Raw genomic sequence first — 117,906 nt, 5'->3', positions numbered from 1 at the left:
GATCTAATAACCACCGTTGGAGTAGTTCCACTTTTCAAGGTGGATAACCGTCCCTTTATCTTAGGGTATTTGAGATATGGCTCCTGAAAGTGGGTTGAGAGATTTTAAGGACATTTACTTATTTGAATAAGTGTTATCTGCCAGCTATCCCTTGAGCCCGACTTCTGTGGGATGGAGTATGTGTCGAATCCGACATCTTTTGAGGAGGTTGGTGGATAGCGAAGGCCAATCTTTAGATTTGGACCTTTTGGTTTATTTGGACATGTGTCATAGTGTTGGGTCAGCGTATGAATACCTACTATCTTTGAAAAAAAAAATAAGACATAAAAAATAAAGATATAAAAATTAAATTTTATATTTTATTTTATGATAATTATATATAAAAAATAAATTATAAAAGTCTAATTTTTTATTATATAAAATTTAGAAAGAAAAATATATTGATAAAAATATAATTATGAAAATCAGTAAAAATAATAAATAATAAAAAATATATTGTATTCTTTATTAATTTTTTTTGTATTTTTTTGTTAAAAAAGACACAAAATACATTAATTTAATATTTTAAAATATTATATATATCATCAATCAAATCTAATTTTATGTTTTATTGTCTTGTGTATGTAAATAAACGTCATTTTTGGAACAATGTTATCTCTCTCATCTTGTGCTTGTAAAGTACATGCAATATTGCAATCAAAGTTAAAATAAAGCAATGATAGAAGCAAACAATGAAAATAGATAGTGATAGAAGCAACAATAATTTTCGCCACACAAAATAACTATAAAGTTGAAGAGAATAATTAATATTTTAGTGTTATATGAAAATTAACATGGACTAACTAACCAATACGAGAAATTAAAAGGGTAAAAAAAATTTTAAAATTATTTTTTATTTGTCTTTATATTTGATCTTTTAAAATAGAATATGTGATCCCCAAAAACTTAAAAATAGATTCAAAATTTAATTTCATAACCTAAATTGTAATTGTATTAAAAAAATTAATATCTAAATAATTTGCTTGTTATTCATAATAACAAAGAACAGTTAAATTTAAATAGCATAGTCTCTTCATATTCATTTAAAAAATCATAAATTTTAGTTTTTATATCTTTAGAAAAAAAAATAAAGTTTAAAGTAGTCTATGAGATTAATCTCTTGCATTTAAAAATTCTCCAAGATTTTAATTACAATTAAATGACTTGACATGTTCCTTTCATATAGGACTAAAAGATACAATGTTGTTTTTGTTTTTATGTTAAATATAAGGGTGGTAATATGCACTCTATTTGTGGGTATCCAACTTGACTCTGATCGATCGGGTAGGATTGTCAACCCAATCTGCAGCGGGTAGAATAGGGTACGGATTGGGTTCTCGTGCGGGTTGAACCTCAACCGTACTCGACCAATCCGCACCCTATATATGCATATGTTATATATTTATATAAAAATATGTTTTGAGTGGAGGTTGAACCAAAAACCTCTCACTAAATGTAAAAGATCCTTAACCACTAAAAGAGATTATTAATTAATAATTTAATATTTTTTTATATAAAAGTCAATTTTATTTTAAATTATCATAAAGTTATATAATAATTTTACATTTTATTTTATAATCCGCAGGTATGATCGGATAACTACAGGTTGAGAATTGATAGGGATAGGGTTGGGTTATTCTCAACCCGCAAATAAAATAAAGTTGAGTTTATATAAAAATTTTAACCCATAAATAAGATTAATGTTGGCTTCAAACCCTACCCTACCCTACCCATTGTCACCTCTAGTTAAATATTTGATAAAATGACATGGTTAAATAACACCTTTTCATTAATAATTCAGTCCAAAAAATAAAACAACGCCATTTAATCTTAGACAAAAATGTGCAATTCTTTTAATCTTAGAGATATATATGGTGTAATTAAAATTTTAAAAAAATTTTTAGTCTAAGTAATCAATTTCAAAAACTATTTTAATATTTGAATATAAAAAAATGTTTTTTATATATTCATTTAAAATAAAAACATTTTTTCTTCTATTTTTGTATTTATTTTTTAATGATGTAGTATGGTTGTTTTCCAATAATAAAATTAAATGCCCATTAAACGAGGTTGATTTTATTTTCTTAATATTAATGACAATTATAAATTGGTCTTATCAAACAAAATATAATTAATGTGCATTATTATTTATTAGACGCCTATATTAAATAGGATTTAAATTAAATATATTCATTAAATTTAATTTTAATATATTATTAATATAAAATAGTTTTAGATGTGTATTTAATTATGTAATTTTATATCAATAAAAATAATAATTATTTTAATTAATTTGGGTCAGTTTAGTAATTAGTACATTAGTTTATTTAAGTAAGTATCAAGAATTTGAATTTGATATTGTGCACACAATAACCTATTGACTAACGATAAATATTTAGTCTTTGACCTATTAGGTTGAAAAATATTGTGGGCCAACCAAAAAATCATTTACCTTAACTACGTAAGTAGTCATTCGAAAAGATAGATGTGATTAGATGATGTGTAAAATGTTTTTATACCATCAGTACAAGACAATTAAACTCATATTAATTTAAAAATAAATTTTGATACATAGCAAGCGTAAATCAGTTTTACATGTACATCTGATTAGATATTGACACGCGACGAAAATAACTAACTTTTTTATTGACCACATAAATGGCCACAAAAGAACAATATAATTAAATAATCGTATAAAATATTTTATATTGTCAGTGTATTAAAGTTATAAAATCATTAATTTAATATTCTTCAATAAATTTATAAGCAGATATAAAAATGTAAATTTTTCATTTTCATACAATTTAAATATTAAATTTTTCTCTGTTATAGAGTATTCTAAATTACACAAGTAGTTAAATCACCGAAAAAATAGTCAAGTTCATAATTGAAAAATTATTTATTATCTAAATTAGTTCTCAATTTTTTAATCAAATTCGTCATTTAAATATTTTAAGTTAGTCATATACTCATATTTATTCCTTTATTACGTTCGTTATTAATAACGTCAGAATTTAATGATACAAGTATAATTACTTGTGTCATACATATGATAAAATTGAAATTATAATTTTAAGTTGTTTTGTTAAAATTAATTTGAATTATAATAATTTGAGTAATAAAAAAGTAACGAGTTATGCATTGTTTGTTTTTTCTTAATTTTAGTGTTAATTGTATTAACTCTAAAATAGTTATTAACCGATTTTAGTAAATTACTTTTTTTAATAAATCAGACATATATATTGAATGTGACCATAAATAATCTAGTAATACCGAAATCCACCAACAAATTGTTATATGTATAAAAACATATCAAAATCAGCTGAAAATAAACACCAAATTATTAGAGAATTCTAATGCAGAAAATTCTCCAATAAATAATAAATAATATAAACTCACTAAATAACAACTCAGCACTATTTTTTGATGTCTGCAAAATATATACCTAAAATAATATTATATCAATGTTAGTTTACAAAATTATATGATTAACGTAACTATAAAAATTATTTATCAAGAGAATAAAATAATGCAAGTTTTTATGATAATTATAATATTCTTAAGTTATAAATGTACAATAAGAATGCATTACCCATTAACACATAAAATTTGTCATTTTTCGTTATTACCTTTTCAATATAAGCTCTCAAAAACTTCTCTATATACCATATTCATCGTGCAGTTATCTTCCAAGTGTTCGTGATCTTGCAACAGCATTCACAGATCATCTTTACTCGCTACTCTTGCCTTTATTTTCCAAATTTTTTATTACATAATCTACCATAAGTAGTACTGTTGATAGAATCGTAAGCCATTAGGTATGAAAAATAATAAACAGAAAAAAACTATATCTGAAGTACAAATTTTCTAGATAATAATTAGGTAAAAATTATGTCATTGTCTTTTATTAACCTTTATGATTAATTTAATAGAGATACTTGCTCAGTATATATATTATCTACATTAATTATGTGCCAATATTTTTAGGAAAAAACTAAAAAAAGAGATATTTAAATATATATAATATTGTTGCTCTATAGGAAGTAGATATAAATTGCTACGTTCTTTTTTAGTATATTATATAACTTAAAGTTAAAGTATCATGTTATTATTAATTATAGATACTTGCTACAATTATATCAAATTTAATTATGACTCTAAATAAGTAAAACAGATAATAATCAATTTTTTTTATATTCAATATTTACTGTAAGTATAAAAAATAAAATAACTTATGAATAAAAAATAAAATAATAATTAAAATTTAATTTGTTAACTAATTAATCTTATACATTATTATTATTATTATTATTATTATTATTATTATTATTATTATTATTAGATAAAGAACTATATAATTAGTTATTGAAAAATCACTCATTTTATCTAAATTGATTCTCAATTTTTTAAAATCAAATTCGTCCTTTAAATATTTTAAGTTAGTCAGATATTCACATTAGTTCTTCTATTACGTCTGTTATTAATGACGTCATAATTTGATGATATATCATATTAAATAACACCACAATATATCTGTGACAGTTTTAATTAGCTACTAACTCAATAAATTTATAAAATTAAATCGAATCAATCTCAAATTTAGGTCAATTTATAATTAATTTAATTTAATTTCATAAATTTATTATATTATTAGCCAATTAAATTACATTTTCATAATATTAAATGACAATGATAAATTTATCTTATCAAACAAGCTATAATTATTGTGCATTATTAGACACCTATATTAAATAGGGTTTAAATTAAATATATTAATTAGATTGAATTTTAATACATTATTATTATAAAATACTTTTAGATTGTGCATTCAATTATATAATTTCACATTAATAAAAATAACTATTATTTTAACCAACTTAGATTAGTTTAATGGTTAACTCACTAATATGTTTAAGCAATATGGACCTAACAAAAAATAACTAACGTTTATCTTAATTACACGAATAATCATTAAAAAAACAAATGTGATTAGATGTTGTGTAAAACTTGTTATACTATCAGTGCAAAAAAAAAAAACTCATTTTATTTTAATAATTTAAGTTTGATATACAGTTCAGTGTAAATAATTTTACACGTATATCTAATTATATATTGTCACGTGACGAAAATAACTATATTTTCTATTAACGGCGTAAACAGTCATAAAATAACGAATATAATTAAACAATTGTATAAAATATTTTTTACCTTTAGTGCATCAAAATTAAATTAATTAACTTAATATACTTCAATAAATTTATAAGCACATATAAATATGTAAAATCTTAATTTTCATACAATTTAAATATTAAATTTTGTTTGTTAGAGAGTATTTTAAACTACACAAATAATTAAATTATCCAGTAAATAGTCAAATTCAGCATTGAAAGATTATCCGTTTTTTTTAAAATTGATTCTCAATTTTTTTAATTAAATTTATTTTTTAAAAATTTTAAAATAATCACATTAATTTTTTTATTATTTTTGTTATTAATGACATCAGAATTTATTGATATAATATGTTAAGTAATATTATAATATATTCGTGATATTTTTAATTGACTGTTAATATAATAAATTTATAAAATTAAATTATTCTAAATCGAGGTTAATTTAAAATTAATTTAATTTAATTTCATAAAATTATTATATTAGTAGTCAATTATAATTATCCAAGTGTATTGTGATTAGTGTAAAATTAAGTCATTTAAACAACAATAATAACAAAAAACTTAATGTGATTAATTTAAAATTTAAAAAATAAATTTAATAAAAAATTTTTGTTTTGAGACTAATTTAAAAAATAAATAATATTTTATAAACGAATTTAACCATTTTTTCTAAGCAAAAAATACACAAGTAGTCAAGTACCGTAGTTGACAAATGAATGAAGCAAATAGATGGCGCCATCGTAAAAATGAAAAGAAGAATGAACCAAATATATGGCGCCATGGAACCAAAATATATGGCGCTATCTCTTCACTGATAAATATGGTAGATTTTTCTTTTTATTATTACTACAGCATCTTCATTTTTTAAAGTTAAACATAAAAAGATAAAAAAAAAACAAGGAAAATGACTAATTAGCAACTACGTAAGCCACTTTTAATAATTAAAAAAATAATATTATATATTTAAGTTTTTTATAAATTAAATTAAATAATAAAATTTAAAATAACACTGATTATAAATAATTTTTGTTATATTAGATAATTAATTTAATTAAACTGTATTAAAAAAATTTAAATATGAAGTATTATTCTTTTAAAAAATTATTATGTCCTAGTCAAATAGTCAGCGGTCAACTACATCCTTATAAAAAGGAAATAAAATAAAGAGAAAATATATTAAAAAATTTATGTAATAAATGAGAAAATTAATTATTTTGACTTATATAATAAAATAGTTTAATTTTAATATGTTGATAGTATAAAATATTTTATACAGTCATTTGATCATATCCATTCATTTAAATAGTTATTCGTGTATTTAATATAAGAAGTAATTATTTATGTTGACACGATATTACGTAATTAAATTAATATATAGTATTATTTTATTTTAATATTATATTAAAATTAAATTTATAATAAAATAAAAAGATAAAATAAACTACAAAATTCTATATTTATAAAAGCGTGTTGAAAATAATTAATTTACGACGATTTTAATAGTTTATCTTTAAAAAAATTATTTTTTACATGCGAAAACTTATATGTAGTTATTTTTATGTAAAATTAATAATTAGACATTGTTAAATAATAATTTCGTGAACCAACTTAAATTGGTCAAAGAATCAATTCATTAATCTGCTTAAATAAGTGTTGAAGATTAAATCTCATTTTATACACATAAGTTATTGACTAATGACCAACTCTTAAATGAATTTTAGACCAAAAAAATTATGGATAAAAATATATAATTAACTTCATATAAAATTAATGGTGAAGACCAGTAGACTTCATGGGAAGTTGATAATTAAAAGTCATTAGATAAAAATTTAGTTAAATCAATCAAATTATCTAACTACTCTTAATTATCAACTTTATATAAAATCGATTAAATTTAAATTTCTACCAAAATTAATAATTAACAACGAATGATAATTTAATTAAATTTATCAAATTATTTAACGATTTTTAACTATTAATTTTATATGAAATTAACTCCACCCGAATCTCCACTGGAATTATGATACGAGTTTTCTGCTTTCTGAGTGGAGTTGTAGTTTCAGCAACTACTATTTAAGTATTTAGAAACCAAGAGATACCACAGACAAAGGCATACAGACCAACAGAACTTCAAATTTCAAAGTTCAAACCTCTCTTCATTACAAGAGAAAAATCAGTGTCTGTGTCTTCTTTTTCTTCCTCTTGTTGTTCTTCAATGTTCCCATTCTAAACCATTTCTTTTATTACATAACCGCTTTCTTTCTCTCTCTCTCTGTCTGTTTTCTTTCCATGTACCAATAAATAAATAAGAATCAAAATGGAATCTGTTACCTCAGCCCAGAACACCAACCAACCCAAGGAAACACCGTTCCCACTATTCCCACCTGGAATCCCAATCCCTACGACAACCATAGAAAAAGCCGTAACGGCCACCACCACCGCCACCGCCACCAACGTTCCAACGCCGTTTCTCATAATACCCAAACACGAACCCGTTGAAGAATGCACCACCCCCATCCCTACCTCTAACAATCAAGACGTCAAACCTATATTCCCAAATGCCCCTCGCCGCGAAACCCTACCTGCACCTGTAACTGCACCTGCAACTGCACCTCCTTCAGCCACCTCCTGCGACCCAAGCGACAACGCAAATGGCCTATACGAAGAGTTCAACCGAGTCTCTCAGCTCTTCCGTACCGCTTTCGCCGAGCAGCAGCAGCACCAGCTTCGAGCATCTCAGCAAATGGATTCCTCAAACGACCTCGTGTTGGACCCTAATTCGGGGGCAATTGTTCCTGTGCCTCCTCCGCAGGAATACGGGGGTAATTGGAATGGAAACGACGCCGCTGGGTACGAGGGTTCTGCTTCGTCTAGCGGGGGGAACATGACGCTGGCGAAGAGGAACAGGCTGAAGGAGCTTGTGAGGGTAAAAGATCTGAGTCTGAAGGACCAGCGGCATTACCGAGAGGTGGTGAGAAGGACGAGGTTGATCTATGACTCACTTCGGGTGCTGGCGACGGCGGAGGAGGAGAGGAGGATGATGCTGACTGATTGGAGGAAGGCCAGAGGGGACCTTAGGGCATCGACTTTGATGAAAACTTGCGGCCTTTGGCTTAACCGCGACAAGAGGATCGTCGGCGCCATCCCTGGGGTTTTTGTTGGGGATGTGTTCTTATACAGGATGGAATTATGTGTTGTTGGCCTTCACGGGCAGACGCAGGCCGGAATTGATTATCTTCCGGCGAGTATGAGCTCCAATGGTGAGCCAATTGCCACCAGTGTCATTGTTTCTGGTGGCTATGAGGATGATATGGATGATGGTGATGTTATCATTTACTCTGGTCATGGAGGACAGGACAAGCATTCTAGGCAGGTGTTTCATCAGAAGTTGGAAGGAGGGAATTTGGCATTGGAGAGGAGTATGCATTATGGGATTGAGGTGAGGGTTATTCGGGGATTGCGGTACGACGGAACTGCCACTGCTGCCAGTAAGGTTTATGTTTATGATGGTTTGTATAGGATTATGGATTGCTGGTTTGATGTTGGGAAGTCTGGTTTCGGTGTTTATAAGTATAAGCTGTTTAGGGTTGATGGGCAGGCTAAGATGGGTAGTGCTGTTCTTAAGGAGGCTTGTATGCTTAGGAAGGATCCATTGTGTTTTAAGCCTGTGTGTTGTTTGTCTCTTGATATTTCACATAGGAGGGAGAATGTTGCGATTCGGCTTTTTAACGACATTGATAAGAGTAATGAACCGCTTTGTTATGAGTATCTTCCGAAGACTAATTTTCCGCCTATTGTGTTTCATCAGACTGGGAACGCTATGGGTTGTGAGTGTGTGGATGGTTGTGTTGAAGGCTGCTTTTGCGCTATGAAAAATGGAGGCGAGTTTCCTTATAATCAGAGTGGGATTTTGTTGAGAGGGAAGCCTATAATATTTGAATGTGGCCCCTTTTGCCGATGTCCTCCGCATTGTCGGAACCGTGTCGCACAGAAGGGGTTGAAAAGTAGGTTGGAAGTGTTTAGGTCTAGGGAAACTGGCTGGGGAGTTAGATCCTTGGACCTTATACAAGCTGGTGCTTTTATATGCGAATATACGGGTGTTATCCTGACCAGGCAGCAAGCACAAATTTTGACCATGAATGGTGATGCATTGATATATCCTAATCGGTTTACTGATAGGTGGGCAGAATGGGGGGATATATCTCTAATAAATTCCAATTATGTTCGCCCATCATTTCCGTCGATACCTCCTTTAGATTTTGCTTTGGATGTGTCAAGATTGAGGAATGTAGCCTGCTACATGAGTCATAGTACATCTCCGAATGTGTTGGTTCAGTTTGTTCTGTATGATCACAATAATTTAATGTTCCCTCACCTTATGCTATTTGCAATGGAGAGCATCCCGCCGATGAGAGAGCTCAGCCTTGATTACGGGGTGACTGATGACTGGACAGGCAAGCTCGCTATATGTAACTGATTGATATTGAAAGTTTCATGCACCTGTTAACATGCTGAAGCTGAGTTTTTGGAAATGCTCAGAGGTATAGCCAAGTTCTTTCATTTCACTCATGTGATTTCATGTTGTTTTCAACTTCGTTGCATCTCCCTTTGTCCAATTCCCGGTGTAAACTCTGTTAACAATAGTAGGTAGTTTACAGGCAGATTATATTATTCATTGTAAACTACTGCATATTGTGGTCTTTTGAATATGCAGATGTACTTTGGATGATGGAAAGTTTAATATTTAATAGAATGGTTCATGATTGATATCTTTGTCTTAATATTTTATATGGTGCTTATTTGCTTTTATCAAAGTAGAAGTTTCCAATATCCGAACACATGTAAGAGGAAAATTCCCTGAAAGGACCATGTGCTATACTGCTAATAAAGGCCACATTAGATATCCAACTAGGTTTATCAAGGTGGAAGGTTGTGTTAACAAAGGAGTTACTATCTAAAAGTAAAATTTGCAAACAAACACATCAAAAGGACTTAAACAAAATCCTAGTTTTATGTGGTACTTCCTTCTATAAGAAAAAGAATCTTTATTTAGATATCGAAATGAATAGTAGAAATACATTATAGGTTTTCTTAAAGTTGAGAGATTATAGATATATCTTTGTTTTGCTTTTGTATAGAGGAACTTTTATTGTCTTTCTTCTATTATCATTCTCCTCATCTTAATGAAACTCTTCTTTTATAAAAAGAAGAATGATATATAGTAATGATGTACTAATCATGAGCCTTCGCTGGAACTATATTAATAATTCTATTCTATTTCTATTACTGAAGTATGAAATAATTATATTTCTATTAATATTGGGGTGTGATCGGATTTGGAAATGGAATTGCTAGTATAGGGCATCAATAAAGTTACTTAAATGAAAACAGAAAGCAGATCATGGCAAAGGGTAAATATACTATGATTAATTTGGAAAGTACTGACTGCTCAATCATGACGAAATGTCTATTCTACTCACAGGCTTTCTGACACAAACATGGTGGAATGTACTACTGGGAATGTTGTTTGTTAGCAAATATCCCAATATCAGATCTTTGCATACTTCTATCATTTTTGTTCATTCATTTTCTGGACGTTTGAACATGTATTCCATGGATTCTTTAGCTGATTTTACTAGCCAATTTGAGTGTACAAAATTATGTTTTATTAACTTGTGTGCGTATAAGATTTGTATGCATGCATGCCATTATTGCTGGTTAGGAACTTAAAATTATTGTCTTTGTATCAATGAAAGATACGATCAACATTTTTCACACATAATATTGATGCACACTATTGTACACTAATTGATTCATTTGCTTGCTGTCAGCGGCATCTTCAAACTTGAAATTAACTAAAAGATTACAAGCTGTGAGACTTGTATTTTTCACTACACCCTTTGGCCCTTTGTGAGCAGTTGGTTTTAGGTGCTGTAGGTAGCAGCTTTGTGCTATGCTCTTGATGTTACTTGTGAATATTTTAAGACATTTTCTTCTAAAACCCAGAGGTTTACTAGAATCATAGTTGTCTTTTAAGAGCAGTGTGTTTATTATTTGAGTTGAACTGTTTTTTAAATTTTCTAATTATTCTTAGTTAAATTTTGCCATAGTTTTGCAACCACAGCTAATATTTAGGTATGGAGATTTGTGCCGATACGAGTTTGCAGAATTTGAACTTGATCTAGCTTTGGGTTTCAGGTTTCAATCTCACCATGGTAAAGGAACTGTAGAATTGGTTGCCTGCAAATCTGTGACAACATGATGCCTGCTGTATTTTGTTGCTTTATCTAACTCATTGGCAAGTGCTTGGTGTCTATGCAATGAGCAAGATCATGAAGTCGACTTCCTTATGATCGCAAAGTCTTCTGTTGTAATGTTTTATTCTCTTTTTTTATCTTCTTGTTGATGCTTTTTCTTTGTTCATTCCTTCTCTTGGGCAGAGCAGTTTCACACCTCAATCCCCATTTTTTGTGCAAGTCTTGCAGCTGTAGTCCACTCTTTTTTGGGTACTTACTTGAGCAAGTTGCGCAGCTGTATTTGTCTGCTTTGTTTTTTGGGTACTTGTAAATAATGCAAGCTCCAAAGCCTGTACAGGGATGATAATAGCAGTTTAGAGTTATAGATGAATATCATGCAGCATTTTGATTGGTTAAATTAGGCATATGGTTATGTAAAGGAATGATCACTTTTGCTGTTTATGACCTTTGTATTTTATGATTAAATCTGTAGTCTATGCATCAGGAGTTGATCATTGATGAAATGATCATGTTTGTTGTAGCTTAGATGGTGCATTATATTGTTGCAGAACCCTGCTAGTGGGAAAACTGATTTGCACGTTTGTATGATCAGGATAATTCTTATTTATGTACAGCAATAGTGGGACATGTTCTTGAGCATGTTTCAGTAGTTCAGTTCTAATGACATTTTAGCTGCCTTTATTTGCTATAGTTATGATTTCAGAACCTCGTTCTGCTATTTACTTCACTATAAGGTTAAGAGAGTTTTATTACACAGGAAAAAATGGAGAAGGGAACGAAGTTAAAAAGAAAAGTAGTTCTAGTTCCTTTTTAAATTTCATTTCTTGCCTTTTAAAGATCACTCTAACAAAATCAGTCTTGTATTGTAATTTTAAAGATTACTCTAACAAAATCAATATTATATTTTTTCAATAGATAATCTCTCTTTCAGTTTGTGAAGTGCTATTTTTAAGTTTTAATACGAAGTATATCTATTACAATCAAATATTTATCAAATTAGAAGTGATATTATCAAGTGACAATATTTTTTTCCATATTATTTTCCTCTTAAAAAAAATATCACACTTGTAAATGCTTTCAAGAAATGAATTAGCTAGTATTATGGATTTTTTTTCTTTGAAAAATCCTTTAAAATAATCCATTTCCCTCAAAACTCCCAATTCCAAATTTTTAAAACTAATAGATATTTATGTTGATAAAATTACCAAAAGTAATGTTATATTGGATGAATTTTTATGAAAAAATATTTTTTAGGTGGTATTTTTTTCAAAAAATAAAAGTATTTTATGTTTGAATATCTCATATATAAATATTTTTTATTTAATAATTATGTTTGAGTATAACAATATAAAAATATTTTTTTATTTATTTATTATGTTAAATTCTTTTAACTTAAAAAGATCTTTAAAAAAGATGAAAATGATAGCTTCTAAAAAAAGATATATATATTTTTTAAATTTTTTAATATTTTTATTTTTACTACTAAAATTTTATCAATAACACTAAAAAAAGTTAATTTTTTTTCTAACAACTTAATAGTACACAAGTTCTATAAAAAAAATGTGTTATTTTACTTAAAGGATATTCTAAATTCCCAAACTAGCATAGTTAGACACTTTGATTAACGAGAAAAATGAAGACGCTGATCATGCAAGAAACATGCTTACAAGTTACAGGCTTCCCATGTGAAGAGTTTTTGAATTTTGAGAGTATAATCCTGAAGAAAAGGACTGCATTGCATGCAAGTCATGGATGCTGGCGTGTTGCACGTCATAGATACTTATAATAAGCCATATTTTCATTAACAAAGTTGACAACCATTATTGATGAGAGAAGGTGAATTGAATTGCATTCCAACTTTACAAAGTAACTGAAATTACTATCTTATCCTTATGTTTCTTCATAAATTGTGTTCTCAGTTCTTACCAGAGTGACACAGTGCTTGTGACTCTGACTGTCACTGCATCTCAGTGACTCTGACTGTTCATTCAAGATCCCAGCCAAGTTACCATCATTGATGAGGTCCTTGGAAGGATACTCTATTTCAAGGCAACTCATGTCAAATATTTGTACTTCCATTTTGGAAGTTCCATTGAACTCAAACCACATACAAATGGCCATTTTCAAGAGAGTAATATGCAGCAAACTCTCTCCAGCCCTTTTCAAACTGAATCTCACCATCTTTATTAGTCCAAACTATTTTCCATTCAGTGTCATCTGCAGGCTTCAGATACACTGGATTCGGAAAACCATTACCATATTTCTTACTAAACTTGTTTGGTAGCTTCTGCATGCCAATGAAACAGTTCTTGGTTAACCATAACTAACTTTTCCCTCCTTTCCTAACAGCAGCTTTGCTGATTCAGGAACTGTTCTAACCAATTAACTAACTAAACTAATCAATGGAACTGTTGTCTGTGTGAGTGTCAGCTACAACAACAACATCTATGGCTTCCTCTACCTTCCAACAGAACCACCATTCTCCTTTAACTGTGATCCTTTTCTTCAAGATTGTTCTCACAGAAAGGCTTCAGCATGGAACTCTTGTGGGTGAGAATTTTCTTCACTTTTATATCCTCTTTTCTTCAATATTATTTAATTCATACCAATTTTCTTTTCCTTTGCCTCTTTCTTTCCTTGTGATTTTCCCTGAGGTAACAGAAACCACATGCAGCATAGCATGCTTATGAGTTTTGATTGTTATTATGCTTACAAACACCCGTTCACCAAATCTTTTTTTTTTTTTTGCTGTTTTTTTAACAATTTTTTGTCATTTTCCTTCACATCTCTTTCACGCTTCCATCTCCATCCTATTTTACCTCATCTTCTAACAGTTTTAGGAATTCTTTTTTCTTCGCCTTTCATCCACCACCACTCTGTCCTTAGATTCTTTGTAGGATATCATTTCCTCAACTTTTACTTAACGTGAAAACCCATGATGAATGTCCTATATTGTGTTGTTAAATTCTCTTTCGAAATAATTTTACAATTAATGCAAAATTTTCGGTCGACTCTCTTCAATAAGAAGAAGTCGATTTGAGATATTCGTCTCCCTTTTTAAAACATGTATTTACGATGAAGTCAAAAATTGAGAAAAAGTCTAAAATAGTTTTATCTCTGGTATTGATCATCCCGAAACCATGGGCTCCGTGAATATTTTTATACCTAGTCATTTCTCTTTCAACATGGCCATTTAAATCTCCTCCTAACCAATTAGCTTTGCTGATTCACCAACTGCTCTAACCAATTAACTAACTAACTAACTAATCAATGGAACTATTGTTTGTAAGCATAATAAATTAATAACAATCAAAACTCAGAAGCATGCTATGCTGCATGTGTTTTCTGTTACCTCAGGAACAATCATGGGTAGGGGTAGCAAAACGGGTTGAACCCGTCGGGTCGATCCGCTAAACCCGCTAAAAAGGCGGGTCGGACCAGGATTTGGAGCCCGCTAAATTTAAAAAATTCGTCAAACCCGCACCGCCAAATTGGCGGATTTTGGCGGCGTGGGGTGAGTCGGTCCGCCGGGCTGAATATTTTTATTCTTTTTTTATTAAATAAAATAGTGATTACTATTATAAAAATAATTATAGAATTTTCAAACACTTTTTTTATTCTTCTTTTAGTTATTAATTTTATTTATTTTATTTTACAATTTTGTATATTTGTTCAAATTATGTGACTTATTTTTTAAAATAAAGATGATTTTATTGACAAATATTATTTTGAACAATTTTATTGAAGTTAAAAATTTTAAAAATAATAATAAAAAAATTATATTATAATTTGACAATTTTTTATTTATATTTGATTTTTTAATTATTATTTTTTAGTTAATTTTAATAAATTTTATTTAAAAAAAAAAAAAAGAACCAAGCGGGTTAGCCGCTGATCCGCCAATCCGTCATAAAGTGGAGCGGCTAACATTTTGAACACATCTTAGTTGGCGGGACGGGTTGACCCATCTCATTTATAGAACGGGTCGGCCCACTTTGCCACCCGAAAAGAAAATTGGTATGAATTAAATAATATTTTAAGAAAAGAGGATATGAAAGTGAAGAAAATGCTCACTCACAAGAATTCCATTTTGAAGGCTTTCTGTGAGAACAATCATGAAGAAACTGATCACAGTTGAAGGAGAATGGTGATTGTGTTGGAAGCTAGAGGAAGCCATGGATGTTGTTGTTGTAAGTGTAACTAACACACACACACACAGAGTCACAGTCAGAGTCACAAAGCACTGTGTCACTCTGGTAAGAACTAAGAACTAAGCATAGCATAGGTGGAGTTTTGGGAAACTAACGTAATTTTCTAAAAAAAATGAAATTAGTTCAGTATTTGAAATATTGGAGGCATCATTTTAGTTTTTTAAGAGATAGATACTATACTTTTTTAGAAGTAATGTTATATTTTCTCAATAGATAATCTCTCTCTCAATTTGTGAAGTACTATACTTTTAAGTCTTAACTTTTAATACGAAATATATTTATTACAATCAAATTTTTATCAAATTAGAAGTGATATTATCAAGTGACAATATTTTTTTTCATATTATTTTCCTCTTAAAAAAAATTAACACTAGTAAATGCTTTCAAGAAATAAATTAGTATATATTACGGATTTTTTTCCTTTGAAAAATCCTTTAAAATAATCCATTTTCCTCCAAACTCCCAATTCCAAAATTTTAAAACTAAAAGATATTTGTACTTATATAATACTAATAATGTTCATGGTGCTGATAAAATTACCAAAAATAATGTTATATTGGATGAACTTTTAGGGAAAAAATAAATTTTCAAGTGGTATTTTTTTAATTTTTTTTAAAAAATAAAAAAATATTTTATGTTTAGATATTTTGTATATAAATTTTTTTATTTAATAATTATATTTAAGTATAATAATATAAAAATATTTTATTTATTTATTTATTATGTTAAATTTTTTTAAGTAAAAATTATCTAAAAAAATGTAAATTATAGTTTCTAAAAAAAATATATTTTTTAAATATTTTTTATATTTTTATTTTTATTACTAAAATTTTACCAATAACACTAATTTTTTTAACAACTTAATAGTATACAAATTCTATAAAAAAAAGTCTTATTTTAACGAGAAAAATGAAGACGCTGATCATGCAAGAAACACGCTTACAAGTTACATGCTTCCCATGTTGAAGAGTTTTTGAATTTTGAGAGTATAATCCTGAAGAAAAGGACTGCATTGCATGCAAGTCATGGATGGTGTCGTGTTGCACGTCATAGATACTTATATTAAGCCTTATTTTCATTAACTAAGTTGACAACAATTTATTGATGAGAGAAGGTGAATTTAATTGCATTCCAACTTTACAAAGTAAATGAAATTACGGTCTTACCCTTCTGATTTTTTATAAATTGTGTTCTTAGTTCTTACCAGAGTGACACAGTGCTTTGTGACTCTGACTGTGACTCTGTGTGTGTGTGTGTTAGTTACACTTACAACAACAACATCCATGGCTTCCTCTAGCTTCCAACACAATCACCATTCTCCTTCAACTGTGATCAGTTTCTTCATGATTGTTCTCACAGAAAGCCTTCAAAATGGAATTCTTGTGAGTGAGCATTTTCTTCACTTTCATATCCTCTTTTCTTAAAATATTATTTAATTCATACCAATTTTCTTTTTGGGTGGCAAAGTGGGCCGACCCGTTCTATAAATGAAATGGATCAACCCGTCCCGCCAACTAAGATGTGTTCAAAATGTTAGCCGCTCCACTTTATGACGGATTGGCGGATCAGCGGCTAACCCACTTGGTTCTTTTTTTTTTTAAATAAAATTTATTAAAATTAACTAAAAAATAATAATTAAAAAATCAAATATAAATAAAAAATAGTCAAATTATAATATAATTTTTTTTATTATTATTTTTAAAATTTTTAACTTCAATAAAATTGTTCAAAATAATATTTGTCAATAAAATCATCTTTATTTTAAAAAATAAGTCATATAATTTGAATAAATATACAAAATTGTAAAATAAAATAAATAAAGTTAATAACTAAAAGAAGAATAAAAAAAAGTGTTTGAAAATTCTATAATTATTTTTATAATAGTAATCACTATTTTATTTAATAAAAAAAATAAAAATATTCAGCCCGGCGGACCGGCCCACCCCACGCCGCCAAAACGGTGCGGGTTTGACGAATTTTTTAAATTTAGCGGACTCCAAATCTGGTCTGACCCGCTTTTTTAGTGGGTTTAGCAGATCGACCCGACGGGTTCAACCCGTTTTGCTACCCCTACCTGTGATTGTTCCTGAGGTAACAGAAAACACATGCAGCATAGCATGCTTCTGAGTTTTGATTGTTATTAATTTATTATGCTTACAAACAATAGTTCCATTGATTAGTTAGTTAGTTAGTTAATTGGTTAGAACAGTTGCTGAATCAGCAAAGCTACTGTTAGGAAAGAAGGGAAAAAAGTTAGTTATGGTTAACCAAGAACTGTTTCATTGGCATGCAGAAGCTACCAAACAAGTTTAGTAAGAAGTATGGTAATGGTTTTCCGAATCCAGTGTATCTGAAGCCTGCAGATGACACTGAATGGAGAATAGATTGGACTAATCAAGATGGTGAGATTCAGTTTGAAAAGGGCTGGAGAGAGTTTGCTGCATATTACTCTCTCGAAAATGGCCATTTGTTGTGGTTTGAGTACAATGGAACTTCTAAAATGGAAGTACAAATATTCGACATGAGTTGCCTTGAGATAGAGTATCCTTCCAAGGACCTCATCAATGATGGTAACTTGGCTGGGATCTTGAATGAACAGCCGCAGCCGAAGAAAAAGGCGAATGCAGCACCGAAGCCATCATCTCCTTCTAGAGGTAAAAGAGTGAAATTTGCTGTTGAAACTATAGATTTGGAAGATAGTGAAGAAGATAACCAATTGGATAGCCAATCCGAAGAGACACAGCTTAAGAAATTGCCATATGTGAATGGTATGTATCTAGTTTTTCTAATTTCTTTTGTTAGTTTTGTGAAATAGGTACAAAATAGGCCTTGTTCTGTTCTTAAATCCTTAACCATTTTGTGTTTTATGATACTGGTGGATTCAGATTTCTATCCTGGGACCAGTGGGTTTCAAGCTCTGAATGAAGCACTGAAATTCAAATCAGAAAATCCCTTTTTCATAGTCAAGGCAAGGCAAAGCAATGTATCAAGACCAACAGTTGTAAGTTTATGTTTTTACTTTTTACATGTTATTATTGTGATTTTACAAATTGGGATTCTGTCTGATGATAATGATGAGAATATGTTGTGTTGCAGAATTTCCAAGCTTCCTTTTTCAGAAAGTATTTTGAAAAGGAGCAGAATGTACAGATAAGGTTTCAGAAGATATTGATTCCTGCAAAGCTGCGCTGTTATCCATATAATTCTCAGGCCATTATCTCTTCCGGTTGGGGTCTTTTCGTTCGAACAAGTACACTACAACCTGGGGATGTTACTATTTTTGAGCTCATCGAAAGAGAAGATCCAGTGCTTGATGTTCATATTTATAGAGCCCAAGGTTAGGCAATTCGCTAGAACTTCAAGAGCTTTTAAAACTAATAGTTTGTGAAGAATGTGTCATTCACCTTTTCTAATAATGAAAACCTGTTGTACTCATTCCTTGTTTGAGTGTACAAAAAGAAGCCTTGGAGCAATAATTGTGTTTTTGAATTCTGGTTCCATTTAAAATATCTTGATGATACGGTCGTGTGACGCGAATAACTTCATATGCCATTGTCAATCAAGTGATTTTCTTTCTGCTTTTGTGGCTGATGCATAGACATTGGTGTTCTTAGGCAGTGTTTTTGAAGTTTAAGCAGAGTTAGAACTAATTTTAATACAAATAATGGTTGTTAGCTTAGCTGTTATTATTTACTTCTTCTTTAGATTTAACCACATCATTTCTAATCATGTATAGGATTCATTCTAATAATATTTCTAATCTTTTGTGGAGCTGGTGCCAGCTTTCCAGCCTCAGAGCTCTGGGATTCAATCTCAGAAAGAAGCTAAGAAGTCCAAAAGTCCAAAAGAATCTAAGAACTCCGAGGCACAAAATCCCTCTTTCGTGATCAAGATAACAGAAAGTGATCTATCAAAATCAAGGGCTGTAAGTTTATGTTCATATCCATGTAGAAACTTATATGATTTCTATTGTTATACTTCCAGAAATTGTGATTTTGTTATGACAATGATGATAAAAATAATCATGCTGCAGAAAGTGCCAGTTTCCTTCTTCAACAAGTATTTCAAAAAGAAGGAGCCATATGTAGTGATAAGATTTGATAGCAAGTTGTGGCCTGCAAAGTTGCTGTGTTATCCGGGTAGTGCCTATATCTCCTGCGGTTGGCTGGATTTCACTCTTGACAATAATTTAAAAGCTGGAGATGTTTGTATCCTTGAGCTCGTCAATGAAAAAGATGCATTGCTCGAATGTCGAATTTATAGAGCAGATGGTTAAGTAACCTGGACTTCAGGGGCTATTTAACCAAGAAATTTTCTGATATTGTTTAGCTCCTTTTTTTGGATGAACCTTCTACCATATCCAATTTAATTGTGTTTTGTTTAGTATCCTTGTTGACAATGTTGCTGTTTTGTGTGACCAATAATAAAATGGTATGTTTGGGAGATATGTCACTCATTTTTTTAGTAGTGAGTAGTGACAGTATGGGAAGTTTTCAGTAGTGAGTAGTGACACACACAAAAACTGCACATTTTATATGTTTGTTTTAGTCATTGTGATCTTAAATAAATTGCTTATCAAACTTTCTTTAGTGCTCATGCATGGTTTATGTTATTGTTATCTGGTTCCATTCATAAGATCTGAATAATAAGAATGGAATTGTCAGTACTAAATGATTTTGCAAATTCAACCTAGTCCTGAAATGACCATGATCCAGAGAGTAATATGCAGCAAACTCTTTCCATAATTTTCAAACAGAATCTCATCATCATGCACTGAACAATTCCATTTGGTGCCATTTGTAGGCTTGAGAAACACTGGAATTGGCACACTAGCACCATATTTCCTAGCACCAAAAATTTGATGTTAGCATCCTTAGTTAAACACTTAACTAATAAATAAATGAAGATGCTACTTACATAAGAACGAAAGTGTTTACAAGCTTCTCATCTTGAAGAGATTCTTTTAGAGTATAATCATGAAGAAAAGGACTTCATTGGGTACTGAAGTCAAAGATGTGAGATTTGACTTGTAATAGTAGTAGTAGTGGTGTGTAAGTGGAATAGAATAGAATACTTCAATTGTTGAGGTCGAAAGTAGGATGCACATGGCTCGATCCGACTCAAAGATTCGGTCTGGATCCAAATATTCTAGGAGTTAGTTTGGTGTGATTTTAACGGGTTTAGGGTCGGGTACGAGTCTCAAAAAATACTCGGTTATTATTTAGGGTCGGATATGAGTTAAAGCGAACCTGATTTTATCCGACTTATGTGTACCGTAAAAGAATTAAAAAGAGGTATATATATTTTAAATTAATTCTAATATTATATTATATTAATTATAAGCAGTGACGGACCCAGAAAAATTTTATAGCGGGAGCAAAAATATAATAAAATTTAGGTATAGATAATATATTTTTTTTGGCTTCCTACAATCCTCAACATGTTAAGTATTATTCCATTATAAATTTAAATTTCATTTAAGAGTGTATTACTACACATACGAGATGGAATTCGAACTCTCAATACTTGCTAATAATTTTTATCTTAAATAATTAAAAAATTACTAATAATTTAAGTTGTATTTAATTAAAAAATTAATTTTTAATTTAATTATCAACTAATTAACTAATATAATAAAATTAATTATCACTATTTTTTTAGTTTATTTATTTATTTATTTATTTTTATTATTATACTAACTCAAATTTAATAATATAATTATTATTATTATATGTTAAGTTTAACAAAAAAATTTAATATAAAACAAAAGAATATTTTATTTTTGGGTAAATATAATATAAAAGAAGCAAATATATATATATATATATATTATTTTTTTAAAAAATTTGTGAGGACAAATACCCTTTTTACATTGCAATTAGGTTCGTTTTTTATTATAAGTTTATTATTTTATTTTTAATAATACTTGTTAAATTAAAAATAGATTAAAAAAGTATCAAAATAAAATTTATAGACAAATTTAAATTTAAATATAAATATTAACTTTTTGATAATAATTTTTTTTTTGTACAGGTGTATCATAAATATATTTTTTATCAATAAATTACTTTATAAATTATTGTTAAAATTTTAAAAATATAACTTTTATCCAATTTAGATTCAGTATAATTATAGCAAAAAAAGTTTAAATTTTATCGAATTTAAAACTAAGTTAAAAGTCTAAAAAATAGACCCTATGCATATTTAAGACCAAATCTAAGGACAAATTCAGGTTTACCGAACTATGTACATTTTCATCTTTCCAAAGGTTAACATGCCAATTTCTATATAATAATATATTCCTTGAAATTTGAATATGTCACATGAATTTTTATTGAAAAATGTTGTAACTCTCTCTGCTAAAGGTTCTGTAAATAGGTGAGTTTCAATGTCATCAATTATTGCGTACCATCTCTACATGTTACTTAAATTACCATCTTACCCTTAGGAAATAAGCATTTTCATCTTTCTTTTCTTTCTTTTTGGGCATTCTTCACATGTTGTCTTCTTACCTGAGAGACACAGTGTCTATGAGTGAGTGTGTAATCAACAACTTCTTTCCATGGCTTCAACTAGCTTCCAACCAAAGAACAAGTCTCCTTCCACTGTGATCAGCTTCTTCAAGATTCTTCTCAGTAAAAGTCTCCAAGCTGGAACTCTTGTAAGCATTTTCATCACCTCTACCTCTTATCTTTCACTGTCTCTTTGTCTCTTTGTGATTTTTCCCTGTGAGGTAACAGAATCACACACTGCAGGGTTCCTCAGCAGCATAGCATGCTCCTCAAACATTCATGCATTTGAGTTCTGATTGTTACTGTGCTTCTTAACAACAGTTTCATTGGCTAGTTAGTAGTTAGTTAGAGCAGTAACTGAATAAGCAAAGCTGCTGCTAGGAAAAGAGGGAAAACTTGTTAGAAAAATTCTTAGAAGGTTGTTAGGAGGTTGATTGACACAAATAAAGTGGGAGGAATCAGTTTCTGTTTGATAATCATGCTTATTATTAACAACAGTTTCATTGGCATTGCAGAAGATACCAAGAAAGTTCAGTAGGATATATGGTGGTGGTGTGCCGAATCCAGTGTATCTTAAGCTTCCAGACGGCACTCAATGGAAAATAGATTGGACTAATCATAATGGTGAGATTATATTTGAAAATGGTTGGAAAGAGTTTGCTGCATATTACTCTCTAGATCAAGGGCACTTGTTGTGGTTTGACTATAAAAAAACTTCTCTTTTTGAGGTTCACATATTTGACATGAGTTGCCTTGAAATAAACTATCCTCCCAATGATCACACTGATGATGATTGTGTTGAGATTTTAAATAAGCCCCCATCACCACTCCGGGGGGGTCTAAGGAAGCGGTCGGTAGCACCATTATCGACTCCTTCTAAAACGAAACGATTGAGAAGTGCTACAAAATCTAGAGATGTCGAAAGAGGTAGCCAATCTAAGGATACAAGCCTTGAAATGCCAGTATTTTCATCTTCCCGGCAAGATTTCCTTGGTATGTTACTTTTTAATGATTGGATGATCCTTTTATTTTGTGTTGCAACTGAGTTCTTGATTTTATTTGTTTAATTTTGGAAATAGAGATCAAATAGGGTCTAAGCTGTTCCAAAACCAATATATATAGCTTGTATCTGATTTATTCCTTGAGTAAGATCTGTTCTAATCATTTTCTTATTTTATGATATTGGTTTCAGATTTCTCTCCTGGGACCAGTGGGTTTAAGGCTCTGAAAGAAGCTGAGAAGTTCAGCTCTGAAAATCCCTTTTTCATTGTCAAGATAAGGCAAGCTATACGTTCAAACCGTGTAAGTTAATGTTGTTACATATTGTTATTTCACAAATTGTGATTCTGTTCTGACAATAATGATGAAAATATGTTGTGATGCAGAATTTTCCAGCTTCCTTTTTCATAAAATACTTTAAAAATGAGGTGCAGAAAGTAAAGATAAGGTTTGAGGGGAACTTGTTTCCTGCAAAGTTGCGGTATTATCGACAAAATTCTACTGCCTTTATCTCTTCTGGATGGCTCCAATTTGCTCAAGCAAGTAAATTACAACCTGGGGATGTTACTGTGTTTGAGCTCGTCGATAGAGATGATCCGGTGTTTGAAACTCATATTTATAGAGCCAAAGGTTAGGCAATCCACTAGAGCTTCAAGAACTCTTAAAACTGATAGTTATATGAAGAATGTTTCACTCCTTTATTTGCAACTTACTCATAACATCTTTCTTTCTTATAATGTTTCGAATGTGTTATTAAATCGGAGCCAGCTTTCAAGTCATGGTCCTGTGGCTTTCAATCTCTGAAAGCAGCTCGGAATTTCAAGTCAGAAAATCCCTCTTTCATGGTCAAGATCACACAAACAAATCTACCAAGAACAACTGCTGTAAGTTTATGCTTTTACATTCATCTGTTTGTAAACTTATAAGTTGCTATTGTTATACTTGCACTAATTGTGGTTCTGTTCTGATGATGATGATGAAAATATTTGTGATCCAGGTCATACCAGTTCCCTTCTTCACAAAGTATTTTGCAAGGAAGAAGCCGAATATACAGATAAAGTTGAGAAACAAGTTGTTGCCAGCAAAGTTGCTCTATTATCCATCATCTTCTGCTGCCTATATCTCTGCCGGTTGGCAAGCTTTTGTTGGTGCCAGTAATTTAAAGGCTGGAGATGTTTGTGTCTTTGAGCTTGTCAATGGAAAAGATCGAGTGCTCGATGTTCATATTTATAGAGCCGGTCGTTTGTTAAGCTTTTAGAACTTCAGGACTTCTTTAACTAAGTTGTTTTGTGAAAATGTTTGTTTCTCTTTTGTAAAATCAAACTTCTACCTTATCCAATCCTTATTTGTGTGTACCAATGATGTATCCATAGGGTTAAGAGTTTCAGTGTTGTTTCATGTTTTATCACCTTGTTGACATTATTGCAGGTTATGAATCTAATCCATGAAAATGCAACTCATTTCTTTCCAATCAAACACCCCATGAGATATATGCATGTAAGCATATTCCCATGGAAGGTTTCAGTAGTGACTCATGTAGATTATGTATTTCTATAAGTAATTTTTGTTCTTCTAAAATTTGCTTATAACACATTCTTATGTTCTGAAATCTTGAATTTTATTCTCCATTGTTGTCATTGAATCAATGGATGTTTAATGTGATTGTTTGCTGTATACTAAGAACAGAAAAATTGTTTTATGGAATTAAATATTGCTCTGGCAAATGATGCTAGGTGGTTTTCATCACTACAGGATTTGAATGTGAAAAATGCAAAATCAGAAGAAAAGTTTTCCAAAATGGATTGTTCAATGCTCCTTCTTGTGTCCATGCATTTGATCAAGAAATTAGAGAAATTCAGTTTATTAATATCAACTAACCAACAAAAGATGAAAGCTGCACCAACAGCTTCAACAGATGAGAAAGAGAGGCTTCCTTACACTGGGCCCACTAAAGACAGATGTCAGGTAAATAAGGCATACATGTGACATCTTCAAGTGAAGACAGTTTTGGACATCTTTACTGTAGCATGCACCTTATGTTTTAAAGTAGAAGTGGTCATAGTAAATAGCATTATTATATGTTTTAACCCTTTCCTTTCTCCCAATAGTTTCAGTGTCCACTTAAAAAGTGTAGCAGACACAATAATTGTTACTTGTGTCAAAAAATAACCATGGCTTCATGTAGCTACCAACCAAACAAGCATTCTCCTCCAAAAACTTTGATCTGTTTCTTTAAGATTATTCTCAGACAAAGCCTTCAAGATGGAAATCTTGTAAGCTGCTTCTTTCATTCACCTGCTCTTCTCACTCTTTCTTCAGTTTTAGTTAGTGCATACAAAATCTGCATCTCTCTCTCTTAATGTTGTAACTGAACCACACACATGCATGCATGCTTTTTCTTTTCTTTTCTTTTTCCTGAACATTTTGTATGATGCACAAGCACTACTTGGATCAGAATTCTTGGTCTTGATCAGCATTAGGAAATATCAAGAGTCATATGAAAACCATGGAAGGTGATTTTTTGCTGATTATGAAAAAGATAAAGTGAATAGCACAAGTGCTGAAATGCAATGCAATACATAATTTTATACACTATAATGTTTGTGACTAATTAGTAGTTGTAGTTAACATCTAACTAACTTGAAAAAATATAACTGATTCTTAATCTCAGTTACATAGTGTGACATAGATAGAGGGAGATGTGTCATCACTCTTTAGTTTCCTTTTATGCTCATGAGTTTTGATTATTATAATTACTAACATCAGGTTCATTTGCACTGCAGAAGATACCAAACAAGTTCACTAGCAAATATGGTGGTGATGTGAAAAATCCAGTGTATCTGAAGCCTCCAGATGGCACTCAATGGAAAGTACAATGGACTCAGCATGATGATGACATTTTATTTGAAAAGGGTTGGAAAGAATTTGCTGCATATTACTGTCTGGATCATGGTCACTTGTTGCGATTTGAGTTCAATGGAACTTCTTGTTTTGAGGTACACATATTTGACATGAGTGGCCTTGAAATACACTATCCTTTCAATAACCGGATCGACAATGATTCGGTTGAGACTTTGAATGAGCTGCCACCACAATGTTGGGGCAGAGAGCAGAAAAGATTGAAAACACCATTATCATTATCATTGCCTTTTACAAGTAAGCAATTGAGAATTGCCACAGAAACTAGAGATGTGGAAGGAGGCAGTCAATCTGAAGAGAAAAACATTGAGATGCCAATAATTCCATCTGTCATTCATCGTTCGGATGGTATGCTTCTTTTATGATCGAATCCTTGTACTTTTTGTTGATTCAACTGATCTTTTTTTTGTGGCGAAATGCATAGAGATTGTTGTTCATAGTCAGCATGTTTTGAACTTAATGGCTAAATGCATAGAGATCTTACTCTGAAGGTAAGATTCTTTCTAATTGTTTTTCAAATCCTTTTATGGTATTGGAGCCAGTTTTTGAGCCTGGGACCTGTGGTTTTCGATGCCTGGAAGAAGCTCAGAAGTTCAACTCAGAAAATCCCTCTTTCATGATCAAGCTAGGGAAGAGTAATCTACAGAGATCAAGGGCTGTAAGTTTAAGCTTATACATTTATCCATAAGGAAACTTAAATATCATGCAAGCTTCTATGTGGTGTTGTTACATAATGTTATATATCATGCAGAATTTTAAAGCTTCCTTCTACATAAAGTATTTTGAAAACAAGGAGCAGAATGTAGAGATACGGTACCAAGGCAAGTTGTGGCCTGCAAAGTTGCTCTGTTATCCCGCAGCAGCAGCTGCCTATATCTCGAATGGTTGGCGGCCTTTTAGTCTTGAGAATGATTTAAAAGTTGGAGATGTTTGTGTCTTTGAGCTCATTAATGGAGAAATCCCAGTGCTTGATGCTCATATTTATAGAGCCAATGGTTAAACAATTCATTAGAACTTCAGGAGCTCTTAAACCAAGTAATTTAGTAAATATGTAGCACTTATTTTGTAAAATTGAAATTCTACTATGGACAATCTCTCTTGTAAATATTGTCTCTTGTTTTATCATCTTAGTGAAGATGTAGCTCTTATTTTTCCCCGGACCAAATACACCTTGAGAAATATGCATATTCTCATACACAGTTTTTAATAGTCTTATAAAAGCTGCAATGTAGCATGTGTATTATTTAGTAGTTGTCTTGCTAGTTTCCTCTTAATTTTTTTTCTCTCATTACACACTTTTGCATTTCTCATAATGGTTTTATGTTCTTGAAATCTGTTTATATTGATCATATCTTGAATCTTTTATCTTTTTTGCCCCCTCCCCCATGGTTTATATTTTAGCATTGTTGTTCCACTAACTGATTGTGATGAACTGAGAAAGAGGTCTCATTGCTTCTTTGTTATGTTCAATCAAGTGAGTTAATGTTTTAATGGAATCAAATAATTTACTATCATCAAGACTAAACTATGCAAAATGCTATAGTATTATATTGTTAAAGAATTGAAATTTTTTCATATTATTATTTTTTTACATGATATATAACACCTTTTTGCCACATATACTTTCCACAAGCTTAAGGAATTACTAGTCTTATTCGATTAGATCATTAGGCGTGTGTTCCCTTGCACATTATTTGTTATAGAATGAATGCTAACAAAACTGAATCAATAGCCTCTGCCCTCTGTATCCAGGAAGTATATGGAACCAGAAATGAAGTGTATAGTTACATAACAGTTGTGTTATGGTTACTGCTGCATTGAATCAAGGTTAAGAGAAAATGAAATCAAAAGGAATTTAAGAAAATTGGTGCATCAAAAGAGGTGAATTGCAGAAGGGAGCTATTAACTCAACTTCAATTTATAACTTTGTTAGATATGTTGTTCTGTTTTATGCAGAGGTTCTTCAGGAGATTAAACATCAAATGACAATCTCTATTACAAATTCATGCAAACACATACATGCATACATGCATCAAACATCATTCACTTTCCTTAATTTATTTCCACCTTTGATTCTTCAAAATAAAAATAAAAGCACACATGAATACATGATCAAGCAACATGGCTTCTTATCATCATCCACTTCTTCAATTTTGCCATTCTTATTGTAGTTGTGACATAGATCGTGTCGGCTAAATCTTCCACCCATCTGAAGTAAGCCGTGCCTCCAAGTTTTATTAAACCACAAAGTCCCAATAACTCACCAAAACCCAGTTGCAAAGCCAATTGCAATAACAAAGTAAAACAACCACTTTTCCAACCTATCTGCTTTGCTGTCTTCATCTTTTTTTTTTTTGGTCGGTCTGTCTTCATCTTCAAATTCATTGCTCCCAGGAACTTGATGTGGACCACATTCGTTGGGTAGAGGAGATCCACAAAGATATGGGTTTCCAGCATAACTTGATGAATCAAAAGTTAAAAACTGGTTATCTGTGGGTATTGGTCCAGAGAAGTTATTGTATGACAAGTTTAACTGACTTAGTAATATTAAAGCTAACATGCTGCTTGGAATTGTACCCGAGAGTTGGTTACTTGAAACGTCAAAGGATTCAAGTGATGTCATATCCCGTATCATGTAAGGGATCTTTCCGATCAAATGATTGTTTGATAGATTCAAGCTATGCAAAGCATTGAGCAATGTTATTCCTTTTGGAATGGAGCCAACCAAATTATTCTGGGACAAATCCATGATGACTACAAGCTTCAAGATTCTTATGTAGTCAAGCTCTCTTCCTTTCATGGCTTCTATAACATCCATAGCTTCCCAACCCCATTCAAATACTCGTACAAAGTGGGATTGAGAAGTAGGAGACAAAGTGGAAGCCTCAAGAGTCATTCCTCGAAGATTGCCTATGCACCGAGGTATTGAACCATTTAAATTGTTGCGAGAAAGGTCCAAGATTTTAAGTGATGATAGTTCACATATCTGTGAAGGAATGCTACCACTCAGCATGTTTTGCTGCAATCTTAGAATTTGTAGTGAAGAAAATGTGTTAGCACTCCATGATGGGATGGTGCCAGAAAGTTGATTCTCTCCGAGATCCATAATCAATAAATGTGGCAAATTTGTCATAGATGCTAGAAACTCTCCATGAAGACGGTTATTGTTCAAATGCAACCATCTTAGAGAGGAAAGATTCCCAAATGAACTTGGAACATCCCCTGAGAGTTTGTTGGATGACAAATTTATTTCTTCCCATACTTTGTTATCTTTCCAACAATTGGGGATTTTACCAGATAGCCTGTTCTTTGAAAGGTCAAGGATATGCAAATCAACTTGGCACAATGATTTTGGAATTGAACCATTTATGAGATTATTTCCAAGAATCAAGTCCCCCAAAGAGGGCATTATATGACCAATATGTTCAGGAAGTGAGCCACTGATATGATTATGGGAGAGATTCAAATACACCATTTCTGGGATAAACAAAGGCCAACTTTCTTCCCCTGTAATGGGTCCATTCAAATTGTTTGAAGATAGATCCAAGTATGATAGAACCCCAAGTTTTTGAAAATCAATACAAATTCTCCCATCTATTTTATTCCTTGAAAGATCAAGCCAATTAAGATTTACAAGTTGGTTAACACTTGTAGGTATGATTCCTTTTAAATAATTATTTGACAAATCAAGGTTAGTTAGATTTATTAGTTTACCAAGACTCCAAGGAATGGATCCCATTAGATAATTATTTGAGACATCAAGAACTTGTAAATTTACAAGTTTTCCAAGATTTTCAGGAATAATTCCCTCTAAATAATTATTTGAGACATCAAAATGTTGTAAATTTACAAGTTGTCCCATGAAATTAGGAAGGTCCCCTTCTAATTTATTGTTGGACAAATATAAATTCTTCAAATTCAGTAATTTTCCAAAAGAAGAGGGAATGGGACCATAGAAAAAATTATCTTGGAGATAGAGATTGCCTAGATTTTCAAGTTGTCCTAACCAAGATGGCAAATAATCATTAAAGTTATTTTCACTCAAGTCAAGATTCTCCAAATCATGTCTAAAGCAGGTAGACAAATCATTGTTTCCAATCGATTCTGTTAGGAGGTTGCTTCCTCCTATATATAACCTTTTCAGGTGACACATATTTTTTAAAATGAATGAAATGGAACATTCCATAGATGTTAGTTTATTATTTGAAAGACTGAGATAGACAAGTTTCTTTAACTCAACAAACCAAGATGGAACTGAAGTGAAAGAGTTGTGAGAAAGGTCAAGGAACTCAATGCTAGTCATATTTTGTAAAGCATCTGGAATTGTACCATGGAAGCTATTAGATGAAAGAAAAAGATGCTTGAGTTTTTCAAACTTGTGAAACCAAGATGGAAGAGAGTCAAAATTATTCTCAGAAAGGTTTAATAATTCAATAGAAGTTGCATTTTGAAAAGCATTTGGAATTGGACCATGAAGCCCACACCCTGAAAGATCAAGATACTCAAGTTTTTTTAAGTTGCCAAACCAAGATGGAATTGAAGTAAGATTGTTCCCACCAAGATCAAGATGCACAAGAGATGTCATGTTTTGTAAAGCATCCAAATTTGACACAATAAGTCCATTGTTGGCAAGACTTAGGAAGTGAAGTTTAGGAGCAGTGATGGTGAGATTAATAATATTAACCTGAGGGAGGAAGAACAAGAAGCAGCTTTGTCAAGTCCACAAATTATTAACCATCCAAGTAATAAATTAGGACAACAGATAGAGATAACGGAATCATGTTTAATGAAATACCTGAAATGTTTCGTAATAAGCCTGGTTCATGTCGAGATGCTGCAGCAATGACAGTTGAGAAATCCAATTGATGTTGCTGGCTGGTGAAAATTCATTCCAACTCAGATCAAGAAAGTGGAGGTTGGTAAGATTTCCAAGATTGCTGGGTATTTTTCCGCCAAAACCAGCATCAGAGAGGGACAAATAGCTCAGGCGCTGCATAGAACCAATGAACATGGGTATGTGACTCTGATGGAAATAAATTCCAGTCAAGTCCAAATGAGTCAAGTATTCCAGTTCCAGCAGCGATGAATTAACATTCCCAGCTTCTAAATATTGATTATGGTCTAAAAGGCCACAGTCGTAGTTGTCACTCATGGATCTCAAGCATTTCACATAAGGAGAGGCGAGATCAAGCATGATAACATGGCCGGTATCATTGTCACAGCCGATCCCTTCCCATCGGCAGCAGTCATGGCCATGCCATGAGAAAAGCATGTTTGATGAATCATTCAGGGATGCTTTGAACTTCACAAGAGCTTGCCTCTCTCGTTCAAGACACGGAGAGTGGAGGAGAGTACTTGAATTTGCACAAATGCCTGCAATTTCAGCCATTACCATCACAAGTACCAGTGCTGCGCATGCAGCAACATTTTGGTATCTAATTCCCATTTTTAGTGGAATATAATAAAACATATTATTGATGATATTTAATTTGTTAGTGCCTTTCACTCCACTCATTCCATCACATTATATATACATACTGATCATGAACAAGTCATGAATCATGGTTACTTTCTCGGAAGAAGCATAATGGAATAATAATGAACCCAAAGTTTACGTTCAAAGACCAAGACTCTTGCGTGTGGAGTGAAGTCGTAGTCTCCGGTGACAAATACGTCTCTAGAAAATGTATACGAATCTGAGATAGATGCCACTCTTTCTTTTCATCTCTGCATGACCCATGCATTAGTTGACCCAAGAACTCTCTCACCCTTTGTTACGCCAACCAACGAGAGTCAATGATTATAATTTCGTTGTAATTTCTTCGTACCTAACATAATCAATTATAAGTTATAACACTGAATATTAGTCCACACCTTGAATCAACATCTTATTCTTATACTTTTAGAATTTAGAATTTAATACGTGTATCTATATTATTGATCAAATAATAACAAAAAATAATAAATTTTATTAGTCATGGAATAAATGACTATTTGTATCCATAAAAGATGAAAACACTGACATATGTACTCACACTAGATCGAAACTAAACTTGTATCCACGCAAGATGCCCTCCGTGTGACAAAAAGACCCTACATGACACTCCAACCCTCCAAAGACAGGATACGTTTGTCACACAGAGGACATCTTATGTAGATACCAGTTTAGTTTCGATTTAATATGCATACATATATCAGCATTTTTATCTTTCATGGGTACAAATGGTCATTTATTCATTAGTCGGGTAACGTTATTCTTATAAAAAATAGACTGGCAATATTTTTCACCACAGCAACAATAATGAACATAATCAATCAAGGTTTTTTGTTTAATTTTATTTAATATACTTCAGAGCTTACAAGCTCCCAGCAAGGGACGTGAGAGTTACAAGAGACAATACAAATCCATATAGAACAAGAAGGAAATTATTATCCTCTAGGTCCAAGAACTTGCATCCTAATTATTAAAGCTAGATTAGTAAGATTGCGTATAAGGTTATTTAAATTGCAATAAAAATAATGAAAGTAACTTAATTATTGTATTAAAAAAAGTTTTATTCAATACTCATAATATAGTATATAATATTGAGAAGCCAATAATTCCATCTGTCACTTGTCGTTCAGATGGAATGTCTTTTATGATTGAATCATTGTTTTATTTTACTGATTCAATTGATTGAGATTGTTGTTCTCAGTCAGCTTCTTAAGAAGTTTAAATAGATATATAATTGATTTTAATATAGATCTTAATGGTATGTCTGGATTATGGTTTTTCTTATTTAATTTCTTCAAAAAACAAATTTAGTTAACTTTGTAAGTTAGTTTTTGGCTGAAAGTTAGTTAACAAATTCAGTATTTAATTCTTAGTTAGGTTTAAGCACATTTGTCATAGTCCAAAATGAACTATGACTAGAGCTCAGTGACAGCAACTTCAATTCAAACAGCAACAACGACTTTCAGCAGCGTAACAAACAACATCAAAAGCAAATTAATAAAAAAAGACAGCACCAACATGGAGCGAGACAGTAAAGTAGATAAAAAGCAGATAAAAGTGGAACAGGAATAGAAAGAGATGTCAATTACAAGCAGAATGGGTTTGTTTTACCAAGGTAAAGGTATAGCAGTGGTGGTTCTTGGCGGCAACAATTTCGACGACTCCGGCGGCAACATTCATGGCCCCAGAGACTCCGGCAACCAATGGAAAACTAAAAGCAGAAGCAGAACAGAACAATCCCTTCTCCGGTGACTTCCTCCACCTGCAACGGAGGCAACCGCAATGACAGTAGAAGAACAGAAGGCTGGCTCTATCTCGCGGTGGTGGAAGGCAGCAGCATCTCGGCGACGAGATCCAGCAGAGCTCCCCTTTCTCTCTCCCGTTTGCGCCCTCCTTCTCTGCCCTGTTTGGTGACGACGATGGCCTCAACCGGGACGGCGACGGTCTCGATCAACGGCAGCGGCGGCGACGGGAACAACGACGACGACAGGACTCCATCCTTCCTCTTCTCCGTCGCGCGCTTTCCTCTTTCTCCATGGAAGGTCTGCGATCTCACTCTCATCTCTCTCGTGCGTCTCTTCTTTTCTCCGCAACGACAACAGCTGCGCCCAGCCCCGCCGGCATCGTCTCTTCCCTCTTCTTCCTTTCTTCTTCAATCGCTCCCCCTCTGATTTCTGTTCTCCTCCCTTTCTCTCTTTCTTTCTCCTGTTGGTGGGTGTATGTGTTGTAATGAAATTAGGATAAAATTAGGGATTTTTGGATTAGGATTGAAGTTGGAAACAGAAGGGTAAAAATAGGTTAGGAATTTTAATAAAATTAGAGGGGAGGATGGTCATAAAAAAAAAAAAGCTTGGGACGTGACAACATTCTTCCAAAGGAACTAATCTGTGGTATCTGCCTTATTCCGTAATTTCGTTTTTTAAATTCTTTTTTGGTATCGGAGGCAGTTTTTGAGGCTGGGTTCTGTGGTTTTCTATGTCTGGAAGAAGTTCGGAAGTTTAACTAAGAAAATCCCTCTTTCATAATCAAGCTAGTGAAAAGTAATCTACAGAGATCAAGGGCTGTAAGTTTAAGCTTATACATTTATCCATAAGGAAACTTATATATCATGCAAGCTTTTATGTGGTATTGTTACATAATGTTATATACCATGCAGAATTTTGAAGCTTCCTTCTACACAAAGTATTTTGAAAACAAGGAGCAGAATGTAGAGATTCAGTACAAAGGCAAGTTGTGGCCTGCAAAGTTGCTCTGTTATCCCGTAGCAGCAGCTGCCTATATCTCGAATGGTTGGCGGCCTTTTAGTCTTGAGAATGATTTAAAAGTTGGAGATGTTTGTGTCTTTGAGCTCATTAATGGAGAAAATCCAGTGCTTGATGCTCATATTTATAGAGCCAATGGTTAAGCAATAGAACTTCAGGAGCTCTTAATAAACCAAGTAATTTGGTAAATATGTAGCACTTATTTTGTAAAATTGAAATTCTACTATGGACAATCTCTCTTGTAAATATTGTCTCTTGTTTTATCATTTTAGTGAAGATGTAGCTCTTATTTTTCCCGGACCAAATACACCTTGAAAAATATGCATATTCTCATACACAGTTTTTAATAGTCTTATAAAAACTGCAACGTAGCATGTGTATGATTTAGTAGTTGTCTTGCTAGTTTCCTCTTAATTTTTTTCTCATTACATACTTTTGCATTTTTCATAATGGTTTTATGTTCTTGAAATCTGTTTATATTGATCATATCTTGAATCTTTTAACTTTTTTGCCCCCCTCCCCCGTGGTTTATATTTTAGCATTGTTGTTTCACTAACTGATTGTGATGAGCTGAGAAAGAGGTCACATTGCTTCTTTGTTATGTTCAATCAACTGAGAATCAGTGTTTTAATTGAACCAAATAATTTACTATCATCATGACTAAATTATGTATAATGCTATAGTATACTGCTAGAGAATTGAATCATTTGACATTATTATTTTTTTACATGATATATAAGACCATTTGGACACATATACTACTTTCCTCAAGCTTAAGGAATTACTAATCTTATTCGATTAGATCATTAGGTGTGTGTTCCTTTGCACATTACTTGTTATAGAATGAATGCTAACAAAATTGAATGAATAGCCTCTGCCCTCTGTAACCAGCAAGTATATTGAACCACAAATGAAGTGTATAGTTACATAACAGTTGTGATATGGTTACTGCTGCATTGAATCAAGGTTCAGAGAAAATGAAATCAAAAGGAATTTAAGAAAATTGGTGCATCAAAAGAGGTGAATTGCAGAAGGGAGCTATTAACTCAACTTCAATTTATAACTTTGTTAGATATGTTGTTCTGTTTTATGCAGAGGTTCTTGAGATTAAACATCAAATGACAATCTCTATTACAAATTCATGCATACACATACATTCATACATGCATCAAACACCATTCACTTTCCTTAATTTATTTCCACTTTTGATTCTTCAAAATAAAAATAAAAACACACATATGAATACATGATCAAGCAATTACACGGCTTCTCATCATCATCCACTTCTTCAATTTTGCCATTCTTATTGCAGTTGTGACATAGATCGTGTCGGCTAAATCTTCCACCCATCTGAAGTAAGCATGCCTCCAATTTTTCTTGAACCACAAAGTCCCAATAACTCCCCAAAACCCAGTTGCAAAGCCAATTGCAATCACAAAGTAGAACAACCACTTTTCCAACTTATCTAAGTTGCTGTCTTCATCTTCAAATTCGTTGCTCCCATGATCTTCATGTAAATAACCACATTTGTTGGGTAGAGGAGATCCACAAAGATATGGGTTGCCAGCATAACTCGATGAATCATAAGTTGAAAACTGGTTCTCTGTAGGAATTGGGCCAGAGAAGTCGTTGTGTGACAAGTTTAAATGACTTAGTGATGTTAAAGCTAACATGCTGCTTGGAATTGTACCCGAGAGTTGGTTACTCGAAACATCAAAGGATTCAAGTGATCTCATATCTCCTATCATGTTAGGGATCTTTCCAATCAAATGATTGTTTGATAGATTCAAGCTATGCAAACCATTGAGCAATGTTATTCCTTTTGGAATGGAGCCAACCAAATTATTCTCGGACAAGTCCATGATGACTACAAGCTTCAAGATTCTTATGTAGTCAAGTTCTCTTCCTTTTATGACTTCTATGACATCCTCAGTTGTCCAACGAGATTCTGCAAGAGACAAATTGTTAAGCTCGGCCGCAGATGAAGCAGGAGACAAAGCGGGAGCCTCAAGAGTCATTCCTCGAAGATTGCCTATGCAGTGAGGTATTGAACCATTTAAATTGTTGCGAGAAAGGTCCAAGATTTTAATGGATGATAGTTCACATATCTGTGAAGGAATGCTACCACTTAACCTGTTTTGCCTCAATCTTAGAATTTGTAGTGAAGAAAATGTGTTCGCACTCCATGATGGGATGGTTCCAGAAATTTGATTCTCTCCGAGATCCATAATCAACAACTGTGACAAATTTCTCAGAGATGCTAGAAACTCTCCATGAAGGCTGTTATTGTTCAAATGCAACCATGAGAGAGAGGAAAGGTTCCCAAATGAACTTGGAACAGCCCCTGAGAGTTTGTTGGATGACAAATTTATTTCTTCCCATGCTTTGTTATCTTTCCAACAATTGGGGATTTTACCAGATAGTCTGTTCTTTGAAAGGTCAAGGATACTCAAATCATCAACTTGGCACAATGATTTTGGAATTGAACCATTTATGAGGTTATTTCCAAGAATCAAGGACCCCAAATTGGGCATTATATGACCAATATGTTCAGGAAGTGAGCCACTGATTTGATTATGTGAGAGATTCAAATACGACATTTTTGAGATAATAAAAGGATGACTTTCTTCCACTGTGATGGTTCCATACAAATTGTTTGAAGACAGATCCAGGCATAATAGATTCACAAGTTTTTGAAAGTCAATACACATTCTCCCATCTAATTTATTCCTTGAAAGATCAAGTGTATACAGATTTACAAGTTGGTTAAGACTAGTAGGAATGATTCCTTTTAAATAATTATTTGACAAATCAACGAAGACTAGACTTATAAGTTGACCAAGACTTGAAGGAATGGATCCCCTTAGATAATTATTGGAGAGATAAAGAGTAGATAAATTTACAAGTTGTCCTAGATTTTGAGGAATAATTCCCTTTAAATAATTATTTGAGATATCAAAATATTGTAAATTTACAAGTTGTTCAAGATTTTGAGTAATCGTTCCATTAAATGAATTATTTGAAAGATTCACCTCCATTAAATTTACAAGTTGTCCCATGAAATCAGGAAGGTCCCCTTCTAACTTGTTGTTGGATAAATCCAAGTTTTTCAATTTCAGTAATTTTCCAAAAGAAGAGGGAATGGGACCATAGAAAAAATTATCTTGGAGATAAAGGTTGCCTAGATTTTCAAGTTGTCCTAACCAAGATGGTAAATGATCGTTAAATTCATTTTCACTCAAGTCAAGATTCTCCAAATCATGTCTAATGCAGGTAGACAAATCATTGTTTCCAATAGATTCTTGTCGGAGTCTATTTCCTGCTATATATAACCATTTCAGGTGACACATGCTTTTCAAAATGGATGAAATGGAACATTTCATAGATGTTAATTTATTAAGTGAAAGATCGAGGTAGACAAGTTTCTTTAACTCAATAAACCAAGATGGAACTGAAGTAAAAGAGTTGACATAAAGGTCAAGGGACTCGATGCTAGTTATATTTTGTAAAGCAACGGGAATTGTACCTTGGAAGTTATTAGATGAAAGAAAAAGATGTTTGAGTTTTTTAAACTTGTGAAACCAGGATGAAAGAGAGTCAAAATTATTCTCAGAAAGGTCCAAAAATTCAATGGAAGTTGCATTTTGAAAAGCATTTGGAATTGGGCCATGAAGATAACACCATGAAAGATCAAGATACTCAAGTTTCTTGAAGTTGCCAAACAAAGATGGAATTAAAGTAAGATTGTTTCCATGGAGATCAAGATGCACAAGAGATGTCATGTTTTGTAAAGCATCCAAATTTGACACACTAAATCCATTGTCGGCAAGACTTAGGAATTGAAGTTTAGGAGCATTGATGGTGAGATTAATATTAACCTGAGGGAGGAAGAAGAAGCAACTTTGTCAAGTCCATGAATTATTAACCATCCAACTATCCAAGTAATAAGTTTGGACAAATACCTGAAACCAAGTGTAAATAAAGCTCATATCAAGGTGTTCCAGGAATGGCAATTCAGAAATCCAATTGATGTTGCTGTCTGGTGAAAATCCATTCCAACTCAGATCAAGAAAGTGGAGGTTGGTGAGATTTCCAAGATTGCTGGGTATTCTCCCGCCAAAACCAGCATCAGCGAGGGATAAATACCTGAGGCGGTGCATAGAACCAATGAACATCGGTATGTGACTCCAAGAGAAGTAATTTCCACTCAAGTCCAAATGAGTCAAGTATTCCAGTTCCAGTAGGGACGAATTCACATTCGTAGCTTTTAAATATTGATCGCTGAAAAGGTCACATTCACTTGATAACGACTCCTCATAATCATGTTCTTCCGACGTGTATTCAATTTGTGCCTCGGATCTCCTGCATTTCAGATAAGGATTGGCGAGATCAAGCACGACAACGTGACTGGTAACATTATCACAACCGATCCCTTTCCATTGGCAGCAGTCATGGCCATGCCATGAGGAAAGCGTGTTTGATGAATCAGTCAGGGATGCTTTGAACTTCACAAGAGCTTGCCTCTCTCTTTCTAGACATGGAGAGTGGAGGAGAGTACTTGAATTTGCACAAATGCCTGCAATTTCAGCCATTACCATCACAAGTACCAATACTGTGCATGCAGTAACATTTTGGTATCTAATTCTCATTTTCAGTGGAATATAAATAGATATTATTGATGATATCTGATTTGTTTGTGGCTTTCACTCCACTCACTCCATCACATTATATATACATACTCATCATGAACAAGTCATGAATCATGGTTACTTTCTCGGAAGAACCATAATGGAATAATAATGAACCCAACGTTTACGTTCAAAGACCAAGACTCTTGCGGGGTAAAGTTGTAATCTCCATTCTCCAGTGACAAATACGTGTCGAGAAAATGTATATCAATCTGAGATGGATAACACTCTTTTTTTTCAACTCTGCATGACCCATGCTTTAATCGACCCAATAAATCTCTCACCCTTTGTTACGCCAACCAACGATAGTCAATAATTATAATTTCGATGTAATTTCTTCGTACCTAAGATAATCAAATTATGTTATAACACTGAACATTAGTCCACACCTTGAATCAACATCTTATTTTTATACTTTTAGAATTTAGAATTTAATACGTGTAATTATATTGTTGATCAAATAATAACTAAAAATAATAAATTTTATTAGTCTGTAAAGTTATTCTTATAAAAAATAGAGTGGCAAAATTTTTCACCACGGCAACAATAATAAACATAATCAATTTAATTTTATTTAATATACTTCAGAGCTTACAAGCTCCCAGCAAGGGACGTGAGAGTTACAACTTACAAGAGACAACAATATAAATCCACAGAGCAATAACACAAACAATATAGACCAAGAAGGAAATTATTATCATCTAGGTCCAAGAACTTGCATCCTAATTATTAAAGCTAGATTAGTAGGATTGCGTATAAGGTTATTTAAATTACAATTAAAATAATGAAAGTAACTTAATTATTGTATTAAAAAAAGTTTTATTCAATACTCATAATATAGTACATAATATTTCTTCATATAATGACCAAATTTATTATTTATTACTCTCTGCATCATGGCCACTTGTTGCAGTTTGAGTACAATGAAACTTCTTGTTTCTAGGTACAAATATTGAGAAGCCAATAATTCCATCCGTCACTCCGTTCAGATGGAATGTCTTTTATGATTGAATCATTGTTTCATTTTACTGATTCAATTGATTGAGATTGTTGTTCTCAGTCAGCTTCTTAAGAAGTTTAAATAGATATATAATTGATTTTAATATAGATCTTAATGGTATGTCTGGATTATGGTTTTTCTTATTTAATTTCTTCAAAAAACAAATTTAGTTAACTTTGTAAGTTAGTTTTTGGCTGAAATTTAGTTAACTTATGACCGCGGTCAATATTTAATTTTTAGTTAGATTTAAACACATTTATCACAGGCCAAAATGAACTATGACCGACGCTCAGAAAAATAATCTCTTAACTTGTCTAATTGATTTAAATATAAGTTGAATAAGAAAGTTATAAATATTTTACAAATTCTAAACATAAATAGTTATACATTTTTAACAAAAAATTAAAATAATTAATAATAATTAAAATAATTAATAATTAAAATCCATGGAAGGTGTGCGATCTCACTCTCATCTCTTTGGTGCGTCTCTTCTTTTCTCTGCGACGGCAACAGCGGCACCCAGCCCCGCCTCGTCTCTTCCCTCTTTTCCCTTTCTTCTTCTTCCTTTCTTCTTCCATCGCTCCCCCTCTAATTTCTGTTCTCCTCCCTTTCTCTCTTTCTTTCTCCTTTCTTTCTCCTGTTGGTGTGTGTATGTGTTGTAATAAAATTAGGACAAAGTTAGGAATTTTTGGATTAGGGTTAAGGTTGGAAAAAGAGCGATGAGGGTAGTTTAGAGTTTTTGATAAAATTAGAAGGTAGACTAGTAATAAAAATAGAAAAAGCTTGGGACACGTTACAACATTCTTCCAAAGAAACTAATCTGTATTATCTGCCTTATTCCGTAAATAAGATCCTTTCTAATAGTTTTTTAAATTCTTTTATGTTATCGGAGCCAGTTTTTGAGGGTGGGATCTGTGGTTTTCTATGTCTGGAAGAAGTTCGGAAGTTTAACTAAGAAAATCCCTCTTTCATAATGAAGCTAGTGAAAAGTAATCTACAGAGATCAAGGGCCGTGAGTTTAAGCTTATACATTTATCCATGAGGAAACTTATATATCATGCAAGCTTCAATGTGGTATTGTTACATAATGTTATATATTATCATGCAGAATTTTAAAGCTTCCTTCTACATAAAGTATTTTGAAAACAAGGAGCAGAATGTAGAGATACGGTACCAAGGCAAGTTGGGGCCTGCAAAGTTGCTCTGTTATCCCGCAGCAGCAGCTGCCTATGTCTCGAATGGTTGGCGGCCTTTTAGTCTTGAGAATGGTTTAAAAGTTGGAGATGTTTGTGTCTTTGAGCTCATTAATGGAGAAAATCCAGTGCTTGATGCTCATATTTATAGAGCCGGTGGTTAAGCATTCCATTAGAACTTCAGGAGCTCTTGAAAATGTACCTCTTATTTTTCCTCGGATCAAATACACCTTGAGAAATATGCATATTCTCATATACAGTTTTTAATAGTCTTATAATAACTGCAATGTAGCATGTGTATGATTTAATAGTTGTCTTAGCTAGTTTTCTCTTAATTTTTTTTTATTACACACTTTTTAATTTCTCATAATGGTTTATGTTCTTGAAATCTGTTTATATTGATCATATATTGAATCTTTTATCTTATTTGCCCCTCCCCATGGTTTATATTTTAGCCTTGTTGTTCCACTAACTGATTGTGATGAAAGAAGTCTCATTGCTTCTTTGTTATGTTGAATCAACTGAGAATTAGTGTTTAATTGAATCAAATAATTTACTGTCATCAAGACTAAACTATGCAAAATGCTATAGTATATTGCTAGAGAATTGAATTTTTTCATATTATTATTTTTTTACATGATATATAAGACCTTTTGGCCACATATACTTTGCACAAGCTTAAGGAATTACTAGTCTTATTCGATTAGATCATTAGGTGTGTGACCCTTGCACATTACTTGTTATAAAATGAATGCTAACAAAATTGAATCAATAGCCTCTGCCATCTGTAACTGTCACAACTCAAAATGAGTTATGACTGGCGCTCAAGAAAATAATCCTATAGCAAGTCTAACATACTCAAATATAAGTTGAATAAGCGAGTTACAAATATTTTACAAGTTCTAAAATAAATAGTTATATTTTTAATATAAATTAAAATAACTAAGAATGGTTGAATCCTGCATGTGACATATGGAGCATAGACTTCTAGAAATTCGACAAAGAATAAGTACTCATTGCAAACCGTTACTCTTGAATAGAAAGTCTCATATAGTCAAATATTTAATCCTGAAAAATATTTTAAAAAAAGGAGTGAGTTTTGCAACTCAGTAACTAGACAATACATTTATAATCGACATGAGACCATATAAATATTATTATCAAAGTAATATTAATTAGAAAGTAATAGTTGATAATAATAGGTGAATCAATAAGGGAGTTCTCATACAGAAATCAAATCAAAAGTCCACACATGGTGGCTCCACCTCTATGGGTAGCCCTTTCTTCTTGTGTGTCCTAACAGAATAACAGATCTAACGTGTGGCCTACACGTTAGGCTAGCAACACCCCTGCTAGCTAGAGTCTGAGTCAGATGCATCTAAGTTAACGTCATAACCGCCGTTAACTACGGTTTTCTAATACGAGCCTCCCAAACCAATTCAAAACATATAGTTTCAAACACAATAAATCTTTAATATCTCAAATATATAAGATATCGAATCAAATCAATCGATAATACTTTCTTATCAGAAATATTTTCAAATCATATTTTCTCAATCATAAAAATATATTTCATAATTTCAAAGTGAGTGCCAACAAATACTTTAATAATTCAAAAATATATATTCGAATAAAATTAATATTATAAAATAATATAAAACTTTATCAAACATATATAGTCTCATATAAAATTTCTAATATATGAATTTCATAAAAATAATTATTCAACTACAATAAATCAATTATTCTAATTAAATCAAAGTTCTTCAATAATAGTTTTATAAATATAATTAAAAACTTATAGTAGCATAAACCAAAAGTTTTATAAATGTAAAACCTACTCACAGCATGGTCCTAAGGGACTGAAGAGACCAAATTCAGAGTGCGTCTCACGACAGCGACAATGACCACAACACCAGGCAGTCATTTCAAATCGAATACAGAGACAAAGGCAGATAAAATTCTGGAAGATCCAAAACAGAACAAAGACAAAAATAAATCAAAACAAGAACAAGGTAGAAAAATGAAATGGTGGCAGAGATAAGGTGAAAACAGAACAGACTAAGGGAAGAAGCTAGACCAGAACAGTGGCAAGGTAGTGTTGCCGGTGAGTTTGGAAGCTCCGGCGTGTTTTCCGGCGACGGTAGCGCCGTTCCTGGCGACTAGAGGCACGGCGACGAGTCTCCTCTCCTCCGGTGAGTTCCTCCTCCCCCTCTGTTTGTGTATGGTGATGTTTCTCTTTCTGCGAACTCTCTCTCTCGTTCTCTCTCTCCCGTTCGAGCTCCTCTTCCCGGAAACCCAACGGTGGCAGCGGCGGCGCAGCAGCTTAGCGACGGGGTCTCCATCGGCAAAGACGGATCTGATGACGATGAGACTGACCGCGTCCCTCTCTTCCTCGTGGGTCCTCCTCCTTCTCGGTGACTATGATGACGGCACTGCAAAATGCTAACGGCAGCGACACTCCTCCAGCTTCCTTCAACTCCCAGACTCCCTCTTTCTCTAGAGTTGACGTCGATGGCGACTTGGCAGCAGCAGAACTTCGGCGGCGAGGCGTGGAGGCTGCAGCCCCTTCTGCCGTTCTCTCTTTTTTTTTCTGCGTGGGTGTATGTGTATGATGTGAGTTTTGAAAAGAAGGGGGGCTGTGGTTGATGAGGAAGAGTGGAAGTTGTTTAGTAATTTAGGGTTGGGTTTGGGTAGGAGGAATAAGGGTAATGTAGGAATTTTGATAAAATTAAAGGGTAGGATAGTAATAATAGAAAAAAAAAGCTTGGGACATTACAGTAACTAGGAAGTATATTGAACCACAAATGAAGTGTATAGTTACATAACAGTTGTGGTATGGTTACTGCTGCATTGAATCAAGGTTCAGAGAAAATGAAATCAAAAGGAATTTAAGAAAATTGGTGCATCAAAAGAGGTGAATTGCAGAAGGGAGCTATTAACTCAACTTCAATTTATAATTTTGTTAGATATGTTGTTCTGTTTTATGCAGAGGTTCTTCAGGAGATTAAACATCAATTGACAATCTCTATTACAAATTCATGCAAACACATACATTGATACATGCATCAAACATTATTCACTTTCCTTAATTTATTTCCACCTTTGAATACATGATCAAGCAACAACACGGCTTCTCATCATCATCCACTTCTTCAATTTTGCCATTCTTATTGCAGTTGTGACATAGATAATGTCGGCTAAATCTTCTACCCATCTGAAGTAAGCATGCCTCCAAGTTTTCTTGAACCACAAAGTGCCAATAACTCCCCAAAACCCAGTTGCAAAGCCAATTGCAATCACAAAGTAGAACAACCACTTTTCCAACATATCTAAGTTGCTGTCATCATCTTCAAATTCGCTGCCCCCATGATCTTCATGTAAATAACCACATTTGTTGGGTAGAGGAGATCCACAAAGATATGGGTTGCCAGCATAACTGGATGCATCATATGTTAAAAACTGGTTGTCTGTGGGAATTGTCCCAGAGAAGTTATTGTGTGACAAATTTAAGTGACTTAGTGATGTTAAGGCTGACATGCTGCTTGGAATTGTACTCGAGAGTTGGTTAGTTGAAACATCAAAGGATTCAAGTGATCTCATATCCCCTATCATGTTAGGGATCTTTCCGATCAAATGATTGTTTGATAGATTCAAGCTATGCAAACCATTGAGCAATGTTATTCCTTTTGGAATGGAGCCAACCAAATTATTCTGGGACAAATCCATGATGACTACAAGCTTCAAGATTCTTATGTAGTCAAGTTCTCTTCCTTTCATGACTTCTATGACATCCTCCGTTTCCCAATCAGATTCAAATATTCGTGCATGAGGCGAATTGAGAAGCGCGGCAGCAGATGAAGTAGGAGACAAAGCAGGAGCCTCAAGAGTCATTCCTCGAAGATTGCCTATGCAGCGAGGTATTGAACCATTTAAATTGTTGCGAGAAAGGTCCAAGATTTGAATGGATGATAGTTCACAAATCTGCGAAGGAATGCTGCCACCTAACCTGTTTTGCCGCAATCTTAGAATTTGTAGTGAAGAAAATGTGTTAGCACTCCATGATGGGATGGTGCCAGAAAGTTGATTCTCTCCGAGATCCAAGATCAACAATTGCTTCAAATTTCTCACAGACGCTAGAAACTCTCCACGAAGGCTGTTATTGTTCAAATGCAACCATGACAAAGAGGAAAGATTCCCAAGTGAGCTTGGAAAAGTACCTGTTAGTTTGTTGGATGATAAATTTATTTCTTCCCATGCTATGTTATCCTTCCAACAATTGGGGATTTTACCAGATAGTCTGTTCTTTGAAAGGTCAAGGATACTCAAATTATCAACTTGGCACAATGATTTTGGAATTGAACCATTTATGAGGTTATTTCCAAGAATCAAGGATGACAAATTGGGCATCATATGACCAATATGTTCAGGAAGTGAGCCACTGATATGATTATGGGAGAGATTCAAATACACCATTTCTGGGATAAACAAAGGCCAACTTTCTTCCTCTGTAATGGGTCCATTCAAATTGTTTGAAGATAGATCCAAGTATGATAGAATCCCAAGTTTTTGAAAATCAATACAAATTCTCCCATCTAGTTTGTTTCTTGAAAGATCAAGTGTATTCAGATTTACAAGTTGATTAAGTCCCATAGGAATTGAGCCATTCAAAAAATTATTGGAAAAGTCAAGGCTAGTTACATTTACTAGTTGATCAAGACTCGTAGGAATGGTTCCTGTCAAATAATTATTTGAGAGATCAATACTTTGTAAGTTTATAAGTTGTCTAATATTTTCAGGAATTGTTCCCTTTAAAGAATTATTTGAGACACAAAGAACTCGTAAATTTACAAGTTGTCCAAGATTTTGGGTAATGGTTCCATTAAATAAATTATTTGAAAGATCGACCACCTGTAAATTTACTAGTTGTCCCATGAAATCAGGAAGGTCCCCTTCTAACTTGTTGCTGGATAGATATAAATTTTCCAATTTCAGTAATTTTCCAAAAGAAGAAGGAATGGGACCATAGAAAAAATTATCTTGGAAATCAAGGTTGCCTAGATTTTCAAGTTGTCCTAACCAAGATGGCAATTGATCATTAAATTCATTTTGACTCAAGTCAAGATTCTCCAAATCATGTCTAATGCAGGTAGACAAATCATTATTTCCAATGGATTCTTTTCGGAGTCTGTTTCCTGCTACATGTAAACTTTTAGGTGACACATATTTTTCAAAATGGATGAAATGGAACATTCCATGGATGTTAATTCATTACTTGAAAGACTGAGATAGACAAGTTTCTTTAACTCAACAAACCAAGATGGAACTGAAGTGAAAGAGTTGTCAGAAAGGTCAAGGAATTCAATGCTAGTCATATTTTGTAAAGCATCCGGAATTATATCTTGGAAATTATTAGATGAGAGAAAAAGATGCTTGAGTTTCTCAAACTTGTGAAACCAGGATGGAAAAGAGTCAAAGTTGTTTTCAGAAAAGTCCAAAAATTCAATGAAAGTTGCATTTTGGAAAGCATTTGGAATTGGGCCATGAAGTCCACACCTTGAAAGATCAAGATACTCAAGTTCTTGAAGTTGCCAAACAAAGATGAATTTAAAGTAATACTATTCCCACCAAGATCAAGATGCACAAGAGATGTCATGTTTTGTAAAGCATCCAAATTTGACACGCTAAGTCCATTGTCGGCAAGACTTAGGAATTGAAGTTTAGAAGCACTGATGGTGAGATTAATAACATTAACCTGAGCGAGGAACAAGAAGCAACTTTGTCAAGTCCATGAATTATTAACCATCCAAGTAATAAGTTAGGTCAAATACCTGCAACCCATTGTAAATAGAGCTCATGTCGAGGTGCTCCAGCAATGGCAGTTTTGAAATCCAATTGATGTTGCTGGCTCGGGAAAACTCATTTCCACTCAAATCAAGAAAGTGGAGGTCGGTGAGATTTCCAAGATTGTTGGGTATTCTCCCGCCAAAACCAGCATCAGAGAGGACAAATACCTCAGGCGTTGCATAGAACCAATGAACATGGGTATGGGACTCTGATAGAAGTGATTTCCACTCAAGTCCAAATGAGTCAAGTATTCCAGTTCCAGTAGGGACGAATTAACATTCGTTGCTTCCACATATTGACGGATGAAAGGTTCACATTCACTTGATATGAACTCATCATCAAATTCTTCCGCCACGTTGTATTCAATTTGAGGCACGGATCTCCAGCATTTCACATAAGGAGAGGCGAAATCAAGCATGACAACATGACCAGTAACATTGTCACAACCGATCCCTTTCCATTGGCAGCAGTCATGGCCATGCCATGAGGAAAGCATGTTAGATGGATCATTCAGGGATGCTTTGAACTTCACAAGAGCTTGCCTTTCTCGTTCAAGACACGGAGAGTGGAGGCGAGTCGTTGAATTTTCACACATGCATAACTCTGCGATTTCAGCCACCACCACCACGAGTACCAATACTGTGCATGCAGTGACATTTTGGTCTCTAATTCTCATTTTCAGTGGAATATAGTAAAACATATTATTGATGATATTTAATTTGGTAGTGCCTTTCACTCCACTCACTCAATCGCATTATATATACAAACTGATCATGAACAAGTCACGAATCATGGTTACTTTCTCGGAAGAAGCATAATGGAATAATAATGAACCTAACCTTTACTTTCCAAGACCAAGCAAGACTCTTGCTTGTGGGGTAAAGTTGTAGTCTCCAGTGACAAATACGTGTCGAAAAAGGTGAAAAACTCAGGTTCAGTCGATTTCAGGTGAAGTTGATAGCGGAGAGTCATTAGATAAAAATTTAGTCAAATTAGTTAAGAGCAATGCTAGGGGGCCAGCAACATTTGTAATTGGTAACCATCAACTAGCCATCAATGATGATTTGATGGTGTGAGATTGGTGTGAGATTTTATCCAATGACTCACATTTCTCTGCTGGTTACATGCTGGCCAAAATGCAATAAAATTGCTGGCCTCTTAAACTTTTCCATTAGTTAAATCATTTAACAGCTCTCAGTTATCAACTTCACCTAAAATCGACTGCAACTGAGTTTCCAAAAAAATGTATACCTATCTCGGTATCTGAGATGGATGCCACTCTTTCTTTTCATCTCTGCATGCATGACCCATGTATTGACCCAATCACTCTCTCACCTTTTGTTATACCAACTAACAAGAGCCAATGATTATAATTTGGGGACCCCTTATAATTTCCTTTTAATTTCTTCCTACCTAACTAACATAATCGATTATAACACTCGATTGAATATTAGTTAACGCCTTGAATTAACATCTCATTTTTATGCTATTAGAATTTAAAATTTATAATTTAATACTTCTAATTATATTATTGGTTAAATAATGATTAAAAATAATAAATTTTATTATTCATGTAATATTATTTTTATAAAAAATAGAGTGGCAATATTTTTCACCACGGTAACAATAATGAACATAATGAATCAAGGGTTTTTTTTTTTTATATATACTTCAAAGCTTACAAGCTTATATTTTCACCACTACTTAATTATTGTATTAAAAAAAGTTTTATTCAATACTCATAATATATTACATAATATTTCTTCATATAATGACCAAATTTATTGCTTATTACTCTCTGCATCATGGCCACTTGTTGCGGTTTGAGTACAATGAAACTTCTCGTTTTCAGGTACAAACATTGAGAAGCCAATTATTCCATCTGTCACTCATGGTTCAGATGGAATGTCTTTTATGATTGAATCATTGTTTCATTTTGCTGATTCAATTGATTGAGATTCTTGTTCTTAATCAGTTTCTTAAAAAGTTTAAACAGGTCTACAATTGATTTTAATACAGATCTTAACGGTGTGTTTGATTATGGTTTTTCTTATTTAATTTCTTCAAAATACAAATTTAGTTAACTTTGTAAGTGTAGTTACATAACAGTTGTGGTATGGTTACTACTGCATTGAATCAAGGTTCAGAGAAAATTATATCAATAGGAATTTAAGAAAATTGCTGCATCAAAAGAGGTGATTAAACATCAAATGACAATCTCTATTACAAATTCATGCATACACATACATTCATACATGCATCAAACATCATTCACTTTACTTAATTTATTTCTACCTTTGATTCTTCTAAATAAAAATAAAAACACACACATGAATACATGATCAAGCGACAACACGGTTTCTCTTCATCATCCACTTCTTCAATTTTGCCATTCTTATTGCAGTTGTGACATAGATCGTGTCGGCTAAATCTTCCACCCATCTGAAGTAAGCATGCCTCCAAGTTTTCTTGAACCACAAAGTGCCAATAACTCCCCAAAACCCAGTTGCAAAGCCAATTGCAATGACAAGGTAGAACAACCACTTTTCCAACTTATCTAAGTTGCTGTCACCATCTTCAAATTCGCTGCTCCCATGATCTTCATGTAAATAACCACATTTGTTGGGTAGAGGATATCCACAGAGATATGGGTTGCCAGCATAACTCGATGACTTATAAGTTGAAAACTGGTATTCTGTGGGAATTGGTCCAGAGAAGTTATTATAGGACAAGTTTAAATGACTTAGTGATGTTAAAGCTGGCATGCTGCTTGGAATTGTGCCCGAGAGTTGATTACTTGAAACATCAAAGGATTCAAGTGATCTCATATCCCCTATCTTGTTAGGGATCTTTCCGATCAAATGATTGTTTGATAGATTCAAGCTATGCAATCCGTCGAGCAATGTTATTTCTTTCGGAATGGAGCCAACCAAATTATTCTCGGACAAATCCATGTGGACTAAAAACTTCAAGATTCTTATGTAGTCAAGTTCTCTTCCTTTCACGACTTCTTTGACATTCTCAGCTTGCCAATCAGAATCTGGTGGAAGAGCAGGTCCGGAAGCAATAGATGAAGTAGCAGATAAAGCAGAACCCTCAAGAATCATTCCTTGAATATTGCCTATGCACCGAGGAATTGAACCATTTAAATTGTTGCGAGAAAGGTCCAAGATTCTAAGTGATGATAGTTCACATAGCTGTGAAGGAATGCTACCATTCAACATGTTTTGCCGCAATCTTAGGACTTGTAGTGAAGGAAATGTGTTCGCACTCCATGATGGGATGGGGCCAGAAAGTTGATTTTCTCCGAGATCCATAATCAATAAATATGGCAAATATCTCATAGATGCTAGAAACTCTCCATGAAGACTGTTATTGTTCAAATGCAACCATGACAGAGTGGAGAGATTCCAAAATGAGCTTGGAAAAGTCCCTGTGAGTTTGTTGGATGACAAATTTATTTCGTCCCATTTTCTGTTATCCTTCCAACAATTGGGGATTTTACCAGATAGTCTGTTCTTTGAAAGATCAAGGATACTCAAATCATCAACTTGGCACAATGATTTTGGAATTGAACCATTTATGAGGTTATTTCCAAGAATCAAGTACCCCAAATTGGGCATTATATGACCAATATGTTCAGGAAGTGAGCCACTGATTTGATTATGTGAGAGATTCAAATACCACATTTCTGAGAGAACCAAAAGCCTGCTTTCTTCCACTGTAATGGGTCCATTCAAATTGTTTGAAGACAGATCCAGGTATGATAGATTCACAAGTTTTTGAAAATCAATACAAATTTTCCCATCTAGTTTATTCCTTGAAAGATCAAGCCTATTAAGATTTACAAGCTGGTTAATACTTGTAGGGATGATTCCTTTTAAAAAATTAATTGACAAATCAAGTTTAGTTAGATTTATAAGTTGACCAAGACTCGAAGGAATGGATCCTCTTAGATAATTTTTTGAGACATCAAAATGTTGTAAATTTACAAGTTGCTCAAGATTTTGGGTAATTGTTCCATTAAATGAATTATTTGAAAGATCGACGACATGTAAATTTACAAGTTGTCCCATGAAATCAGGAAAGCCCCCTTCTAACTTGTTGTTGGATAGATATAAATTTTTCAATTTCAGTAATTTTCCAAAAGAAGGGGGAATGAGACCATAGAAAAAATTATCATGGAGATAAAGGTTGCCTAGATTTTCAAGTTGTCCTAACCAAGATGGCAAATGATCGTTAAATTCATTTTGACTCAAGTCAAGATTCTCTAAATCATGTCTAATGCAGGTAGAAAAATCATTGTTTCCAATGGATTCTTTTTGGAGTTTGTTTCCTGCTATATATAGACTTTTCAGGTGACACATATTTTTTAAAATGGATGAAATGGAACATTCCATGGATGTTAATTTATTACTTGAAAGACTGAGATAGACAAGTTTCTTTAACTCAACAAACCAAGATGGAACTGAAGTGAAAGAGTTGTCAGAAAGGTCAAGGACCTCAATGCTAGTCATATTTTGTAAAGCATCCGGAATTGTACCTTGGAAGTTATTAGATGAAAGAAAAAGATGCTTGAGTTTCTCAAACTTGTGAAACCAGGATGGAAGGGAGTCAAAATTGTTCCAAGAAAGATCCAAAAATTCAATAGAAGTTGCATTTTGGAAAGCATCCAAATTTGATACATTAAGTCTATTGTGGGCAAGACTTAGGATTTGAAGGTTAGGAGCACTGATGGTGACATTAACAATATCAACCTGAGCGAGGAAGAAGAAGCAACTTTGTCATGTCCACAAATTATTAACCATCCAAGCAATAAGTTAGGACAAATACCTGCAACCCATAGTAAATAGAGCTCATGTCGAGGTGCTCCAGCAATGGCAGTTGAGAAATCCAATTGATGTTGCTGTCTCGTGAAAATTCATTGTCACTCAGATCAAGAAAGTGGAGGTTGGTGAGATTTCCAAGATTGCTGGGTATTCTCCCACTTAAATAAGCACGAGAGAGGGACAAATACCTCAGGCGTTGCATAGAACCAATAAACATCGGTATGGGACTCGGATAGAAGAAATTTCCACTCAAGTCCAAATGACTCAAGTATTCCAGTTCCAGTAGGGACGAATTAACATTCGTAGCTACCAAATATTGATCGCTGAAATGGTAGTCATATTCACTTGATACCAACTCATCTTCAGAGTCTTCCGCCATGTCGTATTCAATTTGTGGCACGGATCTCGACCATTTCACATAAGGAGTAGCGAGATCAAGCATGACAACATGACCAGTAACATTATCACAACCGATCCCTTCCCATTGACAGCAGTCATGGCCATGCCAGGAGGAAAGCAAGTTTGATGAATCAGTCAGGGATGCTTTGAACTTCACAAGAGCTTGCCTCTCTCGTTCAAGACACTGAGGGTGGAGGAGAGTTGTTGAATTTGCACAAATGCATAACTCTGCAATTTCAACAACCACCGCCACAAGTACTAATACTGCGCATGCAGTAACACTTTGGTATCTAACTCTCATTTTCAGTGGAATATAATAGATATTATTGATGATATCAGATTTGTTAGTGCCTTTCACTCGACTCTCTCAATCACATTATATATATACATACTGATCATGAACAAGTCATGAATAATGATGGTTACTTTCTTGGAAGAAGCACAATGGAAAAAATGAACCCAACCTTTACGTTCCAAGACCAAGAGTCAACTCTTGCATGTGTGGTACGGTCCCAGCAGTCTCCAAGTCTTTGAGCAAGTCTCTGTGAGTTTGTAATTATTGGTGGAGTAACAAATACGTGTTGGAAAAAACTGTGTACCAATCTGAGATGGATGTCCCTCTTTCTTTTTATTTTGCATGTGTGTGGTCCCTTGACCCAACGACTCATTGACTCTATCCCCTCTTCTTACGCCAGCAACAGTCAATGCTTATTTCCGATTCCTTTTTATTTGATCCTTGTGTTTTTCTCAAACTTATAATTTCACTTTTATTTAAGAGATATTATTCCCAATATAGAATACATATAGAACATGATCTTATCAGATTCAGATGTGTCAATGTGAACAGATCAAGTTGAAAGTAGCTAGCATCCCTTCAAGATACACACAGCCAATGCAAGCAGCAAATAATGAAAGGGAAAAAATGAAAATTGATAGATAAAATTTTATTATAAAAACTGGACATGAAGCATATGTATGATTTAGTCATTACACACTTTTGCATTTCTCATACACTTTTGTTACGTATGTTGTCCTGTTTTATGCAGAGGCTCTTCAGGATATTAAACATCAAATGACAATCTTTATTTCAAATTCGAACATATACATACATATACATCAAACATGTTTCATTTTCCTTAATTAATTACCACTTTTGATTCCTCAAATAAAAATAAAAACACACACATGATCAAACAACAACACGGTTTCTCATCATCATCCACTTCTTCAATTTTGCCATTCTTATTGCAGTTGTGACATAGATCGTGTCGGCTAAATCTTCCACCCATCTGAAGTAAACATGCCTCCAAGTTTTCTTGAACCACAAAGTGCCAATAACTCCCCAAAACCCAGTTGCAAAGCCAATTGCAATGACAAAGTAGAACAACCACTTTTCCCACTTATCTAAGTTGCTGTCTTCATCTTCAAATTCACTTCCCCCATAAACTTGGTGTGAATAACCACATTTGTTGGGTAGAGGAAATCCACAAAGATATGGGTTGCCAGCATAACTCGATGAATCATAAGTTAAAAACTGATTATCTGTGGGAATTGGTCCAGAGAAGTTATTATATGACAAGTTTAAATGACTTAGTGATGTTAAAGTTGGCATGTTGCTTGGAATTGTGCCTGAGAGTTGGTTACTTGAAACATCAAAGGATTCAAGTGATCTCATATTCTCTATCATCTCAGGGATCTCTCCCGTCAAATGATTGTTTGATAGATTCAAGCCAAGCAATCCATTGAGCATTGTTATTCCTATAGGAATGGAGCCAACCAAATTATTTTTGGATAAGTCCATGATGACTACAAGCTTCAAGATTTTTATGTAGTCAAGTTCTCTTCCTTCCATGACTTCTATGACATCCTCAGTTTGCCAATCTTCTGGAGGAGGAGCTAAGAAAGCGGGACTTAAAGCAATAGATGAAGCAGGAGACAAATTGGGAGCCTCAGCAAAAGGTGAAGTAGGAGGCAGAGTGGGAGCCTCGGCAACAGGTGAAGTTGGAGGCAAAGTGGGAGCCTGGGAAACAGGTGAAGTAGGAGCCTCAAGAGTCATTCCTCGAAGATTGCCTATGCACCAAGGTATTGGACCATTTAAATTGTTGCAAGAAAGGTCCAGAATTTTAAGTGATGATAATTTGCATAGCTGTGAAGGAATGCCACCATTCAACATGTTTTGCCTCAATCTTAGGACTTGTAGTGAAGAAAATGTGCTCACATTCCATGATGGGATGGTGCCAGAAAGTTGATTCTCTCCGAGATCCACAATCAACAACTGTGGCAAATTTCTCATAGATGCTAGAAACTCTCCATGAAAGTTGTTATTGTTCAAATGCAACCAAAAGAGAGAGGAAAGATTCCCAAATGAGCTTGGAACAGCCCCTGAGAGTTTGTTGGATGACAGATTTATTTCGTCCCATTTTCTGTTATCCTTCCAACAATTGGGGATTTCTCCAGATATTTTGTTCTTTGAAAGGTCAAGGATACTCAAATAATCAACTTGGCACAATGATTTTGGAATTGAACCATTTATGAGGTTACAAATTTATTAGATTCTATTTTTTAGTTTTTTATTTGTATATTTTATTTTTTTTTGCTGATTTGGAAATAGTAGTTGATTTGGCAAGAATTGAGTGGTTGATTCTAAAATTGTGCCAAGTAAGTAATATTGTTGACATGGCATTAGTAGGAGGAAAGAAATGTCTCAAAAGTAATGTGGTGCATGCTTATGTATCTACTTACTCATGTAAACCCTAGTAGCTAGTTTAGTATAAATAAGACTTTTTACTAGTGTATTAGTCGTCTTTTGACCACGTTTCATCTTTGGTCTCAGTTTTGTATTATTCTTCATCTTAAGAGGCTATTGATCACGTTTTAGGGGGCTGGCCATTCGGCCATGCCTGAACCTTTTACTTATGTATTTTCAACAGTGGAGTTTCTGCACACCATAGATTAAGGGTGTGGAGCTCTGCTGTACCTCAAGTTTCAATACAATTATTATTACTTTCTATTCAATTCCCTTCTATCCTTATTCCAAGATATACGTTACACTTAACTTTGATGAATGTGATGATCCGTGACACTCATCATCATTCTCACCTATGAACGCGCGTGACTGACAACCACTTCCGTTCTACTCTAGGCCGGGCGTATATCTCTTAGATTCCCCAACAGAATCTTCGTGGTATAAGCTAGATAGATGGCGGCATTCATGAGGATCCGGAAAGTCTAAACCTTGTCTATGGTATTCCGAGTAGGATTTTGGGATTGAATGACTGTGACGAGCTTCAAACTCCTGAAAGCTGGGCGTGATGACAAGCGCAAAAGAATCAAGGGATTCTATTCCAACCTGATTGAGAATCGACAGATGATTAGCCGTGCTGTGACAGAGCATAGGAACGTTTTCACTGAGAGGATAGGATGTAGCCATTGACAACAGTGATGCTCTACATACAGCTTGCCATGGAAAGGAGTAGGAAGGATTGGATGAATGTAATAAGAAAATAGAGATACGAGAGGAGCACAGCATCTTCACACACTTATCTGACATTCCCACTATTGTTTTACATAAGTATTTCTATCCCTTTTTTATTTTCTATTTATTTATTAATTTTCGAACTCACCATAAACCAATTTAATCTGCCTAACTGAGATTACAAGGTGACCATAGCTTGCTTCATACCAACAATCTCTGTGGGATCGACCCTTACTCACGTAAGGTATTACTTGGATGACCCATTACACTTGCTGGTTAAGTTGAATGGAGTTGTGGAAAGAAAGTGCTGAGTTAGTTTTTTTGGCACATGCCAAAGAGCCATTATTGTTGATCACAATTTCGTCCACCAAGTTTTTGGTGCCGTTGCCGGGGATTGTTCGAGTATGGACAACTGACGGTTCATCTTGTTGCTCAGATTAGGTAATTTTCTTTTCAAAAAGTTTTCAAAAATCTTTCAAAAATATTTTTTATTATTATTTTCGTTTTTCTAAAGTATATTTTCGAAAAAAATAATAAAAATACAAAAAAATCATAAAATCATAAAAAAACCAAAAATATTGTGTTTCTTGTTTGAGTCTTGAGTCAATTTTTAAGTTTGGTGTCAATTGCATGCTTTAAAAAAAAAATTTTCTTGCATTTTTCGAAAATTCATGCATTCATAGTGTTCTTCATGATCTTCAAGATATTCTTGGTAAATCCTCTTGTTTGATCTTGATGATTTCTTGTTTTGTATTGTTTGTTGTTTTTCATATGCATTTTTCGTTTGTTAGAGTCCATGCATTAAAGATTTCTAAGTTTGGTATCTTGCATGTTTTCTTTGCATAAAATTTTTTTCAAAATTATGTTCTTGATGTTCATCATGATCTTCAAAGTGTTCTTGGTGTTCATCTTGACATTCATAGTGTTCTTGCATTCATCATGAGTTTTGATCCATAATTTTCATGTTGTGAGTCATTTTTGTTGCTTTTCTCTCTCATCATTAAAAATTCAAAAAATCAAAAAATATATTTTCCTTATTTCCCTCCAAATTTTCAAAATTTTGGGTTGACTTGGTCAAAAATTTTTAAAAATTAGTTGTTTCTTACAAGTCAAGTCAAATTTTCAATTTTAAAAATCTTATCTTTTCAAAATCTTTTTCAAAAATCATATCTTTTCCATTTTTTCCTTTTTTTTCAAAAATTTCAAAAATCTTTTTCAAATTATTTTCAAAATCTTTTTCATATCTTTTACACCATATTTTCGAAAATTAGCTAACAATTTATGTGATTGATTCAAAAATTTGAAGTTTGTTACTTTCTTGTTAAGAAATGTTCAATCTTTAAAATTCTAGAATCTTATCTTTTAGTTTCTTGTTAGTTAAGTAATTAATTTTAATTTTAAAAATTAAATCTTTTTCAAAACTAATTTCAATCATATCTTTTTAAAACCATATCTTTTAAGAAAAAAAGGGAGAGCAATAAGTGGCGGCCGTTTCCCACTGGTGATGATCCTGGAAATGTGTATGAAGTTCAGTGCTTGCCACATAAGGTTATGGTGGACATAGGAAAGAGGACTTGCAGTTGCAGATTATGGCAACTGACTGGCTTGCCATGCAGGCATGCATGTGCTACCCTTGCATACCAGAATAGGCGACCAGAGGAGCATGCACACAACTGGCTTTCCATGGGGGCATATAACAGCACATACCAGTTCGTCATCCAACCTGTTCCAAATCAAGAATACTGGGAGCATGTTGATCTACCCCCTGTACTGCCACCAGTATACAAGAAGCAGATTGGGAGACCAAAATCGAAGAGAGACAAAAAGAATGACGCCCCAAAGGCCCCTGATCCACATAGGGCCCCCAGAAAGTATGGCCCCATCACCTGCAAGTATTGCCTAAAGGTAAATATTTCCTCATATGTTACATGACTTATGAATTCATGCCCCATGTTTTGATTCATGCCATATGTTACTGCAGACTGGACATAACAGTCGCAGCTGTTCCAAGAAAAAAGAGGCAATGGCTGGGAGTGCTGGGGGACAAACTTCAAGTGAACAGCCAGCTGCTGAGGATGACGAAGAGGAGGCGGCAAGACTGGAGGAGATGTTCTGGGAGGAAACTCTTGAAGCTGTTGAAGCAGCTGAAGCAGCAGCAACTCAGCCCCCGCCTGTAAGTCTATTGATTTATTTTGCTATCCCATTATACAAGTTACAATTTATATGTCATTATGTCACTCATACGTTTGTATCTGAACAGGAGACCACCCCAGTTAGGCCACCCATTACAAAAAGGCCACCAAAGAAGAGGAAGAATGTGAGGAGACCGCCACCAACTACTCAGCAACCACGACCTCCTCCACTTATTGTCAGCCTAACAAGACCAACTACTACTAGTCCACCACCTCCGGCCTCTGATGTGCCACCCACCGTGACACCTCAAACTATGCAAGCTGCCTCCCAGGGAACTACATCAAGGTTCATGGAGTTCATGCCAACTCCCACAGTTCGAGTATCAACCTCAAAGAGGTGGCCGCAGCCAGCCTTCCGTCCACCAGCCAAAAAGGGGTCAACAACTGCACACTTGAAGGAGGGGTCAAGTGGAAGCAGCAACTCCACTCCAATTCCGTGAAGCAATAGTTTTATAAGTTATGTTTTTTGTGTAATCCTATTAGCAGTTTATCGCACAATTGTTGGACATGTCATAGACTATGCCTTATTTTGTTTACGCTTTGATAACTCTTAGCAGTATCTTGCACATTTGTGTAAGCCAGTTACTACATACTTATCAGGATATTATGCATGTCTTTGATGTTATTTTGGACCAGAAAGTAAACAACAATTGCAATTAGTACTAGCTAATTTTTGCATCTTACATAACTTATAAGGCTACCTCTGACATTACTTGGAAAACAATTGTGTACAAATGACATATTTAGAATCGATCATGGGTAGATTTGTCATGATCTTACACTAACAACTAACAAGGATCAGACCCTCCTAAGAATCAGATACACAGTGCACACAGCATTACAAACAACAGCCATTGATATCATCATAAGCCAAAACCTAATTTTGCTAAACTCAGCTTCAAAGCTCCCTAATCTGGTGAGCATCTTCACTTGAGCCTCAGCCTCATCAACATCTTCCTGCATCCTTCTTTCCGACAGTGCTCTCCTCAAATCCTCACCCTCACATTGCCCTTCGATTTCGTCTACCCATGCAAAGAAGTTGCAGTCCGAGTTCTATCCATGGCAAAAAACTAAAATCAAATGCACATTCAACTCCCACAGAATAGGGTGTACAACGGGTTACCTTCCAATTGGGACAACGGATGAACCACCTCCCAGGATTCATCGCCGTCCCGGACTGTAACAGCGTCACCCCCAACCCACAGAAACATCTGCCATTGAACTTCCTGTCCTGCGCCCGTTTTGAAATTGAGCTTCCAGACACACGACCGCTGCCATTCAAAGGTGGAGTAAAGAGTCTTCGCCTCGACATTGGTATAATTTCGAAGATAATTGTGAATCTAGGGTTCGTGCTTTGGATGAAATAATGTTTGAATTTGGGAAATTTGGGAATTGAGGGTACATTATAACGGTCAGACATGTCAGCAATCCACGTGAGCAGCCCCCAAGCCATGTCACGCCGTGAAGTGCCACGTAGGGAGTGTTACTGACGGAGTCAACGCCGGAATATGGATTGGTTAGTTTCGTCCCACGAAACTCATGATTGATGGATACATTTGGTAGTTTCCGTCTCTTGTGGATAGATTTGTCAGCGTTTTCAACTTCCATGGGTACAAATGGTAGTTTACTCTTTATTATATATTATCATTAATTTACCGCGGGTCTCATTCTAGTTATATATACATACTGACGAGCAAGCTAAAGTCATAAATAAATCATGACTAATTTCGTGGAAGCATAACGGAAGAATCAACCCAAGAGTCTCCAATGCTTAAAGTCTTTCTAGTCTCTATCAATTTTAATCACTCGACAGCGAACCACAATATTATTATATGTGGAAGATCGATCAGAGTTTCCGATACATTATATTATTCCTGGAGTAACAAATACTTTTGGGGGGAAAAATGTCTACCAATTTTGTCCAATTCTTTGCTGCATCCTTGTCACTCTTCAAATGAATACGTACATGTTTTTGGCAAGACGTATATATTTTAATTTTCCTTTCTTTCTCTTCTGCATGGTCTCTTAACTCAATGACTCTATTGCCTTTTGTTACGCCAGCAAGATTCAATGCTTAATTTCCTTTTAATTTGATCTTTGTGTTACTTTCAAATTGATAATGTCACTTTATTTAGGAGACATTATTCTCATTATAAAATGCATATAAGACTAGATCTTATCAACTTGAGATGTGATAATTTGAAAAAATCAAATTGAAAGTAGCATTCCTTCTAGATAGCCATAGTCAATGCAATCAGGAAATTATTATCATCAAGGTCCAAGAACTTGCATCCTAATAATTAAAACTAGATTAGTTCAGAAATTATTATCGTCAATGTCCAAGAACTTGCATCCTAATTAAAACTAGATTAGTTTAGGATTGCATATAAGATTATTTAATTAACAATACAATAAATACTCAATCCAACCATGACCATTTACTTGTTATAGAATGAATGCTAACAAAGTTGAATCAATAGTCTCTGCCCTCTATAACCAGCAAGTATATTGAATTAGATATGTAGAGTTACATAACAATTGTGTTATGACTATTGCTTTAAGCAAATGAATCAACAGGAGTTTAAGAAAATGGTGCATCAAAAGAGGTGAATTGCAGAAAGGGAGCTACTAACTATTTAACTCAACTTCTCTACTACTATATAAAGGTGTTGGCTACTTGGCAGAGTTTAACTTCCATGCCTTGCCATTGCACTGAAATTTAACCTGTTTTGAAAATAACATGGATGGGAATATTCCTTCCACGATTTATCTTACATTTTCTAAGAATGTTTCTTTTTCTCTTTAACAACACCTGTTGTTACTTGTTAGGAATCTAATAGAAAATTTATATAACATGAGAATATAATTATAAAATTTTAAACTACAGAGATTTTTTATTAAAAATTTGATAAAACAGTAAGAACCTATAACTTCATTAAATCTTAAATAAATTTCCTTTTACTTAGATTGAGAGATCACTTCAATTTTTTACTTTAACATCATGAATCTATATTTACACTATTTATTTCAATTTTTTTTTAATCACTTTGTTATTAGCTATGTTCTTCTGTTTATGCAGAGGCTCTCCAGGAGATTAAACATCAAATGACAATCTCTATTACAAATTCGTACATATACATACATCAAACACCTCTCACTTTTCTTTATATATTACCACTTTAGATTCTTCAAAATAAAAATAAAAACACACACATGATCAAACAACAACACGGTTTCTCATCATCATCCACTTCTTCAATTTTGCCATTCTTATTGCAGTTGTGACATAGATCGTGTCGGCTAAATCTTCCACCCATCTGAAGTAAGCATGCCTCCAAGTTTTTTTGAACCACAAAGTCCCAATAAATCCCCAAAACCCAGTTGCAAAGCCAATTGCAATCACAAAGTAGAACAACCACTTTTCCAACTTATCTGTTTTGCTGTCTTCATCTTCAAATTCAGTGGTCCCATTAACTTGATGTAAATAACCACATTTGTTGGGTAGAGGAGATCCACAAAGATATGGGTTGCCAGCATAACTCGATGAATCATAAGTTGAAAACTGGTTCTCTGTAGGAATTGGGCCAGAGAAGTCGTTGTGTGACAAGTTTAAATGACTTAGTGATGTTAAGGCTGACATGCTGCTTGGAATTGTACCCGCGAGTTGGTTACTTGAAACATCAAAGGATTCAAGTGATCTCATATCTCCTATCATGTTAGGGATCTTTCCGATCAAATGATTGTTTGATAGATTCAAGCTATGCAAACCATTGAGCAATGTTATTCCTTTTGGAATGGAGCCAACCAAATTATTCTGGGACAAATCCATGATGACTACAAGCTTCAAGATTCTTATGTAGTCAAGTTCTCTTCCTTTTATGACTTCTATGACATCCTCCGTTTGCCAATCAGATTCTGGTGGAAGAGCAAAACCTCCAGCAATAGATGAATTTGGAGACAAAGCGGGACCCTCAAGAGTCATTCCTCGAAGATTGCCTATGCAGCGAGGTATTGAACCATTTAAATTGTTGCGAGAAAGGTCCAAGATTTTAATGGATGAGAGTTCACATATCTGTGAAGGAATGCTACCACTTAACCTGTTTTGCCGCAATCTTAGAATTTGTAGTGAAGAAAATGTGTTAGCACTCCATGATGGGATGGTGCCAGAAAGTTGATTCTCTCCGAGATCCATCATCGACAACTGGGTCAAATTTCTGACAGACGCTAGAAACTCTCCATGAAGACTGTTATTGTTCAAATGCAACCAAAAGAGAGAGGAAAGATTCCCAAATGAGCTTGGAACAGCCCCTGAGAGTTTGTTGGATGACAAATTTATTTCTTCCCATACTTTGTTATCTTTCCAACAATTGGGGATTTTACCAGATAGTCTGTTCTTTGAAAGGTCAAGGATACTCAAATAATCAAGTTGGCACAATGATCTTGGAATTGAACCATTTATGAGGTTATTTCCAAGAATCAAGTCCTCCAAATTGGGCATTATATGACCAATATGTTCAGGAAGTGAGCCACTGATTTGATTATTTGAGAGATTCAAATACCACATTTCTGAGAGAACCAAAAGCCTGCTTTCTTCCACTGTAATGGGTCCATTCAAATTGTTTGAAGACAGATCCAGGTTGAATAGATTCACAAGTTTTTGAAAATCAATACAAATTCTCCCATCTAGTTTATTCCTTGAAAGATCAAGCCTATTAAGATTTACAAGTTGGTTAAGACTTGGAGGGATGATTCCTTTTAAATAATTATTTGACAAATCAAGATTAGTTAGATTTATAAGTTGACCAAGACTCGAAGGAATGGATCCCGTCAGATAATTATTTGAGACATCAAAATATTGCAAATTTACAAGTTGCTCAAGATTTTGAGGAATAATTCCCTTTAAATAATTATTTGAGATATCAAAATCTTGTAAATTTACAAGTTGCTCAAGATTTTGAGTAATCGTTCCATTAAATGAATTATTTGAAAGATCGACTACCCGTAAATTTACAAGTTGTCCCATGAAATCAGGAAGGCCCCCTTCTAACTTGTTGTTAGATAGATATAAATTTTTCAATTTCAGTAATTTTCCAAAAGAAGAGGGAATGGGACCATAAAAAAGATTATCTTCGAGATAAAGGTAGCCTGGATTTTTAAGTTGTCCTAACCAAGATGGCAAATGATCGTTAAATTCATTTTCCCACAAATAAAGATTCTCCAAATCATGTCTAATGCAGGTAGACAAATCACTGTTTCCAATGAATTCTTTTCGGAGTTTGTTTCCTCCTATATTTAATGTTTTCAGGTGACACATATTTTTCAAAATGGATGAAATGGAACATTCCATAGATGTTAATTTATTAATTGAAAGATTGAGGTAGACAAGTTTCTTTAACTCAATAAACCAAGATGGAACTGAAGTAAAAGAGTTGTTAAAAAGGTCAAGGGACTCGATGCTAGTTATATTTTGTAAAGCAACAGGAATTTTACCTTGGAAGTTATTAGATGAGAGGGAAAGATACTTGAGTTTCTCAAACTTGTGAAACCAGGATGGAAGAGAGTCAAAATTGTTCTCAGAAAGGTCCAAAAATTCAATGGAAGTTGCATTTTGGAAAGCATTTGGAATTGGGCCATGAAGCCCACACCCTGAAAGATCAAGATACTCAAGTTTCTTAAAGTTGCCAAACCAAGATGAAACTGAAGTAAGATTGTTCCCACAGAGATCAAGATGCACAAGAGATGTCATGTTTTGTAAAGCATCCAAATTTGACACACTAAGTCCATTGGCGGCAAGACTTAGGAATTGAAGTTTAGGAGCAGTGATGGTGAGATTAATAATATCAACCTGAGCGAGGAAGAAGAAGCAACTTTGTCAAGTCCATGAATTATTAACCATCCAACTATCCAAGTAATAAGTTAGGATAAATACCTGAGACTCATTGTAAATAAAAGAGCCCATCATGTTGAGGTGTTCCAGCAATGGCAGTTGAGAAATCCAGTTGATGTTGCTGTCTGGTGAAAATTCATTGTCACTCAAATCAAGAAAGTGGAGGTTGGTGAGATTTCCAAGATTGTTGGGTATTTTCCCGCCAAAACCAGCACCAGAGAGGGACAAATACCTGAGGCGTTGCATAGAACCAATGAACATGGGTATGGGATTCCAATGGAAACGATTTCCAGTCAAGTCCAAATGAGTCAAGTATTCCAGTTCCAGCAGCGATGAATTAACATTCCCAGCTTCTAATAAAGACTGATTGTATAAAAGGTAACAGTTGTCATCATCGTCACTTCTTAACCAATATTCTCCTTCCCACATAGATCTCCAGCATTTCAGATAAGGAGTAGTGAGATCAAGCATGACAACATGACCAGTAACATTGTCACAACCGATCCCTTTCCATCGGCAACAGTCATCGCCATGCCATGAGGAAAGCATGTTTGATGAATCAGTCAGGGATGCTTTGAACTTCAAAAGAGCTTCCCTCTCTCTTTCAAGACATGGAGAGTGCAGAGTAGTACTTGGATTTGCACAAATGCCTGCAATTTCAGCCATCACCATCACAAGTACCAATACTGCGCATGCAGCAACATTTTGGTGTCTAATTCCCATTTTCAGTGGAATATAAATAGAAATTATTGATGATATTTAATTTGTGAATGGCTTTCACTCCACTCACTCAACCACATTATATATACATAAACATGAGAATGGAATAATCAATCAAGCCAACCTTTACGTTCCAAGAGTCTTGAGTATGTGTGGTGAAGTTTCAGTCTCCAATGCTTATCTTAAAAGTCTTTGAGCAATCAATTTGGTCTAATTCTTTGTTATATCCTTGTCACTCTTTAAATATATATGTAGATGTTTATGGCATGATATGCATTTTTTCCTTCCTTCATAAACACGGCAAAACAAAGCATGTAGCAATCAGATTTGAATTCCATGCCACTCTCTCATTAATATATGAAAATTCATAAATATTAGCTCCACATTATTTTTATTAGAACCCAAATATTGTTTGGAAAATTGAAAATAATCAACTATAATGTAACCACTATCAAATATAAAACAGAAAGATAGATTCTTTTTAATTAAGTATTTCGAGTAATTTATACACATCTTTTTCTTTTCTTCTTTTTTTTTTTTTCTCAATATTTAGTTGTAGTTGAGTAGTTGATTATTTCAAAATTGCCAAATGTAACTCAAAAAGTTAAAAGAGTGAAGTTAATGTCCTATTTTGACTATTTCTAAGGTAAATTATGCGGAGAGATAAATTAAGGTAAATTAATTATAGGATATAATATATTAGTATGAATTTAAAAATATTTATAATTTTTGAGTCAATATGTAAATTATATAAAGTATTAATTTGACAATTGTATATAATTTAATATAATTATTTAAGTAAAAAATAATACAAAGTAAAGTATTATTTACTTTTTTAAAAATATAAGTAGTTGATGTTAGAGTAGTACAAAGTTATATTTTTATTTGTTGTTATTATTTTGCATTTTCTTTGCTTATAAGAACTGATCTTTTTACGTGGGTGATTATTCAACTTTTATTTTTATATCTTGCTTGAAGTTATTTGTTTGTTCTTCCTCTCATGTTTTTGTATGAGTTTTATAGTGTTTTTTTTGTTCTACTTTTTGTTTATAAGTTTATCATCCGAAGATGTCTCTTGATTTTTTTTTATATTTTTTTTAATGTCTTGATTGATATGTGATCTTTATCTGATGATATTAGTGTTCGTGTTGGTTATTATATTTTTTCATGAAAGAGATGTTCATAATATAAGAACTTTATTGTAAATGAATTGTATACTATTTTTAAGAGTCTTATAAAAACTGCACATGTAGCATATGTATGATTTAGTAGTTGTTTTTGCTAGTTTTCTCTTAATTATTTTGCTAAAATTACACAGTTTTGCATTTCTCTTATACTCATTTATGTTCCTGAAATCTGTTTCTGTTGATCAGATCTTGAATCTTTTATCTGATCTTTCTATTTTAGCATTGTTGTTCCACTGACTGATTGTTGTGAACTGAGAAAAAGGTCTCATTGCATGTTATGTTCTAAGAATATTTCTTTTTCTTTTTAAGAAAACACCTATTGTTACTTGTTAGCGATCTAATCGAAAATTTATATCTAATACGAGAATTTAATTATAAACTTTTAATTATAAATTTTTGGTTCCCTGACATTACTCTAAACTTAATTGAAAATTTGATAAAACTATAAGAAGTTATAATGTAATTAAATATAAATAAAATTTCTAATTAATTAACTGAAAGATGACTTCAAATCAGACTTCAGAACGAAAAAAAGTGTGTCCTGTAATAAATCTATCTCTCTCTCTTTCTCTCTTTCTTCACACTTCTCATGAGTAATATGGATTACTCATTTTAAAAGTCATTTACCTTTATGCTGTAACTCGTTGAAGTGTCTCCATTTTTTTCTTTACTGCAACATCATGCATTTATATTTATAGTATTTACGTACGGGGTAATGCTAGATAGCCAAAAAATAATTATAATATAGAAATGTCATGTAAAAATTTCTATTCTCTTGATAAGCAAGTGATATACACCTTCTTATCACTTATTCTCCTTATCACCTATTATTTTGCTGCATATTTGGAGTCATTAATGTTCTTTCAAATCAAATCTCTAACATCTCTCAATCATTATTATCCATTAAATGCAATAATTCTCTGTAAAAATTATGAAAGTTAAATAATTAAAAAATTTTAACAACTTCTACTATACAACTTATATTTTACATATAGACTATTAAAAATTAAAAAATAAAATATAAAATATAAACAAAAATTTTAAAATAATTTTTTAAAAATAATTATTAACTCGTCATATTAAAATCAATAAATAAACATACATATGAATATTAAAAAAATATTAAAATAATTAAAATCACGACCTACTAATTCACATATGAGATAATTTGAAGAATACAATAAGACGTATAGTTTAAAATTTGATAATATTAATTATAAAAATTTATTAACTATAGACATGATAGGTACGAAATTATGAATATTATGAGTATAAATTATGGATGTTATTAATATGAAATTATAGATGTTATGTAGATAAATTTATGGATGTTATGAGTAAATTTATCAATTGAATAAATTAATTTAAGAATTTGACATTTTTTTAAATTTAATTACGATAAAATTTAAAAATATTTGTGTTAACTTAATAGTTACTTATGCAATAACTAAAAAAGATACATGTATGGTTGTAATATCTAATAAATATTAATTTAATTTTTAGATGTTAGTTGTATGTAATTATGGATGTTATGTATATAAACGTATGAATATTATGTGTATGAACATAGTAGTACAATATAATTATAAATACACATAAAAACACAAAAAAAAATCGGTTTATTACCATATCTCATCAAAATTAGTGTGATTTTTTATATTCTCAAAAATAATAAAAAATTTTTATTTTTCTAGACATAAATAGCAAACAAATAATGATCAAGGATGTTACGCATATAATTAAAGTGCTAAAAAATACATAAAAAATAATTCAAGTTATTACCATACCTCATCAGAGCACCTTCTACCATAGGTACTGTATTAAGGTCGAAATCAATTGCCATACAAATTATAATGATAAAAACAATAATTTCATGTAAAATTTCTTGGTTGATATACTATTGTGCTTGCAATGGTGTTATTCTTGTGATTTTTGAATGAATATGATTGAATTAACATAAAGTATATATTAGGATAGGTTTCATATTTCATATCTCCAGTAATTGATGATAAATACCATAACGGACAAAGAATCAATTGTAATTATTTAATGTATTTGATATTATAATTACCGTTCTTAAATATAATTATTAATCTTTATTATATTTTTATATATAAAAATTAAATTATAAAAAGGAATATTAAGTATTGATTACAATAATGCCTAATAAAAAGGGATACGAATTTATAATTAATATCATTAATAAGTAGATTTGATAAGAACGATAATAAGTAAAATGATAAGAGAGTGGAATAAAAAATAAAACTGATACTAAATGATATAAATGAAGTGAATTATGGAAAGTTTTGGCTAATTATGGCTGAAAAATTTTGGTTACCAAACTTTTTCCTTAAGTTAGATATGTTGTTATGCAGAGGCTCTTTAGGAAAATAAACATCAAATGACAATCTCTAACAAATTCATACATACCTCAAACATCTCTCACTTTCTTTAATTTATTACGACTTTTGATTCTTCAAAATAAAAATAAAAACACACTCATGATCAAACATCAACACGGTTTCTCATCATCATCATCCACTTCTTCAATTTTGCCATTCTTATTGCAGTTCTTCAATTGGAATATATATTATTGATCGATGATAGTTTGTTGATGGCTTTTCCACTCACTCAACCATATTATATATACATACTGACGAGCAAGCTAAGTCATAAATAAATCATGAATAATATGGAAGCATAATGGAAGAATCAACCCAAGAGTCTTCAATGCTTAAAGTCTTTGTAGTCTCTTTCAATGTTTAATCATTCGACAGTGAACCGCAATGTTACTATATGTGGAACACCAGAGTTCCGATACTTTCTCTTATTCCTGGAGTAACAAATACTTCTGGGGAAAAAAATGATTACCAATTTTGTCCAATTCTTTGCTGGATCCTTGTCACTCTTCAAATGAATACCTACAGGTCTTTGGTAAGACGTATTTAACTATTTATTTATCTATCTATTTTTATTACATACAAATTAATACTAAGATATTATAAAATAAATTTATATTATATAGTTATTTTTTATTGTGTCATGTCAATTATTTTAAATAAATAACAATAACTAAAAAAACTTTCATGCCATTAAACCATATCATCTATTTTGAATAGGTAGAATTTATTAGAAAAGCTCTCTTGTATTATAATTTTTTTTAAATTTATTAATCAATACTCTTAATTAATTGAATTTACTACGAATCATTAAGCATTTTAATTATAATTTATAATAACAATATAATTTTCAGTTATAGTAGTACTTCATCCATCTTATAATCTGTCACGGCCCAAAATGAATTATGATTGACGCTCAGGAAAATAATTCCCAAGCAAACCTAACTGACTCAAATATAAATTGAATAAGAAAATTACAAATATTTTAAATAAATTTATAATATCTAAAATGAATAATTACATATTTTTAACAAACAAAAAATAAAATAAATATGGGTGAATTCTACCGACATATAGAGCAGATGACGTCTAAAAACTCAACAACGAATAGATATCCATTGCAGATCATTACTCTTTAATAGAAAGGCTCACATAATCAAATATTTATTACTGAAAAATATTTTTAAAAAAATGGAGTGAGTTTTGTAACCCAGTGACTAAACAGTATATCTATAATCCACATGAGACCATATAAACATAATTTTAGTTAGAAGATAATAATTTATATAAATAAGTGAATCAATAAGGGAGTCCTCATATAGAAATCAAATCAAAAGTCCACACTTGGGCGGCTCCACCTCTATGGATAGCCCTTTTCTCTTGTGTGTCCTAACGGAATATCAGATCTAACGTGTGACCTACACATTAGGCTAGCAACACCTCTGAGTCTGAGTTACATGCATCTAAGTTAACGTCATAACCGCCGTTAACTACGATTTTCTAATACAAGCCTCCCAAACCAATTCAAAACATATAAATTCAATTATAATAAATATTTGATCTTTCAAATATATACGGTATTGAATCAAATTAAATAATACTTTCTCATAAGAAATCTTTTCTAACCATAACTTCTTCGATCATAAGTAATTTTAAACACATTTCACAATTTCAAAGTCAATAAGTACTAACAAATACTTCAATGCTTCAAAAGTATATATTCGAGTAAAATCAAATGTTCTAAAATAATATAAAACTTCATCAAACATATATATAGTCTCAAGTAAAATTTCTAAGATATGAGCTTCATAAAAATATTTTTTCAATTATAATAAATTAATTATTCTAATCAAATCAAAGTTCTTCAACAATAGTTTTATAAATATAATTAGAAACTCAGAATAGCATAAACCAAACAAATTAATGGTTATAAATGTAAAGCCTACTCACAAATTAGTCCCTAAGGGACCGAAGAAACCAAACCAGAGAGCCAAGATAAAAGGTGAGAAAGCTTGAAGTAGAATGGAATGAAAGAGCACGAAATATGGACCGAGGTAGCAGCAACAACTTCGATTTCTCACTGCAGCAACCTCAACAACAACCCTAGTATCAATAACATAGAACAACCACAGTAACGATGACAGCGAATCCAATAGCCTACGGTGGTTTAAAACTAAGCAAAGACAAAAAGGGACATCAAACATGATAGGACAGAGTCAATAATAAAGCTTTATGGCAAGACAAGGCAGAACAAGTTTAGTCTTCCCAAAGGAAATAAGAGGATGGAGCATCAGCAGCTCCGGTGACCCCCCACTGGCAAGAACAGAACAGGCAGAAGCAAAGCTGAGCTAGGGCAAACTTGCAGAGTTTCCAATTGCGGCTTCCAGCGATGTCAGTGCAATTCTCGGTGGCCAGAGGCGCGGTGGTGCAGCTTGCGACAACGGCAGATGCGTACCAGCTCCCCCTCCTCGCGAGACTCTCCTCTCTCTAGCCATTGTGTTTCTCTTTCTTCTGCGAGCTCCTCTCTCTCTCTTCGAAGCCCATACCTGCAGCTGCGACGGCAACAACGAAGCTCCCCTTTCAGCGGCAGGGACGGTCTCTAGGGGCGATGGCGAGGATGGCGGGACAGTGCCTCCTCTCTCGCGCCTCTTCTTTCTCCTTTCCCCATTTCCTGTTTTGAACTCCTTCTCCCTCTCCCTACCTAATCCGCGGCAACGACGGCGATGTCCAGCCTCACTGGTGTCACCTCCTTCTCCCCCTTTTCTTCCTTTATTCTCCCTCTCTGTTTTTCCTCGCTATTTTTCTTTCTTTCATTCTCAATAGTAGGGTGTGTGTGTCAGGAGAGGGTTAGGGTTTAGAAAAAGGGGATACAGGGTAGTTTAGGTATTTTAATAAAATTAGAGAGTATATATAAAATGTTTCCAAAAAATTTGAGATGTACATAATCTCCTCTTAATAATTATCTTTTAAATTATTCAATTCATATTTTTTAAAACATATAATTTACATACATATACATATATTAGAAAAAATATTTGAAGTTATAATAATAATAATAACGAATGTTAAAGAATATTAGAATTTTTCATGAGAGTAGTGATAAAAAATTAAAAATGAGTTATAAAATTAACAATGTAAAGTATTACATGTTATAAAATACTTAAAATACAAAATAAAAAATATTATATTAAAATTATAAGTAAAGATACTTAAAAAGATCAATTTACATTTAAAAAATCATTAAAAGTAATAATTATTAACTTAAAAAGCTAATTTTTGAAGTGATTCAAATAGTCATTCAATATTATTTTATTTTAATTTTAATATTAATATTTTAATTCCATCTAATGAAAATACAATCTATTTGTATTTATTAAAAATAATATAGATATATAAAACTCTAATTTTTGAAATAGAAATTAATAAAGATACACTATGGTACATACACACACACAAAAATAATTATAATATTAATACATATTAAAATATAAAATACACTTTGAGAATAAAACAATATGAGTATTTACATGCAAATACATAATTACTGATTTTTTTTACATATAATATTTTTAGTAAAAATAATCTTAAGCATTATATAAATAATTACAAGTCTTAAAATTTTCATAAATTTTTAATCTATATTTTCATGTGATTAAAATTTTATTATTTTAAAAAATATTTTTCTATTTATATTTATAATTATATTTTTAAAATTATTTTATAATATTTATTAATTATTACTATCATTTATTTGAGTGCCCTCAAAGTTCTCGTTCTAGTATATTTTAATTTTCATTGCCTTCATAAACACAAAAAAAAAAAAGAAGCAGCAGCATTCAGAGATGGATTCCTTTCTTTCTCTTCCGCATCCAGCAAGAGTCAACGCTTAATTTCTTTTAATTTGATATTTTTGTTATTTTCAAATTGATAACGATCACTTTATTTGGGAGACATAATTATTAAAATAAATTAAATAATTAATTTTAAATTTAAAAATAAAAATTTAAAAAATTTAAATATTTTAAAATTATTATAAAAGATAATTTAAACAAAAGTTAAATATCAAATAAAACTATAGAATTGACCAAAATACATATACGACTAGATCTTATCAACTCGAGATGTGACAATTTAAAAATATCAAATTGAACGTAGCATTCTTTTTAGATAGTCATAGTTAATGCAAGCACGAAATTTTTATCGTCAAGGTCCAAGAACTTGCATCCTAATAATTAAAACCAGATTAATTAAGGATTGCTTATAAGATTATTTAATTAATAATACAATAAAACAAGACTAAATAGTAAATACTCAGTTCGACACCATTTTTTTTTTTGTTGACTATTTCTTATTCTTTTTAACAACACCTGTTGTTACTTGTCAGGGATCTTATAAAAAGTTTGCATCTAATATGAAAATTTAATTATAAACTTTTAAACTACAAAAACTTGATTGAAAATTTGGTACAACTCTAGAAACCCATAATGTAATCAAATCCAAATAAATTTTTCTGTTACTTGATTAAAAGGTGACTTCGAGTAAGATATTAGAACGAGTAAAGTATTTGTCCTGTAATAAAATATCTCTCTCTCTCTCCACATCTCATAATTAATATGGTTTACTCATTACTCGTATACCTTTATGCTGCAATTCGTCGAAGTGTCTCCAATTCTTTTTTTAACTGCAACATCATGCATTTATATTTATACTATTTACTTAAATTTTTGTGTAACGACATTGTTAGTTATGCTGTTCTGTTTTACGCAGAGATTCTTCAGGAGATTAAAATAAAAATAAAAACACATACATCAGACATATTTCACTTTCCTTAATTTATTACCACTTTGATTCTTCAAAATAAAAATAAAAACACATACATGATCAAACAACAACACTTTTTCTCATCATCATCCACTTCTTCAATTTTTCCATTCTTATTGCAGTTGTGACATAGATCGTGTCGGCTAAATCTTCCACCCATCTGAAGTAAGCATGTCTCCAAGTTTTCTTGAACCACAAAGTGCCAATAACTCCCCAAAACCCAGTTGCAAAGCCAATTGCAATAACAAAGTAAAACAACCACTTTTCCAACTTATCTGTTTTGCTGTCTTCATCTTCAAATTCACTGCTCCCATTAACTTGATGTGAATAACCACATTTGTTGGGCAGAGGAAATCCACAGAGATATGGGTTGCCAGCATAACTGGATGGATTATAAGTTAAAAACTCGTTATCTGTGGGTATTGGTCCAGAGAAGTTATTGTGTGACAAGTTTAACTGACTGAGTGATGTTAAGGCTGACATACTTCTTGGAATTGTACCCGAGAGTTGGTTACTTGAAACATCAAAGGATTCAAGTGATCTCATATCCCCTATCATGTTAGGGATCTTTCCGATCAAATGATTGTTTGATAGATTCAAGCTATGCAAACCATTGAGCAATGTTATTCCATTTGGAATGGAGCCAACCAAATTATTCTCGGACAAATCCATCATGACCACAAGCTTCAAGATTCTTATGTAGTCAAGTTCTCTTCCTTTCACGACTTCTATGACATCCTCAGTTTTCCAGCCAGACGAATTGTGAAGCTCAAGCGCAAATAAAGTAAGAGACAAAGCGGGAGCGGGAGCCTCAAGAGTCATTCCTTGAAATTTGCCTATGCACCGAGGTATTGAACCATTTAAATTGTTGCAAGAAAGGTCCAAGATTTTAATGGATGATAGTTCACATATCTGCGAAGGAATGCTGCCACTTAACCTGTTTTGCCGCAATCTTAGAATTTGTAGTGAAGAAAATGTGTTAGCACTCCATGATAGGATGGTGCCAGAAAGTTGATTCTCTCCGAGATCCATAATCAACAACTGTGACAAATTTCTCATAGACGCTAGAAACTCTCCATGAAGGCTGTTATTGTTCAAATGCAACCATGACAAAGAGGAAAGATTCCCAAATGAGCTTGGAACAACCCCTGAGAGTTTGTTGGATGACAAATTTATTTCTTCCAATGAGGTTATTTCCAAGAATCAAGTCCTCCAAATTGGGCATTATATGACCAATATGTTCAGGAAGTGAGCCACTGATTTGATTATGTGAGAGATTCAAATACCACATTTCAGAGAGAACCAAAAGCCTGCTTTCTTCCACTGGAATGGATCCATTCAAATTGTTTGAAGATAGATCCAAGTATGATAGATGCACAAATTTTTTAAAATCAATACAAATTCTCCCATCTAGTTTATTCCTTGAAAGATCAAGTGTATGCAGATTTACAAGTTGGTTAAGACTAGTAGGGATGATTCCTTTTAAATAATTATTTGACAAATCAACATAGAATAGATTTATAAGTTGACCAATACTTGAAGGAATGGATCTCCTTAGATAATTATTGGAGAGATAAAGAGTATATAAATTTACAAGTTGTTCTAGATTTTGAGGAATAATTCCCTTGAAATAATTATTTGAGATATCAAAATATTGTAAATATACAAGTTGTTCAAGATTTTGAGTAATCGTTCCATTAAATGAATTATTTGAAAGATCCACCGCCAGTAAATTTACAAGTTGTCCCATGAAATCAGGAAGGTCCCCTTCTAACTTCTTGTTGGATAAATTCAAGTCTTCCAATTTCAGTAATTTTCCAAAAGAAGAGGGAATGGGACCATAGAAAAAATTATATTGGAGATAAAGGTAGCCTAGATTTTCAAGTTGTCCTAACCAAGATGGCAAATGATCGTTAAATTCATTTTCACTCAAGTCAAGATTCTCCAAATTATGTCTAATGCAGGTAGACAAATCATTGTTTTCTATGGATTTTTTTAGGAGTCTGTTTCTTGCTATATCTAAACTTTTCAGGTGACACATTTTTTTTTAAATGAATGAAATGGAATATTCCATGGATGTTAATTTATTACTTGAAAGACTGAGATAGGCAAGTTTCTTTAACTCAACAAACCAAGATGGAAGTGAAGTGAAAGAGTTGTCAGAAAGGTCAAGGGACTCAAAGCTAGTCATATTTTGTAAAACATCAGGAATTGAACCCTGGAAATTATTAGATGAGAGAGAAAGATGCTTGAGTTTCTCAAACTTGTGAAACCAGGATGGAAGAGAGTCAAAATTGTTCCAAGAAATGTCCAAAAATTCAATGGAAGTTGCATTTTGGAAAGCATTTGGAATTGGGCCATGAAGCCCACACTCTGAAAGACTAAGATACTCAAGCTTTTTGAAGTTGTCAAACCAAGATGAAACTGAAGTAAGATTGTTCCCACCAAGATCAAGATGCACAAGAGATGTCATGTTTTGTAAAACATTAGGAATTGAACCCTGGAAGTTATTAGACGAAAGATAAAGATGCTTGAGTTTCTGAAACTTATGAAACCAGAATGAAAGAGAGTCAAAATTGTTCCCAGAAAGGTCCAAACTTTCAATGGAAGTTGCATTTTGAAAAGCATTTGGAATTGGACCATGAAGATAACACCATGAAAGATCAAGATACTCAAGTTTCTTGAAGTTGCCAGACCAAGATGGAACTGAGATGAAAGAGTTGTCAGAAAGGTCAAGAGACTCAATGCTAGTCATATTTTGTAAAACATCAGGAATTGAACCCTGAAAATTATTAGATGAAAGAAGAAGATGCTTGAGTTTCTCAAACTTGTGAAACCAGTATGGAAGAGAGTCAAAATGGTTCCAAGAAAGGTCCAAAAATTCAATGGAAGTTGCAGTTTGGAAAGCATTTGGAATTGGGCCATGAAGCCCACACCCTGAAAGATCAAGATACTCAAGTTTCTTGAAGTTGCCAAACCAAGATGGAATTGAAGTAATACTGTTCACACTAAGATCAAGATGCACAAGAGATGTCATGTTTTGTAAAGCATCCAAATTTGGCACATTAAGTCCATTGTTGGCAAGACTTAGGAATTGAAGTTTAGGAGCAGTGATGGTGAGATTAATAATATTTACCTGAGCGAGGAACAAGAAGCAACTTTGTCAAGTCCATGAATTATTAACCATCCAACTATCCAAGTAATAAGTTAGGACAAATACCTGAAACTCATTGTAAATAAAAGAGCCCTTTATGTTGAGGTGCTCCAGCAATGGCAGTTGAGAAATCCAGTTGATGTTGCTGTCTGGTGAAAATTCATTCCAACTCAGATCAAGAAAGTGAAGGTTGGTGAGATTTCCAAGATTATTGGGTATTTTCCCGCCAAAACCAGCACCAGAGAGGGACAAATACCTGAGGCGTTGCATAGAACCAATGAACATGGGTATGGGATTCCAATGGAAACGATTTCCAGTCAAGTCCAAATGAGTCAAGTATTCCAGTTCCAGCAGCGATGAATTAACATTCCCAGCTTCTAAATATTGATAGCGTAAAAGGTCACAGTTGTCCTCATCATCCCTTCTTAACCAATATTCTTCTTCCGGCATGGATCTCCAGCATTTCAGATAAGGAGTGGCGAGATCAAGCATGACAACGTGACCAGTAACATTGTCGCAGCCGATCCCTTCCCATCGACAGCAGTCATCGCCATGCCATGAGGAAAGCGTGTTTGACGAATCATTCAGGGATGCTTTGAACTTCACAAGAGCTTGCCTCTCTCTTTCAAGACACGGAGAGTGGAGGAGAGTACTTGAATTTGCACAAATGCCCGCAATTTCAGTCATTACCATCACAAGTACCAGTGTTGCGCATGCAGCAACATTTTGGTATCCAATTCCCATTTTCAGTTATTGGTGATATTTAATTTGTGAATGGCTTTCACTCCACTCACTCAACCACATTATATATACATAATCATGAGAATGGAATAATCAATCAAACCAACCTTTACGTTCCAAGAGTCTTGAGTATGTGTGGTAAAGTTTTAGTCTCCAATGCTTATCTTAGAAGTCTTTGAGCTATTCTCTCTCAGTTTCTAATTATTCCAGGAGTACCAAATACGCTTGGAAAATAATGTATCAATTTGCTCTAATTCTTTGCTATATCCTTGTCACTCATTAAATCAATATGTAGATGTTTATGGCATGATATGCATTTTTTCCTTCCTTCATAAACACGGCAGCAATCAGATATAGATTCCATGCCACTCTCTCATTAATGTATGAAAATTATATATAAACTAGCGAGAGATAATATATGAAAATTCATAAATATTAGCTCAACATTATTTTTATTAAAACCCAAATATTGTTTGGAAAATTAAAAATAATCAACTATAATGTAACCACTATCAAATATAAAACAGAAAGATAAATTCTTTTTTAATTAAGTATTTCGAGTAATATATACACACATCCTTTTTTTTCTTTTTCTCAATATTTGGTTATAGTTGAGTGGTTGATTATTTCAAAATGGCCAAATGTAACTCAAATGTTAAAAGAGTGAAGTTAGTGTCCTATTTTGACTATTTCTATACTCTTAGCTTACAAATTAAAACATTTTATTACACTGCAAATTTTAAATAATTTTTCATACTTTTCTCACTTTTTAATTAATAAGTATTTTAAATATACACTATGTCAGTCCTAGTGAATGGATCTCCATCCAAGCCATTTAAGATAGAGAGGGACCTAAAACAAGGAGATCCACTGTCTCCTCTTCTGTTTGTTCTTGTGGTGGGTGTTGCACAGGATGCTAGGAGAAGTTGTAAGGAATGGGCGTATTAATCCGTTACTGGTTGGGAGAGATCACATTGAACTGTCACATCTCCAATTCGCGGATGACACTATCTTGTTTTGCCCTCCGGAGACAGAGACAATTGTGAATTATAAGAGGTTGTTGCGCTGTTTTGAGCTGATGTCGGGTCTGAGGCTCAACTTTGATAAGTCGAATCTGATCTCAGTTAACTGTGAGCAGGAGTGGGTGGAGCATGTGTGTGGCCTCCTAGAGTGCAAGCAAGCTGTTTTACCTGTTAGGTATCTCGGAATTTCTCTAGGAGCGAACCTGCGTTTGGTGAAGACTTGAAAACCGGTCATAGAGAAGGTGGAAGAGAAGCTCAATTTATGGAAAGCGAAGGTTCTAAACAAAGCAGGCAAGCTAGTTCTTATTAAATCGGTGTTGAATAGCCTGTCGGTATACTACCTTAGCCTGTACAAGATGCTGAAGGCGGTGGCTGACAAATTGATTGCCTTACAAAGGAGGTTCCTGTGGTGTAAGGAGGATGGTAATAATGGTATACCTCTAGTGAAGTGGGAAGTGGTTCAGGCACCTAAAAAGGCTGGGGGGTTCGGGGTCGGGGATGCAGTGCTCAGGAACACAGCACTGCTGTTTAAGTGGTGGTGGCAGTTTTCCAAGGAAGATTGTCTGTTATGGAAGAAGATTGTCTGTTCGTGTAACAATTTGAATCCTAAGGTTATGCTTTCTAGTCAGACTTTACCGGTAAAGGGTGGCTCCTGGAAAGACATATGTCAGTTGGATATAAAAGCACAGCAGGTAAAAGAAAAAGTTATTAGTGGTCTGGCAATGGAAGTTGGTGATGGTCGAAGGACACTATTTTGGGAAGATAACTGGGTCCAGGGTGGTCCTCTGAATGCGCGTTTTCCAAAGATCTTCTCTGTTTCAAACCAATAAGAATTTGTGATAGGGGATTGTGGGTTCTGGGATGGGTTAGAGTGGATTTGGAATTTCTATTGGAGGAGGAAGCTGTTTCAATGGGAGTTGGAACTAGTTCACCAACTTCATGATAGGTTAAGACCAGTGAAGCTATCAGCTGATAGAGCAGATAATCTTGTTTGGAAATTTGATAATAAAGGCATTTTTTCGGAGGAGATTACAAGTTATAGCTTCACAAGTTCGATCTGGAAAGGGTTGGTTCCGCCTAAAATTGAGCTGTTTGGTTGGTTTGTTTTAGTGGATGAGTGAATACTAAAGAAAGGTTGAGTAGATTAGGCATCACTCGCCAGCATGAAAGTATTTGTGTCTTGTGTAAAAAGGAGATTAAATGTGTTCACCATTTGTTTGTATTCTGTGAGTTTATGTGGCAGGTGTGGTGCGTCTGGTTGAGATATTTTCATAGAGATTGGGCTGTCCCTGGAAGCATTAAAGACTTCTTTGAGAGTTGGAATGGAACATCTAATAGAAAAGAGGAGCAGTGGCTGACTGGGTTCTTTGCGGTTATTTGGAACGTCTGGTTGGAACGCAATAACAGGATCTTCAATAATAAAGAGGTACATGTTGATGTCATACAAAATAGGACGTTTTTTGAGCTATAAGGAGTGGGCTGGTTTGGATCCTATTGGTTGTTGATGGCAATGTCGGATATGACATAGGATTGCTAACTTTGTGTTTAGATTTGCTTTTGTTTCTGTCTGTTTTATGCTCCACTCTCATGTGTCGAGCTTCATTTGTTTCAAACAAAAAGTATTTTAAATATACATATTTAATTTAAGATTATAAACATATTATAAGTTCTATATATTTGTAAGAATATAGTTTATTTAAAAGCGTAAGATAACTTTTTTATTTTATGAATTAATTTTTGTTATTAAGTTAATGAGTTTGTGTTGTTTGCCAAAAAATTCAGGAAAATGATGAAGTTCAAAGGCAAAGGCGGCAGCTCAAGAAAAATGAAGAAAGACCTCAGCAAAGTAACTTGTTTCAATTGCAAGGAAACAGGGCACTTCAAATCTGATTGTCCTAAGTTGAAGAAGGATGAGAAACCAAAAAGAGGAAAGAAGAAGGGACTGATGGCTTCATGGGAAGATTTGGAAAATGACTCAGATGATGATGATGAGGAATCCGAGACCAAGTCACAACCATGTCTCATGGCAGATCACATAGATCAAGTAGTCTTTCATAACCCTAACACTGAAGACCTTCATCTTATGATAGACCACCTTTCTGAAAAAATAAGATGTTTTCTGCTTGATAACCAAGATCTTGAACAACAAATTATCATTCTTAAAGCTGAAAATAGTTTTCTTAAAGATAAAGTAAGGGAGGCCGAAACTGCTTGTGATCTTGTAGAAGAAAATAAGCAGTTGAAAGCTCAACTTAGAAGTTGTGAAAGTGATCATTCGGTAGTTGCATATGTACACTGTTTTAAGGAAAATGAAGAGTTGCTAAAAAAGGTTAGAAGCCTTGAAAATGACTTAGCCAAGTTCACTCAAAGTTCTGAAAATTTAAATCAAATATTGGCTAGTCAAAAACTACTCTTTGATAAAGCTGGTTTGGGGTTTTATAAATCTGATGAGAAACCTTCCTTTGAAAATAGAGCTTCATCTTCTAATGACACAAGGTTTCAATATCCCACCTACTTTAACAAAACAGCAACTCCAAGATTTTGTAGGCTATGCAACCGAAACGGTCATTTTCCCATTCAATATTTTTTTGGTGAAAGAATGATTGGTGATAAAATTTACAAAGTTGTTTTTGATTACAATGGTTTGGGATATAGGAGATGGTTTAACGTGAAAGGATCCAAGAAGATTTGGATACCTAAGGTCACTTGAGCTCATTTTGTAAGTATGCCTAGCATCCAAGAGGAAGAAAAATATGTGGTACATGGACAGCGGATGCTCTAGGTACATGACCGGAAAGACAACCTTCTTCATAAAGCTTGATGAGTATGATGGAGGACTTGTCACCTTTTGTGATGATAGTAAAGGAAAGATAGTGGCTATTGGTAAAGTTGGTAAAAGCTTTTCATCTTGTATAAATGATGTTCTTCTTGTAAATGGTTTGAAACATAATTTACTTAGTGTAAGCCAATTGTGTGATTTAGGATTTGAAGTTATTTTTAGAAAATTTGTGTGTTTAGTTGTTTGTGAAAAAACTGAAGATATTTTGTTTGAAGCTAAAAGATGCAACAATGTGTATGGATTAACTATTGAGGACTTGAAAGAACAAAATGTAACATGTTTTACCTCTATTGAATCTGAAAAATGGCTATGGCATAGAAAGTTGGGTCATGCTAGTATGTACCAAATTTCTAAGCTAGTAAAGAAAAATCTGGTTAGAGGAATTCCTAAAATCAAATTTGATAAGGATCTTACTTGTGATGCTTGTCAATTAGGCAAACAATTTAAATCCTCTTTTAAACCAAAAGATGAAATTTCAACCAAAATGCCATTAGAAATGTTACACATTGATCTTTTTGGTCCAACAAGAACTCAAAGTTTAGGAGGTAAACACTATGGTTTAGTAGTGGTGGATGATTACTCTAGATTTGGTTGGGTACTTTTTCTTGCTCATAAAAATGATGCTTTTCATGCTTTCTCAACCCTTTGCAAGAAAATTCAAAATGAAAAAGATTTAAAAGTGGCACATTTGAGAAGTGATCACGGAAAAGAATTTGAAAACCAAGACTTTGAAAAATTCTGTGATGACTTTGGAATTACTCATAATTTTTCATGACCTAGAACACCTCAACAAAATGGGGTTGTTAAAAGAAGGAATAGAAGCCTTCAAGAGATGACTAGGGCTATGTTATGTAAGAATGAGGTTCCTAAATTTCTATGGGCTGAAGCTGTAAATACAGCATGCTATATTTTGAATAGGACAATAATTAGAAAAGGGTTGAAAAGAACTCCTTATGAACTATGGAAAGGAACCCCTCCAAATCTTAAGTATTTTCATGTTTTTGTATGCAAATGTTTTGTGCTTAACAACAAAGAAAATCTTGGTAAGTTTGATCCAAAATCTTATGAAGGAATGTTTGTTGGATACTCCACCACTAGCAAGGCCTATAGGATTTATCTCAAAGAACATAGGACCATAGAGAAATTCATACGTGTTACTTTTTGTGATTCTAATTTAATTCCCAGTACTGTGATAGATAATGATTTAGATTGTGAAGGAGCTGGAACAAGCAAAGAGAATCCCAAGTCTGTCCAAATTGAAGAATCTGCCAGCCCAGTTTTGTCTCGTCAGATTGGAGGAGACATTTCCATTTTATCTCCTGAGCCAGCATGAGAAACTGAGACAGTAAGACCAACAGAAACTTATCAAAGCTCAACATCACAAAGGAAGCCTAGAGAATGGAAGTCCATGAGGGGTTATCCTCATGACTTCATCATTGGTGATCCCTCTCAAGGAGTAACAACAAGATCCTCAACCAAAAGACAATCCGAACCAAGCAACTTTGCACTCTTGTCACAAATGGAGCCCAACAATGTCAAACAAGCTCTTGAAGATCCATCATGGGTGAAAGCCATGCAAGAGGAGCTTGCTCAATTCGACAAGAATGAGGTTTGGACACTAGTACCTCATCCGGATAGTAAGAAAGTTACTAGTACTAAGTGGGTGTTTAAAAATAAACTTGGTGAGGATGGACAAGTTGTTCGTAACAAGGCTAGATTAGTGGCCCAAGGTTACGATCAAGAAGAGGGTATAGATTTTGATGAGTCTTTTGCTCCGGTAGCTAGAATGGAAGCAATTAGGTTGCTTCTTGCCTATGTTGCCCATAAGGGTTTCAAAATGTTTCAAATGGATGTTAAATGTGCTTTCCTTAATGGCTTTATTGATAGAGAAGTGTATGTGGCACAACCCCCCGGTTTTGAACATAAAGATTTTCCAAATCATGTTTTCAAACTAACTAAGGCTCTTTATGGTCTTAGGCAAGCTCCAAGGGCTTGGTATGAAAGGCTTAGTGCCTTCCTATTAGAAAATCAATTTCAAAGGGGTACTATGGACACAACTTTATTCATTAAGGAATCTAATGATGATATGCTTCTAGTTCAAGTTTATGTGGATGATATTGTGTTTGGATCAGCCAATGAGTCCTTGTGTGAAGAGTTTGGAAAACTCATGACTAGTGAGTTTGAGATGAGTTTAATGGGAGAGCTAACTTTCTTTCTTGGCCTCCAAATTAAACAAACTCCTAGTGGTACTTTTATTCACCAAGGAAAGTATGCTAAAGAATTAATCAAGAAATTTGGCCTAGAAAATTCCAAACCAATGGGAACTCCAATGCATCCAAACACTAAACTTGAGAAAGATGATAATGGGAAAGATGTGGATGAAACAAGGTATAGAGGTATGATAGGATCACTCATGTATCTTACATTCTCTAGACCGGACATTGTTCAAAGTGTGGGTGTATGCTCAAGATTTCAATCTCACTCAAAGGAATCCCATCTTTCAGCTGTTAAGCGCATCATTAGATATATTAAGGGAACTAGTGAATATGGCTTATGGTATCCTAAATCTGATGACTTTTGTGCAGTAGGGTTTTGTGATGCAGATTATGCGGGAGATAAAATGGATAGAAGGAGCACCTCCGGCATGTGTTGCTTCCTTGGAATCTCACTCAACATGTGGTCAAGCAAAAAACAAGCCACAGTGGCTCTATCCATAGTTGAAGCTGAATATATTTCTGCCTCCGCATGTTGTTCACAATTAATTTGGTTAAAAACGCAGTTGGAAGATTACAAATTAAAGATCAATAGTATACCCTTATTTTGTGATAACATGAGTGCTATAAATATTTCAAAAAATCCTGTTTTGCACTCAAGAACTAAGCACATTGAGATAAAATATCATTTTATTAGAGAACATGTGCAAAAGGGTACTATTGATATTCAATTTGTAAAATCTGAGGACCAACTTGCTGATATTTTTACAAAACCCCTCTGTGAAGACAGATTCTGTTCATTAAGAAAAAGCTTGGGCATGATTGATTTAAGTTCTGTTGAAAATTTGTGAAATCCTGATTCTATTCAGTTTTATCTCGTAGGAATGGACGAGATAAAAATAAAGGCATGATGGAAGGGCTGTGATCAAGGGGGAGACAATGCCAAAAATTAATTCTCATGGGCCCCACTAAATTCCGTTGACCCCACTCTGACCGTTATGTTAGTTTCTCATTTTTTTTGAAAAGTCAAAATCTCTATGTCTCATCAAATCTTGTTGGAAGAAGCATGGTGTCAAATCAAGTCTTTCTTTTTCAACTAATCCCTTGATTCAAGAAAATCACCTTTTCAAATTTTAGAAACCACCTTGGTTAATAACCGCGCCATGATGGTCATTAACTTCCCAGCATTATCTCTTTCCAATCAACATTTAATGCACCTCCAACCTCCCTCCACTTACCACACTCTTCGGCCATCTCTTCTTCTTCTTCCACCCCCATTTCTTCTCTTCATCATGAAAAAGAAAACTGCTCCTAGGAAAAGTGAATGCATTCTCCTTTCTCAAAAGACTCCCACTCCACAAACCCACACTCATATCCATATCCATTCTACATCTTCATCCTCTCCCTCACCACCCTCCAAACGCACGGCCACCATGAGAAAGAAGGTCATTGCCCATAAAAGCTCAAGCAGAGGCAAAAACAAGGAGCCAAATGTTGAAGAAGAATCATCTCACATGTCACCCATCCACTCTCCACCACCATCACCGAAGAAAGCCACACCTGGGAAGAGTGGTCAGAAATCAAAAGGATTCATTCTACACAACACCATAGAACCGGCAAACCTGGAATCCTTAGAATTCAAGAATAAATTTGCCAAAACATACTCCCACTATGACCCTGCCAGATTCAACTCTTGCACTTCTTATGAATTCCACAAAGAGGTCGTGAAAAAGCGTCATCTCTGTCTGACCTATCTTGTCAACCTTGACACTCTCGCTAACAAGGGAATAAATGTCTCTCCTCTCTTTGAACTGCTTTAATGGACTCCTCTGCTTCACATACAGAAGCCAGTCTACCCAGGTTTAGTCTGTGAGTTCTACTCCAATATGCGCTTAATTGATGGCACTATCCATTCATATATGAAAAGAGTTCACATCACTCTTGACACTGCCACCATTGGGATGGCCTTGGGCTACAAGGAAGAAGGGCTGAGAGCTTACATGGCCGAAAAATGGGACTCACAAGTCGGCGTTACCTATAATGTTGTTCTTCAGCACATTTGTGAAAATCTCTCTGGTTTACATGGCACTACTCCTACCCATAAAGCACTCGGCTCCATCAACTCTCTACTACATAGGATAATCACCCACATTTTGACTCCTCAAAGCGGTTCTCACAATAGAGTAACATACTCTGACTCTCTCATCCTTTTTGCACTTATTACATCTACTCTTATCTCTTTTGGTTATGTTATGATCCTTCATATGTGGGAATCGGTTAAGAGCACCAATCAGATGGCGAAAAGTGCTATCTGAAAAATAATTCAAAGACTTTATCGAGCCCATAGCTTTAGAAAGGGCATCGATAGGGTTTTCAAAAGCTCTACTTGAAAGAATCAAATCCCTGCAAATTGAGCACTACAATAAGGGGGATCATGTTCTTTTTTCTTCCAAAAGCTGTTGATAAACTTTATCCAAACCAAAGTAATTACTGATAAACCTTAGTTTTGCCTAGTAAAGGGACTGGAACAATTGACAGACGAAAGAAAAGGGGGGTTTGAACACTACTTTGAAGGGTATCAGTAAGCAACCAAACCAACGAAGCAAAGGATCGAGGGAGGGATTGAACAAAAGGAGGGGATGGCATTTCTAGGGAGTGATTAGATTCTCTAACCCCTTATCAATCAACGGGAGGATGGATAAGTGCTTCCGCTGAAGGAACAGCTCTAGTGGGCAAGGGGAAGTCAAAGCCGAGTTCAATAAATCAATCATGGGCTGAAGAAGAAGTTTAATAGGGATTAAGCGGAACTGGGGTAAGTAAGATACGGTGGTATGTTCTTAACCAGTATCTTTGAATTTTTCAAAATTGACCTTTTGAATGAGGCAGTAGAGAATAAAGTGTCAGTGGTCAAAGGAGGTGGAGCTGGTAAAGGAACCAAGAGCAAGAAATTCATGGCTTCGGAGCGTGAGTATGAGAGCAGACCTGAGACCTCCAAGACAACTGAGTCCATCAAAGAAATTCACAGAATTTACAAATATCTCAGAACTCATGGTTCAATCTAATAAGGCTGCACGCAAGCTTGCATATGAAAATGAAAGAGCTTGGATGAGATGCAAGGACAGGGTCAGTTTGATGTTAGAAAGTCTCAAGGAGGATCTAGGAGATGCAAATGAGGATGGGGCTGAGGAATCTGATCTTCATCTCTCTAATGATTAATTTTCTGTTCGATTTAGGATATTGGCTTAAGTAGGCTCAATATGATACTTCTTTTTTGTTGATTTGGATACTGTTATAACTTGGTATCACTCTGAGATACCCTGTGATACTCTGTTTTGTTTGGTTATATCTTGCATATTTTGTTTTCTATAACAAAATCTTTTTACAGGTGCCCCTTTGATGACAAAAGGGGGAGAAAGTGCTAAAATTGAAACTGAAATTCAGGGGATGAAATTCTCTCTTGAGAATTCATGATCACCCTTGATAGAATAATACACTTGATGCTTGATTGATTACAATTGTGACAACTGTGATGCATTTGAACTCATGGCTGCCCAGTTGTTAATTGATTATTAACATGTATTCTTGTGATAGTTTTATCTTGATGAATATGCTTGCTACTAGTGGAATAGGAATATTTTGATTCATCTTGGTAAACATGTTTGCCGAATACTTTATTTTTGGCAGTTCTTTTAAGCATTGAGTATGAAAATAAATGTTGAAAATTGCTGTGATCATGCATTGATTAAAAATATTTTCTTACCATAAGTATGTTGCTCTGATTTGATTGGAAAATATTAAAAAAAAACAGCAATTTATCTTCAAAATTATTTTGTGGCTGATTATGTTGTGTTTGAGCAGAAAATCAAATTATTGATAACAAATGAGTTTTGATTATCATCCAACTCTGCTCATAAATCAAGCATTCAACATTTCAAAATTAATATGTTGAATAACATTGTTACTTCAAGCTTGATTTCAAAAATGTTACAGGTTAGTGCTTCCCTTGATAAAATAGCATACATTAAGGGGGAGCCATGTGACATTTAGAAAGGGGGAGAAATTAAAAATCAAAGGGAGTACTCTTCACTCAATCTTTAAATTTCTTTCCATTTCAATTTTAATAATGTTTGTCATCAAGGGGGAGATTGATGAATTTGGAAAACTCTAATTTAATTTTGATGATGAACAAAGATTATTGAAATATTTAATTACAAAATTATTAATTTGATTTTCATTTAACATATGTTAATTAATAATTTTGTGATGCAGATTTTCATTGGGCCGAAAATAAAATTCTGGTACAAGCCCAATTGTATCAAAAATATTCAGCCTTGATCTAATGCAAGAATATATGATGAGTATGGCTAAATTGATTTTGGGCCGAAACAAAAGAAATTGACAAGCCCAAGTGTGTTACTATTAGCTCAGCCTTGAAACAAAATGTCCAAATTAATTGTGGCTGAAGCTAGTTGTTATTACGGGCCAAATTGATTTTATTATTGTTACAAGCCCAAGATTTTACTAGTTGCTCCAATGCATGATCCAAAATATAATCCATCAGGAAAGCAAATGTTATAATTTTCCTTGTGTCTTCCAACGGATTCCAATTTTCATTAAGGATGGATTTCAAAATTTAACTTGGCAGCACTGGAAACATAAATGAGAGAGAGAGAGTATGAGTGACATGATTGATTTGATTAATGCAGCACGCCACTCAAGCAAGGGAAGTAAAAGCAATCCCATTAATTTGTTCCATTTCAATGTATTGCTTTTACTTTAACTCTGCATTCTCTCTTATCTTTCCTTCTTCTCTTTCGGTCAATACCCAGGAAACCATGGAAGCTACACCAACTCACCAAAAAGAAGATGGAGCAAGTCTCAAGACCATCATGATGATGGCAAGAAAACATAAAAAATGTAGTGGCTAAGATCTTCGACCATGAATGGTAAGATATGGTGATGAGATCTTGGCTTCTTCATACCAAAAACGTTAGAAGAAGATTCGGCCAGCATTGAGGAGATTCTTGGAGGGATGGCTTGTCTTTGATTCTGCTCGACCACCACAGGAAGTAGCTAGAGTGGTGAAGTGATGGAGGAGGCAGAGATTGGAGCAGATGAAGCCATCATCATCATGAAGCATCAAGGGCCAGAAATCCATCTTGGAGAGTAAGCCAAGGATGGAGCGCTCGGATTGATGAAAAGTGATGACCAAGGAAGGACTAGAGGTATTTGCATGTTGGGTTTTGCATGGATTACCTCTTCTCTCTCTCTGGCCGAACCGGTTTCAAGTGAAGGAAAAGAAGTTAAGCTTGGTCTGTTTTGGTTTCAACTGTGGAGACTTCTCCCTTCTATAAAAAGGGTGAACAGCCACGATTTGAAGCAAGGAGTTAGAAGTAAGCATTGAGAGTGCAAGACACAGGATTCTCAGAGCTACCTAAGCTTACAGATTTTCTTCTCCTTCAATGTATTCTATTTTGTATTTTTCTGTTTAATTTTGTCATGTCTTGAGTCTCATGGAAAAAGGCAAACAGTGAGGTTTGTATGAAAAAGCCATAGAGCGGAAAAAGGCAGAGAGTGCAAAATTAAAAGAAAAAGCCATAGATGTCCATAAAGTTCCTTTGTACGTCTATGTTGTGTTTCATGATTCTGTGGGAATCCCCTTGTAAGTTGGGTTAGCACTTTACAGTTTGTAATCAGGAAGATTATAGTGAAATTCCATCATTGTTGTGATGGAGACTGGATGTAGGCTGCACTGTACTTAGCAGCTGAACCAGGATATATCTGGGTATAATTTTCTCTCTCTTCTACTCCATTTTTGTTTCTGCTGCACAGGAGCTAAAACCAAAAATATCTCATGTCAAGTGACGAGACAAAAATAAAAGTCTAGTGGCTAGGGATGAGATAAAAATAAAAAAGTCTCCTCAAAGACCAGAAAGTGTAACTACGCAAAAAAAGGGGCTAAGATTCAACCCCCCCTTCTCTTAGCCACTGAAAACTATCAGGTTCATTTGCACTGCAGAAGATACCACACAAGTTCACTAGCAAATATGGTGGTGGTGTGAAAAATCCGGTGTACCTGAAGCCTTCAGATGGCACTCAATGGAAAGTACATTAGACTCAGCATGATGATAAGATTTTATTTGAAAAGGGTTGGAAAGAGTTTGCTGCTTATTACTCTCTTGATCATGGCCACTTGTTGCAGTTTGAGACAATGGAACTTCTTATTTTGAGGTACACATGCTTGACATGAGTGGCCTTGAAATACATTATCATTTCAATAACTGGATCGACAATGATTCGGTTGAGACTTAGAATGAGCTACCACCACAATGTTGGGGCAGAGAGCAGAAAAGATTGAAAACACCGTTATCATTATCATTATCATTATCATTGCCTTTTACAAGTAAGCAACTGAGAATTGCCATAGAAACTAGAGAAGTGGAAGGAGGTAGTCAATCTGAAGAAAAAAACATTGAGATCCAATAATTCCATCTGTCCTTCATCGTTCGGATGGTATGCCTTCTTTTATGATCGAATCGTTGTTCATTTTGTTGATTCAACTGATCTTTTTTTTGTGGATAAATGCATAGAGATTGTTGTTCTTAGTCAGCATGTATCTCAAATGGTTGGTGGACTTTTAGTGTTGAGAATGATTTAAAAGTTGGAGATGTTTGTGTCTTTGAGCTCATTAGTGGAGAAAATCCAGTGCTTGATGCTCATATTTATAGAGCCAATGGTTAAGCAATCCATTAGAACTTCAGGAGCTCTTAAACCAAGTAATTTAGCAAATATGTAGCACTTATCTTGTAAAATTGAAATTCTACTATGGACAATTTCTTGTAAATATTGTCTCCTGTTTTATCATCTTACTGAAAAATGTAGCACTTATTTTTCCCCCGAACAAATGCACCTTGAAAAATATTCATATTCTCATATACAGTTTTTAGTAGTCTTATAAAAATTGCACATGTAGCATGTGTATGATTTAGTAGTTGTCTTAGCTAGTTTCCTCTGAATTTGTTTTTCTCATTACACACTTTTGCATTCTTCTCATGATGGATTTATGTTCTCAAAGTCTGTTTATGTTGATCATATCTTGAATCTTTTATCTTTTTTGCCCCCTCCCCCATGGTTTATATTTTAGCATTGTTGTTCCACTGTGTAATAACCGAGAGTGTGAAAAAAAAAAAGAAAAGAAAGAGAGGTTGAGAACACGTGGGGGGCAAATGCCCCCACTTAAAATTTTCTTTCTCTCTTCTCATCTTCTTCGACACTCCCCCTCCCCCTCTATTCTCCTTCCCTTTCATTTTCTTTCAAAAAATCAAAATGTAAAACCCTCATTTCTCTTCTCTTACCAACTAGATTTCTTCATCTCTTCTCCTTGCAACCAACCACTCAATATCATCAAATTCACCTTCATCATCTTGCTTCCTTTTCTTCTCTATTCTATCTCCATTTATTCAAATCTCATTTTCTCAAAATCTCCAAATCAGAAAATTTCAACTTAATGAGTGAAGGAAGCATTCAACTTTGAGTCCCAGTTATTATTGAGGCTTCAAGGTAACTCTTTGATTCAATAATTAGCCATATCTCCAATTTTTGTCTTCTCTATATTTATGGGTATATATAAATCCGAATTAGGGTTATTAGGGGTTAGAAAATTTGGGACTTTTGTCAAGGCGAGTAAGATTATGTTAATTGACAATATTAGTAGCTCACAAATATCATTATTGTCATATTTCTAGAGTTGTAGAATTATTGGACATCATTTGGTAGCTCGTTGACGCGCTCAGAGTTACTTCCGGTTCTTTGGAATCAAGTTGTGAATGGATATTATATCTATAATTATTTTTAAATATATTATTATCAATATCTATGTTGAATAATTAATTTTGGAGTTTGAAAATATTTTATTATTGTGATTTCTGAATTTTTTAAAATAAATATTGATTTGTGAAACTTACAATTTTATAAAAATACACACGAGACGATATTTATATATTTTGTAAAGTATAAATGTTTTCTTATTTGACCTTATTTAAATTTTAATTAAATTTTAGTATGCAATCCTATATATATTGATTTGCTATGGAATTTAGTAGTATGTTATAAGCACTATAGATTTTTATAAGTGATTTGGTTTGGATTGGTTTGGGAGACTCTGACTAGAAAACCGTAGTTAACGGCGGTTATGATGTTAACCTAGATGCATCTGGCTCAGACCTCAGCTAGTAGGGGCGTTGCTAGCCTAACGTGTAGGCCACACGTTGGATCTGTTATACCGTATGGGCACACTAGAGGAAATGGCTACCCTTAGAGGTGGAGCCACCCTAGGTATGTAATATTTGATTTGATTTGACTTTTGGAATGAGAACTCCCATTTCAATTCATCCGCTTAACTATTTATCTATTGTTTGTATAATTAATTAATATGAATTTCTCATCTCTGAAAAGAAATATAATTTTCAAGGTAAACTCTGTATTGTCTCGTGTGGGTTATAGATGTAATGTTTGCTCACGGAGTTGCAAAACTCACCCTATTATATTCCCATATTTTTTAGATACAGGAGTCATTCCAGGTTCCATTCCACCAGCCCCTCAGTAGATCTTAGTCATTTTGGTGAGCTCTTCTTCTTTCCAAGGGCTTAGTAATTATGTAATGGAACCTGTTCTTACCAATTCAAGCCGAGGTATAGGTCGCTCCCTTGATAAGGTCGGCAGACTCCTGAGATGCGATCCAGAACCTCGTCCACAAGAAGGAAGTGCGGGAGGTGGGTACCTGCAAAGGCACTCCGACGCTCAAGTCAATAAGAGAATGTATATGGAGACTTTTCTTATTAAAGATTGATTACCTTCTCCTCTTCTTGCTTTTCCTTTTATACCTGTTTATTATCGAACGTTAGATTTAGGTCGTAACGTTTGGAGAGGTAATTTATTGCTTGTCCGAGGTTATTGGTCGAGAATGAATGCCGATTATAACAGATGATCGGTTGTGATAGCAGATACGTTACCGAGCTTATAACTCGTAACCGACCTTACAGCTCATATCACAGCCCCCAAGCTTGGCCTGACTTGGAAGAGACAGGTTGAGCTTTTAATTGGCGAGTTATAGCTCGGTGTGTGGAGCCCCCAGGTCAACGTGTCTCGTTTTACTACTTACTCCTGGTATGCGTAGAGTTGGGCAGTAATTTTCTGATTGGTCCTTGGGTGTTGTGTAGTGTAATTATTATTGTTTGGTTCAACTTCCAATGAGGCTTTGTGACCGTTTAACGTGGCTTTTGAGTTAACGGTCAGGATGTTATTATTGAACTGAGGAGTTGAATTAAAATTAGTGGCTAGGAAGGCTTGTGGTTTGCTTACGGTTTTTGAGTGGGAGGCAGAAACTTTTATAGCAGAAATGAGTACTAGAGGTCAGTAAAAACTGCTTCTTCTTCTTCCTGTCTTTTACTTTTTCTTTTGGTTTTGTTCTTTTAAAATGAGTGATAAAAAGAAAAAATTATTTCCTGGTTTTGAAAATGATGAAAACTATGGTTGGGTTGATCAGGATGTACACATACGGGCATCCTTATTTTCTGATATGGAGAGTGTACATAGGGTAAATTTGGGAAGGATAGTTAGAACTGGTTTTCGGGTGGAGTTGCTGCCATGCAGTCGATCTGATCGGGTTTTTCATAGAAAAAAAGATTTCGAGTATTTTTACATGTACAGTTGTGTAATGGAGGAACTGCGGGTTAAGATTCCCTTCTCAAGTTTCGAGTGTGACGTGATGAGACAAATGAACTGTGCTCCGTCTCAAATACACCCGAATGGGTGGGCTTTCATCAGATGCTTTCAGGCTCTGATGGATTTCCTTGAGATAGAAGCGGAGCTAGAGTTGTTTTTTTGTTTGTTCCAAGCCAAGGGGGTATGGAAGGGTTTGTGGATAAATTTAAACAGTACTCCAGGGTTTTCGATTTTCAAACTTTACAAATCCTCTTTTAAAGATTTCAAAGAGATGTTTCTGAAAGTAAAATCAAAAGATGAAGAGTTTCCTTTCTATCTTGATGAAAATTTAGGGGAAAAATTTCCCATGTATTGGTGCTGCCAACCGCAGCACATACTGGGTCCAGAACTTATTGATTCTCGGAATGAGTGTATCATCTCATTTCTGATGGAGATGGTTGATAGGGGAGGTTTAATATCTGTTTCTGACCTACTTTTGTGGGAGGAAAATAAATCGATTGTTGTAGAGTATTTTGGTAAGATATTTGGATGATGACAGTTGTTTCAAAAAATTTTATCTGCTCAATTTATTACTGAACAATTTGCTGTTGTGTTGTAGCTGGAAATTTCCCTGGGGTTACTGCTTCGAGTTTGAGATCCCGTTTTAAGGCGAAGAATTTTGATGGTTCCTCATCGAATGCTGATAAGGTGGATGGTGGTACCGAGGTTAACCAGCCTCAGCCAAAGAAAAAGGGGATTGCCTTCAAAAAGAGGAAATCAGAGTCTGGCACTGCAGAAGAGGTGTTGGCTAGAGACAACAGTATTCCTCTTGAGGATTTATCAAGTTTTACCATAATGCAAGAGAAGCTCCATGTTTTCGAAGAAGAAGGGGAGTTTGGTTCAGTGTGGAGTAAGAAATTCCCTTTTAATGTTGTAGCTGATGAGGTTGTGCAAACTGTGTCAGATATAAATCGGGTGGGAGAGGTTGGAGATGTAGCAGTAGATCAGTTTCTGCAGGTATGTTATCAAGTATCTTTGTGATATTCCGTGCTTCTTTTTTTTTTGACATCTTTTTTGGGATTTCAGGTGTTAGGTTTCCGACTCGCCAGTATTGGGCGTAGTCAAGAGAAAAGACATAGGAAGTTAGCTTGTGAATATAACAAAATTACTGAACTGAAAGATCAGCTGGCGGTAAAAGAATCGAACTTGACTGACTTGAAAAAGAAACTATCTGATGCTGAAACTGATTTGAAGGTTGAAAGGGAATGTCGTGAAAACATTTCTGGGTTATTGAAAAAGAAAGAAGGTGATCTTCTAAGCCTTAATGACCGAGTTATTGATTTATCGGCAAAGATGAAAGAGTTTGAAAATAGCAAACAGGGTGATATTTTGGATGCGTTTGCTGAAGGGTTTCAGAGGGCTGTGAACCAAGCAAAGCACCTTGCTCCTAATGTAGATTTTTCTGTTATGGATCCCGGAAAGATAGTTCGGGATGGGAAACTTGTGGATGATGAAGAAACTGCTGAGGAGGGTGATGAGAATCTGGCTGACTGACTTTTATTTATTTTCTGTTAAAAGACACTTTAGACGTGCTTTCTGTAGTCTGTGCGATTAGGTGTTTCTGTTTCCTAATCGTTTATTTAGCAGCTTTGTTTTGGCTTAATAACTGTTATGTCCGTTTGCGCATCCGTAGTAAAATGATGCGACTTTTTGCTTAATGGGAATATTTGTTAATAACTGTTAGTCCGTTTCGTGCTTCAACAAGAAATAAATGATTACTGAAATTGTATAAAAAGATTTAGACTTTATTAATAGTACCTGTACAAGGTTATTCAGGTGAACCAGCCTCATTAAAACCTCTATGAGTAAAAACCTTTCGGAAAAAATCCTCAAAGTAGGAAAAAGAGTACTGGTTTGTTTGCTAACTGTAATATTGCTTCAAAGAGTTGACGTTCCACGTGCTTGGAATTGTTGTGCCGTCTAATTGTTCCAACTTATAAGCCCCTCGCCCCAGCACTTCACATACTCGATAGGGACCGTCCCAGGCTGCGGCGAGCTTTCCATGGGAAGAAGGTCGGCGAGCTTGCTCAGTTTTCCTTAAGATTAAATCACCGACGTTGAATGTTCTCGGCTGTACCTTTCGTGAATGTCGTCGGCTGAGCTGCTGTTGTAGTGCTCGGTGCCGGATGGCTGATGTTTCTCGAATTTCTTCTATTAGGTCGAGTTCTGCCTACCGAGCTTCGTCATGATGCTCGGCTTGGTTTCTGAGTGAACTTTGTGATATTTCCATGGGGATCATTGCTTCGGATCCATAGACTAAGCGAAATGGTGTTTCTTTGGTCGTTGAATGCACTGTAGTGTTGTATGCCCATAACACTTCTGGCACAAGCTCAGCCCATAATCCCTTTGCGTCGTCAAGTTTCTTTCGTAGTGCCTGAAGGACGACTTTATTAGCGGCCTCTGCTAGCCCATTAGATTGTGGGTGCTCCACCGAGGAAAAATGCTGCTTTACTTTTAGGTTCTGCAAAAATTCCTTGAAATTATGGTCAGTGAACTGCCGACCATTGTCGGTTACAATGTGATGTGGTACACCGAATCTACAAATTATGCTTTTCCAAACAAAGCTTATCATCTGGGATGATGTGATTTTTGCCAAAGGTTGTGCTTCAATCCATTTTGAAAAATAATCTATTGCGACCACTAAATATTTCACCTGTCTTGGGGCCGTTGGGAATGGCCCAAGAATGTCCATTCCCCATCTGTTGAACGGCCAGCTTACCTCTGCCTGATGAAGATGTTCTGCGGGCATGTTAATCATCGGTGAGTGTTTCTGACATTTGTCACAGGATCTGACCTTTTGTCTACTATCGTCCCATATCGTCAGCCAGTAAAAGCCTGCCCGGAGTACCTTCCGTGCTAAGCTCCGAGCACCACAATGTATTCCACAGATGCCCTCATGGGCCTCTGACAAGACAATATCAGCTTCTGCCCTGTCCAAACATCTTAACAAAGGTCGAGAATATCCTCGCCTATAAAGAGAGTTATTCATTAATGTAAAAAAGGAGGCTTGTCGCCTAAATTTGTTCTTTTCCTGGATTTCTTCTGGAATAGTACCATTACGGAGATACTGTATGTAAGGTTGTTGCCAACCTTCTTGGTTAATTATGCTTAGGATTTTAGGTATGTCAATGCTTGGCCTGCTTAAAGTTGATTGGAAAAGCGTTGAAGTTTGTGTTTGTGTTGTGGCCAATTTTGACAAAATATCGGCTCTGTTGTTCTGTTCCCTAGGTATATGGATGAGCTCAACATTTGAAAAATCATGTAATAGCTTTTGGACAATATCGAGGTATTTCAATAATATCTGATCTTTTGTTTGAAAACCATTGTTTACTTGCTGAACAACTAGTAGTGAATCACAGTGAATTTTTAGAATTTTGACATGTAAATCTTTAGCTAACCTGAGCCCGGCAATGAGGGTTTCATACTCGGCCTGATTGTTGCTTGCTTTGAACGAGAATTTGAGAGAGTGCTCGATTATTATGCCATCCGAGCTTTCAAGTAGTATTCCTGCACCTGCCCCCTGAGGATTCGAAGCTCCATCAACAAATAAGGTCCAGCTTTGACCTTTATTGTCGGGGTCCGAGGACGTAAGTTCGGCTACGAAGTCTGCTAAATATTGAGATTTGATCGACCCTCTAGGCTGATACTGAATGTCAAACTTGGACATCTCTATGGACCATTTAACTAATCGTCCTGCTAATTCAGGTTTAGAAAGTATCTGTCGAAGTGGGTGGGCTGTCCGAACGATGATCGTGTGACTCTGAAAATAAGGTCGGAGTCGTCTGGCAGAGAAGATTAGTGCTAGGACCAGCTTCTCGAGCATTGGGTAGCGTAGCTCGGCATTCTGTAGTGACTTGCTCACGAAGTAGACCGGCTGTTGTTCCTTGTTGTTTTCTGTAATAAGAACAGAACTAATAGTCACATCAGTTACAGATAAGTATAGATGTAATGGTTCACCGAGCTTTGGCTTTTGCAAAACAGGTGGTTTAGACAGAAACTGTTTTAAGTTTGAGAATGCCTCTTCACACCGTTGATTCCAAGAAAAGTGTTTTGTTGTTTTCTTTAAACATTGAAAGAAGCTAAAGGATTTGGCTGCTAAACACGGCAAGAATCTTGATAGTGCAGCCAAGCGGCCTGTCAGCCGTTGAACTTCTTTTACTGTAGTGGGATTGTGCATGTTAAGAATAGCTTTGCATTTCTCTGGATTAGCCTCTATTCCTCGGCTTGTCAGAATAAACCTGAGGAACTTTCCCCCTCGAACACCAAAGGCGCATTTTTCAGGATTTAACCTCATATTGTATTTTCTGACTTGCGCAAATATTTCATCAAGGTCGTCGATATGGGTGTGGCCGACCTTTGTTTTGACGACCATGTCGTCCACATAGACCTCGAGGTTCCTGCCTATCTGCTGCTCAAAGACTTTATTCATTAATCTTTGATATGTTGCACCTGCATTCTTTAAACCAAAGGGCATAACATTATAGCAATAATTACCATATTCAGTTATGAAAGCTGTTTTTTCCTGGTCTGATGGATGCATAAAGATCTGGTTGTAACCAGAATATGCATCCATGAAACTCAGTGTACCGTAACCGCATGAGTTATCTACTAAGTTGTCAATGCAGGGTAGGGGATAAGCATCTTTGGGGCATGCTTTATTTAAATCAGTGAAATCGACGCACATGCGCCATTTACCATTATGTTTTTTTACCATAACGACGTTAGCCAACCATGTCGTGAATCTGAGTTCTCGTATGAACTGAGCATCGATGAGCTTTTTGACCTCTGTCATTGAGGCTTCTCTCTTTTCAGCTCCGAGGTTCCGCTTTTTCTGAGAAACTGGTCGGGCTGTTGGGTTGACTGCTAATCTGTGTGTTATTACTGATGGACTAATTCCTGGCATATCCCCTGAGGTCCAAGCAAATAAGTCGGTATTCTGACGTAAGAATGTGGTCAGCTTCTCCCTCGCGTCTTTGTCCATTGATGCTCTGATAAAGGTAAATTTCGTTTGATCGTCAGTCAAGGTGACCCTTATTAGATCTTCATTTGGTATGGGGCGTTCTTGAAATTCGGCTCTTGGGTCCAGCTCGGCCAAGGCTGGATGCTCTGATTGTATAGAATTGACGCGAATTTCGGGACTTTTTCTTATGGGCTTTAGGCTTGTATTGTAGCAGCGCCGAGCTTCATGTAAATCACTGTGGATAGTTGCGATGATGTTGTCCTGCACAGGAAACTTGACACAAAGGTGAAATGTTGAGACTATTGCAGTGAATTTATTCAGAAATGGCCTCCCTAATATAGCATTATAAGGACTAAAACAATCAACCACCAGATATTGGATGTCTTGTGTTTTAGACAAAGGGTGTTCTCCGAGAGTGGTTTGTAACCACACCGATCCCATCACGGGGACCCGCTCTCCCGAGAAACCGACTAATTCTCCCGAATATTGGTGTAAAATGTTAGTGCTCAGTTTCATCTTTTGAAATGTGCTAAAGAAAAGGATATCAGCGCTACTTCCTAGATCAAGTAGTACTTTTTTTACTATAAGGTCGGCCAGTTGGATAGAAATAACCACCGGATCATCATAATTGGTGTAAGTAGCATTGAGGGCGGCGTGTCCGAAGGTCAGCTCTGGGACATCCTGCACCGGGGTGGGGTTATGAGAGGTATCCTCGATTGCTAACATGGCCCTGTAGGTTCTTTTTCTAGCCGAGCTTGTATGGCCACCACCAGCATAGCCGCCTGAAATGCAATTGATCACCCCCCGAGGGTGAGCAGGAGCTTTATCCTTGTCTTTTGATGATGGACCTGTTGGTAGTTGCTCGGAGCTCGATGTTGCTCTCTTTTGCATATGTCCTGTAATAAACTTGTCAAGATGCCCTTGCCGTGCCAAGCGCTCCAATAAATCTTTGGCAATGACGCACTCGTCGGTTGTGTGGCCATGCTTTTGGTGAAAAGTGCAGTATCGGGTTTTGTCTACGTTTTTTGCTTCTGGATAGGTGCCTGCCTTTCGAGGAGGTTTGATCAATTTAGAGTTCAGTATCTCCTTGATTATATCATCCCGCTTTGTATTAAACTGGGTGTAAGATTCATATCGCGGAACTGGCTTGAAGCTCTTCTTGTTGTCACGTGGCTTTTCATCATCCTTTACGGCCGACTTGTCTGCCCTTCATGCCTGGCGGAGCTCTTCAATATCAATCTGTCCCTTGGCTTTCTCGAAACTCGGCCAAGGTTTTTGGTTTGGCCACGGCGATGGTCTCCTGAAACTTTCCTGGACGCAGGCCGCTCTTAATGGCGTGTAGGTGGACTTCAGGATGGAGGTCAGGGATCTGCATGGCCACTTTTGTAAATCGAGTTATATAATCTTTCAGGCTCTCTTGTGGTCCCTGCTTAATAGTCGTCAGATAGTCTGAGTCGTGGAGGTATATGGCGGATGCTGCAAAATGATCTTCGAATTGACTGGCTAGCTCCTGAAAACGGGATATCGAATCTGCAGGCAAAGAACAAAACTAGTCAAGTGCAGGACCGTCTAAAAAAGATGGAAAACATCGACAAAGAATTGGATCGGATGCACCGTTAACAATCATAATAGATCGGAACTTCTTGACGTGTTGCTTTGGGTCACCCAATCCGTCATATGGGACTAAGGTTGTCGGAAGGGTGAATTGTCTGGGGAGTTGAAAGTTCATTATATCTGCTGTAAATGGTCCTGCCGAGTTGTCGGGTTGCTCTTCCTCATTATCAGGCTGAGCTTCTTCGTTCCGTGGATTTTCTTCATCATTGCTTTGCGGTGTCTCAGAAACATGAGTTCGTTCGTTGTTCTCATGATCATTATTGTGATGTTCCAAGCGAGCTTGTTCCAGCTGTGCGATCTGGTTTTGCATTCTCTGATTGTCCTCCGCCATTCGCTGATTCGCTTGTTGAAGCTCGGTCACCATCCTTAGAAGCTCGGATGGAGTGGGTGGGGGGACATCAGCCATGAGGGTATGTGGAGATTTTGGGGCTTAGTTCAAATGACGTTTCAAACCTTCAGGCCCCACGGTGGGCGCCAATGTTCTTACCAATTCAAGCCGAGGTATAGGTCGCTCCCTTGATAAGGTCGGCAGACTCCTGAGATGCGATCCAGAACCTCGTCCACAAGAAGGAAGTGCGGGAGGTGGGTACCTGCAAAGGCACTCCGACGCTCAAGTCAATAAGAGAATGTGTATGGAGACTTTTCTTATTAAAGATTGATTACCTTCTCCTCTTCTTGCTTTTCCTTTTATACCTGTTTATTATCGAACGTTAGATTTAGGTCGTAACGTTTGGAGAGGTAATTTATTGCTTGTCCGAGGTTATTGGTCGAGAATGAATGCCGATTATAACAGATGATCGGTTGTGATAGCAGATACGTTACCGAGCTTATAACTCGTAACCGACCTTACAGCTCATATCAAAACCTTTGCTCAAAATCTAGATTATGTCAATGCTCCATATGTCACAGGCAGGATCCTCATGTGGGTTATGTTATTTTGAATCTTGAACTGTTTAGGTAGTGATTATGATTTGGTTATGTAAGACTTATGGTTTTAACTATATACTCTAGTTATCAACTTGATATATATATGATGCGTATTTTGGATATATTTGGTTGTGGATATAATTTGGAGTACGTTGTTGTTATTGTCTTTGAAAATGGAGGTTTATTATTAATACAGGGAATTAATATTTATGTTGGTAAGGTCCTAGAAACAGAGGAGATTCTGTCCGTTTTTCTGAAAATTTGGTCGTTTGGCTTGCTGAGGGACTTGTCCCTTGAGCGCCAGTAATGGCTTGGTTCGGGTCATGACAAACTGATTGTGATGAACCGAGAAAGAGGTCTCATTGCTTCTTTGTTAGGTTCAATCAACTGAGAATTAGTGTTTTAATTGACTCAAATAATTTACTGTCATCAAGACTAAACCATGCAGAATGTTATAATATATTGCTAGAGAATTGATTTTTTTTTTCATATTATTATTTTTAATTACATGATATATAAGAACTTCTTATTCGATTAGTCATCAGGTGTGTGTTCCGTTGCACATTATTTGTTATAGAATGAATGCTAACAAAATTGAATCAATAGACTCTGCCCTCTGTAACCAGGAAGTATATTGAACCACAAATGAAGTGTAAAATTACATAACAGTTGTGGTATTGTTACTGCTGCATTGAATCAAGGTTCAGAGAAAATTACATCAAAATGAATTTAAGAAAATTGGTGCATCAAAAGAGGTGAATTGCATAAGGGAGCTATTAACTCAACTTCAATTTATAACTTTGTTAGATATGTTGTTCTGTTTTATGCTGAGGTTCTTCAGGAGATTAAACATCAATTGACAATCTCTATTACAAATTCATGCAAACACATACATTCATACATGCATCAAACATCATTCACTTTCCTTAATTTATTACCACTTTTGATTCTTCAAATAAAAATAAAAACATACACATGATCAAACAACAACACGGTTTCTCATCATCATCATCCACTTCTTCAATTTTGCCATTCTTATTGCGGTTGTGACATAGATTCTGTCGGCTAAATCTTCCACCCATCTGAAGTAAGCATGCCTCCAATTTTTCTTGAACCACAAAGTCCCAATAACTCCCCAAAATCCAGTTGCAAAGCCAATTACAATGACAAAGTAGAACAACCACTTTTCCAACTTATCTAAGTTGCTGTCTTCATCTTCAAATTCAGTGGTCCCATTAACTTGATGTGAATAACCACATTTGTTGGGTAGAAGAAATCCACAGAGATATGGGTTGTCAGCATAACTGGATGGATCATAAGTTAAAAACTGGTTATCTGTGGGAACTGGTCCAGAGAAGTTATTGTGTGACAAGTTTAAATGACTGAGTGATGTTAAAGCTGACATGCTGCTTGGAATTGTGCCTGAGAGTTGGTTACTTGAAACATCAAAGGATTCAAGTGATCTCATATCCCCTATCATGTTGGGGATCTTTCCGATCAAATGATTGTTTGATAGATTCAAGCTATGCAAACCATTGAGCAATGTTATTCCTTTTGGAATGGAGCCAACCAAATTATTCTGGGACAAATCCATGATGACTACAAGCTTCAAGATTCTTATGTAGTCAAGTTCTCTTCCTTTTATGACTTCGATGACATCCTCCGTTTGCCAATCAGATTCTGTTTGAAGAGAAGGACCTTGAGCAATAGATGAAGTAGGAGACAAAGTGGGAGCCTCAAGAGTCATTCCTCGAAGATTGCCTATGCACTGAGGTATTGAACCATTTAAATTGTTGCGAGAAAGGTCCAAGATTTTAATGGATGATAGTTCACATATCTGTAAAGGAATGCTACCACTCAGCAGGTTTTGCCGCAATCTTAGAATTTGTAGTGAAGAAAATGTGTTAGCACTCCATGATGAGATGGTGCCAGAAAGTTGATTCTCTCCAAGATCCATAATCAACAACTGTGACAAATTTCTCACAGATGCTAGAAACTCTCCATGAAGGCTGTTATTGTTCAAATGCAACCATGACAAAGAGGAAAGATTCCCAAATGAGCTTGGAACAGCCCCTGAGAGTTTGTTGGATGACAAATTTATTTCTTCCCATACTTTGTTATCTTTCCAACAATTGGGGATTTTACCAGATAGTCTGTTCTTTGAAAGATCAAGGATTCTCAAATCATCAACTTGGCACAGTGATTTTGGAATTGAACCATTTATGAGGTTATTTCCAAGAATCAAGGACCACAAATTGGGCATTATATGACCAATATGTTCAGGAAGTGAGCCACTGATTTGATTATTTGAGAGATTCAAATACCACATTTCTGAGATAATAAAAGGATGACTTTCTTCCACTGTGATGGTTCCATACAAATTGTTTGAAGACAGATCCAGGTATGATAGATTCACAAGTTTTTGAAAATCAATACAAATTCTCCCATCTAGTTTATTCCTTGAAAGATCAAGTGTACGCAGATTTACAAGTTGGTTAAAATTTATAGGGATGATTCCTTTTAAATTATTATTTGACAAATCAAGATTATTTAGATTTATAAGGTTGTTGGATAGATATAAATTTTTCAATTTCAGTAATTTTCCAAAAGAAGAGGGAATGGGACCATAAAAAAAATTATCTTCGAGATCAAGGTTGCCTAGATTTTTAAGTTGTCCTAACCAAGATGGCAAATGATCGTTAAATTCATTTTCCCACAAATAAAGATTCTCTAAATCATGTCTAATGCAGGTAGACAAATCACTGTTTCCAATGAATTCTTTTCGGAGTTTGTTTCCTCCTATAACTAATGTTTTCAGGTGACACATATTTTTCAAAATGGATGAAATGGAACATTCCATAGATGTTAATTTATTAATTGAAAGATTGAGGTAGACAAGTTTCTTTAACTCAATAAACCAAGATGGAACTGAAGTAAGAGAGTTGTCATAAAGGTCAAGGGACTCAATGAAGTAAGAGAGTTGTCATTTTGAAAAGCATTTGAAATTGGGCCATGAAGCCCACACCATGACAGATCAAGATACTCAAGTTTCTTGAAGTTGCCAAACCAAGATGAAACTGAAGTAAGATTGTTCCCACTAAGATCAAGATGCACAAGAGATGTCATGTTTTGTAAAGCATCCAAATTAGACACACTAAGTCCATTGTCGGCAAGACTTAGGAAGTGAAGATTAGGAGCAGTGATGGTGAGATTAATAATATTAACCTGAGGGAGGAAGAAGAAGCAACTTTGTCAAGTCCATGAATTATTAACCATCCAACTATCCAAGTAATAAGTTAGGACAAATACCTGAGACTTATTGTAAATAAAAGAGCCCATCATGTTGAGGTGCTCCAGCAATGACAGATGAGAAATCCAATTGATGTTGCTGTCTGGTGAAAATTCATTCCGACTCAGATCAAGAAAGTGGAGGTTGGTGAGATTTCCAAGATTGCTGGGTATTCTCCCTCCAAAACCAGCAGCAGAGAGGGACAAATACCTGAGGCGTTGCATAGAACCAATGAACATCGGTATGGGACTCGAATGGAAACGATTTCCCCTCAAGTCCAAATGAGTCAAGTATTCCAGTTCCAGTAGGGACGAATTAACATTCCGAGCTTCTAAATACTGATTGTATAAAAGGTCACAGTTGTCATTATCATCAATTCTTAACCAATATTCTCCTTCCCACATAGGTCTCCAGCATTTCGCAAAAGGAGTGGCGAGATCAAGCATGACAACATGACCAGTAACATTATCACAACCGATCCCTTCCCATCGGCAGCAGTCATGGCCATGCCATGAGGAAAGCAAGTTTGATGAATCATTCAGGGATGCTTTGAACTTCACAAGAGCTTGCCTCTCTCTTTCAAGACACGGAGAGTGGAGGAGAGTACTTGAATTTGCACAAATGCCTGCAATTTCAGCCATTACCATCACAAGTACCAGTACTGCGCATGCAGCAACATTTTGGTATCCAATTCCCATTTTCAGTGGAATATAATAAAACATATTATTGATTATATTTAATTTGTGAATGGCTTTCACTCCACTCACTCAACCACATTATATATACATAATCATGATAATGGAATAATGAATCAAACCAACCTTTACGTTCCAAGAGTCTTGAGTATGTGTGGTAAAGTTTTAGTCTCCAATGCTTATCTTAAAAGTCTTTGAGCGATTCTCTCTCTCAGTTTCTAATTATTCCAGGAGTACCAAATACGCATGGAAAAAAATGTATCAATTTGCTCTAATTCTTTGTTATATCCTTGTCACTCTTTAAATCAATATGTAGATGTTTATGGCATGATATGCATTTTTTCCTTCCTTCATAAACACTGCAAAACAAAGCATGTAGCAATCAGATATGGATTCCATGCCACTCTCTCATTAATGTATGAAAATTATATATAAACTAGCGAGAGATAGTATATGAAAAATTCATAAATATTAGCTCAAAATTATTTATATTAGAACTCAAATATCATTTGCAAAATTGAAAGTAATCAAGAGAAGTTTTGGATTGTGTACAAGATTCTATACTTAATAATGCAACAAAAATAATGAACGTAAATTTATTATTATATTAAAAGCAATTATTTAATACTCATGATATAGTAAATCATATTTCTTCATATAATATACCAAATTTCTTGTATTTTTGTGTTGTTGTTGTTATTATTATTACTAAAATGAGACCTGCGCGATGTGCGGACGATAAATTAATGATAATATATAATAAATATTAAAAATTGTTGTGTTTTGTAGAAATAAATTAAATATGTGTAAATTGAAGTTAAATATAAAAGATGTTTTATTTTAAATAATTTGTAGTACAAAAGATTTGGATGTTGGAGTCGTACAAAGTGACATTTTTATTTGGTGGTTTGATTTTTGCATTTGTTTTAGTTGATGGACTTAGTCATCTTATGTGGCGCTCGTCCTCCTTTTTTTTTGTTGGTTGTTAGAGTTTGTGCTTTCTTCTTTTTGTCGTAGGTTCTTGCGAAGAGTTCTTTATGAATTGTTGAGTTTGATGCACTTTTTATTGTGTTATTTGGTTCCATCTTTGTATGTATATTCTTCTTCCGAAGATGTGTCTTGAATTTGTATAGTTTTCTTTCTCCTTAATCTCTTGATGGGGTGGTGCTTCAATGTCATTATTTTTCTGAAATGTCATTAGATTTGAAGCAGTTGTGCCCAATAAGTTTTTTTGCATCGCCATCAAATAGTACAAAAGTTATTGTAACACTTTGATCTAAAACCTTTAATTGAATTCTGAACCTAAAATAATATTGGGCTAGCAACTAATAATTTGATAGATGAGATTATGAAAAGTATATAGAGTTACCTTATTGTTGGATATTGTGGTGTTTGATTACATGTGCCGCAAATGAAGTTGTTTTTTTTTATATGCTTTCTTTTGACACTTTTTACATTTAACATAGTTCCATCCTAATTTGTCATCAATTTCGTTTATAGTTGCTAAAATTGTGAAGATCTTTTCCTATTTCAATATTCAATTTATGTTATCATTAGGTATATGGTATTTGAGTAAGTATGAATGTACGATGCATGTTGTGATTTTTTTTTGTCATACCTAATCATCAGATTCTCATTGCATGGCCATTAGATCTTGGATAGTTATTCGATTTGTAATCGTTCTGCTCTGAAAGAATGATGTTCTATTGAGTAAGTTTGAGATGTGCAGTTCGAAAATAAATTTTTTGTGTTAAATTTGATGTTATGTAAAGGAATAGTGATAAGAGACTTATATATGTAGTTTAAATGGTATGGAATTTAAATACGTATAACATAAAATTTATTATGATTAATAATATTATTATGACATTTGTAATATGGATGTTTATTACCTTTAGTGAGTTATTTATAAAAATTAATAAATTAATTGTTGCGGTTATAAATTTATTATATTGTTTATAACGGTAAGATATAATAAATATAGGAATATGAATTCAATGTATTTGGAGGTTACAAATTTATTGGATTCTATTTTTTAGTTTTTTATTTGTATATTTTTTTTTGCTAATTTAAAAATAATAGTTGATTTGGCAAGAATTGAGTGGTTGATTCTAACCAAATAATAATTATTCTAAAATTGGCAATGCAATTGACATAGTCAATGGCCTAAATTTATGGAGTTGCGGTCAACATAATTATTGTAATAATTATATATTTAGATTTGTATCCATGCATGATGCATCTTATAAATTTATGGAGTTGCGATCAACATAATTATTGTAATAATTATATATTTAGATTTGTATCCATGCATGATGCATCTTATATGTACAAATATACGCAACAAAAGCTAAAAGTTAAATATTTTTAGTAAAAAAAAAGAGAAAATAGTTAATTAGTGTTTTGAGATAAACATGCATGCATGATGTATCTTATATACTACGAATTTATCTAATATAAAAATGTATGTCTAATATCATATATTTTTTGGTTTCGTTATGATACTCTTTTAATAAATTTGTTTTTTTTTTAGTTTTCAAATATTTTTTTTAAAATTTATATTGGTAAAATAAAATAGAATTTGTTTTTAATAATAAGTAAAAACTACAATAATAGTTCTTTGTACCTAGTGCTACTTCTAAAAATTAAAATGATTATTTTTTTGTTACCAAAGATAAAGACTTGAATTCGTGACCAATATGGGAGATTATGCCATGTGAGGTATAATTCATTGGTAAAAATTAAAATGATTATAATAAACATAATTATAAAAATAAAATATAATTTTTATTTTTTAAACTTTTAATTTATAAATTAATTGTTGCGATTATAAATTTATTGTATTGTTTATAACGGTAAGATATAATAAATATAGAAATATGAATTCAATATATTTGGAGGTTACAAATTTATTGGATTCTATTTTTTAGTTTTTTATTTGTATATTTTATTTTTTTGCTGATTTGAAAATAATAGTTGATTTAGCAAGAATTAAGTGGTTGATTCTAAAGTTGTGCCAAGTAAGCAATATTGCTGACATGGCAATAGTAGGAAAAAAAAAATGTCTCAAAAATAATGTGATGCATGCTTATGTATCTACTTTTATATATTAAGAATATATGTTTTTTGCTGCAATTCGTTGAATTGTCTCCAATTTTTTTTACTTTTACATCATGAATCTATATCTATACTATTTATTTCAATTTTTCTTTAATGACTTTGTTATTAGCTATGTTGTTCTTTTTATGCAGAGGCTCCTCAGGAGATTAAACATCAAATGGCAATCTCTACTAAAAATTCGTACATATCCATACATCAAACATGTTTCACTTTCCTTAATTTATTGCTACGTTTGATTCTTCAAAATAAAAATAAAAACACACACATGATCAAACAACAACACGGTTTCTCATCATCGTCATCCACTTCTTCAATTTTGCCATTCTTATTGCAGTTGTGACATAGATCGTGTCGGCTAAATCTTCCACCCATCTGAAGTAAGCATGCCTCCAAGTTTTCTTGAACCACAAAGTCCCCATAACTCCCCAAAACCCAGTTGCAAAGCCAATTACAATGACAAAGTAGAACAACCACTTTTCCAACTTATCTAAGTTGCTGTCTTCATCTTCAAATTCAGTGGTCCCATTAACTTGATGTGAATAACCACATTTGTTGGGTAGAAGAAATCCACAGAGATATGGGTTGTTAGCATAACTGGATGGATCATAAGTTAAAAACTGGTTATCTGTGGGAATTGGTCCAGAGAAGTTATTGTGTGACAAGTTTAAATGACTTAGTGATGTTAAAGCTGACATGCTGCTTGGAATTGTGCCTGAGAGTTGGTTGCTTGAAACGTCAAAGGATTCAAGTGATTTCATATTCCCAATCAAATGATTGTTTGATAGATTCAAGCCATGCAATCCGTCAAGTGATGTAATTCCTTTTGGAATGGAGCCAACCAAATTATTCTTGGACAAGTCCATGATGACTACAAGATCCAAGATCTTTTTATAGTCAAGTTCTCTTCCTTTCATGAATTCAACGACTTCCTCAGCTTGCCACTCATCAGTTGAAGCCACAGCCACCGGCGGAGAATCACGGAAAGTGGGACCCAATGCTGTGAGGGATGGGTTCTGAATCATTCCTGGAAGATTGCCTATGCATGAAGGTATTGAACCGTGTAAATTGTTTTGGGAAAGGTCCAGAATTTGTAGCATTATTAGTTTGCATATCTGTGAAGGAATGCTACCACTTAACATGTTTTGCTGCAATCTTAGAATTTGCAGTGAAGAAAATGATTTTGCAATCCATGATGGGATAGTGCCAGAAAGTTTATTCTCTCCGAGATCCATAATGATCAACGATGGCAAACTTATCACAGACACTAGAAACTCCCCTTGAAGGTTGTTGTTGTTCAAATGCAACCATGACAGGGTGGAAAGATTCCCAAATGAGCTCGGAAAAGCTCCAGAGAGTTCATTGAATGACAAATTTATTTCTTCCCATGCTTTGTTATCCTTCCAACAATTTGGAATTTCACCAAATAATCTGTTGTTTGAAAGGTCAAGGATTCCCAGCTGATCATTTTGGCACAACGAATTGGGAATTGAACCATTTATGAGGTTATTTCCAAGACGCAAGTTCACCAAATTGGGCATTATATGACCAATATGTTCAGGAAGTGAACCACTGATTTGATTATGAGAGAGATTCAAATACAACATTTTTGAGATAATCATAGGCTGACTTTCTTTCATTGTAATGGTTCCATCCAACTTGTTTGAAGACAGATCCAGGTATGATAGATGCACAAGTTTTTGAAAATCAATACAAATTTTCCCATCTAGTTTATTCCTTGAAAGATCAAGCCTATTAAGATTTACAAGCTGGTTAATACTTGTAGGGATGATTCCTTTTAAAAAATTAATTGACAAATCAAGTTTAGTTAGATTTATAAGTTGACCAAGACTCGAAGGAATGGATCCTGTTAGATAATTTTTTGAGACATCAAAATGTTGTAAATTTACAAGTTGCTCAAGATTTTGGGTAATTGTTCCATTAAATGAATTATTTGAAAGATCGACGACATGTAAATTTACAAGTTGTCCCATGAAATCAGGAAAGCCCCCTTCTAACTTGTTGTTGGATAGATATAAATTTTTCAATTTCAGTAATTTTCCAAAAGAAGAGGGAATGGGACCATAGAAAAAATTTTCTTGGCGATCAAGGTTGACTAGATTTTCAAGTTGTCCTAACCAAGATGGCAAATGATCGTTAAATTCATTTTTACTCAAGTCAAGATTCTCTAAATCATGTCTAATGCAGGTAGACAAATCATTGTTTCCAATGGATTCTTTTTGGAGTTTGTTTCCTGCTATATATAGACTTTTCAGGTGACACATATTTTTTAAAATGGATGAAATGGAACATTCCATGGATGTTAATTTATTACTTGAAAGACTGAGATAGACAAGTTTCTTTAACTCAACAAACCAAGATGGAATTGAAGTGAAAGAGTTGTCAGAAAGGTCAAGGACCTCAATGCTAGTCATATTTTGTAAAGCATCCGGAATTGTACCTTGGAAGTTATTAGATGAAAGAAAAAGATACTTGAGTTTCTCAAACTTGTGAAACCAGGATGGAAGAGAGTCAAAATTGTTCCAAGAAAGATCCAAAAATTCAATAGAAGTTGCATTTTGGAAAGCATCCAAATTTGACACATTAAGTCTATTGTAGGCAAGACTTAGGAATTGAAGTTTAGGAGCACTGACGGTGACATTAATATTATTAACCTGAGCGAGGAAGAGCAAGAAGCAGCTTTGTCAAGTCCACAAATTATTAACCATCCAAGTAATAAGTTAGGACAACAGATAGAGATAACGGAAGCATGTTTAAATACCTGAAATGTATTGTAAGCCCAGCTCATGTCGAGGTGTTCCAGCAATGGCAGTTGAGAAATCCAATTGATGTTGCTGTCTGGTGAATATCCATTCCGACTCAGATCAAGAAAATGGAGGTTGGTGAGATTTCCAAGATTGCTGGGTATTCTCCCCTCAAAACCAGCGCCAGAGAGGGACAAATACCTGAGGCGTTGCATAGAACCAATGAACATCGGTATGGGACTCCAATAGAAGTCATTTCCACTCAAGTCCAAATGAGTCAAATATTCCAGTTCCAGTAGGGACGAATTAACATTCGTAGCTTCCAAATATTGATCGCTGAAAGGGCTACATTCACTTGATAACAACTCACCATATTCTTCCGACATGTATTCAATTTGTGGCACGGATCTCCTGCATTTCTCATAAGGAGAGGCGAGATCAAGCATGACAACGTGGCCGGTTACATTGTCGCAACCGATCCCTTCCCATTGACAGCAGTCATGGCCATGCCAGGAGGAAAGCAAGTTTGATGAATCAGTCAGGGATGCTTTGAACTTCACAAGAGCTTGCCTCTCTCGTTCAAGACACTGAGGGTGGAGGAGAGTCGTTGAATTTGCACAAATGCATAACTCTGCAATTTCAACAACCACCGCCACAAGTACTAATACTGCGCATGCAGTAACACTTTGGTATCTAACTCTCATTTTCAGTGGAATATAATAGATATTATTGATGATATCTGATTTGTTTCTGCCTTTCACTCGACTCTCTCAATCACATTATATATATACATACTGATCATGAACAAGTGAATGAATAATAATTGTTACTTTCTTGGAAGAAGCACAATGGATAAATGAACCCAACCTTTATGTTCCAAGACCAAGAGTCAACTCTTGCATGTGTGGTTCGGTCCCTGTCTCCAAATCTTTGAGGCTACTTTGAACAAGTCTCTGTGAGTTTGCAATTATTGGTGGAGTAACAAATACGTGTTGGAAAAATATGTGTACCAATCTGAGATGGATGTCCCTCTTTCTTTTCATTTAACCCAACGACTCATTGACTCTATCCCCTTTTCTTACGCCAACAACACTCAATGCTTATTTCCGATTCCTTTTTATTTCATCCTTGTGTTTTTCTCAAACTAATCATTTCACTTTTATTTAACAGATATTATTCTCAATATAAAATACATATAGAACACGATCTTATCAGATTGAGATGTGTCAATGCGAACAGATCAAATTGAAAGTAGCATTTCTTCAAGATACACATAGCCAATGCAAGCACCAAATAATGAAAGGGGAAAAAATATGAAAATTGATACATAAAATTTTATTAAATTGTTAAATTAGCATGAATAATAACATAGAAGGAGCATTTTGGATGGACCAAATTAAATTGAGGTAAACCAATGCTTTCACTTTTAAATATATAAACAACAATGATAATCATACAAATCATGAAATCAAACATGGATGATAAATTAGCTTTGGTAACGCACAACTAAATGAATTTATTATGATATATACGTGTAGAAATATGCATATTCCCATATACAGATTAATAGTCTTATAAAAACTGGACATGAAGCATATGCATGATTTAGTCATTACACATTTTTGCATTTCTCATACTGATTTTATGTTCTTCTTCTAAGAATGTTTCTTTTTCTTTTTAACAACACCTGTTGTTAAATATTAGGAATCTAATCGAAAAATTTTTTTATCTAACATGAGAAGTTAATTATAAACTTTTAAGCTATAGAGATTTTTATTGAAAATTTGATAAAGTTCTAAGAACCTATAATTTATTAAATTTAAATATACTGTTTAATGACTTATTGTTTAATGACTTTGTTACATATGTTGTTCTGTTTTATGCAGAGGCTCTTTCAGGAGATTAAACATCAAATGACAATCTATATTTCAAATTCGTTCATATACATACATATACATCAAACATGTTTCATTTTCCTAAATTTATTACCATGTTTGATTCTTCAAAATAAAAATAAAAACACACACACGATCAAACAACAACACGGTTTCTCATCATCATCATCCACTTCTTCAATTTTGCCATTCTTATTGCGGTTGTGACATAGATCGTGTCGGCTAAATCTTCCACCCATCTGAAGTAAGCATGCCTCCAATTTTTCTTGAACCACAAAGTCCCAATAACTCCCCAAAATCCAGTTGCAAAGCCAATTACAATGACAAAGTAGAACAACCACTTTTCCAACTTATCTAAGTTGCTGTCTTCATCTTCAAATTCAGTGGTCCCATTAACTTGATGTGAATAACCACATTTGTTGGGTAGAAGAAATCCACAGAGATATGGGTTGTCAGCATAACTGGATGGATCATAAGTTAAAAACTGGTTATCTGTGGGAACTGGTCCAGAGAAGTTATTGTGTGACAAGTTTAAATGACTTAGTGATGTTAAAGCTGACATGCTGCTTGGAATTGTGCCTGAGAGTTGGTTAGTTGAAACATCAAAGGATTCAAGTGATGTCATATTCCCTATCATGTTAGGGATCTTTCCGATCAAATGATTGTTTGATAGATTCAAGCTATGCAAACCATTGAGCAATGTTATTCCTTTAGGAATGGAGCCAACCAAATTATTCTCGGACAAGTCCATCATGACTACAAGCTTCAAGATTTTTATATAGTCAAGTTCTCTTCCTTTGATGTCTTCTATGACATCCTCAGTTTGCCAACCATTTATATGAGACAAAGAACGATTGCAAGAACTATAATAACTACTAAAATTGCACTGAACAGCATAAAGTGAAGTAGGAGGCAAAGTGGGAACCTCAAGAGTCATTCCTGGAAGATTGCCTATGCAGTGAGGTATTGAACCATTTAAATTGTTGCGAGAAAGGTCCAGAATTTTAAGTGATGATAATTTGCATAACTGTGAAGGAATGCTACCATTCAACATGTTTTGCCGCAATCTTAGGATTTGTAGTGATGAAAATGTGTTGGCACTCCATGATGGGATGGTACCAGAAAGTTGATTCTCTCCGAGATCCATGATTAACAACTTCCTCAAGTTTCTGACAGACGCTAGAAACTCTCCATGAAGGCTGTTATTGTTCAAATGCAACCATGAGAGAGAGGAAAGATTCCCAAATGAGCTTGGAACAGCCCCTGAGAGTTTGTTGGATGACAAATTTATTTCTTCCCATGCTTTGTTATCTTTCCAACAATTGGGAATTTTACCAGATAGTCTGTTCTTTGAAAGATCAAGGATACTCAAATAATAAACTTGGCACAATGATTTTGGAATTGAACCATTTATGAGGTTATTTCCAAGAATCAAGTACCCCAAATTGGGCATTATATGACCAATATGTTCAGGAAGTGAGCCGCTGATTTGATTATTTGAGAGATTCAAATACGACATTTCTGAGAGAACCAAAAGCCTGCTTTCTTCCACTGTAATGGGTCCATTCAAATTGTTTGAAGACAGATCCAGGTATGATAGATTCACAAGTTTTTGAAAATCAATACAAATTCTCCCATCTAGTTTATTCCTTGAAAGATCAAGCCAATTAAGATTTACAAGCTGGTTAAGACTTGTAGGGATGATTCCTTTTAAATAATTATTTGAGACATCAAAATGTTGTAAATTTACAAGCTGCTCAAGATTTTGAGTAATCGTTCCATTAAATGAATTATTTGAAAGATCAACCCACTGTAAATTTACAAGTTGTCCCATAAAATCAGGAAGGTCCTCTTCTAACTTGTTGTTGGATAGATCTAAAATTTTCAATTTCAGTAATTTTCCAAAAGAAGAGGGAATGGGACCATAAAAAAAATTATCTTCGAGATCAAGGTTGCCTAGATTTTTAAGTTGTCCTAACCAAGATGGCAAATGATCGTTAAATTCATTTTCCCACAAATAAAGATTCTCCAAATCATGTCTAATGCAGGTAGACAAATCACTGTTTCCAATGAATTCTTTTCGGAGTTTGTTTCGTCCTATATTTAATATTTTCAGGTGACACATATTTTTCAAAATGGATGAAATGAAACATTCCATAGATGTTAATTTATTAAATGAAAGATCGAGGTAGACAAGTTTCTTTAACTCAATAAACCAAGATGGAACTGAAGTAAAAGAGTTGCTAGAAAGGTCAAGGGACTCGATGCTAGTTATATTTTGTAAAGCAACGGGAATTTTACCTTGGAAGTTATTAGATGAGAGGGAAAGATACTTGAGTTTCTCAAACTTGTGAAACCAGGATGGAAGAGAGTCAAAATTGTTCCGAAAAAGGTCCAAAAATTCAATGGAAGTTGCATTTTGGAAAGCATTTGGAATTGGGCCATGAAGCCCACACCTTGAAAGATCAAGATACTCAAGTTTCTTGAAGTTGCCAAACCAAGATGAAAGTGAAGTAAGATTGTTCCAACTAAGATCAAGATGCACAAGAGATGTCATGTTTTGTAAAGCATCCAAATTTGACACAATAAGTCTATTGTAGGCAAGACTTAGGAAGTGAAGATTAGGAGCACTGATGGTGAGATTAATAATATTATTAACCTGAGCGAGGAAGAAGAAGCAACTTTGTCAAGTCCATGAATTATTAACCATCCAACTATCCAAGTAATAAGTTAGGACCAATACCTGAGACTCATTGTAAATAAAAGAGCCCATCATGTCGAGGTGCTCCAGCAATGACAGTTGAGAAATCCAATTGATGTTGCTGTCTCGTGAAAATTCATTCCCACTCAGATCAAGAAAGTGGAGGTTGGTGAGATTTCCAAGATTGTTGGGTATTCTCCCGCCAAAACCAGCATAAGAGAGGGACAAATACCTCAGGCGTTGCATACAACCAATGAACACGGGTATGGGACTCCAATAGAAGTCATTTCCACTCAAGTCCAAATGAGTCAGGTATTCCAGTTCCAGCAGCGATGAATTAACATTCCCAGCTTCTAAATATTGATCGTAAGGAGAGGCGAGATCAAGCATGACAACATGACCAGTAACATTATCACAACCGATCCCTTTCCATCGGCAGCAGTCATCGCCATGCCATGAGGAAAGCATGTTTGATGAATCAGTCAGGGATGCTTTGAACTTCACAAGAGCTTGCCTCTCTCTTTCAAGACATGGAGAGTGCAGAGTAGTACTTGAATTTGCACAAATGCCTGCAATTTCAGCCATTACCATCACAAGTACCATTGTTGAGCATGCAGCAACATTTTGGTATCTGATTCCCATTTTCAGTGGAATATAAATAGATATAATTGATGATATTTAATTTGTTAATGGCTTTCACTCCACTCACTCAACCACATTATATATACATAATCATGATAATGAAATAATCAATCAAACCAACCTTTACGTTCCAAGAGTCTTGAGTATGTGTGGTAAAGTTTCAGTCTCCAATGCTTATCTTAAAAGTCTTAGAGCTATTCTCTCTCAGTTTCTAATCATTCCAGGAGTACCAAATACGCATGGAAAAAAATGTATTAATTTGGTCTAATTCTTTGTTATATCCTTGTCACTCATTAAATCAATATGTAGATGTTTATGGCATGATATGCATTTTTTCCTTCCTTCATAAACACTGCAAAACAAAGCATGTAGCAATCAGATATGGATTCCATGCCACTCTCTCATTAATGTATGAAAATTATGTATAAACTAGCGAGAGATAATATATGAAAAATTCATAAATATTAGCTCAAAATTATTTTTATTAGAACCCAAATATTGTTTGGAAAATTGAAAATAATCAACTACTTAACCATTATCAAAATAAAATAGAATGATAATTTTTTTTCTAATTAAGTATTTCAAGTGATATATATACATATATATAGATTCTTTTCTTTTTCTTTTTCTTTTCTCAATATTTGGTTGTAGTTAAGTAGTTAATTATTTCAGGGTGGCCAAATGTAACTCAAAAGAGTGAAGTTAGTGTCCTATTTGGCAATTTCTATACTCTTAGCTTACAAATTAAAACATTTTATTAGATTGTAGATTTTAAATATTTTTTATACTTGTCTTAATTTTCTCACTTTTTAATTAGTAAGTATTTTAAATACACACATCTATTCTTAATATATAAAAGTAGGTACATAGGTTTACACACATTGCTTCTAAGTTATTTCTCTTATTCTACTAACGCCATGTCAGCACCAACGCTTACTTGACAAAATTTTAGAATCCACCACTCAAATCTTGCCAAATCACCTTTTATTTCACATAAAAAAACACAAAAAAAACTATTAAAAAACACAATAAAAACCAACAAATTAACTTTTTCTAAATCAATCCTTATTTCTAAAACAACAAAAACACAAATTAACATTTACCCCAACAAAAAGCTCTCAAAACCAAAGAGCTTATTACCTTTCTCAAACCCTCACCCTCTTATCACCTCTCCGTACAAAGATCCTATTTCCTCCATCCTCTTCCGGTCCCATCCTATTTTCTCCATCCTCTTCCGATCCCATGAGCCATTGTTTTTTCCTCAAAACAAATTGTACATCGCAATGTCCATCTCCGACGGAGCCGCATTGCATAAATTGCAGAAACCAGGGCAAACTCTATTCCTCCTCTTGCGGTTTTCCTGCCAGAGCTCAATTTTGGGTCTCAGACCAACATCACCATTCGGCGCTGCCAACGTAGGAAATTTGTCTCAGGTATCTTCCTAAAGATTTTCAACTTTGCCATTTACTCTTCTCATTGTTCAATATCATTTTCAATAGCCCTATTTATTTATTATAAATAATAACATTTTAATTGTAAACTCATTGTAAGTAGCACAAGTTTATGTATTCCTCTTTTGTAAATGGTTCTCCAGAGCTCGATTATGGGTCTCAGACCAACGTCACCATTCAGTGCCGCCAACGTAGGAAATTTGTCTCGGGTATCTTCCTAAAGATTTTCAACTTTGCCGTTTACTCTTCTCATTGTTTAATATCATTTTCAATAGCTCTATTTATTTGTTATAAATAATAACATTTTAATTGTGAACTCATTGCAAGTAGCACAAGTTTATGTATTCCTCTTTTGTAAACGGTTCTGTCCAACATTTACAACCAAAATTAATGTGCATTTAAAATTATTGTTCCCTATATACTATCGATTGCAATATTTCGTCATCAAATTATAAATTGTTATTTTACATGTGGAGTACTTCTTTTACAATTTATATTTACGTGTTCCTCTTTTTCAAATTGTTATTCCACATGTGCAGTCTTGCTTCCACAATTTACTTAAAATGGATTATCATTCTTTGACCATGTTTTATTCTCTTTGTTGCATAAGGATTTGCAGTGGTAATGACAAGCCGAAAAAGTTAATACCTAAAATTGCTAGATGAAAATCAACCAATCACTAATTAGTAAAATATTTTAAAAAAATTAAAATAAAAAACTCTTATCTATTATTATTCAATTGAAACATCAAGCACTAATTAAATGCAATAAACATATATTAAAAGTGTCATAATAATAATAATTATAAAAAATTTCAGTTACAAATATTCAAATTCTACAACTTATACATATTAAGACTCTTACTACTCTTCATTTCTTAATCTCTTATACTAATTGTCAAAAATTTCTTAAATTTAATATAACATTTTTATATGTTTTTCATTCTCATTCATTTATTTTTTTCATTATTTACAAACAAAAAACCGCAAAAAAAGACAAAGTGTAGTCATTAATGCAAATCGAAAAAAAAAAAGAAAATACAATTTTGTATAACTCTAATATAAATAACCTATGTCTTTTTTAAAAATAAATAAATTCAAAATCTATTTATAATATAT

The 117,906-nt window shown here is 34.2% G+C and overlaps 15 protein-coding genes, 2 long non-coding RNA genes and 1 pseudogene across 19 annotated transcripts; 4 read left to right on the top strand and 14 right to left on the bottom strand.

Annotated features, from left to right (window-relative positions):
- Nucleotides 1-7,310: 7,310 nt before the first annotated feature.
- LOC112717100 (histone-lysine N-methyltransferase family member SUVH9) lies at nt 7,311-12,128 on the top strand. The gene is made up of 2 exons (XM_025769198.2): nt 7,311-9,751; nt 11,409-12,128. Exon 1 carries the CDS (start codon nt 7,528-7,530, stop codon nt 9,685-9,687), a length of 2,160 nt encoding a protein of 719 aa, XP_025624983.1. The 5' UTR covers nt 7,311-7,527; the 3' UTR covers nt 9,688-9,751; nt 11,409-12,128.
- Nucleotides 12,129-16,948: 4,820 nt separating this feature from the next.
- LOC112717098 (B3 domain-containing transcription factor VRN1) lies at nt 16,949-20,267 on the top strand. Its single transcript, XM_025769196.3, has 6 exons — nt 16,949-17,060; nt 17,972-18,446; nt 18,564-18,679; nt 18,775-19,015; nt 19,461-19,603; nt 19,712-20,267. The coding sequence occupies exons 1-6, from the start codon at nt 16,962-16,964 to the stop codon at nt 19,952-19,954; spliced, it is 1,317 nt and encodes a 438-aa protein (XP_025624981.1). The 5' UTR covers nt 16,949-16,961; the 3' UTR covers nt 19,955-20,267.
- Nucleotides 20,268-22,135: 1,868 nt separating this feature from the next.
- Nucleotides 22,136-24,660, top strand: LOC112717096 (B3 domain-containing transcription factor VRN1). The gene is made up of 6 exons (XM_025769193.3): nt 22,136-22,339; nt 22,706-23,183; nt 23,383-23,492; nt 23,576-23,819; nt 23,958-24,073; nt 24,187-24,660. The coding sequence occupies exons 1-6, from the start codon at nt 22,241-22,243 to the stop codon at nt 24,445-24,447; spliced, it is 1,308 nt and encodes a 435-aa protein (XP_025624978.1). The 5' UTR covers nt 22,136-22,240; the 3' UTR covers nt 24,448-24,660.
- LOC112717097 (B3 domain-containing transcription factor VRN1) lies at nt 24,563-27,351 on the top strand. 2 transcript variants are annotated; one of them, XM_025769194.3, is made up of 6 exons: nt 24,563-24,686; nt 24,942-25,154; nt 25,298-25,462; nt 25,973-26,456; nt 26,651-26,766; nt 26,860-27,351. In XM_025769194.3, exons 1-6 carry the CDS (start codon nt 24,621-24,623, stop codon nt 27,106-27,108), a joined length of 1,293 nt encoding a protein of 430 aa, XP_025624979.1. In that variant the 5' UTR covers nt 24,563-24,620; the 3' UTR covers nt 27,109-27,351. The 2 variants fall into 2 exon arrangements, with proteins under 2 accessions (XP_025624979.1, XP_025624980.1); XM_025769195.3 differs by lacking the exon at nt 25,298-25,462.
- Nucleotides 27,352-27,994: 643 nt separating this feature from the next.
- On the bottom strand, nt 27,995-34,069 carry LOC112717095 (uncharacterized). The gene is made up of 3 exons (XM_029289338.2): nt 33,214-34,069; nt 30,904-31,936; nt 27,995-30,792 (listed from the first exon to the last, which is right to left on the bottom strand). The coding sequence occupies exons 2-3, from the start codon at nt 31,621-31,623 to the stop codon at nt 28,369-28,371; spliced, it is 3,144 nt and encodes a 1,047-aa protein (XP_029145171.1). The 5' UTR covers nt 31,624-31,936; nt 33,214-34,069; the 3' UTR covers nt 27,995-28,368.
- Nucleotides 33,122-39,284, bottom strand: LOC112718085 (uncharacterized). Its single transcript, XM_025769987.3, has 2 exons — nt 38,327-39,284; nt 33,122-38,242 (listed from the first exon to the last, which is right to left on the bottom strand). Exons 1-2 carry the CDS (start codon nt 39,011-39,013, stop codon nt 35,615-35,617), a joined length of 3,315 nt encoding a protein of 1,104 aa, XP_025625772.1. The 5' UTR covers nt 39,014-39,284; the 3' UTR covers nt 33,122-35,614.
- A 1,066-nt stretch (nt 39,285-40,350) lies between these two features.
- Nucleotides 40,351-41,384, bottom strand: LOC140175919 (uncharacterized). Its single transcript, XR_011867012.1, has 2 exons — nt 41,227-41,384; nt 40,351-40,689 (listed from the first exon to the last, which is right to left on the bottom strand). It is a non-coding gene; the product is annotated as an uncharacterized lncRNA (long non-coding RNA).
- A 456-nt stretch (nt 41,385-41,840) lies between these two features.
- On the bottom strand, nt 41,841-43,504 carry LOC140175918 (uncharacterized). Of its 2 annotated transcripts, XR_011867011.1 has the most exons (3): nt 43,326-43,504; nt 43,091-43,208; nt 41,841-42,313 (listed from the first exon to the last, which is right to left on the bottom strand). It is a non-coding gene; the product is annotated as an uncharacterized lncRNA (long non-coding RNA). The 2 variants fall into 2 exon arrangements; XR_011867010.1 differs by lacking the exon at nt 41,841-42,313 and having other exon boundaries at nt 42,371-43,208.
- A 663-nt stretch (nt 43,505-44,167) lies between these two features.
- Nucleotides 44,168-47,826, bottom strand: LOC112718084 (uncharacterized). The gene is made up of 2 exons (XM_072205580.1): nt 47,077-47,826; nt 44,168-47,000 (listed from the first exon to the last, which is right to left on the bottom strand). The coding sequence occupies exon 2, from the start codon at nt 46,496-46,498 to the stop codon at nt 44,363-44,365; it is 2,136 nt and encodes a 711-aa protein (XP_072061681.1). The 5' UTR covers nt 46,499-47,000; nt 47,077-47,826; the 3' UTR covers nt 44,168-44,362.
- Nucleotides 47,827-49,291: 1,465 nt separating this feature from the next.
- On the bottom strand, nt 49,292-52,759 carry LOC112717094 (uncharacterized). Its single transcript, XM_025769192.3, has 2 exons — nt 51,926-52,759; nt 49,292-51,849 (listed from the first exon to the last, which is right to left on the bottom strand). The coding sequence occupies exons 1-2, from the start codon at nt 52,619-52,621 to the stop codon at nt 49,435-49,437; spliced, it is 3,111 nt and encodes a 1,036-aa protein (XP_025624977.1). The 5' UTR covers nt 52,622-52,759; the 3' UTR covers nt 49,292-49,434.
- A 622-nt stretch (nt 52,760-53,381) lies between these two features.
- LOC112717093 (receptor-like protein EIX2) lies at nt 53,382-55,018 on the bottom strand. Its single transcript, XM_025769191.3, has one exon. The coding sequence runs from the start codon at nt 54,611-54,613 to the stop codon at nt 53,510-53,512; it is 1,104 nt and encodes a 367-aa protein (XP_025624976.1). The 5' UTR covers nt 54,614-55,018; the 3' UTR covers nt 53,382-53,509.
- Nucleotides 55,019-61,081: 6,063 nt separating this feature from the next.
- LOC112717091 (uncharacterized) lies at nt 61,082-64,814 on the bottom strand. The gene is made up of 2 exons (XM_025769190.3): nt 63,917-64,814; nt 61,082-63,832 (listed from the first exon to the last, which is right to left on the bottom strand). Exons 1-2 carry the CDS (start codon nt 64,595-64,597, stop codon nt 61,205-61,207), a joined length of 3,309 nt encoding a protein of 1,102 aa, XP_025624975.1. The 5' UTR covers nt 64,598-64,814; the 3' UTR covers nt 61,082-61,204.
- An 8,183-nt stretch (nt 64,815-72,997) lies between these two features.
- Nucleotides 72,998-74,060, bottom strand: LOC114924515 (receptor-like protein EIX2). The gene has a single exon (XM_029289337.2). It carries the CDS (start codon nt 74,058-74,060, stop codon nt 73,062-73,064), a length of 999 nt encoding a protein of 332 aa, XP_029145170.1. The 3' UTR covers nt 72,998-73,061.
- Nucleotides 72,998-77,177, bottom strand: LOC112717090 (uncharacterized). Its single transcript, XM_029289336.2, has 2 exons — nt 76,222-77,177; nt 72,998-76,137 (listed from the first exon to the last, which is right to left on the bottom strand). The coding sequence occupies exons 1-2, from the start codon at nt 76,897-76,899 to the stop codon at nt 75,049-75,051; spliced, it is 1,767 nt and encodes a 588-aa protein (XP_029145169.1). The 5' UTR covers nt 76,900-77,177; the 3' UTR covers nt 72,998-75,048.
- Nucleotides 77,178-94,902: 17,725 nt separating this feature from the next.
- Nucleotides 94,903-99,712, bottom strand: LOC140175788 (uncharacterized). Its single transcript, XM_072204353.1, has 4 exons — nt 99,307-99,712; nt 99,000-99,222; nt 97,444-98,899; nt 94,903-97,137 (listed from the first exon to the last, which is right to left on the bottom strand). Exons 1-4 carry the CDS (start codon nt 99,710-99,712, stop codon nt 94,903-94,905), a joined length of 4,320 nt encoding a protein of 1,439 aa, XP_072060454.1.
- A 1,366-nt stretch (nt 99,713-101,078) lies between these two features.
- Nucleotides 101,079-104,345, bottom strand: LOC112717089 (uncharacterized; annotated as a pseudogene).
- Nucleotides 104,346-107,483: 3,138 nt separating this feature from the next.
- On the bottom strand, nt 107,484-111,264 carry LOC112718080 (uncharacterized). The gene is made up of 2 exons (XM_029289451.2): nt 110,117-111,264; nt 107,484-110,009 (listed from the first exon to the last, which is right to left on the bottom strand). Exons 1-2 carry the CDS (start codon nt 110,801-110,803, stop codon nt 107,607-107,609), a joined length of 3,090 nt encoding a protein of 1,029 aa, XP_029145284.1. The 5' UTR covers nt 110,804-111,264; the 3' UTR covers nt 107,484-107,606.
- A 737-nt stretch (nt 111,265-112,001) lies between these two features.
- LOC112717087 (uncharacterized) lies at nt 112,002-115,562 on the bottom strand. The gene is made up of 2 exons (XM_025769189.3): nt 114,738-115,562; nt 112,002-114,653 (listed from the first exon to the last, which is right to left on the bottom strand). The coding sequence occupies exons 1-2, from the start codon at nt 115,335-115,337 to the stop codon at nt 112,131-112,133; spliced, it is 3,123 nt and encodes a 1,040-aa protein (XP_025624974.2). The 5' UTR covers nt 115,338-115,562; the 3' UTR covers nt 112,002-112,130.
- Between the last annotated feature and the right edge of the window lie 2,344 nt (nt 115,563-117,906).

This window comes from Arachis hypogaea, chromosome 10 (genome assembly GCF_003086295.3).
Source record: "Arachis hypogaea cultivar Tifrunner chromosome 10, arahy.Tifrunner.gnm2.J5K5, whole genome shotgun sequence".
Classification (NCBI taxonomy): domain Eukaryota; kingdom Viridiplantae; phylum Streptophyta; class Magnoliopsida; order Fabales; family Fabaceae; genus Arachis; species Arachis hypogaea.
This window is presented reverse-complemented; position numbering and strand designations above follow the sequence as displayed.

Excerpts from the sequence above, each read along its gene's own strand:
- LOC112717100 (XM_025769198.2), top strand. The coding sequence starts at position 7,528 with ATGGAATCTGTTACCTCAGCCCAGAACACCAACCAACCCAAGGAAACA.
- LOC112717098 (XM_025769196.3), top strand. The coding sequence starts at position 16,962 with ATGGCTTCCTCTAGCTTCCAACACAATCACCATTCTCCTTCAACTGTG. Across the intron at positions 18,447-18,563 it reads GAAATTGCCATATGTGAATG|ATTTCTATCCTGGGACCAGT; the intron begins GTATGTATCTAG and ends TGGTGGATTCAG. Across the intron at positions 19,604-19,711 it reads ATCTATCAAAATCAAGGGCT|AAAGTGCCAGTTTCCTTCTT; the intron begins GTAAGTTTATGT and ends ATCATGCTGCAG.
- LOC112717096 (XM_025769193.3), top strand. The coding sequence starts at position 22,241 with ATGGCTTCAACTAGCTTCCAACCAAAGAACAAGTCTCCTTCCACTGTG. Across the intron at positions 23,493-23,575 it reads AAGCTATACGTTCAAACCGT|AATTTTCCAGCTTCCTTTTT; the intron begins GTAAGTTAATGT and ends GTTGTGATGCAG. Across the intron at positions 24,074-24,186 it reads ATCTACCAAGAACAACTGCT|GTCATACCAGTTCCCTTCTT; the intron begins GTAAGTTTATGC and ends TTTGTGATCCAG.
- LOC112717097 (XM_025769194.3), top strand. The coding sequence starts at position 24,621 with ATGAATCTAATCCATGAAAATGCAACTCATTTCTTTCCAATCAAACAC. Across the intron at positions 26,457-26,650 it reads TGTCATTCATCGTTCGGATG|TTTTTGAGCCTGGGACCTGT; the intron begins GTATGCTTCTTT and ends TATTGGAGCCAG. Across the intron at positions 26,767-26,859 it reads ATCTACAGAGATCAAGGGCT|AATTTTAAAGCTTCCTTCTA; the intron begins GTAAGTTTAAGC and ends TATATCATGCAG.
- LOC112717095 (XM_029289338.2), bottom strand. The coding sequence starts at position 31,623 with ATGAGTGGAGTGAAAGGCACTAACAAATTAAATATCATCAATAATATG. Across the intron at positions 30,793-30,903 it reads CTTATTACGAAACATTTCAG|GTTAATATTATTAATCTCAC; the intron begins GTATTTCATTAA and ends TTCCTCCCTCAG.
- LOC112718085 (XM_025769987.3), bottom strand. The coding sequence starts at position 39,013 with ATGAGAATTAGATACCAAAATGTTACTGCATGCACAGTATTGGTACTT. Across the intron at positions 38,243-38,326 it reads TTATTTACACTTGGTTTCAG|GTTAATATTAATCTCACCAT; the intron begins GTATTTGTCCAA and ends TTCCTCCCTCAG.
- LOC112718084 (XM_072205580.1), bottom strand. The coding sequence starts at position 46,498 with ATGTTCCATTTCATCCATTTTGAAAAATATGTGTCACCTAAAAGTTTA.
- LOC112717094 (XM_025769192.3), bottom strand. The coding sequence starts at position 52,621 with ATGAGAGTTAGATACCAAAGTGTTACTGCATGCGCAGTATTAGTACTT. Across the intron at positions 51,850-51,925 it reads CTATTTACTATGGGTTGCAG|GTTGATATTGTTAATGTCAC; the intron begins GTATTTGTCCTA and ends TTCCTCGCTCAG.
- LOC112717093 (XM_025769191.3), bottom strand. The coding sequence starts at position 54,613 with ATGAGAAATTTGCCACAGTTGTTGATTGTGGATCTCGGAGAGAATCAA.
- LOC112717091 (XM_025769190.3), bottom strand. The coding sequence starts at position 64,597 with ATGGGAATTAGACACCAAAATGTTGCTGCATGCGCAGTATTGGTACTT. Across the intron at positions 63,833-63,916 it reads TTATTTACAATGAGTCTCAG|GTTGATATTATTAATCTCAC; the intron begins GTATTTATCCTA and ends TTCCTCGCTCAG.
- LOC114924515 (XM_029289337.2), bottom strand. The coding sequence starts at position 74,060 with ATGAGAAATTTGTCACAGTTGTTGATTATGGATCTCGGAGAGAATCAA.
- LOC112717090 (XM_029289336.2), bottom strand. The coding sequence starts at position 76,899 with ATGGGAATTGGATACCAAAATGTTGCTGCATGCGCAACACTGGTACTT. Across the intron at positions 76,138-76,221 it reads TTATTTACAATGAGTTTCAG|GTAAATATTATTAATCTCAC; the intron begins GTATTTGTCCTA and ends TTCCTCGCTCAG.
- LOC140175788 (XM_072204353.1), bottom strand. The coding sequence starts at position 99,712 with ATGGCTGATGTCCCCCCACCCACTCCATCCGAGCTTCTAAGGATGGTG. Across the intron at positions 99,223-99,306 it reads ATCTATTATGATTGTTAACG|ATTCGATATCCCGTTTTCAG; the intron begins GTGCATCCGATC and ends CTTTGCCTGCAG. Across the intron at positions 97,138-97,443 it reads GGTTGGCTAACGTCGTTATG|ATAGGCAGGAACCTCGAGGT; the intron begins GTAAAAAAACAT and ends TTTGAGCAGCAG.
- LOC112718080 (XM_029289451.2), bottom strand. The coding sequence starts at position 110,803 with ATGAGAGTTAGATACCAAAGTGTTACTGCATGCGCAGTATTAGTACTT. Across the intron at positions 110,010-110,116 it reads GGGCTTACAATACATTTCAG|GTTAATAATATTAATGTCAC; the intron begins GTATTTAAACAT and ends TTCCTCGCTCAG.
- LOC112717087 (XM_025769189.3), bottom strand. The coding sequence starts at position 115,337 with ATGGGAATCAGATACCAAAATGTTGCTGCATGCTCAACAATGGTACTT. Across the intron at positions 114,654-114,737 it reads TTATTTACAATGAGTCTCAG|GTTAATAATATTATTAATCT; the intron begins GTATTGGTCCTA and ends TTCCTCGCTCAG.